Source organism: Microcaecilia unicolor, chromosome 8, assembly GCF_901765095.1.
Source record: "Microcaecilia unicolor chromosome 8, aMicUni1.1, whole genome shotgun sequence".
Lineage (NCBI taxonomy): Eukaryota > Metazoa > Chordata > Amphibia > Gymnophiona > Siphonopidae > Microcaecilia > Microcaecilia unicolor.
The window spans coordinates 196274453-196418631 of record NC_044038.1 but is presented as its reverse complement, the minus strand read 5'-3'; the positions used below and the strand labels follow the sequence as shown (position 1 = coordinate 196418631).

Below are 144179 nucleotides of genomic sequence, written 5' to 3'. Positions count from 1 at the left end.
TAAAAAAAAAGCATCCAAGTGAAAAACGTACAAAATCAAGCCATTGAGACTAAGGAGGAGCCAGCTTTCCTAGTAGACTGACCACACAGGCATCCCAGCAGAGCAGTGGGGCACCCTAGGGGGCACTGCAGTGGACTTCACATAAAAGGTCCTAGATACACATCTCACTATTACCTCCTTACATTGTATGGTGAGCCCTTCAAATCCCCACAAAAACCTATTGTACCCAACTATACCCCACTACAATAGCCCTTATGGCTGCAGGTGTCACCTACAGTGGGGGAAATAAGTATTTGATCCCTTGCTGATTTTGTAAGTTTGCCCACTGACAAAGACATGAGCAGCCCATAATTGAAGGGTAGGTTATTGGTAACAGTGAGAGATAGCACATCACAAATTAAATCCGGAAAATCACATTGTGGAAAGTATATGAATTTATTTGCATTCTGCAGAGGGAAATAAGTATTTAATCCCTCTGGCAAACAAGACCTAATACTTGGTGGCAAAACCCTTGTTGGCAAGCACAGCGGTCAGACGTCTTCTGTAGTTGATGATGAGGTTTGCACACATGTCAGGAGGAATTTTGGTCCACTCCTCTTTGCAGATCATCTCTAAATCATTAAGAGTTCTGGGCTGTCGCTTGGCAACTCGCATCTTCAGCTCCCTCCATAAGATTTCAATGGGATTAAGGTCTGGTGACTGGCTAGGCCACTCCATGACCCTAATGTGCTTCTTCCTGAGCCACTCCTTTGTTGCCTTGGCCGTATGTTTTGGGTCATTGTCGTGCTGGAAGACCCAGCCACGACCCATTTTTAAGGCCCTGGCGGAGGGAAGGAGGTTGTCACTCAGAATTGTACGGTACATGGCCCCATCCATTCTCCCATTGATGCGGTGAAGTAGTCCTGTGCCCTTAGCAGAGAAACACCCCCAAAACATAACATTTCCACCTCCATGCTTGACAGTGGGGACGGTGTTCTTTGGGTCATAGGCAGCATTTCTCTTCCTCCAAACACGGCGAGTTGAGTTCATGCCAAAGAGCTCAATTTTTGTCTCATCTGACCACAGCACCTTCTCCCAATCACTCTCGGCATCATCCAGGTGTTCACTGGCAAACTTCAGACGGGCCGTCACATGTGCCTTCCGGAGCAGGGGGACCTTGCGGGCACTGCAGGATTGCAATCCGTTATGTCGTAATGTGTTACCAATGGTTTTCGTGGTGACAGTGGTCCCAGCTGCCTTGAGATCATTGACAAGTTCCCCCCTTGTAGTTGTAGGCTGATTTCTAACCTTCCTCATGATCAAGGATACCCCACGAGGTGAGATTTTGCGTGGAGCCCCAGATCTTTGTCGATTGACAGTCATTTTGTACTTCTTCCATTTTCTTACTATGGCACCAACAGTTGTCTCCTTCTCGCCCAGCGTCTTACTGATGGTTTTGTAGCCCATTCCAGCCTTGTGCAGGTGTATGATCTTGTCCCTGACATCCTTAGACAGCTCCTTGCTCTTGGCCATTTTGTAGAGGTTAGAGTCTGACTGATTCACTGAGTCTGTGGACAGGTGTCTTTCATACAGGTGACCATTGCCGACAGCTGTCTGTCATGCAGGTAACGAGTTGATTTGGAGCATCTACCTGGTCTGTAGGGGCCAGATCTCTTACTGGTTGGTGGGGGATCAAATACTTATTTCCCTCTGCAGAATGCAAATAAATTCATATACTTTCCACAATGTGATTTTCCGGATTTAATTTGTGATGTGCTATCTCTCACTGTTACCAATAACCTACCCTTCAATTATGGGCTGCTCATGTCTTTGTCAGTGGGCAAACTTACAAAATCAGCAAGGGATCAAATACTTATTTCCCCCACTGTATATATATGTGGGTACAGTAGGTTGGGAGGGTTGGGGGCTGACACTTTCCATACAAATGTAATAAAGTAGATTATGGGCCTGGGTCACCTTCTCTATAGTGCACTGCACCCACCAGCATGTACTGTTTCATGTACGTCTTTGCGGGGTGGGAGGGGGTCAGTGACCACTGAAGGAGTAAGGGGTATCTTTCCCTTATTCCTGCTGTGGTCATCTGGTCATTTAGGGCACGTTTTTGTAGCTTATTCATTAATAAAACAGGTCTAGACCAAAACGTCCAACTTATAGCCCTGGATGTTTTTGTTTTGTTCCATTATTTATTTATTTATTGCATTTGTACCCCACATTTTCCCACCTATTTGCAGGCTCAATGTGGCTTACATAGTACCGTCAAAGGCATTTGCCCAGTCGGTGGATAGCAAATACAAAGTTGTATAGTGATCATATGAGGTATAAGTGGAGGGTCGGAATGGATGAAGATTGCGTGATGCCCTGTTCGATCATAGTCGTGCTGTGTTGGTAGGTGAAGAGGGTTACGTGGGGTCATTGGGGTAGACCTTTTTGTAGGTTTTTAGTGATTTCCTGAAGTTCAAGTAGTTGTGGATTGTTTTCACAACTTTTGGGAGCCCATTCCATAATTGTGCGCTTATGTAGGAGAAGCCGGCTGCGTAAGTTGTTTTGTGTCTCAGTCCTTTGCAGAAAACGTCCTTATGGCAGAAAACGTCTGTTAGGAACGCTCAGATCCCACCTTTAACACGCCCCTGACATGCCCCTTTGTGAGAAAAACATCCAAATGCAGATTTATGCCAGTTTTTGAACAGTTTTCTCTTTTGAAGATGAGCCCCATAGTAACCTATGGAACTTTGTAAGTCTAAGTGCTTTGAATATGAGCCCCTTTGAAATCTAAGTGTTTCCTAACAAGCAGCACACACCACATCCAAGTGATGCTTCTGTGGTTCACAAAAGATGAAGATATCTTCAAAGTTTGTGCTTAGGTGCACCATGAAGTATTTGAGCAAACTTACATCCTCTTTCTATGATGTCACTGTGCATGTTACTTTAGTAAAGGACAGCATGCGATGTCACTCAGTATCATTCAACACTTTGCTCAAATACCTCATAGTGCACCTAAGTACAATCTTTGATGTCTTCATCTTTGGTGAACCACCAAAGCAGCACTTGGACAATGGTAGTAAAGTGCATGCTGCTTGTTAGGAAACACTTAAGTTTCAAAGACAGCAGAATTTCAGAAAACTTTTAACATCACTCAGAGCATTGGTGCTGAGCTAGCAGCACTGTTTAAAAAAAAAATCACACACTCATAGTGAGGGTTTATTAGTCTCATCATCAGTAGTAAAATTTGTTTTCAAGTTTCAATATCTGGCCAGTAGCCTTCAGAAAAGAAAAGAGATGGGAAAGAAGGGAGTTTTTTGTTGTCCTACTGGAATTTTATTTTCTATTTATTGTGCAATTATGTAGAGTCCTAGACCATGGCAATTTACAATTCATTCTGAAAGCTGTCTCCCCACTGGCACACCACACCATTTACCACACCCCCACATCAATGGTCTCTATTTCCCATGAACTCTTCCCCCTCCCCAAATAACTCAAATATTTATATAAAGGATTAATATTTAGTAGAGTAAATGGGCCACAGCCAACAATTAGCATATGTAATTAAAGAGATAAATAACCACAGGTTTAGTGGGGCTGGAGACCCACCGTATCTCCAACCCCCCCCCCCCCCCCCCCGTGTCGCTGTTCGTGGGGGTGGGGGGCTTGGCCACCAGGGCCTCGCTTTTGAAGGGGGGTCCGGGAGTCCAATGGACCCCCAGGACACAGTAGCAGCCCAGGCTGACTGACAGGGGAGGGGTGTGTGGGAACAGAGTCTTAACCTTAACACCAGCTCTGAGCTGGCGTACAGTTAAGGTGCTATTCTGCCCCTACGATCAGAGTGCTGTTCTCTAATCATAGGGGCGGAATACAAGCAGAGCTCATTTAAATCTAATTAAAATGAGCTCTGTGCTATTGCTTCACTCGGGCGCTGTTAGCCTGATGATCATTGGGGGCACAGGTAAACGCAGGCGCTAGTGGCCTGTAGCGCCCACATTTACCTTTGATTATTGGGCTGCAAGTTCCCCAGGTTCTCGGGCTGTACTAACCACTCGGCTACTCCTCCCCAGGAGGATGCAAGACAGCACAGCAGAGAGCAAAGGAGGGACAGCACAATGCAGATGTAGCAGAGAGGAGAAACTGCAGGGCACTGGCAGGAAGGGTAGAGTAATGCAGGAATAGCAGAGAGGGAGAACTGCAGAGCACTGATAAGAAGGACAGTGGACACTGGCAGGAAGGTCAGTGCAGTGCAGAGATAGCAGAGAGGGGGAACTGCAGGGCACTGGGGTGGCAGGAAGGACAGTGTATACTGCCAGGATACAGAGAGAGAGAACTGCAGGGCACTGGGGTAGTAAGAAGGTGCAGAACTGGTTTGGAAGTGCACTTTCCTCTTCTGGTTCCGTGACCTGGCTCAGTTCCAGGTAAGTGGCTTATCTGCATCCCCTAGCAACTGCCTTCAGGGCGAGATGTAAAAAGTGTATGAAATCCAACATGAAAAAAAGATAAGGAGTGGTGAGGAGAGGGAGAGATATGAAGTGTAGAGTAGAAGGGATAGGAAAACAGAAGGAGAAAGAAGGCAAGTGAACGGAAAAACTGAGGGCGAGGCTGGGTGGTTTAGCCTTCCACGTCTGCGCTGATTAGTTTTCAAAGTGTGATTGTGCTGTGAGAGAAAGGAGGAAGGGCTCCTTCTGGGTCTAACCCCCCCCCCCCCCCCCCCCCAAAGGCTGCAACTGCAGCTCTGCTCAGAAGGGAGGGGGCCTTGCTGGCTTTGCACTGCAACTCTAGTATAGTATGCAAGGGCATTTCTGTATCCTTCGCTTCGCATCTGTTCCAGCAGCATCTCACATGTCTGATGCTTAGCGACCTTAGATCTAAAATCAGTCCCCTGAGGGATAGGAATGCTGTTCTGAATCTGAAAATGAGTTACGGAGACCCGAAGGGTCTGGAAGGTAAGCAAGCTCTATGACTTAATTAACACAGGGCATCGGAGGCAGAGAGCCGGTCACACTGTGCTCTTTTTTTGTTCTGATGTACCCTGGCCATCTCCCAGCCCCTGAGCACCTCTCCAAGGTTACCAGCAGGGAAGGGCTGGAGTCCTATGGAGGCCTGTTTCCCAAGCCTGTGAAGAAAAGAGAAGCTCCAGCATCCTCGCATACAGCAAGGAAGGGCAGCTGCAGGTACAGCCAATGCATGGGATTAAGGGAAAAATTTACATCATGTTTATTTTATTTATTTTGGCTTGTAGGGGGAAAGGAGCTGTTTGTTTAAGGCTTTGATAATTAAGTTAAAAACCATTGTGACTTCCCTGTGGAAGCTAAGCCGGGAGATACTTGTAATAGAGGAAGATGCGTGAACGTCACTAGAAAGCAAGTTTACAGTGCGGAACGAGCTCCTGCATTCAAGAGACCCATCAAGCTGTGCCCTACTGTGTCTCTTTCAAGGACAGAGTGTATGTCTGAGTAGGTGTGTTTTAAGTGCTTGTCCGTGGCTCTGTAAATCTGTCTGTGCATGTGTGGAGACTAGGGGGAGGGGGGGGGGTCTGTAAATTTTAACTAGAAGTCCTGCGCAAATCTTGTCCACAGACAGCCCTGGAGGCGAAAGCAGTTAAACTCTGGATTTCTTTTTTTTTTTTTTATGAAGATTTCTCTGGTTTTAGCTGTCTCATTCCTGTGTCCAGACATTTCTCCTCACATCCGGTAGTGCCCTTCATCTGCTTTCAATTTACTGATCAAAAATGTTTTTATTAGATTTAGCTACTGCATTTGGCATATGCTGGCTTTAGTCCTCCATAAAATGATGCACAGGAGCTGTGAGCAGAGAGCAGTTAATCAATTTCTTTCACTAGAAAGTTGGACAAACACCTGAACTTTTACAGTTCCCAGCTCTTGTTTCAGTGGTCAGGTGACAGGGATTTCCTGTTAGCTCTCTGCAAGGTTTAAATACCTCTGAGCTTAGAAAAACACTGATTTCATTTTTAGATACATTTTTGTTTTTACCAGGACTGAAAAAAAAAAAAGAGGAAATACAGTCCACAGCAATACACAGTATTGACACCTGGGGCAAGCATGAAACCTAAACATAATCAGATCCTTTACCAATAAAGTTTGTTGATGAAACTGGCACCTCTGCTGTTGATTTGTGTATCTACCCCGACTCCACCAAATGCAGTAACTTTCTTATATCTTACACCCATTTTCTGCAGACTTTGGGGAAGAGGGTAATTTGACCTCAAAGTTTCAAAAAGGTATCTGTTTTATGCCTGTTTTGTAAGGGCAAGTTCAAAAATAAGGTGATCATATTTAAAACAAAATCAAACTGAAGTACATCACCCCAAAACATAAAAAAAAAGCCACAATATTTTTTAGAATGAACAAGGGCATCAACATCCAACTAAAGCCAACATACCTTACTGGTTTTCAAGCTTGGGTGAATGTCATAATCTCTGCCACCTGTATGTTTTATCTTGTTCATGTTGTGAAACTGTGCTCCTAGCATAATCATTCAAAATTCACTTGTCTTGAAAAAGTTAATAAATGCTGCCACTTTTCCTTGCTCTCATAAGTAAGTCATTGTATTGATGTTCCCAGGACAGTAAACCTGGGAAACAGATGGGAAGATGGGAGAGACTCACGGTACAGGGCAGAGAATGTTAGGTTCTCTGAGGACAAACAAGCATAATATTCTCACGTGTGGGTGATGTCATCCACGGAGCCCGGTTCGGACATTGCCAAGTGCACTGTCACTTTAAATCTTTGAGGCGGTACCCCTACCGCTTAAGCGCGGGACCAGCAGTCTTATCATTTTCCGTGGAGCAGAGAGGTTGACTTTTTAATCTCTCCTCAGGTGGGCCATCATAGTTGTATTTTGGAGGTTATAGAAATGGGGATGGGTAGTAGCAAAGTGTTTACAAAATCGGGATCATAAGCATCTTTTGCTTTCTCTGTTTTATGGTTCCTTGTTCGCTTCTATGTTATTGTTTAATTGTTCTCATATATCATACTATAGTCTCTGCACTGTGATATTTTTCAGCACTGGTTATATTGTTACTTTGATCCTAAATAAAAACCATTAAAATCTCCTCAGTGGGTCAAATGTTTGTCTTTTTAGTGCCTTCTCTTTTTTTGGGACATTTTTTCTTCATATTCTTTTTTTCAGTATTAAGTTGTTCAAATTATACGTTTTTATCAGTTATTCTCATTTTTAAATTTTTGACCTTCTGGGGTCTCTGAGCCCTTTTTGCTTGGGAAGCATTGACTATTTTCAGGTACTCGAGCCCCTCCCCCCCCCCCTGGGCCATAGAGCCTTTTGACCTAGTGTTGGCCATTTTTCCCTCCATGTCAACGAGGTTGCCGAGTGGCTTTAAGAAGTGTAACAGTGCAATAGGACTGTTTCAAGCACAGACCACCATAAGGATGCCAGAACCCCTCAGATTTGTGGTCAGTTACCCCATATCACATCTTCAACCAGTTCAGACCTTAGAGTTCTTAGGGGCTTTCCTCGATACTACTCAGGGACGAGCCTTCCTTCCTCAGCCGAGGGCATACTACATCTCGCCACTCAGATGTTCAAGTCCACCCAAGTATCTGCTCGTCAGATGCTCTGCCTACTTGGTCACATGGCTTCAACAGTCCATATAATACCAATGGTTCATCTTCACTTCCGAATTCCTCAGTGGACACTCTCTTCTCAGTGGTCCCAAGCTACAAGATTACTATCAGCTTGTATTTATTTTATTTTTTTTATTTATTGGGATTTATTAACCGCATTTATGAAGAGATTCACCCAAAGCGGTGTACAGCAGTTAATTTTGTTCGACTCACTCCACAGCTGTGCCACACTTTACAATGTTGGACAGTGTCCCAGAATCTCACCCGGGGTCTTCTGTTACAGCCTCTTCCACATCACAAGGTCTTCACCACAGATGCCTCCGTGACAGGTTGGGGAGCACATCTCGACAGTCTCCATACACAGGGTTCTTGGTCCCCACGAGAGAAGCAACATCATATCAGCCTTCTGGAATTGTGAGCTGTTCGGAACGTTCTCAAAACTTTCCAGGACCATATCCTTGGTCAGGTAATACTTGTTCACATGGACAACCAGATAGCAATGTATTACCTGAACAAACAGGGAGGAACAGGTTCTTACCACCTCTGTCAACAAGCAATCTAAGATATGGACTTGGGCAGCTTCTCAAAACATCTTTATAAGAGCTGTTTACCTAGCCGGCAAACAGAATACTGTAGCAGACAAGCTGAGCAGAGTCCATTCAACCTCACGAATGCTCCCTCAGCACCTCTGTAGTTCATAAAATATTTCAGCAGTGGGGGACCCCAGTGATAGACCCCTTCCCTTCACTTCTCAGAGCAACAGGCTTCCCTACTTTTGTTTCTATATGCTTTTCCCCCATACCTCTCATACAGAAAACTCTTCTCAAACTGCATCGAGACCAGGGGACCATGATTCTAATAGCTCTCTACTGCCCAAATCAAATCTGGTTCCCCTTCTCATGGAGTTATCGTCCAGGAAACCATTGAAGTTAGAACTGTTCCTGAGGGTTCTGCCCCTGTTTGCCACATCAACTATCAGCGGGCTATTAGTACTTTAAGTTTAATTCTGCCTGCAGCATTTGCACTTCAGGTGCGCGCACAAGGAGCTGGTCATGATCCTTGGGCAAGCTCCTTGGGGCGACTCCATTATCCCATATAAGTCTACCTCATCCTATTTTGCATGGCCCCGTTTATCCAGTTTCCCTTATCTTTTTGTCCCTTCTTTTTACTGGCCTCATGCCCCCACTCACTCTGTGATTCCAGTTCTCTAGGGCCACTTCCCCTCCTCCCTCCAGCTCTTCCCTCCTTACCATTTTTTCTCACTCCTTAACTGCAGGTCCATTAGAAGCAAAACAACTGCAATTCTTTATATCCTCACAGCCAATCCTTTCCAGATAATGTGCCTCACAGAGACCTATCTTCGTCGGTGAGGAACCTTTTCTTAATTGTTGTATTCCTCCTTCCCTCGGCTCTGCCAAGATGGTGGTGGGGTTGCAGTCCTGTTCTCCTCCTCCCTCAGAGTCCTAGAAGTTTCTTTAGATATTTTTACTTGTCAAGAACTTCTCAAATTTGACTTCCCCTCCCCGTGTAACTTCTAATTTATTTTCTCCCATCTTTTGACACTGTCACTTGGGAATCTCTCTCTCAAACGTTATCACTTGCTACCTGTACCTACCCTAATCTCTTACACTTTGGAGATTTTAATTTCCATGTTGACAACCCAAGGGCCTCTTTTGATAGGCACTTTCTTTCCTTGTTATCTGATCTTAATCTTCTACAATACATCTCTTTCCCAACCTAAATTGCTGGTCACACTTTGGACTTCGTCCTTTCTTCTTTTTCTTGTGATATTTTCATGCTAACTGATTTTTCCTCTGCCTCACTACCTTGGTCTGACTATTTCCTGATCTCTTTCAAACTCCTAACTCAGAATGCTGATTCCTCTAATTGAGCCCTTCTCCCAAGAACTCGTCTTTTCAGATATATTGATCCTCTCACAATCCTTTCCTTGGGAGCTGCTTTCCCAGGCAGCTTCCTTTTTTCCCCTCTTGATACCCAGGCCTCCCTCTGGAATTCTGTTCTCAGTGCTCAATTACCTGAACCCCCCTCCCCCCACCGCTACCTTTACATCCTATTACTTAGCCTATCGCCATTATCACTACAAATTTCAGGAAGCAAAACATAATTATTTCTCATCGCAAATCTTAAAATCTCTTAACAAACCGAAAAATCTTTTCTCTGTCCTTAAAGAGCTCACTTCTCCAAGGGTGTCTGCTTTACTGCTGTCTCAGTTAACTCCAGATTCCCTTGTGCAATCATTTGTGGATAAAATCACCACACCTAGGGCCCCATTCCTTTTATTGTCCCCTAATAGCTTTCCTTCAGTTAATCCAATATCCTCTGCCCCCTTCTAGCCATACCCACACATGGCATACCTTTTCCATTCCATCATTTACCTTCTTTAAAACTACCTGTTTCATCAAACTCACTACTTCCTCTCTTGATCCTATTCTGTCTTCCTGGCTCACCATTCCTCAACATTGTATCCTCCCCTCTCTCTATCATATGACTATTACCAGTCTTTGGGTACTTTTCCTGATTCTTGGAAGCAGGCTATAGTCAGGCCCATTTTAAAGAAGTTATTTCAATTCTCGAGAGTGGCTGTAAATAGCGTAGCTACTACTCTCTTGTCTTTATGGATGAAAAAGCCTCTGTATTCCCGATACAGAAAACATTACATTCTGATTTTAAGGGGATGGAATCTTCATCGGCTAAAAAAAACCTCCTTTTGTACAAACTATAATACAAGTTTTAGTCTACCCGCGAAACAAGGAGAAACCATGCTAAGATAAAAGTAAGTTAGCAAGGTGGATGTTACAACACTAGGGTTTTAACGAGCAGCAGTCAATAGTATCATTGTTTTTACAAACTAACATGGGAGGATGGGATATACAATTTTGTAGTGGCTGATTAACATTTTGAATTACAGATATCAGCACATGCAATACGAGGTCATTTTTCCTTGAAAAAGCCGAAGACGGCGAAACGGGACCCCATCGGGAGCAATACTGCAACTCTGCCAGACTAAGATAAGTGTGTACAAACACAGAGTAAACTAAAACTTGTATTATAGTTTGTACAAAAGGAGGTTTTTTAGCTGATGAAGATTCCATCCCGTTAAAATCAGAATGTAACATTTTCTGTATCGGGAATACAGAGGCTTTTTCTCCATAAAGACGAGAGTAGTAGCAACGCTATTTACAGCCACTCTCGAGAATTGAAATAACATTATTTCGAATATAGTGGTTGAGTCCAATTGAACATTGAGAGGTTGCCATTTTAAAGAAGGCCAACCGTAACCCAGTGGACCTCCAGCCTCCCTAAGCCCCCCCCCCCGACCCCCCAAAGTACCTCTCTGATGGCCCAGTAGGGAACCCTACCCCACCCCTTCTGGTAGTCTAGCATCCCCCAACCCCCGCCCCCCTCCAGCCTCCTCCGCCCTCCTCTTTCCAGCGCTGCCTCCAAAATGGTGGTGCCCTACCCAGTGCATCCTGAGGAGCGCTGGACAGGGGCTTCCCTACCATATAAGAGGATGGGGGAAGGCCACTGGGTCACCAGGGAAACTTTACTTGTTGGGGGGGAGGGGTTAGGGGTGCTAGAGGTCCATCGGACCTCCAGCCTCTTGTGTGCAGGGAGAGGGAGGGGAAACCTGTTTGACATCCGGGCTTTTTTTTCACAGCTTGTACCTGTCAAACAACTTCTGTGGAAGGATTGTGCCTTGGGCGCATGCCCAGGCACAATCCTCCTGCAGAAGTACCACAAGATCAGAACTAATAGTGCACATGAATTTGCATGCTATTAGTTTTGATCACAGGGGCGTTATTGCCCCGAGCTGTTCCGGTAATAATGTTAGAGCACTGTTTGGAACAGCACAGGCTTGTTGATCATCTAGTCCTCAGTGATCTACACAAAGCCCTAGACTCCAGAAAATTTGTACTTGTTTCCCTCGACTTAACTGCAGCCTTTGATCTTGTAGATCATTCTTCTCTTTAGACTTCACACCTTTGGAATTTCTGGTACTGTTTTCTCATGGTTTTCCACTTATCTCAGTAACCATTCTTTTCAGGGGGACTGCCTCTTCATGTTCAAGTGTACAGCGCTGCGTACGTCCAGTAGCGCTATAGAAATGATAAGTAGTAGTAGTAGGTGTTCCAGTTTTATCTGTCTTCTAAACCTTATCCTCTAGATTGTGGTATCCTGCAGGGTTCTATCCTCTCTCCTCTTAATTTTTTTAGTCCCCTTGCACTTTTGAGTCAAAGTCTTTGCTTCCATGCCTTCTATTATGCAGATGATATCCTTCTTTTTTTTTTTTTTTTTTGAAACATCTACCTCTAACCCAGATCCGACACTTCTTAATTTGGTCCTTGCTTCAATTGAATCCTAGCTTTTCGATAATCATCTTGTGCTGAATCAGATGAAAACTATCACCTGTTGGATAACTGGCTCTGTCCCGTCACCATCTCTCGCCCCTTTACTTTCTAACGCTCCAATCTCACATCTCTCATTTCAGGTATTTAGGCATCATTTTAGATCATGAACAGTCCTTCACTTACCAAATCTCTTCTTTTGCCTGAGCATTTTTCTTCACTTTATGTCAGTTCAAAGCTGTCAAAGCTTACTTAGATCTCTCATCACAAAAGACACTTCTTTTGCACTTTTGATTTCTTGCCTGGACTATTGCAACACCGTTTATGTTGCCTTCCTCAACATGCTATTCGTCGACTCCAAACTATTCAGAATACTGCTGTTAGGATCTTTTTACACCAGGCTTGTCCAACCTTTTTCTATTGCAGCCAATATTTTCTAATATTTGGAGGACCAAAACATGCACCATCATATTTTGCCACATGTTTTGTGAAATAGTGGTAAAATGCAAAGGTGCGTTGTCCTGCCCTCCCCCCCCCCACCCCCAGCCTTCATCCAGTCTCTCTCTCTCATGTATCCTCCATAAGTCTTCACCCAGTCTGTTTCCCCTCACCTGGCTTTGGCTGCAGAAGCTTCCCCACCGTGACACAGCTCTCTGCAAGCTTGTGCCACGTGGTGCCAAATGTTCAGGGTGGTCTTGTGGTTGAAGTCTCGCGAGGCTTGAAACTGCAAGACCGATCCAAACTTCCAGTACCACGTGGCTCAAACTTACAGAGAGCCGAGTAATGATGAGGAAGTAGGAATCCAGCTGTAAGCACCACAAGAATTGGCCATGGGCCATAGGTTGGACAAGCCTGTTCTACATGCTTCACGATTCAACCTTGTCAAACCCACACCCCTTCTTTCTCAATTGCACTGGTTACCAATCTCTTCCCGCATTCATAACAAAATTCTGGTTCTGTTCCATAAGGTTTTCTATTCAGGACACCCATTCTACCTCTCCTCTTCTTTAATTTCATACACTCCTCCCAGACTTCTTTGTTCACTTAATGACATTCGCCTCCGAATTCCAGCAGTAAAAGAAGCCCACCTTGATTCTACCCATTCCCGTGCCTTTCTGGCTTGCCCCCTCCCTCTGGAACTCTTCCTATGCCTATTTACCTTGAACCCTCCCACCCTAAATTCAAGACTCTTTTGAAGACCTACCTATTTGAAATGGCTTTTTCCACTCATGCAGACCCAGATGGTTCCCACTGAATCCACTAGCCTTCTGTCCAAAATCCCCTCCCTTTCGCTTCCTGTATCTTTCCTTCTATTTATTGGTGTTCCTTTCTAAATTTTATTTATTTTAATTATTGTGTACAATGTCTTATTATCCATATGACAAAAGGCAATTAATTAAATATAAATAAATAAATCAAATCAAGTCCTTTTTCAGCCCTAATAACTGGACTTCCTGATGCAGTTTCTAGGATACTCCTAGCCTCTAGGAAATCTTCTACACAAAAATGTTACCACTTAAAGTGGAAAAGAGTTTCACCCTGGTGTGTAGCCAGAGCACTCAAGCCTGCTACCTCCTTCACCTTTTGGATTCTGGCCTCATAACTAACTCAGTTAGTGTACATTTCAGTGCCATCAATGTTTTGCATTCAAAGTTGATAATAAGCCAGTTTAATTCATTCCTAAATAGTTATTCATAAAATTTTGCTGCATGTGAAACCTCCTATCAAACCACCTCCGCTGGCATGGGATCTCAGTCATCCTAACAGCTCTCATTTGAACTGCTTCATTCCTGTTCTCTAAAGTTCCTCATATATAAGGTAGTGACCTTAACAGCTCTTATTTCTGCAAGATGAGTTGGCGAGCTTAAAGCCCTTGTAGCAGATCCACCTTACACCAGGTTCTACCATAACAGGGTTGTCCTCTGAACCCACCCAAATTCCTTCCTAAAGTGATATCTGAGTTCCATCTCAATCAGTCCATTGTACTTCCTGTCTTCTTCCCTAATCTACACCGTAATCCTGGAGAAGCAGCACTTCATACTTTAGACAACAAGCGTGCTCTACCATACTATCTAGAATGGACAAAACCTCATGGAACTCCTCCCAGCTTTTTGTGTCCTTTGACCCTAACAGATTGGGGATTCCTATCACCAAATGTACAATCTCACCTTGGCTGGCTGACTGTATCTCCTACACGTATACTCAGGCTGGGCTGACCCTTCATGGCTGGGTCATTGCTCACAATGTAAGAACCATGGCAGTTCCATTAGCCCTTTTCCACTCTGCCTCCATTAGCCCTTTTCCACTCTGCCTCCATTAAAGACATTTCCAAGGCAGCAACATGGTCTTCTACCCACACCTTCACTGCGCACTACTGTCTGAAGCAGCACTCTAGGCCAGTTTGGACAAGCGGTCCTGCAGAATCCTTTTACTATTTAAAAGTCAACGCCACCCTCTGGCCCTTTTTCCCACCAAGCTTACTATCTGCTTAGTTACAAAATTGATTTTTATTGTGAGCTTGGTAGCTAGTGAGTCGTACATGTGAGAATATTATGCCTGCTTATTCTCGGAGAAAGCTAAGTTACTTACCTTTAGCAGGTATTCTCTGAAGACAGCAGGCAGATATTCACACATTCCTCCCATCTCCCCTTGGAGTTGTCTTCTTAACTTTAGTATTGTACTGCTGGTCCTGCACTTGAGTGTCAGGTAGGAAGGCACCCGTGCATGTACGGTGGGAGCACTTTCTCAAATATTTAAAGTGACAGTGCACTTGGCAGTGTCCACACCGGGCTCCATGGATGACATCACCCACATGTGAGAATATATGCCTCCTGTCCTCGGAGAACTCCTGCTACAGGTAAGTAGCTTAGCTTTATGGCACATCTATGGGGTAAGGCCCATGTAGTCTTATTATAGGAATTTCAGTGGTTATTTGTGACCACAGGAGCAGAGCCTATGTAAACATATTCCACAGAGGATGTTAGTGCGCTGACTGAATGCCTGGGAGCAGTGTGCTTGGAGGAGAGGAACAGTGAGTCGGCAAACAAAACTCAACCGCTTTGGGGGTTTATTTAATAGAAATTTGTCAGTTTTCCAAATTCACTGTTTTCCAGCACCTGCTGTTCATTACAACTTCTGCCAAAATCTTCTGGAACATACTGTGTCAGCCAAAAACCTGAACTACAGCCTGCAGAGGGACCCGGGCAGCATTCTGACCTGGCATGAGGGCAGGGATCAGAGGTTATCCAGAGGAAGGACTGTGAAGCTGCTGCAGCAGCCAGGGACAGAAGTCTCTCAGGTACAGGACAAACACTGACTATTGTGTTTGGGGTTCATTAAAACATGGATGGTCTTGCAGCAATCTTTCTGGAGAATTCCAAGTTACACCGGTTTGTAGGCATGTATTAAGTGGATCACATGACCGATGAGTGACCTTGATCAAGATCATATGTATCATGTGTGAACCTAATTGAGATCATATGTCCCAAGATGTTGTGTGCCCATGGTCACATTGCCCATCAGTATCCTTGACAAAGGTCTAGAATTGCTAATGCTTGTACACTCTGATGCTGGACACTGGTTGAACTCTTTGCTAAATATCCTGGATTAGCAGAAGTTTTTTGAGGTTCAAAGATTAGGATTCTTTTTCTTTTTTGAGGGATCCTTTTACTAAGCCACATACGCGCCTACATGCACCAATTTGGAGTTACTGCCTGGCTACAACGTGGCCTGTTCGGTAATTTCATTTTTTACGCATGCCTGCTAAACGCACCAAAAAATATAATTTATTTTCTGGTGCGTGGCAAAAATTGGGCAGTAACTCTGACTTGATGCGCGTAGGCGATTACCACAAGGTTAACGTGAGAGACCTCACTGATAAGTCAATGGCTGGCGGTAAGGTCTCAGACCCAAAATGGACGCGCGGCAATTTTTATATTGCTGCACGTCCATTTTCTGCAAAAATTTTAAAAAGGCATTTTTTGCAGGTGCGCCTACACTACCACAGGCTATTTTTCAGCGCACTTATTAAAAGGACCCCTTAATGAGAAGTGAAGGGCTGGCCCATCGATGAGGAACAGCTGGCAGCTTTAGACATTCTTATTGAGACTCCAAACCAAAGTCACATGCAGACCCATGATCTTACTACACTGTGACATTCATAGCTGCTTATGGATTAATCATGCTTTGTAAGAAGGTGGTTCCATTCAGCTTTCTGGAGGTGAAGAGTTTGGCTGCAGAGTTGCTAACTCTGTGGTTTTCATGCGGAATTGGGTGGCTCTTTTAAACTTGCCACAGGCAGTTTTCATGGTCACAGGTTGCTTTTTTGAGGTGTTTTTTTGCCCTCGTCACCTCAAGGGAGACACCCCACCCCCACTCCTGAGGGAGCAACTCAGGGGACCCCCCCCCCCACACACACACACACACACACACACTCTCCAATTAGCTGTTTTGGGTGACAGGCTACTTTTGGCTAGAAATTGGGCTGAGGAATTTTCAGACATCTGGCAATAAAAGGGAGAAGATGTCTTCCTCATAAAGGACAGTTTTCAAAGTCATTTAACATGGCAAATAGTGATTTACCTGAGTAAACTCAGTGTCTCAAAATTGGTTAAAAATACACATAGAGGGGCATAATTGAAAGGGACGTCCAAGTTTTGATGAGGACGTCCTCGCAAAACATTCCCATCCAGGGGTGGGGAAACCCATATTTTTGAAACAAGATGGACGTCCATCTTTCGTTTCGATAATACGGTCAAGGACGCCCAAATCCTGAAATTTGGTTGTCCTTAGAGGTAGTCGTCCCTAGACTTGGTCATTTCTGATTTTCGGCGATAATGGAAACCGAGGACGTCCATCTCAGAAACGACCAAATGCAAGCCATTTGGTCGTGGCAGGAGCCCGCATTTGTAGTGCACTGGTCCCTCTGACATGCCAGGACACCAACCGTGCACCCTAGGGGGCACTGCAGAGGACTTCATAAATTGCTCCCAGGTACATAGCTCCCTTACCTTGTGTGCTGAGCCCCCCAAAACCCACTACACACAACTGTACACCACTACCATAGCCCTTACGGGTGAAGGGGGACACCCACATGTGGGTACAGTGGGTTTCTGGTGGGTTTTGGAGAGCTCGCTGTTTCCTCCACAAATGTAACAGGTGGTGGGGAGGGGCTGGGTCTGCCTGCCTGAAGTGCACTGCATCCACTAAAACTGCTCCAGGTACCTGCATACTGCTGTGATGGACCTGAGTATGACATCTGAGGCTGGCAATCAATATTTTGAAAGATGTTTTTTTTGGGTGGGAGGGGGTTAGTGACCACTGGGGGAGTAAGGGGAGGTGATCCCCGATTCCCTCCGGTGGTCATCTGGTCATTTCGGGCACCTTTTTGTACCTTGGTCGTAAGAAAAACAGGACCAGGTAAAGTCATCCAAGTGTTCGTCAGGGACGTCCTTGTTTCTTTTGATTATAGGTTGAGGACATCCTAGTGTTAGGCATGCCCAAGTCCTGCCTCTGATACGACCCCTTGAACTTTGGCCGTCCCTGCAATGGAAAGCAGTTGAGGACGTCCAAAATTGGCTTTCGATTATACCGATTTGGACGACCCTGTGAGAAGGACGTCCATCTTCCGATTTATGTCGAAAGATGGGCGTCCTTCTCTTTCGAAAATGAGCCCAATGGTCTTTTAGGTTTAAACATTTTTTATTGAACATATAAAAAGATACAATCCAACATTTAAACATTTGAGTTGTCCAATATTTTACCTACCAAAATTCCCACCACCCCTTATCTTCATCTATTATAGTAAACAATTTTTATTGATAAGAAACACAATACAATACACTCAATTCCAGTTGGCATGAAACAACAAATAGTCAAGTACTACAGTAAGGCTGAATGAAAGAGGAAAGAGACATCACCAGTGAGAGTTATTACCTTATTCACAATGCAGAAAAGCCATAACATCCCAACTTGCTCCCAACTTGCTCCCAACACTCCCACTCCAGTTGAACTCATGTTGAACTACAGAGCTCATAGAGGCTTGGACTGTTATGACCTCCAATGACCTGTGGAATCCACTGATAGCGCAAATGTTAAGAACACATACACAACACAAAAAACCCCTCAATCAATCCAGCCATGGAGTAACGTGTAGCGCAGCTGACACCCCCCCCCCCCCCTTATATAAAGCCAAACTCAATCACAGTGTATTAAGAACCAGACTTCTAGCTTTAGGAGACAAACACTGAGTATATGTGGTCTTTATTCGAGTTGAGAGAAGGCATTCCTGGATGTGTGTTTAGGTTAGGGGAGGAAATAATCCATAGATTGTTTTGGGTTTTTTTTTTTAGATCTATGTATACTATTTTTATTGATATTTTTAATTGTAATTTCATTTGCAGAAAAAGTGGGTGCAAAGTCTGTGGGTCCTTTGGAGCTATGAACATTTTTCAAAAGGAAGTACCTTCTGAACTTTCCACCTAAACCCCATGATATGGAATAGGAATTTATGCAGTCATGTAATTTTGATTTGATTCCACATATTAATTTGATATACCGCTTAATACAACCAAAATTTTAAAGCGGTTTACAATAATGGTAAAAACATTCAATAAACTTAAAAAAAAAACACTAGAACATAAAAAAATATAAAGCAGGATGGTGTGTTGGGGGTGGGGTCTCAGTCTCCAAACCTCTATCATCCCCCCCTCCCCCCAATTCATTGCTTTTCTTTGTCTATCTCTCTCTCTCTCTCTAAATATCTGAATGGTAACTGATTAACGGGGGATGGAAGAGACAATAGCATAATGTTATTACTTGTCGGAGATACCAAATAGTATCTTGAGATGCAGGTAGGTAGCCGTTCATTGCTATCTGTAGAATATGTCACTACCATTCATCAACCATTAATTATCTTTAATTCATTTTGACAGGTGGCCATTACCACTTAGCCAATCTGAATCGAGGATCTGCCTAGGCCATGCCTACTCTCTGCCCAAGCCCTGCACACCCCTTTTGATGATATCACAGCCCCACCCATGCCCTGACCCATTTGTATAACCCTGCCCAAACCCCGCCCCTTTTCCAAGATTGTGGCGACTATTGGACACATCACATCACTTTCTGTTTCTCACTACTCACCGCCATCTTGGAAGGAATCACATGAAAGGAAATGGCATCAAACGCACCCAACAGTGCCCTCTAGGAGGACCATGCGCAGCTCAAACTTTTTTTTTCCTCTCTCTTTGTCAGGAAAGAAAATAGGCGTTTTTTAGCTTTCACAGCACTTTAAACTCATTTTTCTGAACAGTGCAGCAAAACAAAATAGGCATTTTTTAGCCTTCAGACTACCCTAAACTCCTTTTTCTGAACAGTGCTTTAAAAAGGCTTGACCCCAGACCCCCCTCCTCCCAAAGCAAACCCTCAGCTGACAGAGCGACGTGCTGTATTATGTGAGAGAATTCATATCTCCTCCTCGACCCCTCCCATTTGGGAATGGGACTTGATATACTGCCTTTCTGTGGTTTTTGCAACTACATTCAAAGTGGTTTACATAGTATATACAAGAACTTATGGGGTCACCACATATGGCTCCACCCTATTATAGCCACACCCACATTAGCCACACCCCTTATACCAGCCATGGCGCATATAAACAGACATCATTGAAAATATTATACTAGTATAGGAGAAAAAAATAACTTGATTTTTTTTCATTATAAATAATTTCTGTAAACTGTTACAGCTCCAGTATACCCAGTGCAAAATAAGACAGCAGATGTAAATTCTCAAATTGGACATATTCCAAACACTAAAATGAAAATAAAATGATCCATATTGGTCCCATTCTCTGATTCTGCTGCTCTCTATTCTCTTAACACCGTTTCCAGGGCTTCCTTTCCATTTATTTCTTTACTTTCCTCCTTTCTTCATTTCTTGCCCTACATCCATAAGTAAAAGCTGGGTCCTCCTCCGTGGAATTGACTGGAGGAGGTATAATGTGGATCCAGCTTTTGCCTATTTTCTCCATCCTTGTGCAGTTTTTCTCCTCTCTTCCCTTTCCCTCATCTCCATCCATGTGCATCTTCTTCTTTTTTCTTTCCTTCCCTCCATCCATGTCCAGCACTTCTCCTCTCTCCTCCCCTCCATCCATGTCCAGCACTTCTCCTCTCTCCTCTCCTCCATCCAAGTCCAGCATTTCTCCTCTCTCCCCGCCAATTCCTCCATCCATCTATGTCCAGCAGTTCTCCTCTATCTCCTGCTCTCCTTTCCATCCATTTACAGCATTTCTCCCCTGCCCTCCCCTCCCATCCATGTGCATCTCCTTCCTGTCTTCTCTCCATCCCATGTCCAGCATGTCTTCTCTCACCCTTGCCCTCCCCTCCCATGTCCAGTGATTCTCCTCTATCCCCTGTCTTCTCCTGCCATCCATGTCCAGCGATTCTCCTCTCTCCCCTTCCTCTCCTCTCTCATCCATGTCCAACGATTCTCCTTTCTCCCCTGCCTTCCACTTCCACCCATGTCCAGCGAATCTCTCTTCACTGACCTCCCCTCCCATCCATGTCCAGTATGTCTCCTCTCTCCCCTGCCCTCCCTTCTCATCTATGTGCAGTGATTCTTCTCTGTCCTCCCCTGCCATCCATGTCCGGCGATTCTCCTCTCTGCTGCCCTCCCCTCTATGTCCAGTGATTCTCCTCTCTCCCCTGCCCTCCCCTCCCATCTATGTCCAGCAATTCTTTCTTCCCTGCCCTCCCCTCCCATCCATGTCCAGCAATTCTCTCTTCCCTGCCCTCCCCTCCCATCCATGTCCAGCATGTCTCCTCTCTCCCCTCCCCTCTCATCCATATCCAGTGATTCTCCTCTCCCCTCTGCCCTCCCCTCCCATCCATGTCCAGCGATTCTCTCTCCCCTGCCCTCCCCTCCCTGTCCAGCATGTCTCCTCTCTCCTCTGCCCTCCCCTCCTATCCATGTCCAGTGATTCTCCTATCTCCCCTGCCCTCCCCTCCCATCCATATCCAGCGATTTTCCTCTCTCCCCTGCCCTCCGCTCCTATCCATGTCCAGCAATTCTCTCTTCCCTGCCCTCCCCTCCCATCCATGTCCAGAAATTCTCTCTTCCCTGCCTTCCCATCCCATCCCATCCATGTCCAGCATTCTCCTCTCTCCTCTGCCCTCCCCTCCCATCCATGTCCAGTGATTCTTCTCTCTCTCCTGCCCTCTCCTCCCATCCATGTCCAGCGATTTTCCTCTCCCCTGCCCTCCCCTCCTATCCATGTCTAGCAATTCTCCCTTCCCTGCCTTCACCTCAAATCCATGTCCAGCGATTCGTTCAAACCTCAGTCCCCCTGACTTTCCGTTCGTGCACCCGTGCTCCCTGCTTTGAAATCGTTTGTTTACCCAAAGTCGCAGCGAACCGGCAGTAAAAGCTGGCAGGTAGGCACTGGGAGGCAGGCTTGCCTCTTCGTCGCTTCCCTTCCCTCTCAGCGCATCCCGCCCTCGCGGAAAGGAAATTACATCAGAGGAAGGCAGGACGCTCTGAAAGGGAAGGGAAGCGACGAGGAGGCCAGCTTGCCTGCCACTGCCTGCCTGCCTGCTGCTTTATTGCCGGTTCGCTGCAACTTCGGGTAAACAAACGATTTTAAAGCAGGGAGTACAGGTGCACAAACGGAAGGGAGCGAGCAGGTGAGCCGGACCTCAAAAAAAGGTGCTGGTACGCTGTACCAGCACAAAAAAAGCACTGGTCATGTGTCTAAAAAGAAAAACCAATCATGAAGTGGCCAATGCCTTTAAGAAGGTATTTAGTTTAGCTTGCACGCCTAAAAAAAATACAAACGGACAAGGGTAAAGAGTTTTTAAATAAATGTGTATAGAAACATTTTGCTACGTAGATGTACTACAGGTCATGCTACATAGCTATAATCGGAGTTTTCACAGAGCCATACGGGGTAGACCTATCGATGTGACGCCTCTGTATTCTGCAGGTCTGGAAAATGATCTATAGAAGGAATAAGAAACTAGAAACATTTTGCAAAAGGTGACCATGTACGACTGTTGAAAACAAAAGGCACTTTTCATAAGGGGTACAAACAGACATGGACTGATGAGATATTTATAATAATGGATGTGTTAGCCTGTTTACAACATGTAGGATTATGACGGGGAAACTGTAGAAGGTTCTTTCTACCCCACTATTAAAAATCAATCCTGACACTGACAGGGTCTACCGTATTGAAAAAGTTTTAGAAGTGAAAAGGAAGAGATAGGAGCAAAACATTTCTAGTGAAATGGAGAGGCTGGCCTGAGAAATTTAATAGTTGGGTGCTGGCCTGCGAGATACAAGACATCTAAGGCTGCATATGAGAACCAACATGGACGATGAGGGGTTCGACATCACAGTGCCTAGCAATGCCTCTGTGGAAATATTTCCGCAAAACACCAGTTCTAATTTTACTGTTTAGCAAAACCTCTGGATGTACAAGGCCACTGAGAAATGGGTTAGGTGGAAATACAATAACCACACACGTAGGGCAATGTTGCAAAAGACCAATTTTATGTCTTGATGGTGTATGGCTTACCGGATGAAACATTTGTAGTACGGAGAGGTTATTACTTGAGCATGGAAACTTTAACAGAGAGTATGAAAGAAGACATCACTGATCGCTATGATAAGCAGCCCCTGTTAATGTCTTATGACCCCCATCAGATGTAAACCATGATGAGAAATATGGGCTCAATGATACTTATCCGAGGAGATGATGAATTAGTGATCATTTTGGAGTTAGAACCTAGCAGCATTACTAGTAGTCCGAGCTTGCCCGTTGACATCACAGGTAGTTTGAACACCTTGTATCTTTACACAACATTGTGGAGCATCAGTTAGTAGCGCATCATTTTGTACCACTGCTGCGCTGCATAGCTGTTAAAGGGAAAAGTAATGAGTTTGTCACCATCACATATAATAAATCTGATTACATCCCTGTGAACAAGAACCACATCAATACTATTTCCTTTGAAATAAATATAGACCAGAACAGACACATCTCATTTCGCTACGGGAAGGTGATCCTTAAGCTTCACTTGTGACCCCGGAAAGTGATTGTATTTTAACATGGTAGCAATTAAAATTTATGGTGACACGGCAGTATACAGAGATTATTATATGGCCCAGGCCGATCACTGACTCCCAGGTTTTTACGAATCACCCGTTATTTATGAAGTAGGGATTGGCAGTGTGTTTTGTAGTCTCTTTAGAAAAGCACTACCATTGCTGAGAAGGGGCATTGAGATTGTTAAACCTCACATGAAAAGCACGGCCAAAAACAACGCCAACGATGTGATGGATCACGTCACCACTGCCGTTCTGAATAACATAAATAACAACACGGAGCAGACTGGATCAGGACTAGCAAAAAGCCCTTAAAAGAAAGAAGGGTGCTTTTAGAAGGACCACCTGACCCCTTAACAGAAAGAAACCCATCTGTGTAGCGTCTCGGAAGCCTAAGCGCAAGGCTAAGAAGAGAGTTAGTGCTACAGAGACAGAAGATATATTTTGAGAAAAAAATCATGGCTTTTGTGCATGATGGCTCAGAAGAATGCGTTAAAACAGAATTGGACCTCTTTCAATTGTCACACAAACCAGTATCAAAAAAAGAATTTATGTGGAAATACCGCCTTTATCAGCCTTATCAGAAACTGCACCGCTTGCCTTTTACATAGCTGTCACAGGGAAGGTTATTTGGATTTGAACAATACGCTGTTATACCTGCCCTCTAAGATCGTGAAAAAAGATGGAACAGACATCACAGGGACGGCCAAAGTGGTGCTAATAAATTATCCAATAACCACCCAGTTGGGCGTCATGATTGGAGACAGACTCATCATTCAGATCAACAACTGCTACCCTTATAGAGTCCTCATAGAAATGCTTCTCAGTTATAGTGAAGGACCTCTCAAAATGCAGTTTACGAGTGGTCTGTTTTATAAAGATTCAGCCAGGAGCCATGAGTTGACAGACCCTGGCGGTTGCATTGTCAGTTTCATAAGAACATAAGAGTAGCCATACTGGGTCAGACCAATGATCCATTTAACCCAGTATCCTGTTTCCAACAGTGGCCAATCCAGGTCACAGGGTACCTGGCAGAAACCCAAATAGTAGCAACATTCCATGCTACCAATCCCAGGGCAAGCAGTTGCTTTCCCATGTATTTTGCAATAGCAGACTATGGACTTTTCCTCCAGGAATTTGTCCAAACCTTTTTTAAACCCACATACGATAACCATCCTCTGGCAAAGAGTTCCAGAGCTTAACTATTTGTTGAGTGAAAAAATATTTACTCCTATTTGTTTTAAAAATATTTCCATGTTACTTCCTTGAGTGTCCCCTAGTCTTTGTACTTTTGTAACGAGTAAAAAATTGATTTACTTCTACTCGTTCTACACCACTCAGGATTTTGTAGACCTCAGTCATATCTCCCCTCACCTGTCTCTTTTCCAAGCTGAAGAGCCCTAACCTCTTTAGCCTTTCCTCATACGAGAGGAGTTCCTTCCCCTTTATCATTTTAGTTACTCTTTTTTTTAACTTTTTCTAATTCCGCTATATCTTTTTTGAGATATGGTTACCAGAACTGAACACAGTACTCAAGGTGCGGACGCACCATGGAGTGATACAAAGGCATTATAGTATTTTTTATTTATTTATTGTGAATATTTATATCCCACATAATCCCACTAGGGAAGGCTCTATGTGGCTTACAACATTTGGTGAAAAGAGCAACATAATAATTGTAGTACAAATCAGAGAATAAGGTAGAGGAGGGGAAGGGAGGGAACCAGCAGGAGGAGGAATGCGGGATTGCAGGTAATCAAGGAGCAGAGGAGTAAGGTCAATCACATAGGTAGGTCTTAAGGGACTTCTTGAACAGACTATGATCGACTGTCTCTCTTAACGGTGATGGTAGAGCATTCCAGTAGCAGGGACACATAAAGCAAAAAGAGGAGGCAAAGAGTAGTTTGTATCTTACGTTTCTGCAGTTAAGAAAGTGGAGATTGAGATAGGTGCGGGACGACTTCTCGGAATTTCTGGGAGGGAGGTTGATCAGGTTGTACATGTAAGCCGGAGCGTCCCCGTATACAATCTTGTGGGTAAGAGCACACAGATCATGAATTCGATATGTTCTTTAATCGGGAGCCAGTGGAGCTTCTCACGTAGGGGTTTTGCCGCCTCAAACCGAGATTTGCCAAATAATAGCCTCGCCGCGGTGTTCTGCGCTGTCTGGAGTCTTATTCACCATCCCTTTCCTAATAATTCCTAGCATCCTGTTTGCTTTTTTAGCCGCCATCACACACTGAGCAGAAGATTTCAGCGTATTATCTACAACGACACCCAGACCTTTTTCTTGAGCACTGACCCCGAAGGTGAACCCTAGCATCAGGTATCTATGGTTCAGATTATTCTTTCCAATGTGCCTCACCTTGCATTTGTCCACATTAAATTTCATCTGCCATTTGGATGCCCAGTCTTCCAGTTTCCTAAGGTCTTCCTGCAATATTTCACAGACTGCACATGTTTTATCAACCTTGAATAGTTTTGTATCACCTGCAAATTTGATCACCTCACTTTACAGCTGCTAGCCAGAAGGTAGAATTATTGGGTTATTTACATAGTGATCTGTTTTTCCAAGGAAAACTTCTGATGTGACCGGAAGTGGGCATAGCCACCTGTCAAAATCAATTAAAGATAATTAACAGTTGATGAATGCTAGTGAGACTTACTATTTACATCCTTTCATTCAGGTGGTCCCTACATTTTAATTAGAAAGCTCAGTGAAGACACAGTGGACACAGAAGGGCCGATGCAGAAAGCTACCACAGGCAGAAGTGTGTGAAGGGTCATGGATTTCATATACTGCTTTTTTGTGGGTACAAACAAAGCGGTTTACATATATTATATGCAGGTATTTTCTCTGTCCCTAGTGGGCTTACAATCTAAGCTTTTTTGTACTCGGGGCAATGGAAGGTTAAGAGACTTGCCCAGCATCAGATGGAGCTGCAGTGGGAATCAAACTCAGTTCCCCAGATTCTTAGCCACTAGGTTACTCCTTCACTCCTAATGAGTGATCTACACACATGGAATCAGCCACACGATGCAGAAAGGGGTTCAGCCCCAAAGTGGTTTTCAAGGGTGACAATGCAGAGAAACTGAAAGAAATCTCAATGAACCTGGAAGACACATGGAGCCAAATTAACAAACAAAAGAGTAGTAAATCATCTAGCCCAGATGGTAAATACCTCAGGGTACTGAAAGAACTCAAACATGAAATTGCTTGTCTGCTGTTAGTGATCTGTAACCTGTCATTAAAATTATCCATATTGCCAGAAGTCGAGAAGAAGTGTTGTGAGAGGACTTCCAGAGAGGGAGAAATCTTTGCTAAGAATTTTCTGGAAATTTGTTTTTAAACTTGGGGAAAGGTAGACTTAAAATTTAATAGGTAACCTCAGGGATTTTAATCTTCTCGCTTAAAAAAGGAAATTAAGGTGTAGTTTTTCTTAGCATATAAAGGGGCTTATTTTTGAAACAGAAAAACATCCAAAAAGCGGCAGATATTTTTGAAACCCATTTTAAAGACGTTTTTCTATGTGGTATGTCCAAATCACAAGAGGTCGTGTCAAGGGCAGGATTTGGGCATTCCCAAAACTTGAATGTTTTTCTGTCATATTGGAACAAAGCAAAAACGTCCCAGGGCTAAATGTTAGATGTTTTGGTCTAGACTTGTTTCAATTATGACTAAGGGGCCGATGCACAAAGCTTATCGAGCTTTCAGCATTTGCTTTAGACAGGTTGTACTATAGTACAAGCAGACTGCTCCCCATGGTAGGCCTTTAGGACACCTGACCTGAACCCCCCCCCCCAAGACCTTTAAAAAATTCCCCGCCCCCCCTCTCCCAACCATCCCCCAAACCAATAATCCTTGGTAATCCAGTGGACCGCCTCCCAACACCCTCCTTCAGCACCCCTATGAACCAACAAAATTCCTAGATGAAATTAAGGACTGCTTTATGGAGCAGCTGGTTAAGGAACCAACAAGAGGGTAAACAATTCTACACCTAGACCGTGGAGCATCTATGATAAAATTAGGAGAATGGTAAAAAAAAAAAAAAAAAGAGGAGCAGCTGCAAGGTCAAAAGTTTACATCAGTCATGGACGCTAGTCAAAAATACCATCATGGAATCTCAGACCAGATATATTCTGTGTATTAAAAAAGGGGGAAGGAAACTCTTGTATTTGCAAGCATAAATTGATCAGTGTAAACAGAAATGGCTGCGTACAAGGTGCCCCAAAGATAGGGATAATTTACAGGTTGCCAGAGTGGGTCTTAATGTAAAAATTAATGAGAAAACAAATCATAACAATATTATAAATTTCATTTTCATCGCTTTGATAATCATACTGGTAGAATGTTGACTAGATTAGTTCAGCCCAGGTCTGGTTTTCATTTTTGTAAGGGGATTCGATCTGGTAATACCATGGTCACTGACCAAGATCGTATTACAACTTTATTTTACCAGTACTTTAAATATTTCTGTCAGAAACAGAATGTCTCCATGGGGGATCTAGCTTCTTATATTTCTAAATTACATCTGCCAGAGATTAGTGGTGTGAATAAACAATTTATTTATTTATTGCATTTGTATCCCACATTTTCCCACCTCTTTGCGGGTTCAGTGTGGCTTACAATAAGATATGAATAGTGGAAATACAGTTGTACAGCTTGGTTATGGGTTACATTGTACAGGTTATGCGAGAATCGAACTATCGTTAGGAATATTACAATGGGACATCAACATTGAAACATTGGAAGGAGACAATGGGAAGCTTAAGGGCAGTAGTAAAGCACAAAGACATATGTTGAGTGTACATATTTCTGTGAGTATATGTATGGGTGATGTGGAATTAAGGGGGGTGATACATTGATGAATAGTGAGTGTGGACTCTATGTGTTTTGGCTCTTTCCGTAGATTGTTTCAAACAGGTGGGTCTTCAATGATTTGCGGAAGGAAGCTTGTTCGTGAATCGTTCTTAGGTTGCGCGGCAGTGTATTCCAAAGCTGTGTGCTTATATAAGAAAAGGTTGACGCGTGTAGCGTCTTGTATTTCACGCCCTTGCAATTAGGGAAGTGGAGGTTGAGGTATGTTCGGGTTGATCTTTTAGCATTTCTGGGTGGTAGGTCTATCAGCTCGGACATGTAGGCTGGGGCTTCGCCGTTAATGATCTTGTGGACTAATGTGCATACCTTAAAAGTGACGCGTTCCCTAAGTGGAAGCCAGTGTAGTTTCTCTCGTAGTGGTGTTGCCCTTTCATATTTTGGTTTTCCGAAGATCAGTCTGGCTGCTGTGTTCTGGGCTGTTTGAAGTTTCCTCAGTATTTGCTCTTTGCAGCCTGCGTATAGTGAGTTGCAATAATCCAGATGGCTGAGCACGAGGGATTGCACTAGGTTGCGAAAGACGAATCTTGGGAAGAATGGTCTTATCCTTTTCAATTTCCACATGCAGTAGAACATCTTCTTCGTTGTGTTATTTGCGTGGGTTTTGAGTGTCAAGTGGCAGTCGATAGTGACTCCAAGGATTTTGAGCGTTTCTGAGATCGGAAGGTTTAGGTTTGGTGTGTTTATCGCGTTGAATTCATTTGTGTTGTATTGGGAGGTGAGTATCAGGCATTGAGTTTTTTCTGCATTTAATTTCAGACGAAATGCATCTGCCCATGTGTTCATGATGTATAGACTTTGATTGATTTGTTTGGAGATCTCTTTGATGTCTTGTTTGAAAGGGATGTATATTGTCACATCGTCGGCGTATATATATGGGTTGAGGTTATGGTTTGCTAGGAGTTTTGCTAAAGGGATCATCATTAGGTTGAAAATAGTAGGTGAGAGAGGTGATCCTTGTAGAACTCCACATTCAGGTGTCCATGCCTTGGACGTGGTTGAATTTGATGTGACTTGATATGAACGCAGGGTTAGGAACCCCTTGAACCAGTTCAGGACATTTCCTCCAATTCCAAAGTACTCAAGTATGTGTAGTAGGATTCCGTGGTCGACCATGTCGAAGGCGCTTGACATGTCAAATTGTAGGAGGAGTATATTATTGCCAGTTGCTATTATTTGTTTAAATTTAGTCATAAGGGTGACTAATACTGTTTCTATGCTATGGTTCGATCGGAATCCTGATTGGGCATCATGCAGTATTGAGTGTTTGTTTAGATAGTATGTGAGTTGTTTAGTTACCATTCCTTCGGTTATCTTGGTTATTAGTGGGATGGATGCTACAGGCCTGTAGTTGGTTAATTCGCTTGTGTTTTTCTTAGTATCTTTAGGAATTGGGGTGAGTAAGATTTTTCCTTTTGCTTTTGGGAAGAGTCCGTTTTGTAGCATGTAGTTTATATGGTTCGTTAGGTCTATTATGAATTGCTGAGGAGAAGATTTCATGAGGTTATTTGGGCATGTGTCAAGTTTGCAATTGGATTTGGCGTATCTTTTGAGAGTTTTAGAGATGAGGTCTTCTGATATTATTTCGAATTCAGTCCAGGTTCTGTCTGCTGGGTGTGTTCCTTCTTCTGGATCTAGACAGTCTAGAAGAGTGGCGTATTCTATAGGACTAGCGGGTATTTTGTTTCGTAGTAGTATGATTTTCTCCTTGAAGTATTTCGCAAGGTTGTCGACGTCTGGTATATCTTTGCCGTTGTTTGTAACTGGTGTGGTGTCTAGCAGTTTGTTCACGAGGTTGAAGAGTTTATGTGTGTCTTTGTAGTTTGGTCCTATTATTGTTTTGTAATGTAGTCTTTTTGTCTGTTTTATGGTGTATTTGTATTTTCTCCGAAGTGACTTCCAGTCATTTAGTATTTGTTCGTCTTTCTTTTTGTTCCAAGCTCGTTCTAGTCGCCTGACTTGTGTTTTAAGTTTTTTCAGCTCTTCGGTGAACCATGGGTTTGCTTTTTTCCTGTGTGATGTTCTGGTTTGGATTGGGGCGATTTTGTCTAACGTTATTGTGCATATATCGTCCCATTCTTGGAGGAATTGAATGGTGTCAGCGTTTGTTGTCCATTCGTTCTGGTAGACCTGTTGCCAGAATGTTGTGGGGTCTATTTTTCCTCTTGTTGTGTATGTTGTTCGCTCGTGTTTGTTGGTCGTGTTTAGATGTGTTTTTCGCCAGCAAAGAGTGACATTTGCTTTATGGTGGTCTGACCATAATGTAGGTGTCCATCTTGTGTCAGTGAGTATGATTGTCGAGTCCGATTCGAATTTGTTCGTTATGATATCTAGTGTGTGTCCTTTTTCGTGAGTTGGTTGCATGTTGGGTGATTGCAGATCCCAGAGTTTTAGGAATTCTTTGAACTCTCGTGTGCTTAGTAAGGTGTCATCTTCTAGGTGTAGGTTGATGTCTCCTAGTATCAGGATGTTTGAGGCAGATACGCAGGAGTTCGAGATGAAATCCATGAGTTGTGTTTGGGAGTCTTGCCATTTTCCTGGCACTTCAGCAGCCAATAACAGTTCTAGAGATTTGGGATGCTCTTAAGCAGGCATAACTTTCTAAGGCACCTGGTCCTGATTTGCTGATGGTGGAATTCTATAAAATTTTGCAAGATCACATTTTTTTGCCTTAGAGGTGGTATTTTGAGACATTGAAGATAGGCCTTTCCACTTCATTGTAACCGATCATTAACTGTAGTCTTTCCTAAGCCTGCTAGGAATCCTTCTATGCTAGATTTAAATAGACCAATATCTTTAATCAACTTTGAGCAAAAATGAATGGCCAAGATCTTGGTGTCCAGACCAGCTTCCTTACGACCTGGCCTAATCTATACTGATAAGGTTGGTTTTGTACAGAGCATTCAGCCGGTATTGAATATCCAGAGGATAGTCGCTGCGATGGGACATAGTGCAACCCATAATCTTCCAGCTTTACTTGTGAGCTTAGATGCCCATAAGGCTTTCAATTGCGTAGACTGGAACTTCTTATTTCAAATATTGGGAAAATATGGTTTGGGAGGTTATTGCTTGGATTTCTCTACTTTAAATGCAATAATATTCTGTATCTCTCCTTCTGGTAATGGCGCCTGCCATTACGGCATAATGTAAGCCACATTGAGCCTGCAAAGAGGTAGGAAAAAGTGGGATACAAATGCAATAAATAAATACATAAATAAATAAATAAATATGATAAAAATATTATATACTAATCCTATGTTAGCAGTATTAGTAAATGGCCAAATGTCAGATTTATTTTTACTTGGCCGGAGAATGAGGCAAGGTTGCCTTATAGCCCCAATATTATTTATACTCTCTCTGGCACCCCTACTTTCCACCTTACGCATGGTTGAGTCAGTTCATGGTTTCTGCATAGGGAGGGAGGAAGGTACGGTGTATGGCATTTGCTGATGATTTATTGTTACTGTTAACACAACCCAAAGAGTCCTTGATGAACACTCTGGCTCTGATACAACAACATGATCTTGTGACTGTTTTTTGTTTAAATTTAGATAAATCAGAGGCTGTGCCTCTGAGAGGATATAAATAAAAAGATTGGACTGTGGAGTTCCCACTTAAGAAAGTGGGCAGTAATTGAAATACCTGGGTATTTACATGAAAATTTTACTGTATTGTTGAAAAAGTCACAAGATTTTTTGAGTGTGTGGGCACCATTACCTTTAAGTTTGAGGGGTTGTTGACTCGTATAGCACTTTATAAAATGGTATTATTCCCTAAATGGTTAAATGTACTCCAGATTTTTCCTATGTATTTGACTAATAATGATCTTAATATTTTTCATCAAGCTTTGAGGAAGTTTCTTTGACAGAGCAAGAAACCTTGGGCTACTTTGCAGTAGCTATCCTTGCCTTTGGAACGTGGTGGCCTGACTCTTCCCCATCTTAGGAAATACAGTGTGGCATGTTTTATGAGGCATCTAGTGGATTGGAGAAAAGGACTCAGTATTATAAGCCAATGCATCTTGAACAACAGTTGCTGACATCTGTGCACTAAATTTCCTATCTACATATTCGGCATCCTCATGAAATTTTTTCTACTTGACAGCATCCACTGTTGAGGTCCATGAGGCAGGTACGGCACTAGCTATGCACAAAGATGAAGATATCCCCACAATCCACTGTGTTGCTTCCATTATGGAGGAATAAAAGCCTTGATTTTTAATGCTTCAAAGGTCTCTTTGAAACGTTGGCATGCCAAGGGATTATAGTATGTTAAAGATGTGGTTACTGAATCTGGTACTATTAAATCTTTTGCTATGTTGCAAGCAGAAGGTCTGTTGACTCTCCAGAACTGGTATGCATATGGCCAAGTTCATCATTACATCAGTTCTTTGGATAAACAAACTCTGAAAGAAGATATGGCTGATGTGGTGACTGAGACTTTTACCAGACAGATTAAGGCCAGTTTATCTTTTTATCAAATCAGCTTGGTGGCGCTGAGTTTGAAAGGGGAATATGGGGTTTTAGCCAATGCTTGGAATGGGGAACAGCCTTCTCAGGAGCAAGTGACGGGCGATGGTTTATGTGTGTTGATGAAGCAGGTTACTATCCAGCTTATAATCGAACGAGAAAAACGCCCAAGTTCCGACCTAAATCGGGAGATGGGCGTTTATCTCACAAAAACGAATAAAGCGGTATAATCGAAAGCCGATTTTGGACGTTTTCAACTGCACTCCGTCGCGGATGCGGACAAAGTTGATGGGGGCGTGTCAGAGGTGTGGCGAAGGCGGAACTGGGGCGTGGTTATCTGCCGAACAGAGATGGGCGCATTTCATAGATAATGGGACAAAAGTATGCGTTTTTAGCTAGAATTTAGGGCACTTTTCCTGGACCCTGTTTTTTCACGAATAAGGCCCCAAAAAGTGCCCTAAATGACCAGATGACCACTGGAGGGAATCGGGGATGACCTCCCCTGACTCCCCCAGTGGTCATAAACCCCCTCCCACCTCAAAAAATGATGTTTCACAACTTTTTATTTTGACCCTCAAATGTCATACCCACCTCCCTGGCAGCAGTATGCAGGTCCCTGGAGCAGTTGTTAGGGGGTGCAGTGGACTTCAGGCAGGTGGACCCAGGCCCATCCCCCCCTACCTGTTACAATTGTGCTGCTTAATGCTTAGTCGTCCAACCCCCCCCGAACCCACTGTACCCACATGTAGGTGCCCCCCTTCACTCCTTAGGGCTATAGTAATGGTGTAGACTTGTGGGCAGTGGGTTTTGAGGGGGATTTGGGGGGCTCTACACACAAGGGAAGGGTGCTATGCACCTGGGAGCTCTTTTACCTTTTGTTCTGTTTTTGTAAAAGTGCCCCCTAGGGTGCCTGGTTGGTGTCCTGGCATGTTAGGGGGACCAGTGCACTACGACTCCTGGCCCCTCCCACGAACAAATGCCTTGGATTTATTCGTTTTTGAGCTGGGCGATTTCATTGTCCATTATCGCTGAAAAGCAAAAACGCCCAGCTCACAACTTGGCGAATAAAACATGGACGTCTAATTTTTTCGATAATACGCTTGGGTCCGCCCCTTCACGGACCCGTTCTCGGAGATAAACGCCCATGTAGATAGGCGTTTCTGTTCGATTATGCCCCTCCATGTTAACTTTCTCAGTGTCTTTACAGGAACAGCAATATAAGTTTTTGATGCAGATGTATGTTGCTCCAAATAGGGCATTCAGAGCTGGACTTGTATAGTGTCTCAGGTGATTTGCCTGCCCAGTCACCCTTACTCATATGTTTAGGATTCTGAGGTTATATGTCTTTTTTGGCGCCATATTATGGACTATTTGTTTTCTGCGCTGCATCTGCATATCACACTGAGGGCTGACATACAACTAACTTGGTAAATTTGGGATTGCGAAAAGGAGAAACTCTTTATTGAATAAAGCTTGTTCTTTAGCTTGTAAGTGTATTTTAAGGAATTGGAGGCAGCCACAACCCCCTTCTTTGACTGAATGGAGAAATGAATTGTATCATCTCTTGAAAATGGAGCAGTTGGATGCAAAGCGAGGTTCGCCTAAGGCTTGGAGAACTTTCCAGCAAATTTGGCTCCCCATTTGGGAGGTTCTTTCTCCTAAAGCCCACAGCTATTTGTTGAATCTGTAATGTGATTTTACTGGAGCTTTCAGATGGGGGGGGGGGGGGGGGGAGGGGAAGTTGGGTTGGGTTGGATTGAATTTGGAATTGGGTGGATGGGGGATAGGAATGGGAGGTATTGCTATACTTTTTGTGTTAGTCTCTTGGGGGTCACCTTGAAGAGTCCACATGAGTAACCCCGATTGTATTCTTTTGATAGTACCATAGAATGAGTGAGAATGATCTGCATGAATGAAAAATGAATCGATTTTTCACTCTTTCAAAAAGTACCAAGACTAGAGGACACTCAATGAAGTTACATAGTAATACTTTTAAAATGAATAGGAGGAAATATTTTTTCACTCAATGAATAGTTAGTGCTGGAACTTGTTACCAGAAGATATGGTTACAGTGGGTAGCTTACCTGGGTTTAAAACTGGTTTGGACAAGTTCCTGGAAGTAGAATCTGTAGTTTGATATTGAGATGGACATTGGGGAAGCCATTGCTTGCCCTGGGATTGGTAGCATGGAATGTTGCTACTATTTGGGTTTCTGCCAGGTACCTGTGACCGGGATTGGCCACTATTGGAAACAGGATACTGGGCTAGATGGACCATTGATTTGACCCAGTATGGCAATTCTTATGTTCTTATGTTAACTCACATGGTAAACATCGGTATATAGCATATTAAAATGTATAGTAAGAAGGCCATTGGTTAATCCACCACAACGCACAAAAGAAAACAGAGGGTAGGGTCAAATGGTCATTTCTCTCAATGGAGGAGGGTGGAGTGCCGCAGGGATTGGTACTGGGACCGGTGCTATTTAACATATTCATAAATGATACAGAAATTGGAACGAGTGAGGTGATTAAATTTGCAGATGACACAAAATTATTTAAGGTTGTTAAAACATGTGCGGACTGTGAAATATTGTAGGAAGACCTTAGGAAAAGAAGACTGAGAATCCAAATGGGAGATGAAATTTAATGTGGACAAATGTAAGGTGATGCACATTGAAAAGAATAATCTGAATCATAGTTACCTGATGCTAGGGTCCACCTTGGGGGTTAGCATCAAGCAAAACATCTAGGTGTCATTGTAGATAATACGCTGAAATCTTCTGCTCAGTGTGCTGCAATGTCCAAAAAGCAAACAGAATGCTAGTAAGTATTAGGAAAGGGATGATGAATAGGAGGTTAGGGCTTTTTAGCTTGGAAAACAGACAGATGAGGGAAGATATGATTGAGGTCTACAAAATCCTGAGTGGTGTAGTAGAAGTAAATCAATTTTTTACTCGTTCCAAAAGTACAAAGACTAGGGGACACTCAAGGAAGTAACATGGAAATACTTTTAAAACAAATAGGAGGAAATATTTTTTCACTCAACGAATAGTTAAGCTCTGGAACTCTTTGCCAGAGGATGTGGTAACAGCGGTTAGCGTATCTGGGTTTAAAAAAGGTTTGGACAAGCTCCTGGGGGAAAAGTCCATAGTCTGCTATTGCGAAAGACATGGGAAAGCAACTGCTTGCCCTGGGATTGGTAGCATGGAATGTTGCTACTGTTTGGGTTTCTGCCAGGTACCTGTGACCTGGATTGGCCACTGTTGGAAACAGGATACTGGTCTAAATGGATCAATGGTCTGACCCAGTATGGCTACTTTTATGTTACTAGTAAAAAAGGCCCGTTTCTGAAGCCAAGGAAACGGGCCCTAAGCAGGCAGTTCCTCTCCCCCCCCCCCCCCCCCCCGTGCTATGGCCCCCTTGCCTCCCCCATCGGCGAACCTGTTGCCCCCCCCCCCCGTACCGCCGAAAACTGCCCCCGCCGCCGTTGTGTACTACCTTTGCTGACAGAGGACCCAAACCCCCGTCAGCCGAAGTGTTGTTGGTGCCTTCGCGTTCCTTCCTCATCTTCTCTGGAAGTTCCTCTGCGTGCGTCTGACGTCAGATGCACGCAGAGGAACTTCCAGAGAAGATGAGGAAGGAACGCGAAGGGCACAACAACACTTCGGCTGTCGGGGGTTTGGGTCCCCTGTCAGCACAGGTAGTACACAACGGCGGCAGGGGGCGGTCTGGGGGGGGGGGCGACAGGTTCACGGGGGGGGGGGGTTGAGGGGGCCCTAGCGCGGGGGTTGACAGATGATTCTGAGGCAGGGGGAGGAGTAGGGAAACACGCTGCATGTGTTTCCCTACTCCTCCCCTTGCCTTGGAATCAGCTGTCATGACGTCAGTGCGTGTCTGCCTAGCAGACCACCTCCAGCCTAGGGAGCTACAGTCCCAGGCACAGAACGTTGGAGGTGAGAATTATTATATAGGATGTTCTTAAGAAAGATATCCTTTAACATGCCAGTTACCTTCTCCATCGGTTGCTCTTGCACATGCACATTATAGACAAGCATACACTCCCCATAGGCAAAAAGGGCAATCGATAACTGCATGTGTAAGTGCACTATGTGCTATTCTGTAAGGGAGTGTGTGCTCTAGCACGTAACAGCACAGGGGGCGTACATGTGGGCGGAGTACGGATAGGGCATAAGCATGTCTACCACTTATGCATGTAACCTGTAGAACACTGTGAGTTACACACACTGCATGTTGTACTTAGGCATGCTCATTTACACCTACCATTGACCTGGCATAAGTGGGAGAGCCTAACTTGTGGGTGCACGCCAGTATTCTAGTGGAATCTGGGTGTCAGATGCCATTATAGACTAGGTGCTCCCTGTGCAGCACTAGGGCACCTTTAAATGGGGCACCCAGTTATAGAATTGCTCCCTCCCCACCCAAAATGTTTGATGCTGACACCATACTCCTGTAGCCTAGAAATGGTATTGTGGGCTTTTCCACATTTTGTAATCTCTAGAAACCTTTCATCAGTCAGACCCAAGTTTCTTCAGTTGATTGACTGAGGAATCTTAACACTCACCTTTGTTTTATTTCTGAAGGGCCGATCCTATGAAAGTTATGGCATCTACCACACCAGCCCAAGCTTCAGCAGCCCAATCAAACCAGTTGTGCTTTGGAGCCAGCAAGATGTGTGTAAATGGCTAAAGAAGCACTGTCCGCACAACTACCTCTTCTATGTGGAGGCCTTCTCCCATCATGCTATCACAGGTATGATCATGGACTCTGCCAGGATGAGCCTTTCTAGGCTCTCACTACATCCAGCACTTCTCCATCACACTGTCACGGATATGACCAAGCTGCTTGTCACAACCAGTTCTTCCCCTATTATGTTATTAAATAGATGATCGTGGATCTGTCAAACTGAGTCTTTCTATCTCTCACTATATCCAACACTTCTCCATCACAGATACAGCCACTCTGAAGCTGACCCATCTGCCACCAAACCCCAGCCCTTCTCCAGTACACTGTAACATTTTTGGCCATAGCCCATCCCAAGGATCTCATTGATTCGGTGTTGGACTCTTTCTCCCACTTTCTATGGCTGTCACTTTGCACATGTCTTTCACATGACCAGATCAGGACAATCACTGGACAAAATGGCACACGAGCCAAGGGTTGCTTTCAGCACCCCATTTCAATATTGGGTTCATACATTCACAGACTTGCTCAGAAGGTTAACTCTTCACAACTTGGTGCTTGGGACCAAGACCAGGTTTACACATAAGCTAAAGCTACAGTTTAGGGTCTCACATTACAAGGGCCCCACACATTACTAAAAACATAAATAAATATTAAATGCATTTATAAATAAAAAGAAACTACAATATAAATTATTATTGACTAATATTGATTTTATATTTTTTTAATCATCTATTAAACCTAAAATGTACTTCCTACTTAATCAAGGGATCCTCTTAAACGTTACAGCTTAGGGGCAACAATACGCATAAATCTGGCCCTGCCTGAGGCAGTTACCCCACTTCTCCTTCCCTTGCAGCAACCCTGCCAGGATGCAAATATGCATAAAAGCTCTGAATAATGATGAGTAGATAGATGGAGAAATTGGTATCACATTTTGTGCCAAAGAATTAGTGCCACATTCCTCAGGAGATACAGGAGAGAATTGGATTCAGCATGCATTGCCAAAGTAATACATAAAGGGGTCATTTACTAATAGTTAGTGTGGCCTATTTCTCATGAGGCCCATTTTATTCTTGTGGGCTCTGCAGCACATAGCACATGCTATTAGTGAACGACCCCCAAAGTGATTAAAAATATCATTAACAGATGATCCAGGATCAGTAGATTTGGGTAGGTTATGGAGAGGGCAGCAGTTCTGCAATTTCACAAGAGATATGGAGGGTCATTTTCGATATGACGTCTAAGTCCGACTTTGGACGTTTTGCAAAAAAAGGTCCAAAATCTGAATAGGCAAGAAGGTCATTTTCAAAAAAGAAAAATGTCTATCTTTTTTTCAAAAATTCTGTTTTGAACAAGGTCTTGTGATTTGGATGTTTTGGTTTTTTTGGTCCATTTTCAAAAAAAAACCCAAAACGTCGAAGTGCAAACTGCACAAAATCAAGCCTTTGGGATGTAGGAGGAGCCAGCATTTTTAGTAGACTGGTCCCCCTGGCATCCCAGGAAAACAATAGGGCACCCTAGGGGGCACCGCAGTGTACTTAAAGGAATGTGCATGCGCACCGCATTCACTGATCTGTGCTTTCTTCCTCCTGATGTCCTGCATTCCTTTAATGTGCAGGACATCAGGAGGAAGAAAACACAGATCAGCAAACGTGGCGCACCTGCACATTCCTAATATGTAGCCAGTACTGAAACAGAGCCCTGATAGGAGTTTATCCATTGCGTGATAGTGTGTTATACCATTAATCTTGCTTTTGGCAGGTCGAGTGCTGCTGCGGCTGAACTCGGAGAAGCTGCAGCGAATGGGCATTATGCAGGAGTCTCAACGGCAAGAGCTGCTCCAGCAAGTCCTGCAGCTGCAGGTGCATGAGGAAGTTCGCAGTCTACAGCTGCTTAGTCAAGGTCCTGCAGGAAGAAACAAGAGCACCTGGGAGGGATGGGAAATAAAAGACTCTGTGTCCCGGTGTCCAAACTGAGCCCTCCAGTCCTAGAGGTGACTGGCTCTGTATCCCTGTACTCGTCCCCTGAGCTCTCCAGTCCTAGAGGTGATCAGCTCTGTAATCTTGTTTCAAGGATTTCCCACTGTAATCTTTGTTGACATTCTGACGTTTCAGAATATTAGAGGTAGTGTATGTAACTGAAATATTCTAAAAATAGACTACAGTCTAGAGTTAGCATCCCTCACTTATCTCTCATGTTTTTCTGGCCTTGTCTATAATGTTGTTCTTAAACTTTATCTCAAAAAAGATATAGTGGAACTAATTAAAGGTACAGAAAGGGATAGAAAGTTTAGCCTGTAGAAGACTGAACAGGTTCAGGTTCTTCAGTCAGAGAGGAAGTATGATAGAGGTCTATAAATTCATGAGAGGGGGGAACATGTATTAGGGAAGAGAGTTAAGGCTGATCAGGGTTTTGACTCTTAGGCCTTACCATGAACAACAACACTACCATACTGCATCCCTTCAAGAAGCAAAATGACAGTTTCTCAAATGCAATGGGATAAACCTAGGGCAGGGAAAATCTGGAACCAGTTGGAAACCCTCTGGACTAGTGGACCTGTGGTCCACAACAATGCAGTGAGATAACAGTGAGAGAGAAGTTACTTGCTAGGATTTATTTTCCTAGCCTGGTAAGCAGGGTGAACCCAGCATATGCTTTGGGCCCTGGAAAGGAGAAAGTTCCGGGTAAAGCAAAGGAGGGCAGTAGGGCGCAGAGAGGAGTAGTGAGAGCAGTGAGCTTCTTCCTGAGGCAGATCCCTGGAGCTGGAATATCCACAATGTTTGCTACATATTCATACTTTGTAGTGAAATGAGAATTCTGCACTGTGTAGATTTTTTTTTATTTGCCCTCATCAGTCCCGCTCTCTCTGCTCCTCTCTTGTTGTGTTTCAACTTTCCTCTTTTACTGTCCTCTCCCCCCAGTCACACACACAATACTATGCTGCTTCTTTTTCCTTTTGTTCCCTTTGGAAGTGTCTTGCAACCAAGGCTCAGGTTGTTAGAATTGGAACACTGTGAGGACTTCAGCTTTGAAGTGTTAACTGCATGCTTGGAATCATCATGGGGGTCTCTGCCACCTTCTGTTCTCATTTCTGTAATATTTACCACTCATTCTTCCTTCATGCAGAAACAGTGACCCAGGGAGTGGATGGTTAAAAGGAAACTTGGCTCAAATGAAGATTCAGCTGTGGAGTAACGACTAAAGATTGTCAATATGCTGAAATCCAGTCCTTCACCACACCTGGTGCCTGGGGCAATTATCCCGCTTGTCGACCAGATTGCCCTTAAGGGGATGGTGAGGTGCCAGGACATCCAGAACTCATCATCCTCAGCACTGCTTTATAGTAATGTTGGATTCTTGCCAGAGGAGATTCTGACTTGGGTTCCAAGCAATAACATTACAGCAACCAGAAAAGGAACCTCAAAAAGACCAAAATCTGAGCTGAATAGAAGAATACACAGAGTGTGAGGAGGTGTACATTTTCCCCTATCATTCTTAACCCATCTCTGCAGCTTTTCAGGATAGACTTTGCTGTCCAAGGAGCTTCATCTGCTGGGCCTGGTCTCTGGAGTTGATATGGTGGTTTCCTTCCTGCCCCACATATCTGGAATTCAGTCTCACCTCTAACCTAATCTTTCCTGCAGTATTCCTGCTCTCAAATTTTAAACATGTTAAAACTGTAGTTAATAGACAGAATAAGCATTACCTGATCAGATAGGAAAGGGTTAGCAGGAGTATATGTTGGTCGGGATAGAGGGGTATTATGTCTTTCCTGCTCATTTGCTTTATCTTGTGCTTCCGTGCCCTACGATTACTTGGAGGGCAGTTCTTGGAATTTCATGAATGGCTTCCCTTGTTACCAGGAAGGAGTGGGTGTTATGACACAGCCTGAGAAATGAAGTGATTTTTACAATGTATGGTTATTTATTATCTTATTTTTAGATTGTAAATCACTATGGACAGTGTCCAAGGAAAACAATTTAAAAGGGTAAAATAACATTGATGTAAGAACAGGTGCTACCAAGACCTCGCAGATGGGCAGCAGAAGTACCCACCCCTTCCTCACTGATAGTGTTCCCCCCAAATTTCTGGATGTTGCGGTAAGAGTCATTCCCTGTCTCTAGATACAGGAATGCCTCCAGTTTCACCGGCTACCTCTTCCCCCACCCCCTAACATCTTTAAGCCTTGGAGCATCCTCAGTGACTGGGCAGTTCTAATGATACCTGCCACTGCGCCTAAGGGGCCCATCTTTGATCTGAATAAATGCTGGTAGATAGAGTACAAAAGAATTGTTATTGAAGTATCTGATTTTCATGCTGTGATCTGGGGAGTAGTGAACAGATGTTTTCATGGAGTTATCTTTAGGAAGGTTTACTGTCTTCTTACTGTTCATTATCCTCCCCAAAAGTGCTATTCATTTGTACAGCACACAACTTCCTACAGCTGTCCTGAGGACCCCACAGCCAGTGAGTCTTTCAGGTTATCCACAATAAATATGCATGGGATACATTTGCATATAATGAATGGGTAGCCAGCGCATGCAAATTTATCTCATTCATATTTAGTGTGAATATCTTGACAACCCAGTATGGCTCTGGGGTCCATAGGGCAGGCTTGGGAAGCCCTGTGCTATTGGCTAATTGGCAGATTCTTATTATGCCTCAGATGAAGTGCAGTTACACTCTGTGAACACCTGTATACTGATTGTATTTTAGTACCTAGCCATGAGTATTCAGCAGGGGATAACTAGTTATCTCCTCTGAATATTTGCGGTTAGCAGCTTGCCGGTTAGGCATGCATTTCAGTGCCAAACTGGCTATGTACAGCAGTTAAAATAGGCCTGCTATTTAGGCGTCCTCTCTCTAACCGCTAAGCACTTAACCGGGTAGCGCTGAATATTGGCTTAACCAGTTAAGTTGCTGTGGTCAAAAATGAAACCAGATATTCAATGCCAGTCACTGGAAACAGCCTGGCATTGAATATCCGATCTAACCACCAGCGTCAGACAGTCACTGTGCAGCCCGACACCGGCTGAAAATGCAAACCTTAAGATGAAAATGCTTAGTTTAGAGTTACTTTTCTGTAAAGGGGCATTTACACAGGCTCTTCAACCTGAGTCCTGTAGAGTGTACTGCATAGTCGCAGCTTCCTAAAAATGCAGGCAAAAAAAGAGCACATCTGTGCAGTTCTTAGCTGCTCTGGCAGATGCAGAATGAATTCAGCAGTGCCAAGCTTGAGACGGTCCTGATCCACGTTCATATTATCCGATAATGCTTGAAGCCTCAGATGCCCAGTGAATGTCTATTGAGCCCCTTCTTCTGTGTTCATTGTAACATGAGCACCCTGGCTTTCACAGAAAAAAGTATAGAGTGGTAAGAAGATCAGGGCTGGATCTCAGTCTGCAGATCAGGAAATGTGTTGGCAGCTGCAAGCACATATTCATTGCAGCTATCTTGGAAATCAGGCCTGATTTGTGGCACTGGAGGAGCAGATCTGCACACCCCAACATGAAAGACAGCTGAGAGCTAACCCTGTTAGGGAATGTGAAGTGCATGTACTAATGTTCCCTTTTTCTCTTCAGACACATGCTCTCTGTTTCTGCCAAAGATAAGTAAATCTAGGTCTTGAAGGTGGTGCCTGCTCTGTTCCCAGCAGGACAAAATTAATACATATAGTAGACAAACTAGGTACATGTTTAGGGTCTAATGTGACCTGCAGACCTACAAAATCTCCTGCATGAGAAGAATAAACTGGCAGATTTGGGAAGCTTGGAGTCGACTTTTAATTCAGGGAGGCTAATGGCTGGTAGATCCATAAAATTGGCAATATAATTTCCTGCAATTTGTAGTTCTAGCAGTAAACGTGCATTATTCCTGTCTGTATGGTTCTAGTCCTTTCACATTGTTTACTGCTTGCCTCCACACCCAACACTTCTCTCAAAAGCAGACCAGGGAAATTGCAGAAGCTGGAGTTGACTATGGTACCAGGTTGTGAGTGGGTGCAAAAAGTCACCCAGGCTGTATCTTGGTCCATCCCACTCCTGGGTTATGTGTGGGAAATGGAGCTTGGGAGCATTTGGATTTGAACTGAATTACTTGCCTTTTCAAACCTGAGATCAAGTCAGGTTACAAATCTAGGTACTACGGTGTGTCCCCTGCCCCTGAGTGCTTACAGTCTAAGACAGGGATTCCTAACCAGTGGTGGCCCAGAGGGTAAACGTAGTGCGGAGAAAGGTCTTCAGATCTGAAGGAACTCACTGAAACTTTCTAGACAGCGTGAAGTCAGTTATTAAGACAGGTCTCAAAAGAATTTGCCCAGAACAGAAACAAACCAAATGCATGTGACAAAATGCATGTTGCACTGTCAAAAACTGAATCATAGTTTCAAGCATTGGTCAAGGGTAAACAGCAACAACGCGCTCACTATTGGCAACAAAACGTTTTTGTTTTACTTCATTTACACATTTCTTCTCCAGATTGCACTATCATGTCTTCATGACAAAGGTTGTGACCTATTGATTGAAATTACTGAATTGTTGTTGGAATGCTTATGAACAAAATGTTTCTTAGTATATATTCTTTATAAATGGTAATTTTATTCAACAACATTATGTATAATTTATGTAGGATTATAGCTTCAAGTATGACTTCTTTGGTATTATAACTGTGTACCACTGTAATTTTAGCGATGTTACCAGTTAGCACAGTTACCTAATAGCAACATATGTAGCTGTCAGTAGTCACTAGTGGTAGTGGTTTAAGAAGGGGATGCAAGGGTTTCATTGATCTGTTAAAGGGGTACAGGAGCCAAAATATGTCTAAGGACAAGATTAACTAAAGTATGCTATGCATTAGCATGTGCTAACATACAAACAACGGTTCTGGACAGTTCCCACCTGTACAATTCCCACCTAGGACAATTCCCACTGAACTAATTCTCACCACACCAGGGAGGACAATTCCCACCCATTACCAAAAAAAAATGCAAAACACACTAAAATTACAACCTAACCAATTCCCACCCTTAACAATCATGAAGCATCAAAGTCTGAAATTTATGTCCTTCCCTTTCCCCTTCCAGATCATTTGCCCCCCCCCACACCCCCCAAACATTACCTTTAACACCACACCAAAAGAAATTAAAAACAAACCAACTACCACCTACTCCCACCAGATTACGCACCCACTAAATAACTTATTCCACTCTCCAACACTGTTCCGGTGCCAACCCTGTGTGTTGATAGACCGCCTGAGATTTGCAGAATTGCAACATGATCTTCAGTCCTGATATTCACATTGCACTTCTGGGATCTAGAATACAACCTCCCCCCCCCCCCCCCCCCCATGCATATTATTTTATGTTCTAGACTTCCACCCCCCATTCCAGAAAATTACCCTCACCAACCCAATTCACCGGCAAAACAAGCTTTCCTTTTTTGCTCATTCCTGCTCAATTCCACAACTTTTTCAACTCCCCGACACACCCGAATTTACACAAACCTTCCAGCTTCACTGCCCAATCCTGCTTGTCAGCGTCTGAAAGAACTTTACTTCTGCCATGATGCCACGTCACACACAACACAACACCAGTAATTATGGGAGTTAAGACAAAAAAAAAAGACCTGATACAACCCTTGAAAAGAAAAAGAAGAAAATATGGTTAAAAGAAGATACAGTACGGAGGGTGGGAAATGACCAGGGGAAGTCCTAAGAGGGAATTGTCCCCCTTTAGCGGGAAATGGACAGTAGGGAATTGTCCCGGGGGAATTGGTGGGTGAGAACTGTCCCGATGGCAACTCACCGGATGATACAAACAACACACTTTAGTAAATCTAAGTCTTTGTTTGTACCTGAAGCAGCAGAGGGTGAAATGAGTTGTTCAAGTCACAAAGAGCTGGGGGAAGGGGGATACACTAACCAGTAGGCTACTTCTCTACTTCAGGAGCGATGAACTGGGGAGAAAGGTCATTAATGGAGGGTTCTTGGGGGGACATGGAGTGTTAGGGGGGACATGGAGTGTGAGGGGATGGGGAGAGAAAAGAAATGAGTGAGGTTGAGGCCCCCAAACATACCTATATCCCAACATAGAATTAATCCTCCTCAGACAGAGGGGTGCTGGAAGGGTCAGTCACTCACATAAATAAGGGGTAAAAAGAAAGGAGTAGGGATTGCAATTTTATATAAATCCTTCATAAACATAGAACTCATCCGAACTAAATGCCCCTAATTTAGAAATATTTGCATATAAAATTCAGGACACCTCACTACAACACCAACTATGCTGCATTTTATTTTATCAATCCCCTGGTAAATGTTTAGATACACAACTAGATTTCACGGACTTCATTTCCAACCTGTGCGTCACCTACCCGAATGTAATATGAATGTAATATTACTAGAAGATACTAACCAACATCTAGAAAACCTAGATGAGGCGAACACAAAAGCCTACAACAAGTTCCTAAAACAGTGGAAATTTCAACACCTATACACCCCAATCACACAGATAAAAGTTCACGCTGTAGCCACAATAGCTTATAGATTATCAGAAGATCAAACAATCAGACTTGAAAACATCAACTGGGAAGAAGTACCATGGTCAGATCACTACAAAGCAAACATGACCCTCAAATAGAAAGAAAACACAACTATAACAAAGGCACCAAAACAAACGGGAGTTACAGTGAATAAAAAGAATACTGACTAAACCAATACAAAGATCAGTGGTCACCAAACATGGATACTGCGGACTTCATCTCAAAATGGGACCAAAGAAGCCAGATGGTTCTACCCCCAAAGACAAAGGTTACATAATGTTGACACCTTCGCCAATGGTAACAGAGATGGGGGAGCCTTGTGGGACTCTGCATATTGGTTTCCAGATGGATGATATGGCTCGTTCCAACTTAATTTGATATATTCTTGATACCAGGAATCCTCTGAACCAGTTGAGTACTGGTCCTCCGATGCTGATTTCATCTAACAGACTTAGTAAGATGTGGTGGTCTACCATGTCGAATGCTGAAGACATGTCACATTAAAGAAGTAATATTTTCTTTCTTGTGTTAGCCCGGTCCTAAATTTTGCTATCACTGTTGTTAGTACCGATTCTATGCTATGTTGCGGTCTAAATCCGGACTGTGACTTATGGAGTATAGAGAACATGATCAGGTTTTCTGGGTTTTTTTGCTACTAATCTTTCCATGGTTTTGGCTGTCAGGGTTAATGAGGCTTCTGGTCTGTAGTTTTTGACATTTTGCTGATCTTTGTGTTTTTTTGGAATGGGTGTCAATAGGGTTACTATATGGCTCCAGAAAAAAGGAGGCGCCATTGATCCAGTCTGGGTTTTGCTTCCATTGAAAGAAATTGAAGTAAAACCCAGACTGGCTCAATCTGTCCTCCTTTTTCTGGAGCCATATGGTAACCCTATTGACACCCATTCCAAAAAAACACAAAGATCAGCAAAATGTCAAAAACTACAGACCAGAAGCCTCATTAACCCTGACAGCCAAAACCATGGAAAGATTAGTAGCAAAAAAACCCAGAAAACCTGATCATGTTCTCTATACTCCATAAGTCACAGTCCGGATTTAGACCGCAACATAGCATAGAATCGGTACTAACAACAGTGATAGCAAAATTTAGGACCGGGCTAACACAAGAAAGAAAATATTACTTCTTTAATGTGACATGTCTTCAGCATTCGACATGGTAGACCACCACATCTTACTAAGTCTGTTAGATGAAATCAGCATCGGAGGACCAGTACTCAACTGGTTCAGAGGATTCCTGGTATCAAGAATATATCAAATTAAGTTGGAACGAGCCATATCATCCATCTGGAAACCAATATGCAGAGTCCCACAAGGCTCCCCCATCTCTGTTACCATTGGCGAAAACACTAGCTAATAATGGGGTTAGTCATTTATTTATGCAGATGACGTATCTATTTACATTCCATTTAACAATGTCCTTAAAGAAATCATTAACAAAATCAAATCAGAAATCAACATCCTAGAATCATGGGCAACATCCTTTAAATTAAAACAGAGAAAAAAACGCAATTCCTCATGATCACCCACCCATATTGTAAAGAGAATATATCAAGTGTCACAGTAGATGGAATTGACTATCCAGTCTTAAACCAACTGAATATCCTGGGAATCATCCTAGATAGACAACTAACATTTGAACATGGTGTCATCTAGAATGTTTCAGACGATGTAGAAACTAAAAAGGATAAGGAGTTACTTTTCTAGAGAAGATTTCAGAATGCTGCTACAATCAATGGTACTAACCCATGCAGACTACTGTAATGGAATTTACTTGGGTTGTAAAGAGGTAATACTGAAAAAATTACAAACAGTACAAAAAACACAGCAGCAAGACTCATTTTCCGGAAATAAAGGTTCAACAAAGCAGGCCCATTACTACACGTTGCACTTGCTCCCGATAAAGACACGTATCGCTTTTAAAATATACACAACAGTCTACCAGATCATTTTTGGAAATACATCAGAATACATGACAAAGTTAATCAATTTCCCACAGAAATTGCACACCCAGCAGTGCACAACTACCTGACTCTCCACTACCCAGCTTCCTGAACACACTTTATAAGTTGGTGCTATCAGATGGGTTTTCTTACCAAGGTGTGGAACTATGGAATTCCTTACCAAAAAGTCTAAGAAGCATGACCCCATACCTGAGTTTTAGAAAAAAAAAACCTAAAAGCTTTCTTGTTTGGTAAATCCCATCATAAGAAACCCCCTAACCTAAACTCATCCCAGATATATCAGGAACACATATAGAATCAATCCTGAAAGATACTACGTAACAATATCTGGTTATAATTCGTATCATTCTTGTGATCATATAAACTGAACACTTTGTAAGACACTATCTAGCTTATTTTCGAAAGGGAAGAATGCCCATCTTCCGACACAAATCGGGAGATGGGCATCCTTCTCCCGAGGTCGCCCAAATCGGCATAATCAAAACCCGATTGTTTGCATCCTCAACTGCTTTCCATCGCAGGGACGACCAAAGTTCACGGGGGCGTGTCGGCAGTGTACCAAAGGCGGGACGGGGCGTGGTTAAGAGATGGGTGTCCTCGGCCGATAATGGAAAAATGAAGGGCGTCCCTCACGAGCATTTGGTTGACTTTACTTGGTCCCTTTTTTTCACGACCAAGCCTCTTAAAGGTGCCTGAACTAACCAGATGACCACCGGAGGGAATGGGGGATGACCTCCCCTTACTCCCCCAGTGATCACCAACCCCCTCCCACCCCAAAAAAAGAAATTAAAAACATTTTTCCAGCCTCTATGCCAGCCTCAAATGTCATACCCAGCTCCATCACAGCAGTATGCAGGTCCCTGGAGCAGTTTTTAGTGGGTGCAGTGCACTTCAGGCAGGCGGACCCAGGCCCATCCCCGCCCACCTATTACACTTGTGGTGGTAAATGTGAGCCCTCCAAAATCCACCCAAAACCCACTGTACCCATATGTAGGTACCCCCCTTCATCCCTAAGAGCTATGGTAGTGGTGTACAATTGTGGGGAGTGGGTTTTAGGGGGGTTTGGGGGCCCTCAGCAATGAAGGTAAGGGAGCTATGCACCCGGGAGCAATTTGTGAAGTCCACTGCAGTGCCCCCTAGGGTGACCGGTTGGTGTCCTGGCATGTGAGGAGGACCAGTGCACTACGAATGCTGGCTCCTTCCACAACCAAAGGGCTTGGATTTGGTCATTTTTGAGATGGTTGTCCTCAGTTTCCATTATGGCCAAAAACCAGGGACGACCATCACTAAGGTCAACCTAAATGTTGAGATTTGGGCGTCCCCGACCGTATTATCGAAACGAAAGATGGACGCCCATCTTGTTTCGATAATACGGGTTTCCCTGCCCCTTCGCCAGAACATCCTTAGAGATGGACCCCCTTAGAGATGGTCGTCCCCGTTTGATTATGCCCCTCTATATGTCCATTACGAGCTTTGGTTTCATTGTGTTGCAGGGTACAGGCATTTAAGTTGGGTTGGTAGGGTATGCCTTTTTGAACAGGTTAGTTTTTAATGATTTCTGGAAGGTTAGGTGATCATAAGTTGCTTTCATGGCTTTTGGTAATGTGTTCCATAGTTGTGTGCTTATGTAGGAAAAGCTGGATGCATAGGTTGATTTGTATTTAAGTCCTTTGCAGCTTGGGTAGTGGAGATTTAGGTATGTTCGTGTTGATCCTGTTGTGTTTCTGGTTGGTAGGCCTATGAGGTCTGTCATAGATAATTTTATGAATCAGGGTGCAGATTTTGAAAGCAATACGTTCTTTGATTGGGAGCCAGTGCAGTTTTTCTCGGAGGGGTTTGGCGTTTTCAAATCACGTTTTTCCAAATATAAGCCTGGCTGCCATGTTTTGAGCGGTCTGAAGTTTCTTTATAATTTGTTCTTTGCATCCCGCATAAATTCCATTGCAGTAGTCTACATGGCTTAGTACCATTGATTGTATCAAGTTGCGAAATGTTTCCCTCGGGAAGAATGGTTTCACGCGTTTGAGTTTCCACATTGAGTGGAACATTTTCTTTGTTGTAGATTTCACTTGGTTCTCTAGTGTGAGGTTATGGTCAATTGTAACACCGAGAATTTTCAGGCTGTCTGAGATAGGGAGGGTATAATCTGGGGTGTTTATGTTTGTGGATCCTGGCATAACAACCCAGACATAATCTGGTGTGTGCAGTGGCGCCTTATGGCCCAATGTAAGTATCACAAAAAGATGGTCCCAGAAAACAAGAAGGCAGACGATTCTCAAAATCCAACATGGAGACAAACAAAGCAGATCAATCAATCAGAGATCAATGTATTGAGTAAAGGTCTTTCCTTTGTCCCAACTCCAAGGTATAATGCTTTTAAAACAAGGGTCAAACTGTTTAAGTTCGTTAGGAAACTAAAGATTATAGATTTCTTTTCAAAGAGCACCCTAAATAAGACAGATTCCTCTATAGTTAAAATTAATAGTAAATGGCTTCCTCCAAATAGTACACATCATCTCATTCAATCTTATGAAACTATTGTACTTAAGGAGATAACAGTGTTAGAGTAAGCGAAAAAAAGAGTAGAGTTTTTTCAACTTGAGAAAGGAAGAGTGTGAAGCCATTAAGAGTTTACGAAGTGATCCAACAATTATTATAAATCCTGCAGATAAAGGTGGTGCAGTTGTTGTAATGAATAAAGATCTGTAAATTGCAGAAATAAATAGGCAATTAAGTGATGGTAACTCCTTCTATGCACTCAAAAAGGATCCTACAATAACACTGAAAGAGGAGATTAAGACATTAGTGCAACTAGGGCTCGAAGCACAGTATATATATATATATTTTTTTTAATTTGTACCCCGTGCTTTCCCACTCATGGCAGGCTCAATGTGGCTTAGGTACTTATTTGTACCTGGGGCAATGGAGGGTTAAGTGACTTGCCCAGAGTCACAAGGAGCTGCCTGTGCCTGCAGTGGGAATTGAACCCAGTTCCCCAGGACCAAAGTCCACCACTAGGCCACTCTTCCACTCAGAAGAAAGCTGATTTTTTGAGGATAGATGAACCTGTGATTCTGACACTCTACATTCTTCCGAAAATACACAAATCTCTCTCTTCCCCACCCAGGAAGACCCATAGTATCTGCATGTGGTTTGTGGATTAATTTCTACACCCATATTAACAAAATACCATCTTATATACGTGAATCAGCAGACATCATCAACATTTTGAATACCATGACATGCAGTAAGGATACATTTTGGTCACTTTAGACGTAGAAAGTCTTTATACGAATATACCGCAAAAAGAAGCAATTGAAATAATTAGAAAGACAATTACTAATAGAGACTTTTTTGTGAGAATTCCCACAGAATTTGTGGTAGAGTTAGCTGAAATGGCACTTATGAAGAATTATTTTTCCTTCAATGGTAAATTTTATGAACAGATAAAGGGGACTGCTATGGGGGCCAAATTCACGCCCTCCTCGGCCAACCTTTATGTAGGTGAATTTGAAAGCAAATACCTCCACACATCACCTTTTTATGACAGAACTGATCTTTGGAAAAGATACACTGATGACATCCTGTTAGTGTGGAAAGGGACAGAGTGTGATTTAATTGAATTTCATAAATGGTTAAATTCTCTAGACACTAACCTTACATTTCAAATTAACTATAGTGAAAAAGTGGTACCTTTTTTGGATATCAATATTACCATAAAGGGAAGTAGGTTTGTCACAGATATTTATCGTTGTCACCTCTCACTCTCTCCTGACCAGAACATGCAGCCTTGTAGCATCCTCTCCAGGGGCTGATTCTGACAATCCTCCAGTTTACAGCTCCCTTCCAAAGTACAAACAGCTTCTCAGGTTAACCCCAGCAGTGCTTCACAATTCACCTCAGGAGAGCAATCGCTCCCCCAGATGCACTCCAATACCGCTTTACAGTTCAACACTAGAGTGCAGTCAGCTTCTCAGCTGCACTTCAGTATAGCTTTACAGCTCACCTCTTGAATAGGTCCAATCCCTAATTCTTCTCCCCCAAATCACCCCCAGGATCACAGCAGTGCTCCTCCCTCACTGCCAGTCAACATCTCCTTGACATCCACCCCATACATCAAAGATTGGCCAGTTCAAGATTGCCTCACCAATTTGCTTCATTTCTTTGAAGGCGTGAAGAAACATGTGGATAAAGGTGAGCTGGTTGATGTAATGTATCTAGATTTTCAGAAAGCTTTTGACAAAGTTCCTCATGAGAGACTCCTGAAAAAATTAAAGAGTCATGGCATAGGAGGCAATCTTCTGTTGTGGATTAGGAATTGTTTATTGGACTGAAAACAGAGGGTAAGAATAAATGGCCATTTTTCTCAATGGAGGGGGGTAAACAGTGGAGTGCCGCAGGGATCTGTACTGGGACCAGTGCTATTTAACATATTTATAAATTATCTAGAAATTTGAATGATGAGTGAAGTGATTAAATTTGCGGATGACACAAAACTATTCAAAATTGTCAAAACACATGCAGATTGTGAAGAATTGCAGGAAGACCTTAGGAAACTGGAAGGCTGGGCATCCAAATAGTAGATGAAATTTAATATAGACAAATGCAAAGTGATGAACATTGGGAAGAATAATCCAAATCATAGCTATCTAATGCTAGGGTCCACTTTATCTTCTGCCCAGTGTGCCAAAAAAGCAAACAGGATGCTATGAATTATTAGGAGAGGGATGCAAAATAAGACCAAAAATATTATAATGCCTCTGTATCGCTCCATGGTGCAACCTCACCTTGAGTAATATTGTGATCAATTCTGGTCACCATATCTCAAATGATATAGCGAAATTAGAAAAGGTTCAAGGAAGAGCAACCAAAATGATAGAGGGGATGGAACTGCTCCCGTATGAGGAAAGGCTAATGAGGTTAAGGCTCTTCAGCTTGGAAAAGAGATGACTGAGGAGGGATATGATTGAGGTCTATAAAATCCTGAGTGGAGTGGAATGGGTGGAGGTGAATCATTTTTTTCTGTCATTCAAAAAGTACAATGACCAGGGAACTCTCAATGAAATTAAATGAAAATACTTTGAAAACAAAAAGGAGGCAATATTTTTTTCACTCAAAGAATAGTTAAGCTCTGGAATTCGTTGCTGGAGGATGTGGTAATGGTGGTTAGTATATCTGTGTTTAAAAAAGGTTTGGACAATTTCCTGGAGAAAAAGTCCATAGCCCCGTATTAGATTGGTAGCGTGGAATGGTGCTTCTAATTGTGTTTCTGCCAAGTACTTATGATCTGGATTGGTCACTGCTGGAAGCAGGATATTGGGTTGGATGGACCATTGGTCTAACCCAGTATGGCTGTTCTTATGAGATGAGCAGCATCTTCCCCCCCCCCCCCCCACTATCACCACCAGTGGACAATACAGCAGCCCTACTGCACCTCTGGCAGCCCTCATTTTGTTCCTGGACCACCCTGGGGGGGGTTTAAATCTTTTATTTTACCTCAGTTGCAGCAGCCACGTCAGTGAAAGAACTGCTCATCTCTAGCCTTCCCTTCGTTCCCTCTCAGTTTCCCACCTTCTTCTGATGTAATTTCCTCTTTCTGCGAGGGTGGAACACTGAGAGGGAACGAAGGGAAGGCTAGAGGTCAGCAGTGCTTTCACTGACGCGGCCACTGCGACTGAGGTAAAATAAAAGATTTAAATCACGCAGGGCAGCAGGAACGAAAAGGGGGATGTTGGGGGGGGGAAGATGGCGGGCAGGTGGGGGCTGGGGCGAGTCACTGAACATGGATGGTAGGGGCACTAAGGAAACCCTGGCAAAGGAGAGATCCAGGTACAAGCAAGGTCTTACAAGCAGGCCGCAGACGAGAGAGTAAACCAGGTTCAAGCAAGGTCTTACAGGCAGGCAGCAGATGAGAAAGTAATCCAGGTACAAGCAAGGTCTTACAGGCAGGCAGCAGACGAGAGAGTAATCCAGGTACAAGCAACTAGAAGCAGAAGCAATAAGGCAGAGGGAAAGCTCTCCAGAAATAGTGCAGGCGTCGGACATCAGCAGGAACCAGCTGGAGAGGAGAGCTTGTCAAAGGTCAGGAAGGCAGCAAGGGGAGGAGAGCAGGAGTCCGCCCACGGGGAGGGGTAATAACCGCGGAGCAGGGAGGCGGGCTGACGGCCCCGAGCAGCCCCGGTAGCTCTCCGGAATCGTGCAGAGCTGGCAGGGATGTAGGGCGACATGGGTGACCTTGGGCACGCACACCTCACCGGAGAAAACCGCGGGGGAGCGCAGCACCGTCCCGGAGTGCCGGACCCGTAGAGATTGTGGGGGAGTGCCCCCGTGCCACCAGAGAGCCCTGCCGACGAGGAGGTAAGGGGCATGACAGTACCCCCCCCCCCCCCAGAAGGTTCCCTATCTGTCCTGGTCCGGGTTTGTATGGGTAGCAGGTATGGAACTCCTGGATCAGTTCTGGTGCATGAACATGGCTAGCGGGCTCCCAGGAATTGTCTTCGGGACCAAAATGTTTCCATGATAGTAAGTAGAACAGCCGTCCCCTTTGGCGTTTGGAGTCCAGGATTTCATCCACCTCGAATTCTGGATCCGGCTCGGTATCAGGAAGGGTGATCCTTTTTGGCTCAGGTTGCCATTTCGAGGTCAAGAATGGCTTTAGCAGGGACACATGGAAAGCGTTGTGAACTTTGAAGTTACTTGGTAACTGGAGACGATAAGTGACGGCTCCCACCCGAGATTGTACCGAAAAGGGTCCAATATATCAGGGAGCAAACTTGAAGGCGGGTAATCGGAGTCTTAAGTACTTGGTGCTAAGCCAAACGTTTCGTTCAGGTTGAAAGGTCAGAGCAGACCGCCTCTTGTATTTAGCTGCGGCTCTCTGAAGATGTTGTTGGACCTTGTTCCAAACGTCCCGTATATCAGTGAAGGTCTGTTGGAGATGAGGCGAGGCTGAGGTCTGAGGGATCGGTAGAGGTAGTCGTGGGTGGCGCCCGTATACCGTAAAAAATGGTGATGTTCGAGAGGAAGTGTGAAACCCGTTGTTGTAGGTGAATTCAGCCCAGGGAAGTAAAGTGGACCAATCATCTTGACGGTTATTAGTATACATTCACAGGAATGTCTTGAGGGTTTGATTGACCCGTTCCACCAAGCCATTAGTCTGTAGGTGGTATGCAGATGAGAAGTGGGTGGTGATGCCAAAAGTGGAACACAGGGCTCTCCAGAACCGAGAAGTGAATTGAGATCCTCGATCACTTATGATCTGGAGAGGCAGGCCATGCAAACGAAAGATATGCTAGATGAAATTCTTGGCAAGGGTAGCGACTGTAGGGAGAGATTTCATAGGAATGAAATGGGCCATATGGAAGAATCGATCCACCACTACCCAAATGACCGTGTGACCTTGGGACAGTGGTAAATCAGTGACAAAGTCCATGGATATTTCTTGCCAAGGAAGCTGTGGAACTGGCAGTGGCTGTAAAAATCCCCACGGCTTGCCAGGAGAGGATTTGTTTCGGGCACAGATGGGACAGGTGGAAACAAAATGTAAGATATCTTGGGCCATGCATGGCCACGAATAGTACTGAGAAATTAACTGAAAAGTCTTACGGAATCCGGAATGACCAGCAAATGTGGAAGAATGCCTCCACTTGAGAACCTTCCTCCTGGACTGGGGTGGAACAGGGGTTTTCATGTTGATGGAAGGAACTACCACCGTGGAGGCAACACAGGCGGGATTAAGCACGGGGTAGGCTTCCTCGGGTTCTTCAGGAGGGTTGAAGGCATCAGCCTGAATATTATTTTCAGTAGGTCGAAATACCAGGCAGAAGTCAAAGCGGGTGAAGAAAAGAGACCAGTGTGCCTGTCGCGGGTTTAGTCTCTTAGCATCTGGGAGGTATAGGAGATTTTTGTGGTCGGTGATTACAGTGACGGGGTGCAAAGCCCCCTCCAGGAGATATCACCATTCCTGAAGAGCCAATTTAAGGGCCAGCAATTCCCGGTCCCCAATGGTGTAGTTACGCACTGCCGAAGAAAAATTTTTGGAGAAAAAGAAACAGGGGTGCCGCTTGCCAGAGTCAGAGGTTTGAGACAGAACGGCCCCTGCCCCCAGCGAAGAGGCATCCACTTCTAAAATAAATGGTCTGTTGATATCCGGGCTTTGAAGCACAGGGGTGGAGAGAAAGGCTTGTTTTAAGGTGGCAAAGGCCTCTTGGGCCTCCGGTGTCCAATTCCTCACGTCAGCACTCTTCCTGGTCAATGCGGTAAGAGGGGCAGTGATAAGGGAATACTGATGGATGAACTGCCGGTAGTAGTTTGCAAACCCCAGAAAATGTTGCAAGGCCCGGAGACCCTGGGGCATGGGCCAATCCCGGATAGCTCGGAGCTTGGTGGGATCCATTTGGAGGCCCTCCAAAGAGACGATATATCCCAAGAATGGAATAGCTCGTTGGTGAAATGAACACTTCTCTAGTTTGGCGAAGAGGCGATGGTCCCGGAGGCATTGAAGAACCGTGCAAACATGATGAGGGTGATATTGAACAGGAGCAGAAAAAAACAAAATGTCATCCAAGTAAACTATGACTGAAGAGTACAGGAGATCTTGAAAAATGAAATTAATGAATTCCTGAAAGACTGCAGGTGCATTACAAAGGCCAAATGGCATGATCAGGTATTCGAAATGTCCTTCATGGGTATTAAAGGCGGTCTTCCATTCGTCCCCATGTCGGATTCGGACCAGATTGTAGGCGCCTCGGAGATAAAGATAAAGATAGAGGCTCCCTGCAGACAATCAAACAGTTCTGGAATGAGAGGGTCGCAGGGAGCCGTCCTTCCTGGTAACAAAGAAAAACCCTGGCCCCGATGGGGAGGAGGAGGGTCTGATGAACCCTTTTTGGAGGTTCTCTTGAATATACTCCTGCATAACTTTGGATTCTTCCAGGGAGAGGGTATACAGCCGACCACGAGGTGGTGTCTTGCCCGGAAGTAATTCAATAGGGCAATCAAATGGACGATGCGGAGGAAGGGAATCAGCCTCCTGGGCATTGAAGACATCTTGAAAGTCTCGATATTCCACAGGAAGGGAGGCATCACAGGGAAGCAGGACCCCAGGGGAGGCAGAGATAGTCCTAGGAGGAGGAACCACCAGCGTGAGGTAGGAAGCAAAGCATTGGGAACCCCAACTGTCGATATCGCTAGTGGTCCAATTAATACTTGGTGTTTGTTGTCGTAACCAAGGCAGGCCTAAAATAATGGGATGGATAGCCCAGGGGAGAATCAGAAGCTGGATCTCTTCCTTGTGCAAGATTCCTACTTGCAATGGCCAAGTAACATGGGTAATGGAGAAGGGTAATGTCAATCCCTGAATGGAGGTCACTTGTAGCATAGGTTTACAGGCCATTAAGGGGGTTCCAAGCTGGACTAGGAGACTGGCGTCAATATAGTCCCCTCCGGCTCCTGAATCGATTAAGGCCACGGTGCTAATACAAAATTCCTTCCAGCGCAGAAAAATAGAAACAGAGACAAGAATAGCCGGAAGAGGTGAGAATTGACCCAGGGCCACCCCCTTCAGAGGCCCTGGGCCAATGCGTTTCCCAGTTTATTTGGGCAATATCTCAGGAAATGACCGGCCTGCCCACAATAGAAGCAGAGTTGATTGCCCCGACGGTGAGCCCTCTCCTTCTCAGAGAGGCGATGCCGTCCGATAACCATCGGCTCTTCGGAGATTCCTGGATTGGAGGCAGCAGCTCCCTTAGGCGAGGAAGGACGTGACATCCGTGGCGATGGTCTCTGTGGTTTGACGCTGAGCAGCACAATCCTGTGTCCTCTCTTGGAACCGGACGTCGACACGAACGCAGAGGGTAATCAGGGCATCCAATGTGGGCGGAAGTTCCCGGCCTGCCAACTCGTCTTTGATTATGCCAGTTAACTCCCGCCAAAAATGGCCATGAGGGCCTCCTGGTTCCATCTCACCTCGGAGGCTAGGGTTCGAAAGCATATGGCATATGCCCCTACTGAGCAATTGCCTTGTTAAATCCGTAGAAGTTCTCCGGCGGGACGTCCAGGCACGTCGAACACTAACCTGAAGTGGTGGAGGAATTGCCCTAGATCGGTCAGTAGGGAGTCCTGCCGCTCCCAGAGAGGGGAGGCCCAAGCCAGGGCTGGCCTGGAAAGTAGAGAGATTATATATATGAACTTGAGTTTATCGGAGGAAAAGACTTTGGGTTGCATTTCAAAAAGCATAAGACATTGGTTGAGGAACCCTCGACACAAGGTCTTACAGGCAGGCAGCAAACAAGAGCGTTAACCAGGTTCAAGCAAGGTCTTACAGGCAGGCAGCAGACGAGAGAGTAATCCAGGTACAAGCAAGGTCTTACAGGCAGGCAGCAGACGAGAGAGTAAACCAGGTTCAAGCAAGGTCTTACAGGCAGGCAGTAGATGAGAGAGTAATCCAGGTACAAGCAAGGTCAAGAACCAGAAACACAGGCAGAACACAGTGAAGATAAACGCTTACCAACTAGAAGCAGAAGCAATAAGGCAGAGGGAAAGCTCTCCATAAATAGTGCAGGCATTGGACGTCAGTAGGAACCAGCTGGAGAGGAGAGCTTGTCATAGGTCAGGAAGGCAGTGAGGGGAGAAGAGCAGAAGTCCGCCCTTGGGGAGGGCCAATCCCCGCGGAGCAGGGAGGCAGGCTCATGGACCCGAGCAGCCCCGGGAGCTCCCCGGAAGCACACAAAGCTGGCAGGGACACAGGGCGACACGGGTGACCTCGGGCACGCGCACTGCGCCGGAGAAGACCGCAAGGGAGCACAGTACCATCCCAGCGTGCCGGACCTGTAGAGATTGCAGGGGAGCGCCCCTGCGATGCCGGAGAGTCCCACTGACGAGGAGGTAAGGGGCGTGACAATCTCTACAATTTTCTCCAGCTTCATAGGGTTTTTTGACCAAAGAAAGCCATACTCTTTCTTTCTCCCATTTTCACCATAACATCCTGACACAGATCCATGATATTATGTGGACACACTGGGGAATCTTGTCATGTTTATCTTGATTCTGTCTGTGCTATGAATGGCTTGTCATGCTCAGCCTCGATATCTCAGTGTGGGGTATTTTTGATATACAGTCTAAATCCAACTTTGGACAGTTTGCTGAAAACGTCCAAAAATCAGGTGGCGAATATGGGCATTTTCAAACCTGAAAAACATCTATCTTTTTGTTTTGAAAATGGCCGTTTCCTAGATGTTTTTAGACATTTTGTGCTGTGCGTTTTTCGTTTGTGACCATTTTTGAAAAAAAAAAAAAAAAACCAAGGCCAAGGGAAAAAGCAATTGGAAAGTACGGGGCCAGCATTCTTAGTAGACTGGCTACAAAGATATCACAGCAGAGCAGTGGAGCGCCCTAGGGGGTACTGCAGTGAACTTCATAGAAAAGGTCCCAGGTACACATCTCACCCTTATCCCCTTATATTGTATGGGGAACCCTCCAAAATCCACCAAAAACCTACTGTACCTAACTGTACACCACAACAATAGCCCTTAAGCCTGCAAGGTGTCACCTATATATGGGTACAGTAGATTTTTGGTGGGTTTTTTTAGGGCTCACACTTTTCACCACAAGTGTAACAGTTAGTGTGAGATATGGGCCTGGGTCCCCTTCTCTACAGTAAACTGGCAGACCTCTTAGCTATTCCAGGGACCTGCTTGGTGCTCTAATAGGACTAGCCATAATATCTGAAGCTGTCATAGGGGCTGGTATGTACTGTTTTTTTCACATCTTTGGGGGCTGGGAGGAGGCATGTGACTACTGAGGGAGTAAGGGGGGTCATGCCTTAATCCCTCCAGTGGTCAACTGGTCATTTAGGGCACCTTTTTATAACTTAATTGTAATTGAAACAGGTCTAGACCAAAACATCCAACTTTTAGCCCTGGACGTTTTTATTTTGTTCCATTATGCCAGAAAAATGTCCAAGTTGTGGGAATGCCCAAATCCCACCCCCAACAGGCCCCTTTGTGATATGGACGCACTGCAGACAAACTCGCTAGAAAACGTCTTAACTATGTGTTTCAAAAATAGCAATTTGGACATTTTTGAAAAAATCTATCTTTGCTTTGTGCCGCTTTTTGAACTTTTTTCTGTTACGAAAATGAGCCCCTAAACAAGTTGAAGTCTATGTGAAAGAGTCATCAGAAAGCAAATGGCTAAGTTCTACCCCCACTCCTTTGCTCCTTCTCACAGGGTTGGTGCTCAGTTATATAAGCTAAAGGGCAAAGTTGATTGAGCAAGACCAAATCAGACAATAGACAAAAGACTTAATTTTAATAATGGCAGCATAAGCACTAATGTGACTTTAAAAAACAGGTTCCTAGAACCAGCTCCAATGGTGCATAAATGCTGATGTGTTTATGTTTATTAAAAGAACAACGTCACAGCGAAGGGGACAAGATGGATGATCCCAAAAAACTTATATTGGACTCGAAAAAATTCACAGCAAAAGTTTATTGAAACAATCTGGACTCGACACGAGTCGTGTTTCGGCCACTCTGGCCTGCCTCAGGAGTCCTGTATGTCGTTGCTATAGTAATTGCTGGAAGACGAAAAGGTCTTCTGGGAATGTGCAGCTAGCAGAAAAAAAAACAAGCTGTGATACAGTGAAGCTTCTTTCCTCAAGTGTGCGCCGTCATCACGTGACCAGCGTCAACCCAAAGATATGTTTATTAAACTCAATATACTGCCTTTCATGAATATTAGCAAAGCGGTTTACAACAAAATGCATACTTAGGAAAACAGAAAGGTAAGCCAATTAATGCTAATTGCACACATTTACACTTGTTGTGAAGTTGGTGCAAATCTATTCAGGAACTCTATATGAATTCTATAAAATATGAAGCACCATCATGACTCTGCTCCTACTCCACCCCTGGAAACAGCTACACAGATTGTGTAAGAGTAGATGCACACCTTTTATTTAAAAAAAATAAATTCTGAGTGTAAAACAGGCTTTACAAGTGAAAAGACATTTACAAAATTACTCACAAAAGGTCAGTCTGACGATTAAGCATCAGGTCCACAAATATATATTTTATGGTGAAGAGAATGGGAATTCGTCAAAGAAAAAGTTTACCTTATGAAGACTATTAGAATTATCAACAAGCAATGCTCTAGGTACTCACTGAATCGGTGTTAAGAGTGAAGGAGCTCATACAAATGAGATTATGTATTGGGTAGCATACCCCAACACCCAAGACAGACTGAGTGGCATCACAGATATTATTCAAGAAGCATATGACATCAGGCTTACTAATAACAACAACTCTAACAGCCTTTTGATAAAGAGGTAACACTGTTCAAATAGAACAAAATGGCCAATTTGCAAACAAACAAACAAAAAAACCCTGCACTAAGACCCTCATGAATCTGCTAGGTTAGGGACTGGAGTTATACCTCTGGGGTGAGGGTGCACTCTCAGGTACAGGTCATGGTTAATCCTCAGGGAGAGGTTCAGGGTAAGGCTTGGGGTTATATTTTGGGGTAAAGGTTTAGATTGATACCTTGGCTTAGGAACTGGAATTATTTTTGGAATAACAGATAAAGGTGTTATCTCAAGACAGGGATCAGAGTTATTTTTGGGGGAGGGAATCAGGGTGATTGATATCTCAGTGCAGGGACTGGAATTATTTGGGGGACTGAGGTTCAGGATGATATTTCAGGGTAGAGATTGGAGTTATTTAGTGGGTAGATGTTCAGTTTGATGTGTCAGAGTAGAGACTGGGATTATTTGGGGAGAGGAATAGATGTTCAGGGTGATATCTCAGTGCAAAGATCTGGGTTATTTAGTGGGTAGAATTTCAATGTGATATCTCAGTGCAGGGATGGGGATTATTTGAGAGGCAGAGGTTCAGGGTGATATCTCAGTGCAAGGATCGGGGTTATTTTAGGGGTAGAGGTTCAGTATGATATCTCGGGGTAGACATCGGGGTTATTTAGTCTACAGGTTCAGGGCGATAGTGCAGAGATCGGAGTTATTTGGTGGTTCAGCGTCATATCCCAGGGATAGAGGGGTTATTTAGTGGTTAGAAAGGGATGCAGGTTATTTAGGGGTTCAGTCAGTATGATATTGAAGGGATGGGGGTTATTTCGTGGATTGAGATTCAGGGTGATATCCCAGTGCAGGGATCGAGGTTATTTAGTGGGTAGAGGTTCAGAGTGGTATCTCAGAGTAGAGATCGGGATTATTTTGAGATGGGGGTGGGTGGGGACAGATCTTCTTGGTGCTACCTCTGGAAGGCGATTAATCTGCCTTCTCGGTACCGGCCCGCCCCGCTCCGCTCCTCCCCTCCCGGATCTGGACCGCTGCTGCTGATAGCGCGAGAGCTGCTGAGGGTACGGCAGAGTCGGGAACGCGCAGGAGGTGCCACGCGCGGCTCGGGATGGAAGAGCGGTGGAGGCCGAGGTAAGATCGTGAGGGGAGGGGAGGGGGTTCTTCGGCCGGATCTCCCCTTCCCGGGGACAGCCACCATATTCCTGCGCAGCACTGACAGGTCCCTGGCCAAGAGCGGCACGAGTGCGGGGCGGCAGAGGGGCGACTCTACATTTTCAGGGTCCTGTCACTCCACCCCTCCCCCCCCGCAGGAACAGGATCCACGTGACGTCATTACCTCAGTCCCCCCCCCCCCCCTCCTGCGGGCAGCGCCGCCTTTACTGGGCGTAAAGGGGATGGGGATGTGGCAGCTGTCAAAGAGGGACGCGGATAGCGCGGGGGAGAGTGGCAGGGGTGTTTAGCTGGCCGGGGCAATGGAAGAACAGGGACAAGGGGAGGGTAGGAGTAGGAGGGAGAGGTGAGGGGCGGGTTGGTCAGGGAAATGGGGGGAGCAGGGAGAGGTGAGGCTCTGGGCAGGGCAATGAGTGGAGGGGGGAGATGTGAGAGGGGAGGTTGGGGTGGAAGGAGTGGTGAGTTGTTGGACAGTGCAATGGCAGAGTAGGTAGTTGAGTGGGGAATGGGTTTGGGGGGATATGGGAAGGGGAAGAGGTAGGACAAGAGGAAGTAGGAGAGGTGAGGTTTTGGGCAGTAGGGGGGAACAGGGAGAGGAGCGGGGTTAAGGGGGGGGGGGGTGCATGTTGATTTTCCTCAACAAAGTTCCTGCAGGCAGTGGGGTAAATCCAGGACCAGATTCAGCTGGCAGGCAAACTGGAGGTATAGAGCAGAGGGTCTGAGGAAAGACAGGCCCTCAGTTCTTCTCCTGTGAGTCTGGAGAATGAATAATTCCTGCCTTTCTTATTCAGAGCTGCCACATATACCCCAGAGGAGAGCATCCTGGTGAAAAGTTTCTCTGAGTTACTCTGTAGCTCTTGCATCTCTTCAGAAACCAAGGTATGTGTCTTACCTCACCCAAATTACACACACAGATCCTGCCAAATACCCCCGTACAAATTACACATTCAATCCGATACCCCAGTACAAATTACACAAAGGGACCCTCCATCAGATACCCCAGCCCAAATTACAAAGACTTCGTTAAATATCCTAGCACAGATTACACAGGCCCCCTCAAACATCCCTCCCTAATATATACAAGTAGACCCTCTTCAAATATCCAAGCCCAAATTACACAGGTTGACACCCTTCCAATACTTCAGGCCAAATTATGTGAGTAAGATGCCCCTGAAATACCCCTACTTGAATTGTATGAGCAAACCCTGAAGTAGCCCAGTCTATGTTGCAGGAGTGGCTCTGATCATATCACTGAGTAGATACACCAGTCTTAAGCAAGGATTTGTTCTCAACTGGGGTTTTGGGTATGTGTCCACTCCCACACAAACTTCTCTTCTCTTCTCCCTCTCCCTTGCAGTCTGTTTCCCAAACAGTTGTTTATGTTTGTTTCCTTTTAAAATTCTAACTTTCTCTCTCTTTCCCTTTTGCCTTGTCAAATTCATATTCAGGAAAGTTTCTTATTGTGAGAATTTGTACATACCGTGCTATACTATCTGTAGTCTTATATTCCATTTATTTCCTTTGAAAATTATAAGGGATTACAACAAGAAGACCTCAGCAATAGAGGGAAGTACAAATAACATTTTTAAAAAATCCTTCAATCAGTTATATCATTATTATGAAAATGTTGATTTCAAAAGCAAATACGTTTTTTAGGCTTTTTGAAAGAGAGATTAGACAGGTAGTTCTGTAGTCTGTTTTGGAAGATTATTTCAGACTCTGGCTGCCTCTTATTTTGAACTTTATTCATTGATGGAACGTTGTTTCATTTTTTTAACTTCACTCAATGTAGACTGATTTGGAATATTCAAAATCTTAATAACTCCTTCCAAATGTAGGCCACAAAAAGATTTAGGGTCTCACCAAACTGCACTAGCAATTCCTGCGCGGCATTGCCACACCGGGAATCGCTAGCGCAATTTGGCAAAAGAGGCCCTTAAAGATCAAACAGGCAATTTTAAACACTATTCAAGAATTAACTGGAAGCCAATCTAAGGATTCCAACGAAGGAGCAGCCCTCTTGAATTTGTCCAAACGAAAAATAAACCTAGCTGTTAAAAAGTAATACATACATGAAGTAGTTAAAGAATAAATAAGAAATGTTTTAGAAGTGCTAAATAAAACAAAATTCTTCCTGTTATCTCCTGGCTTGCATGGAAATGGAGTTATTCCTCAGTGTTGGGGCTGAGTTATAGCTTGGGATCTGTGTACACATGTGTACCTGAATGTAACTTACCTTCAACTACTGTTGAGAAAGGTGTGAGTTAAATCCAAAATATTAGTTTGGGGTGTTCTCATGCACAGATTTGGTTTATATCTTAGGGTAGAGGTCCAGGAATATCCTCCTCCATTCCTAAAACTCCAAGCATTCATCTATTCATGTAACATATCAACAGGGCCATTCACTATCAATCTTTTTGTATCAGTTACGATGCAGGTCCATTGTTTTATTCATTAACAATACAATCCCTAATCTTCCCCCTCTGTTACTCTAAACTGTGAGGATTCTTGCCTTTCCATTTTTAGATGCAATTTTACATCAGGCTGGTAAGAGGGAGGCTGTTATTGGTTTACAGTGTTTGATATGTCTCCTCCTGCTATAGCCCCAGTAAGTAGGTCTTGGAGTATAAAATCAGTGTGAAAAATACCCTGAACCTCCTGTTGAATCTGGGTTCAGAACACCTGGATCTTTGGCAACAACCATCAAATATGGGGTGGAGGAGTAGCCTAGTGGTTAGGCAGCGGACTTTGATCCTGGGGAACTGGGTTTGATTCCCACTGCAGCGCCTTGTGACCTTGGGCAGGTCACAACCCTCCATTGCATCAGGTACTAAACACTTAGATTGTGAGCCCCCTAGGGACAGAGAAAGTACCTGCATATAATGTGTACAGTGCTGCATACATCTAGTTGCACTATAGAAATGATTAGTAGTAGTACATATGCTAGAATGTCCCATTCTCCCCACAAGCCCACCAGTAGCCTCCTGGAGTGGATGGGTATATTTTCCTCAACTTCACAGGGGAAGAGATACCATCTTAGCAACACCTTCACACTATTTTCTTTGAGCCTAACAGAAACAGATACTCTAGTAGCACCATCTATTTCCTTTCTCCACTGCTTTTCTGAGAAGGTCTTCCCTAAGTTCTCTTTCCTGTCCTTCATATGCTTTAATTTAGCAAAGCTATTCTCGCCTATCTTCCTATTGAGGGCTGAGATCGGCCCCCTTGCTCCTATTTTCCATCCGTAACTGTTCAGTCAGGGCCAGACCCTCCTTAAGATAACCTCCCCTTCCCTCAGCGTGAACTCCTCCTTAAGATTCTCAAAGGTTTTAAGGTTGCCATCATCCAAAAACTGATAAAAGGAATGTAATTCCCAACCTTCTAACACTTAAACATATCCACTTCCTGTCCAAGGATAAAATCCCTGTTATACAGAAGGGGTAATGATATCAAGAACCCGTCTTTCCCAATAATTGCCTCTTGATCTTGTCAATTAATACAAGAATGTGTTGTGTAAAAGGATTGCCCACATCCATCCCTCTCCTACCTTGTCCTCGTACCCAAGGGAGTAATGCCAGTCATGCTTTGAATATAATGCTGTTCAGTTTGCAAAAACCTTAATATTTGGGACCCCAAGCCCCCCCCCCCCCCCCACACTTTCTTTTCAGGATGTAACACTGTCTTGTCCACCTGTGGATGGCAGCTATTCTGTATTAACTGCATGATTTGTAGCAAGTTTAGGGCTTGGTTGGGAATATGAATCGGCAGAGCCTGAAACAAGTACAACAAATACAGGAACACATTCATTTTTATCATAGCCATTCTTCCTAACCAGGAAATATCGTTCTCCTTCCACCTAAGCAGATCCCTGTCAATCTGTTTAAACAGGGAACATAATTCACCTCAGAAGGTTTTGTAAGATTAGGTGTTATAAAAATTCCCAAATAGTAAAGATCTCAATATGTATACTTTGAAGGAAAGGCAGGAGAGGGCAAATATGATAGAGATGTTTAATTCTGTGTCATTAATGCACAGGAGGCAAGTGTCAATTGAAAGGAAGCTCTGGAATGAGGGGGTATAGGATGAAGGTTAAAGAGGACAGACTCAGGAGGAACCTGAGGAAATACTTTTTCGCAGAAAAGGTGGTGAATATATGGAATGGCCTCCCAGTGGAGGTGGTGGAAACAGTATATTAATTCAAGAAAGCATGGGACAAGTACATAGGATCTCTAAGGGAGAAGAAGATCTGTCTTCTTTTCCTATGTTTCTGATGGCTAGAGTGGGGTAGTTTGAGGGTTAAATCCATTGTTGTTCCCTACCAGCTACATGCTTTTGGTAGCTGAAGTGTCATCATGTTCCTACCTTGTTGTAATGGTGTCCAATGGTGTTTGTTGATACTTTGGAAGGGAATTAGTCATCTTGGTTTATCTTTTGATCTTCAGTGTGGAGCCCTTTGTAGACTTGCTGGAAGTATTCTGTCTTCTTTGTCCATCACTCCTTTGGTCTTTTTCCACTGTTTCTCCTGACCTCTCTCTGCTTCACTTGGTTAATCTTTCATTGAGTCACTCTGTCTCTGTTTCCTAGTAGCTGGCTGTGCAGAATGGCTGATTCCTGCTCCAGAAGAGGTAAATGTAGGATTAAAAAGATCAGCCAAAGCAGAGCTAACAAAGGATATGCAGTGAAGGACATGCAAATCCAGGGTGAGAAATTCTTTCCTGAAATAATAAATTGGGGTGTGTGTGTGTGTGTGTGTGTGGGGGGGGGGGGGGGGGGGGGGAGGGGGAATTCACTTTCCAAGGCTTGCTCTTGTGTTTGTGGGACAAATATGACCATTTTCTGAACGGTTGGGAGGGAGGTAGGGAGCAGATGAAGAGAGCATATGTTCCCTTTTCTAAGGGATGAAAGAAGATGTTTTATTCTGGTGTCCTCATGGTGTGTAGGCAGTGAACACAGAGCTGTGGCATCCAAAGAGACACTCAGAACAGAAAAAGGGAAATGATACAACAAAACATTTGATTGAAAATAAGCTAGCAATAACAATAACTAAAGTCAAACTAGGTGTCAATAACTGCAGATAGTATTTTAAACAATATTATAAATCAAGCAATGCAAAATACAGTTGCACGTTTGATATTTACATTTTAAAAAGTATGACCATGTGACTCCTTTGTTGGTGTAACTTCATTGGTTGCTGATAGAAGCCCGCATTACACTTAAAATATGTTTTTGGTTTATAAAGTTTTAGAAGGCTATGGAGCTCATTTTCAAAAGAGAAAAATATCCAAAAAGTGGCATAAATCGGCAATTGGACATCGTTCTCGCAAAAACATCCAAATTGGTATTTTCAAAACCAATTTTTAGACATTTTTCTTTAAAGTCCATCAGAAGTGCGTTCAAATTACAAGGGGGCGTGTTAAGGGCAGGATCCGGGTGTTCCTAACACTTGGACATTTTTCAGCCATAATGGAACAAAACAAAAGTGTCCAGGACTAAAACTAAGACGCTTTGAGCTAGACCTGTTTTTATAATGAATAAGGCACAAAAGGGTGCCCTAAATGACCAGATGACCTCTGGAGGGAATCAGGGGTGACCCCCTCCCACCCCCCACAAATGTGGAGGGGTGGCCTAGTGGTTAGGGTGGTGGACTTTGGTCCTGGGGAACTGAGGAACTGAGTTCGATTCCTGGCACAGGCAGCTCCTTGTGACTCTGGGCAAGTCACTTAACCCTCCATTGCCTGCCGCATTGAGCCTGCCATTAGTGGGAAAGCGCGGGGTACAAATGTAACAAAAAAAAAATACATACATGATTTAGCAGCCTCTATGACAGCCTCAGATATTAGAGCCAGGTCTATTAGAGCAGCATGCAGGTCCCTGGAGTAGTGTAGTGGTCAGTGCAGTGCACCATGGCATGGAGGACTCTGGTCCCTATCTCCCTCTACCTGTCACATTTGTGGGGGAAACTGTGAGCCCTCCAAAACTCACCAGAAACCCACTGTACCCACGTATAGGTGCCGTCTTCACCCATAAGGGATATAGTAGTGGTGTACATTTGTGGGCAGTGGGATTTGCGGGGGATCAGCAGACAAGATAAGGGAGCAACGGTGAGATGTGTACCTTCGAGCATGTTTTTAAAGTCCACTGCAGCGCCCCCTAGTGTGGTCCATTTATCTCCTGGGATGTCTGGGAGACCAGTCTACTAAAAATGCTGGCCCCTCCTATATCCCAATGGCTTGATTTTCTAAAATTTTCACTTGGATGTTTTGGGGTTTTTTTGAAAATAGACCAAAAAACAAAATGTCCAAAGCACAAAAACTTGTTAGAAACAGTATTTTCGAAAACAAAAGATAGACGTTTTTCTTTTTTGAAAATGAACTTCTTTCCTATTCAGATTTTGGACGTTTTTTTGTAAATGTCCAACTTGGATGTCATATCAAAAATTTCCCTCCACTTCTATGAAAACCTGACCTTTTTCTTTAGTGGTGCCATCCTCAGGTCGTATTTGACATATTGTGGATCATCATCTTTTGTGCTTTTTCCACAGTGAAAGGTTTAAAACGTAAGAGGTTTTTAGAGAGTTCATTATAGCACCCGGAAAAAACTTACAGAGTTATTATTGTGACCTTTCAGAACTTAAAATTGGACCTTTCCCTTTTCAATTTCAAAGTTAATTTTTTTTTTTTTAATGTATAGGGGCTCATTTTCAAAGCACTTAGACTTACAAAGTTCCATAAGTTACTATGTAACTTTTTAAGTCTTAATTGCTTTGAAAATACACCTCCACGTCACTTAACTTTGCAGTTATTTAGAACTACTTGCTGTTCATGGAAAAGTTTAACCAATGCTTGGAGCATACATGGTCATTAACACGACTCTCTAACAAAAATAGCAAAGTATTTCCAAAGTCTCCCCAGCACATCATTGTATTTCACCCCTTATAGGCTTCAGGGAGTGTGATAAAGTAGTGGACTCACTCCTTTCTTCCTACAAAATCTAAAGACATTCAAGTTACCAAAACATTATGATTGTACAAGTGTACAGCGCTGCTTACGTCTAGTAGCGCTTTAGAAATGATAAGTAGTAGTAGTATGTTCCGTAGGTCACAAAGATGAGAAACTCAAACAATCAACAAAAAATTAAAAAATTGAAATCATATATATTGAACCTATTTTCACTAAACTGACAAAAACCGTTGTTTATAAATAACTTGTAATTCACCAGTCACTGTCAGTAATTCCTAATCACATGATCATTACAGGCCCACTCATTGTCACAGTTGCTGGTTACAGTCAATAGCCACAGGGAATGCCAGTCCACTTCACTATTCAGAGACACACCCCAAATAGAAGGGGCAAGCAGCGCTACCATTTGTCACACACAGCACTACTTCAGTGGTGCAAGTGGCAGATTTGAAGGGATGTATTACTCCAGTGTTCTTTCACCCTTCCAGCTATGTAGAGTAAGGTGCAGCTGTGGCTTTAAATAGCATTGCCTCCAGTTCTGGGGATGCCTCCCATTCCCTCCCACTATCCCTGACCATAGGGGATACCATTCCAGGTGTTCACACCACTAGCGCTAAAGCCAGCTCTGATTTTTCTGATTGATCAAGGAAGATCATAGAGCAGGTCAAAGGGCAAATGCAAGAAAACAACTTGCTACATGTAATGTTTTCAGTAAGATAGAATTCTACAACCTCTTTCTTAAAATGAAGTCTTGTGTTTATAGTGGGCATGGTAACTAGTGATACAGGTAGTCTATGCTCACAAATATAATGAGCTGGGAGAGAGCTAGTGACATTTTGCAGTGTCCTGCAATCTCCGAGGTACTACAGTAAATGGACTCACAGTGCATAGGCAGTGCTCCCTGCATATATAAATGCATTTGATCTCTCTGGAAAACCAAGGAGCTGTGATATGATGCCTTCTGACCAATCCCATGTCTCCTTTGACAAAATAAGGCCTATGAAGTGGGTAGTGGGAGCAGTGGACCTATGAGTAATAGTGTCTCACAGTATCTTGAGGATGGAGGAAGAGAAATGCAATGCCATCCATCCAATTCAGCAAAATCTGGACTAGATCAGCTAGCCCTAGGTGACCTGGACTGATCAGCTGAACCTGAGGATAAGAGTTTGCTGGTAAATATAGTGCTCTCATGAATTCTGCAAGCTTTGGGCTCTTCTTTCCTTCTGCTGCAGCCCTAACTGAGACCTGAATTGATTTTGTTTTCTTCAGCTACCTGAATTTTATTTGAATACAGAGCTCTACAGGTTGAGAAAAAAAACTAACCACTTTCCACATGGTAATGCAAAGGATGGAGAAGAACCCCTAGGCAATAACATAGTTCTGAGCAGCCTCATCTACTAGATAACAGACGAGAAAATGAATGTGGTGAAAAAGAAGGTATTAATTCTGTGATCAGTATTCTAAGAGGAACCACTAGCTAGTTACCACATTGGGGCGTAACCAGAAGGAAGGGGGCTCATGGATATACTGATATGTTAAGAAAGCAGGTGTCAGGACCAGAGGACACTTCATGAAACTGACAGTTTGTTTCGTATAAACTAGAATTTAGATCTGTTACCTGTTTATGGTTTATTTAACAATTAGTTGGCGAAAGAGTTTTTCAATTAATGCACAGTCAAGCTGTGGAATTTTTTGCCAGAGGATGTAATCAGAGAGTCTCACATAGTTGGGATTAAAAGTGTTCCTGTAGAAATCCACAAACCTTTCTTGGCCAGGTAGAGCTCAGAAAGCTTCTACTCATCCCCGGAAAGAAACTGCAAGAAATGAATCTCTTCTTTAGGATTTGCTGAGTGTGGAGACTGCATACTAGGCTAGATGGAATGTCTTATGTTCTTAAGACAGGTTCTTGGTGTTTAACTTTTGTGTTTTGATTTGCAGAAAATGAAATGAGTAATAAAACAAAAGGAAAGAAAAAGGGTCGACCCAAGACCAAGAGCCATGATATCCAAGAGACCCCAGTAATGGTAAAGCTGCACTGTTTGTTTCAGCCTTGCATACTTGTGTACATTTGATTCTTAGACTCTGTCGTTTCTCTCTCTCTGTCTTCCCCTTCCTCATCCTCCTTTCACACTTTCTGTTACTCGGGGACCAATGATTAGAAACAAACACGTGCGCTAGAGGCTATTAGCGCCGTACTAGCACCCGCATTTGCTTCCACCCTATGATCAGAGCCCATGAGCATGTGAAACAATGCGCATGCGGGCTCTGACTGCAAGTAGCATGCAAGTGCATGCTAATCAGGGCATTTACTATTCCTCCCAATGCTCAGTGGCAGTGCACCAAACATTGGCGCTGCTCCCCAACAACCCCTAACACCACCTCGGAGCTGGTGTTAGGGTTTGCGGAGCATTGGGGAGGAATGGGGAGCCCTGTCCAGCATGCATTTGCATGTTTGCAGCCCCCCCCTCGCACGCAAGGGGCTGGAGGTCCAGTGGCCTAACCCCCCTCCCCCGAACAAGTTTTCCTGGTGGCCCAATGGCTTCCCCTCCCCTGGTCATGAGGAGGGGGGCCGGAGGTCTTGTGGACCTCCAGCCCCTAACCTCCCACACCAAAAAAATCCTCCCTGGTGGCTCAGTGAGCAACCCTACCCCCACCTGCCCTGGTGGTCTAGGGGCCCCGTACCTTGTAATGATTGAGGAGGGTGTAGCACGGGGGATTTGATCATCGGAGTCTTAGATCTTGTAGGCTGGTGAACTCTGCTGTTTCTCACTGTCTTAGTCAGTTGCATTAGGTACATGTTAAAGCTGGAGACTTGGTGAAAAGAGCAATCCAGGACCTTCCACATTTTCCAATGAAGGGAAATGAGCAGAGGGGTGAGCATACAGGAGGTGTCTTGTTGAAAGTGCTCATTAATACTGTGGAGGGGAGAGCAGTCAGAAGGTGTCTTGGCCTGAACTTTGCTTGATTTTCAGGATGGGTATATGTATCTGATTCTTTCTGTCAGTGGTGGCGGACATTCAGGCAGGACTCGGGCTATTACTGCTACCTTTCACACACTCTTCAGGAATAAAGAAAGTTCTCTCTGCAGCTCTAGCTTGAGGAGCAGGTTTTCTTACTGAGAATTAAATCAAGATCTGTAAGGACAAGAAATGGAGCTGGGATTGGAACTCACTTGATCTAGTTGGCAAGAGAGCAGATAATAAATGAGCCCCCAAGCTGGCCCTCTCCCCTTTGAGCAGTTTGGGGTTATAAATCATCCTTGCTTGTTAGGAAATCCTTCCTTAGCATCCTTACCAGACCAGTCCAGAACCTGTGAGTTATGTCATCGACCAGCAGATGGAGACAGACTAAAGACTTGTGAGCTCTGCCCTATAAGGGTACCATGCAGCCATTGGTCTTCAATATTTCTCTGTCTCCAGCAAATGGAGATGGGCAGACCATGCAGTTTCTGGACAAGTTAGAATTCAACTCCTGAACCAGGTGGAGGACAGAGTCTCAGTCGAGCAGGGGATGCTCTTATAGGACAGAGCAAGGGATGCCCTTCTAGGACAGAGCTCACAACTCTTTAGTCTCTGTCTCCATCTGCTGGTTGATGGGCATAGTCCACAGTTTCTGGACTGGTCTGGTAGGACTAAATTATCAGGTAAAACATAATTTATTCATTACCGTATCCGACATGGAGTGCATCACCTTGTGATTAACTCAGAAAAACTAGGTTCATAAGACCATGTTGCTTGACTTCATGAGACTCCTGACTCTATACAAATGGGAAATTTCCTAGCATGACTCTACCGCATGTAGCATTGTGTGTAATCCTGTGTATGTGGAGTACTGTATCTAGTTTTTACTAAGAGAGAGAACCTGTGGTGAAATGACCTACTAACAACAAATTGTGACACAAAAACTGACCTCTTTCACCCCTCTCCACAAAGGGAGCTATACCTATCCCCTCAACCACTACCACAGAGGGAGCATCCAGCCTCCTGTTCACCATCATCACAACCCACAGAGGGGCTAGTCTCTTATGGAGCCTTCCCCACCACCACTTCTCTCCCCACCACCACTTCTTCCAGAGAGAAAGAACACAGCTTCCTGAAAACAGCTTTCTCTAACCACCCTAACCACACACACAGGGAGCTCAGCCCTTTGTCTTTTCTCTGTGTTTATACTGTAAATGAGACCCAATGTGACACCACCATAAATGACTGTTTTCTAGGTGTGACACTGTCTGAACCTCTGCTGTCCTGCAGGTGGCGTTTTCACAGAAGTTGATCTATCCCTGCTGTTACTGTGATGTTGCTTTTGCCTCTAATTGCTTGCTGGAGAAGCACAAGAACTGGAAGCATACGCAGCCGGTACCAGTTCCACCATCGCCACTGGCAGCCCAAGGACAGAGGAGAACCAGCAAGAAAAGGTGATTCCCTGCACACTGACTCCAATTCAGCTGCTTTGCCTTTGATTATATTCCCGAGGGTTCTCTTAGTGAAACTTCTCAATTTAAATGTAGGGTTTGTAGGCCTCATTATCTTAGCCCCCTTTATTTTTTCATTAGTTTCTGTGGTACGCCTCTTGCTTCAGTGGGTCTATGAATAGGTTAATTGTGGTCTATAAATGCACTACCTACTGCCGAGGCTAAAGGCAGGTATCTTTTCTTATCCTGGGCAAGGTGTGGCTAATTTGAAGTTGTGTGTGTGTGTGTGTTTTTCCATCCTTTTCATATTTCAGTAGTAAGAATTACCCTGCTGAGATCTGGTCTAGATCTTCTAAAACCAGATCACCAGGCAAGGCCTCTTAGAAACATGCAGCAATTTGCCAACACTGCTGCAGAATTTTAAAGTATGGTGGCTGGAATCAGAGCCAGTATTCAGAGATCAGGCATGGAAAGTTGCAATATGTTGACATAACAGGTTGTCATTCCAAGGCTGGAGTCTGATGCCACACAGCGATCCATTTGAAATTTAGATTTAATTATGCATCTTGTTCAAATCTGAGCTTGAGGCACATTATAATTGGTTACACAAGTTTATTTCACAAGCTTACATTACAGTCTGAGCTGTACCTGAGGCAATGAAGAGTGAGATGACTTGCCTAAGGTACAGGAAGCATCAGTGGGAGAAGCAGGATTTGAACCTAACTTTTTTCTGGTTTTTAGCTTGCTGCTTTAACCACTAGGCTGCTTCTCAACTCCATGCAATGAACAGATGCCCACAGACACAAAATTGCAAAAATACCTTTATTGTATACCATTTGCAACTCTGTTAATGCACCTGTAGCAGCCCCTGCTAGATGAGTCCTGAGACCCTTACACACAGCTTTGCCAATGTCCCTCACTCCTACCCTGTAGTACCCCCTGATGTTTCAGCTCTGAGACCCTTACACATAGCTCTACCAATGCACCTGAGTCCTTCTCTGCAGCACCTTCTGCTGTTCCTCTAGTGAGATCCTCTCCTCACTCTACCAGTATATCTGCAGCTTTCTTGCTGTTCTAGGCAGGGGACTGAATAAAGTTCTTCCAGTCAGCTTACCTACACAGATTACTTCCTTCCACTTGCACAGTTTTCACTCTAAGTGTTTTCTGTAGGGCTACAGTGGATGCCAATTCTTGTGCCAGAAATCCCAAGCAGGTGAAGATGGACAATGTATCTGCCCAGTGCCCTGAGAATGGGGAGTGTGCAGCAGAGAGCCAGAGGAGAGGAGACAAACCCAGTGTACCATCTGCAGCGACTTCTAGCTGCAGGGACTCAAAGCAGGAGAGCAGCCATGCAGCAGTGCCAGAGGAGGATCCAGAGAGAATGAGACATCGTAAGCTAGGGACCAGGAAGGCTACTGTCCTCAGGGTGGGGGAAGGGCAGCAGGGGCAAAAGCACCAACACTGGGTGGAGGAGAAATCTCCAGGGGAGTTGGGGAGCGAGATTAGAGGAGTGGAGAAAGAATAGAGGGGAGCAGCTGCCTTCTGTCTGTGGCTGAAAGGGATCTTGGGGAGATTTGTGTGGTGACCCTCTCCTGCCTTTCAGTGTCTCTGGAAGGGGGATCCTCATTGCTCTCTTCCTTTATGGGGTCAGATGTACTGTATAGGAGTTGTTGTCAGTCATTCTTGTGAGCCCAGGGTACAGCTCTTCCTTCTCTCTGCCAACTTAGGAAGGAAGCAGAAAACTCCAAAGAAGTTTACAGGAGAGCAGCCATCAATCTCGGGGACCTTTGGACTGAAAGGTAAAAGGATGACATGGCAGCATTATCATGCATGGTGTACATGGGATCCCACAGTGTTTTATGAGCAGTTGTGATGGTGTTGTGCTGTCAAATGCACACAATTATGTAATCATGTGACAGGAAGAGAACAGCAGGTTCTAGTTCTTCATTATGGATTCCTGACTGTTTAAGAAGTACTTGTTGTTCACAAAGGAAGTGTAGAATGCTTCAGGGTTGGAGGTATCTGACCCAAATGAGCCTAACAATAATTTTTTTTTTAAGAAGTCCAGGTAGGGTCCTGGAGGTGGGGGGGAGGGAGGGGTAGAGGACTTCACCTTCCTTTCTAGCTGCAGTGGGAAAATGCAGCCAAGTTCTCATCGGTGACAGAAGGTTCCAGATTAATGATCTGGTAGAAAAGCCAAAATCCCCATTAAATAAATTGATGTTTAGCAGGTAATCTCAAAGTAACGTCAGCAGCATTTATACATCCTAGGTTCAAACAGAACCAGTATTAGACATGCTGGAGCCCAGAGTAGATATTAGGGAGAGGGGCTCCCAAATCCCACTTAGCTGGCTGTGCTACCTTCTGCTTCACCAGACTTTGGGCTGAGGGCAGTTGCCCTGGTTGCACCCCCGCAATGCTGACCATGGGTTCAAAAGATACTAAGAAAATTTTTTATCATCCAGCTTAAGCAAGGTTGTAGGGATTAGACAAACTTCCTTTTCCAGCCTTTTATCCCTTGGAGCAGCAGCAGCACTCTCTGCCCCTCTCCATTGCTGTCAACCTGGAGGTTAATGTATTTATATTCACCTGATAGACAGCACCTGCTGAATGTGCTGGCGATAACTTCTAGCTACCTCCTTCCCAAAATTCTCTCTCCAGGGCAATTAGAAGATGCACAGCCCTAGGGAGCAGCTGGCTTAGAAATCCTGGAAGCATACAGATATGTACAAATATTTCTCAGCTTTTCTGCTGCTGCTACATTATCCTTACAAGTTCAGCCCTTGGTGCAGAGTATATTTACCGTGTCACATACCACTTCTTAGTGTGCCGTTTTGAGGGATCAAGTCTCTGAATCCTGCTTGTCCTTGTGGCCTCCTAAATTTGTACACAACTCATGAAGAAATTGAATTAAGGGTAGCTGATAAAACTTCCTCTTTAATAAGAGAGAAACTATCTATTCCACAGTCCCCACTCTGTGCCCTTCCTTCTCAGTCCCATTTTGCAATAGAGTCTGTGAGCATTGGACAGGTGCTGTGCATTACACAGTCTTTCCCTGTGTTTGCATTTAACTTTTACAAAAGGTCTTGCTAAAGTAGAAGATCGTGCTAAAGCCAACCGCGCAAATAAGGCAGAAAGGAAGAGCTGCATGCAGGAGGTGAGAAGGAAAGCCCCTGAGTCTGTCATGAAGAAGGATTCTGCATCCTATTCCTCAGGTAAGACGGAGCTGGAATCCATGGGATTTGTATTTTAGATTTTAATACTCACCTTTCAAAATCCATGTGCAATAAGTTGATCCCTGCCCCAGAGGGCTTGCTGTCTAAATGCTAGAATTATGAAAATGCATGCTCATGAGGTAGTACCTTATTTACCATAGATCTCATTTTATACAACGATACGTATTTACTAATAATATGTTGATAACAACAGTTGAGGGTGAAGTGACTCATCCAAAGGGCAAAAAGAATGTCATTAGGAGAAGTGGGATTTGAATAGAGACCGACCAAACCCCCCGTGACTGAAATTGGCAGAATCCGTGACTGAAACCAGCTAGGCCCCCATCACCACCGCCACACACAGCCTCTCTTCACCCCTCTGGGACCCACCCATCAGCCAGCTTCCCCCCCCCCCCCCCCCCCCAATGCCTACCTCAGGTGCCCTAGTGGCGTAACCAGGGCAAGAGCAATTCACAGATGCTCTGGCCCCAACCATTTTCGCCACAAAAATGGCTGCCTTGACCTTCAGCGGCAGTCTTGAGATTGGAGCCAGTATAGGCAGGAGCAACTGTAAATTGCTCTTGCCTATACTGGCTCCAATCCCAAGATGGCCACTGAGACTTTCAGTGTCAGTCTTGTGAGACTGCTGCTGAAGGTCACGGCGGCTGTTTTGGCGGTGGAAATGGCTGGGACGAGAGGTATGCCTGGGGGAGGGGTGTGTGGGCCAGTTTAGGTACTGAAATTGAAATTTGGTCGGCCTCTAGATTTGAAGCTTGGCTTTCCTGGTTCTTGTCTGTTCTAACCTTTAAACTGATCCCGACATCCACATTTTCCAGTGCTCCTGCAGTTGGCCACTATGAGAGTGCTTGTATTTACATTTGTAAATCGCTTTGGTGTCACCGCAAAAGGGGATACATTAAGCCAGTGGTTCCCAAACCTGGTCCTGGAGGCACCCCTGCCAGTCAGGTTTTCAGGATATCCACAATGAATATTCATGAGAGAGGTTAGCATGCACTGCCTCCACTGCATGCAAATCTCTGTCATGAATATTCATTGTGGATATCCTGAAAACCTGACTGGCTGGGGTGCCTCTAGGACCAGATTTGGGAACCACTGCATTAAGCACTGAAATAAACTTAATCATAAACATCAATGAGAAATTCACTGGCATTTTATTCTAAGTAATAGCCTCTGCTGCAGCCTGTGAAAGATTTTGTAGCTGTGCGACACTGTCATCACACATGTCGTGTGAACAGAAGCAAAAACCAGGGAATACAAAAGTAAATACAAGTCTTTGATAAAACAGTAGCATCAACATCCAGCACAACCTATCTTTTTGTTATTGGTGTCTTTACTTGGATGGGAATCATCACCTGCTCCTGTTGGCTTTGTAGATGAGCAGTCTTGAATATGAAGCAAAATACCACAACACTTACCTTAAACATAGAAAGTCTATTTTGTTAGCTCCAGCAGGCTTATTCTGAAAAGAAACAAAAGATGAAAAGGAGATATGTGGTTTTGCAGATTTGGCTGCTTAATCATCCCTGAAATGGTGTCTGGTCGACAGCAGTGGACTTTGTATTAAGATAAGTGTTTTATGTCTTCCTTCAACTATATTGCATAAGCTACATGCCCACAGGGGCATGGGCCTTTTGAACCTACAATACCTGACCATTTGCTTGTGGCATGCAACATCTGAATGACTGGTTTCCCAACTGGTCTCACTTTTCTGTGACAGCAGTTGAGACTGGGCTGGCAGGGAGGGTGCACTTCAGTTTGCTTCATTCAGAGGGTTGGGGGGAGGGTGTGGGGTTACCCCTCTAGCATCTTGAAGACTTATTCTTATTTGAGTACTTTTCGAGCTGTGTGGTGTTGGCTCTGTTTCAGATATCATTTTTCTACAGCAGTAACTCCTTACCTGTCCGTTTGTAGCAATACTGCATTTGTTCCTGGCTTACAATCAGAACCCTTTTGCTGTTGGTGAGCATGTGGTCACGGAGGAGGGCAAACTCAAACCGTCTGTTGAGTTTTGACATACTTTTCCCTTTAGAACTATGGATACTTTTTCTTACCATGAACTTTAAACATTATGTGGCGAGCCTACTATAGCAAGACCTTTGTGAGGATGTTCAGGAAATTTTATCTGAGGCTCTCACTTTGGAATCTCAAATGTCAGTCCCTTCTTTAGCGTTTCATCATAGCCATCTTTTGGATACGACAGAGGATATCAACAATGCATGCCTTGCTGCAGCTTGGCTTTGTGACTTACAGGTCTCTATCACTGGGATCACTTGCGGCAGTTTGTCTTGTCTATCCATACTGTATCAGATACTGTCCAGCATTGGGAACTTCGTTATAAATTTGTATTACATCTTTACATCTCACCTTGCCAGATCGGCAGGCTAGGCTCACAGATGCAGCGGAGTGTCCAAAGTGTCATTTGTTTGAAGCTGTCTTGGTTCGCATGTTTTGGCTCTGCCCCATGGTACTTGCCTTTTGGGAGTCGTCTGTTGTCTATTTTTCTCAATTATGGCTTTCGCAGCTTGCTTGCCAACCCCTACTGCTTTTTTTGGACAGTTTGAACTGGAACAACTCGCCTCTGGTGGAATGAAGACAATTTTGAAGGCTTGGTTCAACCTGATTGCACCCTCCCTGCAGGTCTGGAGACCACATCTGATTTGGTTAATGCTCATGGAGCGTTTGGCTATTCAAGATCTTCAATTGCCAACTGTGCAGTTGTTTCAAAGGGCTTGGGACCAATTTAGGCCATACTTCTGCCACGTCCTCGCAATCGTCTACTTCTGTACAGGGCAAATCTGGTCATCTTCTATTGGTTGAAGGGATGAAGGGGTGTGCTCTGTGGAATGCCCACTCTGTCTGCAACAAACTTTCCTACATCCATGACCTCTTTATCTCTCGTACCCTCCATCTGCTTGCCCTAACTGAAACTTGGCTTTGCCCTGAAGACTCTGCTTCAGTCAAGGCCCTATGCCATGAAGGTTATCTTTTCTCCCAAACTCCTCACCCAGTTGGCCGCGGAGGTGGTGTCGGCTTCTACTTTCACCCTCCTGTAGATTTCAACCTCTTCTTCCACCTCAGTTTCACTGCTTTTCTTCCTTCAAAGTCCACTCCATCCGTCTATTCACTCCTCTGCCTCTCCGAGTAGCAGTCATTTATCGACACCCTGATAAGCCCCTTTCTTCCTTTCTCACTGACTCCGATGCCTGGCTTTCCTTCTTTCTTGAACCTTCATCTCCTTTCCTCATTCTTGGGGATTTTAACATTCATGCTAATGGTCCCTCTGACTCTTATGCTTCTCAGTTTCTCTCTTTAACATCCTCTTTCAATCTTCAACTGTGCTCCACTACCCCCACTCACCAGAATGGCTACTGTCTTGATCCAGGGTCTGTCCCCTCTCTCTCTGCCCCCTCTTTTCTGCCCCCAGTTCCAGCCCCCTTATTCCACCTGCCCCTAGTTCCAGCCCCAGCCCACATCTCCCACCTGCCCCCCTTTTCAGCCCTACTATCCCACCAGTCCCCAGCCCTTTTCTCCCATCAGTCCTGAGCTTCAGCCCCCAGCCACTTCTCCCTGCCCCTTTTCAGCCCCCAGTTCCAGTATTAGCCCCTTTCATCCACCACATGCCTTTCATCCCCCCTTTTCAGACCCAGACCCATTCTCCCACCTGCCCCAGGCATGGACCTATTTTCCCTCCTGCCCCCTTGTCAGACCCTAGTTCCAGCTTCAGACCCCTCATCTGAGCACTCCCTTCCCCAGTCCCCTTCTCCCCTCTGAGCACCCATCTGGGCTCCCCCACCCTCCCCAATCCCCTTGTCCCCTTTGAGCACCCCTCTGAGCTCCCCCACCCCTCCCCAATCCCCTTCTCCCCTTTGAGCACCCCTCTGAGCTCCCCCACCCCTCCCCAATCCCCTTCTCCCATCTGAGTCCCCCCTCCCACCCGACCCAACCTGGCACACCTACCAGCTCCGTTCTCCTGCTCCCACCCTGTCCTGCCTTCAAAAAATGTTTTCGAAGCGCCGGAGTGGCAGGCAGCGCCTCGCGTCTGCCCTGCTAGTAATAGGAAATTACCTCAGAGGAGGGCGGGACTCAATGTGGGAAGACCCGACGACCGCGTCGAGGAGATTTTTACTAGCAGGGCAGATGCGAGGCGCTGCCTGCTACTCCAGCACTTCGAAAAAATTTTTTTAAGGCAGGACAGGGTGGGAGCAGCGGGAGCGGAGCACCCCCCCACCCGCTGACACCCAGGGCGGACCGCCCCCACCGCCCCGCCCTTGCTATGCCACTGCCTGGCCGTCTTCAAATCTAGGCTAAAAGCCCACCTTTTTGATGCTGCTTTTAATGCCTAACCCTTACTCACTTGTTCAGTACCCTTATTTTATCATCCCCACCTTAGTAATTCCCTTATCTCTTATTTGTCCTGTTTGTCTGTCCTAATTAGATTGTAAGCTCTGTCAAGCAGGCACTGTCTCTTCATGTTCAAGTGTACAGCACTGCTTACGTCTAGTAGCGCTCTAGAAATGATAAGTAGTAGTAGTAGGTTTTGGGGAGTTAGCTTGTGGGCGTAAAACTCATTTTGCCCAGTTTTGAATTGTTTGTTGTTCTTCCTTCCTTTCATGCTTTGTCTTATATTCTACTGTTGTGCTTTGAATAAACAGATTATCACATAAGATTAGTGTTTGGAGTTTTGTTTCACATACAAAAGTGCTTATTTATAAAACAGGAGGCAGATGAGGATTTCTATCATAGAAACCATTAACAAAAGATAGGTTGTGCTGGATGGTGATGCCACTGTTCTGTCAAAGAATTGTTTATGTTTATTAAGATTTGATGTTTTTTTGTGTGGGTGATCTTTTCTTTTTGCATCTGTTCAGCGTTTGATTTGAACATGATCATTTTGTTTTGTCAAATCTCAGCTACTTTGATTTTGCCATAAATTGGAACTGGAACCAACAGTTTATAATTTGTGAGTCTAACTGGATCACCATTTTTAAAACTGAGTGACAGCAGTCATGAAATTGACTTTTTATTATTATTTATATAAAGTGAGACAACTGACATCCCTATATCGTCAGATTTGAAATAAGTAATTCCTTCATTGATTATGAGTAGGTTTGGTTATTGTAAGTAGTTGTATTAGGACCTTTCAATGTGGAAAAGCTTATTGTTTTAAAACAGATTTTCCAGCATGAGACTATAGCCTGTAGCATCTTTTGTTTTTACTTTACTATCCCTGCTGTTTGTATGAATGGATACCTTTGCTATCAAATAATGGCATTCCTTTCTTTTTCTTATGACTGTAGTTTTGTAAACCGCTCAGCTCTGCCTCGTCAGCTAGAGTGGTCTAGTAAGTCTGAACAAACAATAAAACTATGATAGTTCTTGGAGGAACTGAGGGCTATACCTCCTATTTTAAACAACCTTCATTCCTTCTTGTCCCAGTCAGTAGATGGGAGACTGCAACTGTAGAACCGTGAGGCACAGCTCCTCAGTATTCTCTGTCTTCAGGAGATGGTGACAAACATCCCGTGCAGCACTGTTCAGGGCTGGTGTGGTTGCTCCCAGGCGTGGCTAGAAAGCTGGTAACTTGGTTGTGCCTAAGTGGATTGAGAGGAAGCTTGGTCCCCTTGGTTGACCCCACACCTGAGGATATACTAGGAGGAGTTCAGATCCCTTTCCTTGTGACCTCAGCTTGAGTAGCCCAGGTTTCAGTGAGTGCTAGTATCTGTTAAAAAAAAAAAAAAAAAAAAAAGCTGCTCAGGCTCATATTAAAAAGAAAATTTAGGGACGGGGGAGGAGTGGTTGGGAGACGGGTAGCCTTCTGTAAGAAGGGTTCCTGGACAAAATATACTGAGACTGTATTTTTTATAAGTTTACCAAGTTCTTCACTGTTTGACCAATGTTTATTATCATATTACTTTGTTGGAAATTTAATAAGAGGCTTGAAAAAAAGGAAAAAAAAGGCTACTGAAGGTAAGGATTGGGTACTCAGCCACTAGGAGGGAGCTTTCAGATTGGCATCTGCCCCAACCCCCAAACTGTGCTGAGAGCGATGCATTGGAGTCAAGGTCTGCAACTGGAGAGGGAATCCTGCAGTCGGTAGGTGCGGGTGGAATGAGTTCCTCTGCAGTGGATGATTCTGGGGGTCCATCCTCTTTCAGGCCAGCAGTGGGATGCTAAAGTCGGCTCCAGCATGGCCTGGAAAGGTTGCTTGGGATGGGTGCAGAGGTAGAACATTGGTTGCCGGTTTCTCAGCCACCGGACTCAGCACTATGGGCTGAGGCACCACTGTGGGGTTGGTTTAGTGTGCATGATGGAGTACACCGAGACAGGCCATGTCTCTTTCCTGCCCAGCTTTTCCTGCAGTGGGACAGCAGAGGCTCTCAATTTTGTGTAGGCCTCTACTTGATGGTGGCAGGACTGCGCCATTCAAAGTAACCTGAGGGAACCAAGGCATTGACAGCATGATATCGCTGATGGAAGCGGCGTGCTAAGTGCGACACTGGGTTGGAGCAGGCATGGTTACTCCTTTGGAGTTTGCTTTGGCTGTCAGGTGCTGACCTAGTCTGCTTCTGGAATGAAGAACACAAATGATAAATAAACCAGGGGAATGCTGGAACTATGCTGTACTCTTAACAGCTGTTAGTATCCAGGATATAGATGGAGAGTTCAAGTGAACCTGCCCTAGAAATGCCAAACATAAATAGTAATTATAAGAAAAAAATTTTGTGTGAAAAGGAGAAATTCTCAGAGGCTGAACTCACCCAGGTGGACAGCCCACATATAGCAGGCTTGTCCTAATGGGTGGATGGGTTTCTCTATCATAGAGTATCTCCAAGCAATTTATAAGAGCACCCTTGAGCATCCTATTGCTCTGCAAACCTGCACAAAAGTGCCTGCTCAAATAAACTAGGCAGACACGATCTCTCAATCCATATCCTAGAAAAAAGTCCCACCCAAAGTAAATTCCCTACTAACTAATGTAACACACACATCTGCATGATTTAAATTAATCTTTTTTTTAGGTTTTATCTTGCTAAATCATACACACACACTTTTTTTTTTTGTTGGTTTGTTTGTTTCTGAGATACATACAGGGACTAAATACTCTGTGCCTGGTAATAGACATGCATCGAAAGCCCCTTAGCTGTTAAATTAGACTAGGCTTTTTGATATCCATATATTGTTGCCTAACCTTGAATTTTATAAGAAAACATGTACAACATGTAAAACACGTGATATAATCTTGAGTAGGACTGAAAATCCTTAGCAAATATTCCTAAATACAAAATTAGTATATTCTCAAAAGAGAAGAAAAAAACAGGCGCGCTTAACTTCTGCGCTGCTGGGTGTGTGCACCCCACCCAGCAGCTGTTGTTGATTCCAGCGTTGGCAAATTCTTTTCCCCACGTCAGGCTGTCTTCATCAGGGACTCAGTCTTTTTTGCGTGTTCCTGAAAATAAATATATGCTGTGCCAAACTTTCTGAAAATTCTTTCTAAACCTAAGTTCAAAAAAGTTCCGGCTATTATACTCCCGTTGCCCGGAAGTCAACAGGGTCACGTAAAAACGTGAAACGTCACTGATGACGCTACTCTTCAAGCAGTACACTGAAAATACTGAATTAACATTAGAATTAACAAGGTCAAAGGCTTGTTGTGGTAAGAGTACAGAGAAGCTAATATACTGAAAAAGCTGATATACAGAAAAACCCCTCCCACCTGCCCGCACAATAGCTAAGAATAACTTCTTATAACGAAGTACTAAATAACTGTATTCCATTCTATAAAGTCATTGAGTCCATTTGGAGTTATTGTGTCTAATTCAAAAACCCAGTATTGTTCTTTCCTAGTTAATACACTCTCCCTGTTCCCTCCTCTCTGAGAGGATATCACGTGATCAATAACCATCCACTGGAGTTGGGAAAACTGATGATGAAACTCTAAACAATGGGCTACTATAGGGCTGTGATATTCTGGTTATTCAATCTGCTTTTATGTTCTGTCAAGCGTATCTTGACTTTGAGAGTGGTCCGTCCCACATACCACTTTTGGCAAGGGCAAATGATGGCATAAATAATGAAAGAGGTGTCACAAGTTGTATTACATCTCAAATGATAGATCTTCCCATTTCCAGACGGATGTTGCCACTGATTGCATTCCTTGGTTAAAGAACAAAACTGGCAATGGCCACATGCTTTATGTCACCCTATACCCAGGGATTACTGTCATCATTATCATTATAAATGGAATGCACCTATTCATCCCGTAACTTCCGCCCCCTGCGATATGCAATGCAGGGATGTTGTTTGAAAACATGGTGGAATGAAAAAACTTCCCAATGACGATTAATGGCCTGAGCAATTTTGGGTGCTAAATCCGTATAAGTGAGGACGCAGACAAATTTGTCCAAGGTCTCCCTGGGCTTATCCAATAGAAGTAGTGGTTATTGGGCATACTTGGCCCTCTTATATGCATGATGAATGCATTTGTCCGGATATCCCCTTTCTTTCAGGCGTAGCCAAAGATATTGAGCTTGCTGTTTAAATGTGTGTTCTGAAGAACAAATGCGACATAGATGTAAAAACTGCCCCACAGGTAAGGAGTTCTTCAAAAGCCACAGATGGTGGCTAGTATACTGTAATAATGAATTGTGATCTGTTTGCTTCCGAAATACTGTGACAGCTATTTCAGTATCTTGTCTATACACCCATGTATCAAGGAAAGATAAGCCATCCTGATGAAATTTCATAGTAAACTTTAAGTGAGGATCCAGAGAGTTCAACCACGCCAAAAAAGCTTGCAAACTTTGGCTGGAGGCATCCCAAATAAAGAAAATGTCATCTATGAAACGATGCCATGTTTTTATATGCTGAAACCAATGAGAGGAGTACAAATATTTCTCCTCAAAACGGCTAACATATAAATTAGCAATGCTAGGGGCAGCAGCTGTGCCCATAGCCACCCCTTGTTTTTGCAAGTAAAAGGTGGAATCAAACAGGAAGTAATTCTTGTACAATACCATCTGTGCCAGCTTGATCAAAAATGCTGAAGGTATACGTTCTGTGCTAGATCTGTTAGATAACGTATGTTGTACTATTTCTAAAACTGCCTGCTGCGGGATGTTAGAATACAAAGATTCCACATCTAGAGACACAAATAACATTTCTGGAGTCAGACTACCGACACCAACAAGAACTCTTAGAAAGTGGGACGGGTCTCTGATGTAAGATCTGGGATGAAGAAGGCAGCAGGGAGGCAGGCGGTGGTCAAAGGGCTCTTGACCCAGCAAGGGGAAGGGGAGCCAGCCATTTTACATAAGAACATAAGAGTAGCCATACTGGTTCAGACCAGTGGCCTATCTAGCCCAGTATCCTGTTTTCCAAACAGTGGCCAAGCCAGGTCACAAGTACCTGGCAGAAACCCAAATTGTGGCAACACTCCATACTACAAATCCCAGCTTCCCATGTCTGTCTCAATAGCAGACTATGGACTTTTCCTCCAGGAATATGTCCAAACCTTTTTTTAAACCCAGATACGCTAACCACTGTTAACACATCCTCTGGCAAAGAGTTCCAGAGCTTAACTATTCATTGAGTGAAAAAATATTTCCTCCTATTTGTTTTAAAAGTATTTCCATGTAACTTCCTCGAGTGTCCTCTAGTGTTTGTACTTTTGGAATGAGTAAAAAAATTGATTTATTTCTACTCATTCTACATCACTCAGGATTTTGTAGACCTCATCTGTCTCTTTTCCAAGCAGAAGAGCCCTAACCTCTTTAGCCTTTCCTCATATGAGAGGAGTTCCATCCCCTTTATCATTTTGGTTGCTCTTCTTTGATTTTTTTCTTATTCCTCTATATCTTTTTTTGAGATTAGGCAACCAGAAGTGAATGCAGTAATCAAGGTGTGGATGCACCATGGAGCTATACAAAGGCATTATAGTATTTTTGGTCTTATTCACCATCCCTTTCCTAATAATTCCTAGCATCCTGTTTGTTTTTTTTGGTCACCGCTGCACACTGAGCAGAAGATTTCAGCGTATTATCTACAATGACGCTCAGATCTTTTTCTTGAGCACTGACCCCAAGGTGGACCCTAACATCAGGTAACTATGATTCGGATTATTCTTTCCAATGTGCATTACCTTGCATTTGTCCACATTAAATTTTATCTCTCATTTGGATGCCCAGTCTTCCAATTTCCTAAGGTCTTCCTACAATATTTCACAGTCCGCACGTGTTTTTACAACCTTGAATAGTTTTGTATTATCTGCAAATTTGATCACCTCACTCATCGTTCTGATTTCCATATCATGTATAAATATGTTAAATAGTAGCGGTCCCAGTACATATCCCTGCAGTACTCCACCCTCCTCCATTGAGAGAAATGAGCATTTAACCCTACCTTCTGTTTTCTGTCCAATAACCAATTCCTAATCTAAATCAGAACCTTGCCTCCTATCCCATGACTCTTTAATTTTCTCAGGATTCTCTCATGAGGAACTTTGTCAACAGCTTTCTGAAAATCTAGACTAGATACACTGCATCAACCGGCTCACCTTTATCCACATGTTTATCCACGCCTTCAAAGAAATGAAGCAAATGAAGACTTCCCTCAACTGAGCCCATGCTGACTTTGTCCCATTAAATTATGTTTGTCTACGTGTTCTGTAATTTTACTCTTTATAATAGTTTCCACTATTTTGCCCAGCACCATCAGGCTTACTGGTCTATAATTTCCCGGATTACCCCAAAACCCTTTTTAAAAATCGGTGTCACATTGGTCACCTTCCAATCTTCATGTACTATGGATGATTTTAACAACAGGTTACATATTACTAACAGCAAGTCAGCAGTTTCATACTTGAGTTCTTTGAGTACCCTTGAATGTATGCCATCCGGTCCAGGTGATTTACTACTCTGTAATTTGTCAGTTTGGCTCAGAACATCTTCCAGGTTCACCGAGATTTCTTTCAGTTCCTCCTTATCATCACCCTTGAAAACCATTTCTGATACAGGCAGATCTCTTACACCTTCTTCTATAAAGACAGAAGCAAAGAATTCATTCAGTTTTTCCACTACTACTACTACTTATCATTTCTAAAGCGCTACTAGACGTACGCAGCGCTGTACACTTGAACATGAAAAGACAGTCCCTGCTCGACAGAGCTTACAATCTAATTAGGACAGACAAACAGGACAAACAAGAGGTAAGGGAATATTAAAGTGAGGATGATAAAATAAGGGTATGGCCTTGTCCTGAGTGCCCCTTTTGCTCCTTCATGATCTAATGGTCCCACAGAATCTCTCGCAGGCTTTCTGCTTCTGATATACCTGAAAAAGTTGTTAATGTGAGTTTTAGCCTCTGAGGCAAATTTCTGTTTATATTCTCTTTTAGCCTTCTTTATTAATGCTTTGCATCTGACTGTCAGTACTTAACGCTGCTTCTTATTTTCTTCATTTGGGTCCTTTTTTTCATTCTTTCAAGGACAATCTTTTGGCTGTAATGGCCTCTTTTACGTCACCTTGCTGGCTGACGTTTTCTCTTCTTTCCACCTTCGCAGATACGTGGAATGCATCTGGACTGGGCTTCCAAGATGATATTTTTGAATAAGGTCCACACCTGATTTAGTGTCCTAACCTTTGCAGCTGATCCTTTTAGTTTCTTTTTAACCATTTTCCTCATTTTATTATAGTCGCCCTTTCAAAAATTAAATGCAGCTACAGTAGATTTCCTTTGCAGGTTCATCCCAGATAGTAGCTCAAACTTGATCATGTTATGATCACTGTTTCCCAGGGGACCCAATGCCACCACCTCTCATACTACGCCCTGCACGCCACCAAGGACCAGATCCAAAATGGCTCCCCCTCTTGTCGGTTCCTGGACCAGCTGCTCCAAGAAGCTGTCGTTTATTACATCTAGAAATTTTTATCTCCCTGGCACTCCCTGATGCATCCAGTCAATATCGGGGTAATTGAAATTGCCCATTATTATAGCGTTGCCCAATTTGCCAGCTTTCCTAATCTCTGTAAACATTTTGTCATCCATCTGTTCACTGTGTCCCGACGGGCAGTTGTACAGCCCTACAAGAATACGCCTTCCCTTCACACCTGGAATTTCTATCCATATGGATTCCACGCTACCATCTGTGTCATGTGGAATGTTTTTTTTTTTATTTGATTCAATTCCCTCTTTAACATATAGCGCAAGCCCCCCTCCAATTTGATCCTCTCTCTCATTGCGATACAATTTGTACCCTGTTAACATGGTGTCCCATTGATTGTCCTCTTTCCACCAAGTCTCTGAGATGCCTATTATATCTACCTCATCATTTAGTGCTATATATTCTAACTCTCCCATCTTATTTTTTAGGCTTCTAGCATTTGTATACAGGCACTTCAAATTGTGTTTTTTTTTTCCCTTGATCTACAAGCTGCTTAGAAGTTGAAAGGGATAATGTGCATCCTTTATCCTGCTCTCTCATTAAGCACACCTGGCTTACTTTCAGCATTGTTGAAACCTTTCTACTGGGATTCCCTAAATGTCCTGTTTTGATAGTATCCTTCAAGGATACTCCACACTGAACCATGCGCTTCTGGGCGACTGTCTGCTTTCTCCCCCAATCTAGTTTAAAAGCTGCTCTATCTCCTTTTTAAAATTTAGTGCCAGCAGCCTGGTTCCATCCTGGTTAAGGTAGAGCCCATCCTTTCAGAATAGTCTCCCCCTTTCCCAGAATGTCGCCCAGTTCATAACAAATCTAAATCCCTCATCCCTGCACTATCGTCTCAACCACACATTGAGACTTTGGAGCTCTGCCTGCCTTTTGGGTCCTGTGCTTGGAATGGGGAGCATCTCTGAAAATGTAACCCTGGAGGATCTGGACTTCAGCTTTCTACCTAAGAGCCTAAATTTGGCTTCCAGAACCTCCCTCCACATTTTCCTATGTCATTGGTACCCACATATACCAAGATAGCTGGCTCATCCCAGCACTATCTAAGATCCTGTCTAGGTGATGCGTGGGGTCTGCCACCTTCGCACCAGGCAGGCAAGTCACCAGGTGATCCTCATGTCCACCAGCCACAAAGACTAAACTAGGTCCTGCAGTGCCTGCTAGAGGCTATCTGTTAATGTTGTGATACAAAGTTCAAATTTTAAAACTAGGGGGAAAAGAGTATGGAGATTAGTTGATAAAGTTTGCTTTTTTATATTTTTATTCTGCCTATCACTAACCTACAATTCCTCCTTTAAACCCCAACCTTAAGTTGTGAAAGCACAAGTCAAAATAATATTCACTTACCAGAAAAATGTCCTCTTCTCTCAGAACTTCTCAGAAAGAAAGTTATGTGGGACCTTTCCTCTTTATATAGTTTTGCAGACAAACCCTTTTCTTGCTAACTCAGTTATCAGATTGCCCTTCTTAACCTCTGCAAATATTCTACTTCCTCACACCTTAATTAACACCTAATTTATTTATTTGTTACATTTGTATCCCACATTTTCCCACCTATTTGCAGGCTCAATGTGGCTTACATAGTACCGTAGAGGCGATCACCAATACTGGTATGAACAAATACAGACTGAGGTTGTGGTAAAGTAAAGGTCATGTGTGACAGACACATTGGGGAATCATTAGGAGGAAGAGTTAAGTTATGTCCAAAAGATGTCCCATCTTGGTCCTGGTTAAGGGCTGAATATTTAATGCCAGTACCTGGTACCCAGGCATAATTTCTGCAGTAGCAGTCATTGTTTAATAAAATCTTGTCCGCTGCCAGCTGATTACAACCCTCAATGATGGCTGTGGGATTTAAATAATGACCCATTAGCTTTATTTTGCTTTTTTTTTGTCATATTAGTGTATGCTGAATGTTTCTAATGCATGCTAAAATGACAAAATGAAAGAAAATTTTGTTGGCTTTCATTTGTGTCTTTTCAGGTTGTTCAGGTTACCTCTCCAGCAACCAAAGAACAGAAAATAACTGTCTTTTAGAACAAGATTTGAGCCTTCCTACTACCTTTTAAAGTTCTTTGGCTGTTAAGTTTCTACCTCTAGAAAAAGTTTCAGTTTAAAACTATGGGAAAAATATCTACTTCTAGAGAAAATTCCAGATTTAATCTATGGGAAAAGGGTTGTACACTATGAAACTAGTTAATAATGCTTGCTTTTCTCTCTCTCTCCTTCCCCCCCCCCCCCCCCCCAAGACTAAACTAGGTCCTGTAATGCCTGCTAGAGGCTATCTGTTAATGCTGTGGTACAAAGTTCAAGTTTTAAAACTAGGGGGGAAAGAGTATGGAGATTAGTTGATTAAGATTGCTTTTTATATATATATATATATATATATATATATATATATATATATATATATATATATATATTTTATGTTTCAATTTGTTTATTAAGTTTTAAACATTTTAACAAGAATACACTTGTTATTGAAATACAGCCATAGTACAATTTATACAGAAATAATGACATTCCTTGAAGAAAACATCTTAAAGAAGTAAAACCTACTTCAAAAATAATCTAAATTCTTAACTAACATGATAATTATTGCTTCCTTAGACCTCATTATTGGAGGAGACGAAAAGAGTTAGGGGAACGTATAACAATAGTTCACAAAAATAATAAGGTGGCATAATATTTCCTTATAATATTACAACTGTTTAGAATCAAGAAAAGATTTAAGGGCATCAGGTGAAAAAAATGTATATTTAACCTGACCCAGTCTCACAAGGCACTTGCACGGATAGGCCAGGAAAAACATCCCTCCTATCTCAACAGTTCTTGATTTCAATGCCAAGAAGGCTTTCCTTCTCTGCTGAGTCGATTTTGTAACATCAGGAAAAATCTGTACTTTAATACCCCCAAAACAGGTTTTTAAATTCTTAAAGTACTGTTTCATTATGTTGTTTAAATCCTGTTCATATATTAAAGACACTATCAACGTGGACCTTTCTGTTGTCTCGTCCAGTGTTTGTTCAAGTATAGCTGAAATATTTCCAGGATCTATATTCATAAGTTGAGCTTCTTGACTTTTCCCAATCTCTCCTTTAGGAATAGGAATGTAGTATATTTTATTAACAGGCGGCATAGCTTCCAGAGGCATTTTCAACACCTCATTCAGATAACTTTTGAATAAATCTAGGGGAGTAATCCCTAGGAGTTTGGGAAAGTTCAATAAACGTAAATTTAACCTTCTATTAAAGTTTTCAACTTGTTCCATTCGTCTCCGAAGTTCAACATTATCTTTCACCACTTTTATTTTAAATTCTTGAAGAGAATCTACATTCTTTTGAAGTGCTTTTTTATATTTTTATTCTGCCTATCACTAACCTACAATTCCTCCTTTAAACCACAACATTTAAGTTCCCAAAGCACAAGGTCAGATGGGAACAGAAGCAGCAGCAACAGTGTGGAATGCCTTCCCTTGCTGGCCAAACTTGGGGCCAGTATGACAGAGTTTCACCCTTTCCCCCCAAAAGGATTCCGGATGCAATGCATGAGATTTAGTAAGACTTGAGACATTTTTACCCCAAGTTCACCCTGCTGTTTTGTAAGACAGTGCTCCATTCCTTGGGCAAAGAGGGCCATGCTGGTGGTGGCAGAGGCCAAGGAAGATCCCTTGGTGGCCTCTGGGAACACAGATTCAGACCATTGATTCTCTGTTATTGTCTTGGGAAGTCATTGTCTCTCGCAGACCCCTTGGGATGTGGCAAGGGGGAAAATGATGACTTTTCAGTGTTGCCTCTGTTCCATAAGGTAGAATAGCTGGGCATGATCTCCCAGCTTTGGAAGCCAAGTATTGTGGATCCTGTGTCCCAGAATGCAGGAACTTCAGGGAACCTTACTTTGGAAGGCATCCAGATGCCCTATTCATCAGACTATTCAAGCACTCATTTTTATCATACAGGATAGCCTGGAACTAGCCTGCAAATCTGATAAGCTATGGGGAAGCTCTGTTCTTGCCTTTTGAAGAAGGTGAAGCTCCCAAAGGTGGATGCCTTGGTCACTGCAGTGACTAAAAGAACAACGATACTGGTGAAGGATGATATCGCCCTGTCTGCAGGACCACAATCTGAAGGCTCTGCTTAAGCAAGCTTTTGAGATCTTGGTCTTAGGGCTTCAGGCAGCCATTTGTAGTGCCTTCATGTCTAGAGCCTGCATGAGGTGGATCCAGAGCACTGGAGGGTGTGAGGGAGAGGAGAATCCCAAGGGTGCTGCTGAACTAGAATCAGGGTGAGTGTACATGGCAGAGGTGGCCTAGTGGTTAGGGTGGTGGACTTTGGTCCTGGGGAACTGAGGAACTGTTTGATTCCCACCTCAGGCACAGGTAGCTCCTTGTGACTCTGGGCAAGTCACTTAACCCTCCATTGCCCCATGTAAGCCGCATTGAGCCTGCCATGAGTGGGAAAGCGCGGCCGGGGTACAAATGTAACAAAAAAACAAAACCTCTGTCAGGTCCATGGCATTCACAGTTGTAGCAAGACATCTCCTTTGGTTTGGGGTTGCGGAATTGGTCAGTGAGCACTGTCAAGGCTCACATAGACTTAAAGTCTATGATATCTTGGAGTATAACCTTGGCACACCAGACACACCTGAAGTCTCTATATTTTTCTGAAGTTTCTTTTATTGCGTAAACGCAGGTAATTTACTCACAGTCAGATGTTCAGAAGTGTTGCCTCAAGGCACAGAGACTCCGTAATCCTGAGAGCTGTTTCAGTGGTTGGAGGTGAAGATCTGAAGAGAGGTAGCTTTATTGCAGAAATGAGAAATGGTTGAGCAGATAGAAATGGCTCAAAGCTGGGTGACTGGAGTGTGCGATATCTCATTAGGGAGGAGATATTTTCAAGGTAAAAAACCGAGTTCATTCCAGGGAGTTGGAAGCAGGACAAGTGCTGGTCTGAAGCAAGATGGTGAATGCCTCATGGCCAGAGGGATAGGCAGGTCAAGAAGGCTCGCAAGCCCAGGGAGGAGGAGGCAAAGACCAATCGGGACAGAGCCTGCCATAAAGTGGCAAGGGAGGTCCAAGAGGACGGTCCTCGATTGGAGGGAAAGGTAATACCTGGCTGACCTCTCAGGACAGAGATAGTAAGAATGACCAGGAAATGATAGCAGGTAGACAAAGGAGCCAAGCTTGGTTGAGAAAGAGAGGAGGTCTAGGCAGCAGCGCAACCAATGGTAACAGTTTTTATACAGACAATCAAGTGTGGCTGCATGTACCTGCGAACTACATTACACACAGTGCATTGCTCACGTATCTTTGCAGTGAGAACTGCAGCCATGAAGGTCCTTAGAAAGGAGAATAACAGTAAAGGCATTAAACACATTTTAGGATCACATTATAAACCAGTCCAAGGCTGTCAGAGGACAGAACAAGCACAGCATCAAAAATGTGGCTTAGCAGGCTCCACTTCTGGAGTAAGCTGTTCTTTAGAGAGAACCTGGAAGTGTCCCTTAGCTGTACAGACTTGGAACCACTGATTCTATTCTTTTGTTTCACTCTTCCATAAGGAACAGGGCGGTTAACATGTGACCAGTCCACTTTTTGGACATAGTGGAGGAGTGGCCTAGTGGTTAGAGCACTGGTCTTGCAATCCAGAGGTGACCGGTTCAAATCCCACTGCTGCTCCTTGTGATCTTGGGCAAGTCACTTAACCCTCCATTGTCTCAGGTACAAACTTAGATTGTGAGCCTTCCTGGGACAGAGAAATATCCAGAGTACCTGAATGTAACTCACCTTGAGCTACTACTGAAAAAGGTGTGAGCAAAATCTAAATAAATAAATAGTCCAGTATAGGCCATAACCTCTTCAAAAGTTCATTTCCAATCAAAAATTCCTCATCTAGGCTCTTAGTGATTATCACAGGATGACAAGTTCCCAAGCTGTAAGGTAAGCAATACCTGCCCCACAGTTTCAATGTTTTGATTGCCATAAGTCACTAGTGACAAGTAACAGGGTATAACTCTGTGAGTGACTTGATCCCCCAAGCTCAATCTTGTGAAACAATCCCTCGGTAATCAGTGTCACTTCAAAAACAGTATCAATCAGACCTTGTCAGGGAAACACGTTTTGGAGGGCAATATATAATTTGCCCCTTATGGCTTAATTTCCCCAGAAAATACTAGTGTTTCCAGATGTAGTCCATCAAAGGGAATCATGCTGAGTCGGTGGATGAGTCACGTGCATTCTTGTTCAACAATATTTATTCTGCTTTTGATAAAGACAGTGGGATTCTTTTGGTCTCCTTGAACCTTAAGGCTGCTTTTGATTTAGTCAGTCATACTCTCCTTCAGCTTCACTTTGCTGAGATAGGCATATCTGGTACTGTGTTAAAATGGTTCTCTTCTTTTCTATCTGGGTGCATGTGTCAGGTTATTCTTCCCGACCCATGATCGGAGCCTTATCCCCTTTCATGTGGTATCCCTCAGGGTTCTATACTCTCCCCTCTTCTCTTCAATATCTTCTTAAGCCCACTGGCCATGCTAATCCATTCTATGCTGATGATATCCTCTTGGTTTCCATTTGGGACCTCCTCTGCTCTGACTTCTCTTCCCTTCAACAAACTCTTGATACAATCAATTCATGGCTCCTCGAACACCATCTTCTACTTAATCCCGCTAAATCAGTTGCCTTATGGAGTCCCTACAGTTGTGCCTTGCCTTCGGTCTTCTCCCCTATCTCAGGTTAGTACATTAAAATACCTTGGGCTAACCTTTGATTGTCCACTCTCTCTACGCCTTCACATCTCTTTTGTTGTTAGCTCTCATGCTGTGCCCCTTCACGCTTAAGTGTTATCTAGATTACTGTAATATTTATGTTGGTCTCCCTTTGCCCTGAAGAGGCTGCAACTTGTCCAACACCCTGCTATTTGTTGTCTTGCTCATATTTCCTGCTTTGAGCATGTTACCCCTTTCCTGGCTCAATATCACTGGCTTCTTATTTCTTTTTGTTTGCAGTACAAAACCTTGGTCTTTTACCCATAGAGTACTTCACACTAGTATCCCAGCCTTTCTGTGTTCTCTGCTTTCTTCTTACTGGTCCCCTGTGCCCTCCACTATGCTTATGAGAATCATCTGACACCCCCTCCTTCACTGTTCTTGTCTCCAGGCCATGCGTCACTCTGCTTTCTTTTGCACTGCCCCTTCCCTGTGGAATTCCCTCCCAATTTATCTTTACTCAGAATGCTCCCTTCTGAAATGTAAAGCTGCCCTAGAGACTTATGTTTACCCTATCCTTTCCTCCTTTTCTATTTTATACATTGGAGTTCCTTTCCTTTGCTATTTGTAGACTACACTGCTTTGCTTTTTTTTTTTGAAAAGCAGTTATGTAAAAGCTCAAAAAACTAAACGAAACTAAACATGCAGTACATGAGACGGTCTCCACCGGTGGCGTAACCAGACTTGACATTTTGGGTGGGCCCAGAGCTAATAGGGGTGGGTAGTACATATATAGGTGTGAGTTGTGTTTCTTGGAATACTACCAGTGCATTTTTTCTAGCAAAAAAGGTGCTGGTACTCAAATGCTAGGCTGCCCTTCAGGGGTGGGTTAATCACTGAGGGACCCACCCCACAATAGCCAGGTCCCCCTGCAACTAGTCACAGAATCTATGACAAGGCAGAATTGGTGTGTAGAGGCTGAGCTCTTTCATTTAAACTTGGGGACCATGGGTCAATTTTAGCAGACAATGGGAAAGGTGCCGGTACTCAGTACCCCCAAGTACCCCCTCAAAAAAAGCCCTGAATACTACTAAATAATACCTTAGAGTGCACTTGGGGGGGTCCTTTTACTAAGCGGCAGTAGCTGCAATGTGCGCTGAAACAGCTATCCTGCATCAACATAAACCACATACTTTCACAAATGTGGATAGCAGAAGCACAATAAAGTAACCCTCTTACTAAAGCTTTGCACTCCTCATCCCCACAGTGTAGATCAGTGGTTTTCAACCTTTCTTCTGTTGGGATTCACCCAACAGACTCTCTTTATGTAGGCAACACACTGGACACTCCAGTCTGTGGCAGAACAAAAAAAAAAAAAAGAACCTAAATATCATTTATTTAAAAAAAATGCAAGGAAAATATAAAACTTTCATTTCAATAACAATTCATTTATACAAGTTAATAAATTTACATTTTTCACAAATATTAACATCAAAAACCACAAGTAAAATGTGAATGGTTTCTTTTTTTGTTTGTTACATCCTAGATTTGTATGTAATCTAGTTTTGTTAGTTGCAACCCGCTTTGAACTTATTTGATGGTATTAGCGGGCTGTAAGCCAACTAACTGTAACTGTAAACCCTAGAATTCTCACTTCTAAAAATAAGCAAAATCATACTGTCAACATCAAAATCCACCTACTGTGGAATCTGTAGCATACATAATATAACCATAATGTTTCCTCTTATAGCTTTCCATAGAAAAAATGTATTTTAATTCTGATGGCACCTCAATAATAGCAACACAAAATCTCTTCACTGCCAGATAATTTTTGAAGTAATACTAAATCCTGCAAAGAAGCTTCTCCGAGTCTATGTTGCAAACCTTAACACCAATTCTGAACAAGAATACCAATTACAGTACCTTTTAAAAAGGCAGCAGTGAATGTACACAACAGATATATGTGTCCCATTAGAAAAGCAAGACAAGTCAGACAAATATAGATTCCCCACACAAACTATATGTCATGCCAGCAGAATCACTCACCTCTGTCACATGCAGAACACAGACCAACCCTCATCTATTACAGAATAAAGGACCAAAAATTCTGAAATTTTCCTGTAGCCTGCTGTTATAAATAGCCCCCAGATAACCTGAGAACCTATACAAAAATTAGGACTCACAAAATCAGATTGATGAACCAAGGCTTAATTAAGCAAGTTATTGTTCAAAAATCATCCTTGCAAGAATGGATGTGGGGATGGGACGACTTTCCTATGAAGAGAGGCTGAGAAGGCTAGGGCTTTTCAGCTTGGAGAAGAGACGGCTGAGGGGAGATATGATAGAAGTGTATAAAATAATGAGTGGAATGGATCGGGTGGATGTGAAGCGACTGTTCACGCTATCCAAAAATACTAGGACTAGAGGGCATGAGTTGAAGCTACAGTGTGGTAAATTTAAAACGAATCGGAGAAAATTTTTCTTCACCCAACGTGTAATTAGACTCTGGAATTCGTTGCCGGAGAACGTGGTACGGGCGGTTAGCTTGACGGAGTTTAAAAAGGGGTTAGATAGATTCCTAAAGGACAAGTCCATAGACCGCTATTAAATGGACTTGGAAAAATTCTGCATTTTTAGGTATAACTTGTCTGGAATGTTTTTACGTTTGGGGAGCGTGCCAGGTGCCCTTGACCTGGATTGGCCACTGTCGGTGACAGGATGCTGGGCTAGATGGACCTTTGGTCTTTCCCAGTATGGCACTACTTATGTACTTATGTACTTATGATGTGTGTCTCTAAACTGTGACCTACACACATTCTATAAGATTCTACAGATTTTATAGTTACATTTAAGTGTCTGCCCCTAAATTTTTCTCATTGGCTGATGGTCACCTGCCTGTCTGCTAGTGTTCTGCTTAACAGCTGGGACTTCTCACTCTTCCTCCCAACTCCCTCCTCCCTCTCTGTAGTTTCTTTGTTCATAGTTCCCTTCTATCTCACAGATGTCCAGTGTTATGTGTGGTTTGGCTTGGGCTGGTATAACCCCCACTTTCCTGTCTCTCCTTCCTGGTCTCATGCTACAGTTTGTCAGCTCTGGGGCCTGACTGATGTTTTTCCCCTTTCTCTGTAGTTTTACAAGCCCCCCTCCTCCCCCTTCTCCTGTTCTTGCTTCTTACAGAAAGACACAAGTCTTCAGTCTAATAATTCAAACAGCTATAATGTATTTCTTTCTGTTACAAAAGAACTAGTTGGAGCCTGAACTATACATTTACACCTATGTTATATGGAAACACAATATATTTATTTCCAACATCGCCATTATCCTACCTTTCCCTACCTGTAGCTTCCCCCATCCATCCCTATAGCCCAGAATCAACCCTAACATTCCCTACCCCCTACACCCATCCCTGTAGCTTTGCATAGGCCCTACCCTTCCCATCCTACACCCTCCATCCCTCCCTGTAGCCCAGCATCAGCCCTACCTTTCCCTACCCCCTATTCCTCCCTGTACCCTAGCGTTAGGCCTGTCCCCCATAGTCTGATGCACACCCACATTAACCTTTTTTGTTTTTTTAACATCCTGGGCACTACAGTGCCCACCCTCACCTAGATACCCATCAACATTAAACATAAAACATTTTTTTACCTGGGCACTGCAGAACCATCCCCATCCAAAAACCCACTAACATTTTATGTGGGTATAGTGCAGAGCCCACTCCCACCCAGAAGCCCACCAGCATTACATAAATGTAAACATTTTAATTTTTGTATTTATTTTACCTGGGCTTGAGCTTCCTACAGTCTGCTGCCCCAGAGGACCTGATGGGTGTGCACTTTCTGTGCACGTGGTGCAGACTGTGCTGCTGGAGAGGAGGCCCAAGTTTGCAGTGCCTGTTGAAGGCTAATGATCGGTGCTGGTCCTGCTGGGAATATTATTCTGCGACCTTCACTCCTGATTTGACTTTGGCACAGGGAGTCTGGGTCCCAGGGGCTCTCAGTGTTGCTTGGTCAGCTCTGCTCTGCTCAGTGCTGGCAGGGCATAGGCATATGCTGTGTCTGTCTGGTGCACTGTGGGGAAATCTGAACAGACCGGTGTGCGAGGGTCGCAGAGGCACTGGGACCGGGCTAGAGCTACCAGCATGCAGCAGCACATCAGCCACACTCGTGATGATAGAAGCATACAAATGTTATTAGTAGTAGTAGTAGTAGTAGTACCGCCATACCGAAGCAGGTCTCCTGGCCCCAACACCTGACTTGTTCCCAAGCACCGCGCAGCAACAATAAAGCAAATTAGGACAGCTGCTGCTGGAGGCTTGCATGTGGCTGAAAGCTGCTGTGCAATGTGTGCAGCCTAAGGCGGGCCTGAAGACAGGCACCAATTGGAGGGTCAGAGACTGGGTGGGCCTGGGCCCCTGGTCACCACAATTGCTGCAGGTGGTGAGCTGTCATGAACACTGGATACAACCTGCGAAGGGAAAGCAAAGACAGCTTAGTCATTGTTTATCCTCATCAGAAGAGGACAAGGCTGCCACCTGAAAGAGTTGACCCAGCAGAATCATCCTTGCATTTCTGGTACTTATCCCTCTCCCCCACTTACCCTTTTCAGGGTAGAGGAGGGCTGTTACAGAGTGCTAGTAGGAGAACCTTTTAGGGTCGCTTCAAATTTAGCCAGTTGTGCTTCCAGGGCTTCTGTGGCCCACTTCCTTCTGTTGAAGTGCTTTTTAGGCTGGCACTGGCTATCCCCCCACATTTGAGAGCTGTTCTACCAGTCGGTGGAGCCTGAATGTGCATGTGTCTGCAAAAGAGAAGGATTATTTTTGAGATAAGGAGGTCTGAACAGAAATTTTCTGTCAGATGCATGGTGCACCATATTTAAGTGGGCTTCAATGGATTTTAAGACAGTTTGTTTAAAAGGTACAAGCATTGTATGAAGTGATTTCATAATGTCAGCATGTCATTCAGGAGTTAGAGGAGCTCCCTCTGATGGCTGTATGTGAGGAATTTTGCACACTAGCAGTGCATGACTTAGAGGGGTTGGGCTGAGATTCAGGTTTACATCTGACACCATGCTAAAGAGTAGAGCCAGGATGCTGGAACAAACTGGGTTGAGGATCAGACTTACACCAATCAGCAGTGGGGTGGGTGTAAGCTTTTGTGCTGTTCTTCTCCCCTTCCACAGAAAGTGTGTGTGGGGGTGGGGAGGGGGGGAACCCAGCTCTTGCCTGGAAACAAAGAAAACTGTTCTGTTTTAAGGGGACCCCTGCTGGGCTGGGGCAGGAGCCAGGACAGAATCATGCTCTGGAAATTCAGAGTGTGCAGGAAAAACATGGGTTAACATATCAGGGCTAGGGGATCTGGATCCAGGTTCAGAAGCAGCAAGACTACTCTCACACTCTAGTTCTTAAAACAGCCAGCTCCTTTTGCACGGAAGCAAGCTGTCCTTTTGCAAGAGACAACTGGAGTTGATAACTCTGAGCAGTTTGGGCCAGTGAATCCTTTTCCCTCACTACCTGATTCAGATGCATGCTTAAAGCATCAAATTTTTCATTTTGTGTGAAAGTTACTAGTCTGAGCGTGAAGTACCTTTTTAAGCTCATTCATTAGTTCCCTGTCTATATTTCAAAGCTCCTGTGACTGATTTTGAATTTGTATCTCTGGTGACCTCTTTTAAGTTACTGTTTACTTTGTGAGCTGAACATCTTTGACAATCTTATAGGCAGTGGGTTGATCCAATTTATTTTTTAATTTGCCCGAAACAGGTAGTAGCCGAAACATGTTGGGCTAATGAATTAATCAAAAGTATTTTGGATCCAGTATTTCCACTTGTCGCAAGGTTGTTTTGGGAACATTAAAGACTGGCTCTCTGTTTCTGCTCTATATTTATGACTTATTTGGATTGCAGCATATTTGGACCTTTTTTTTGTTTGTAATTTTCAGTGTATCTGGTCATTAAGTCTTAAACCATTCTCTGCTTTGGTCTGAAGAGCTTTGAGAGAAGCTCATAATTTATCACAGTTTAAAGTTTCATAACAAACGTGTGCTTTAATGCTAACTAACTCAGCAGCGGCAGAATGCTCAGGTTTTTTTTTTAAATTCTTTTTATTCTTTTCAAAGGTTAACAGTCACAAGCTTCTTTAAATCTCCATTAAACGTCACATTTAAATATATTAGCTTATACAGATATAGTAACCACTTTTACTATTGCCCCCCTATTCCCCTCTTCCCCGCCCTCCCCAAGAATGCTCAGGTTTCACTTCAAACAAAGTCAGTTGAAGCTGGTTCACCTTTTTCTGTAAGGAATATTTTACTGTCATACTGTTGCTGCAGTTTCTGAAACCAAAAGCATAGGTCAGAGAGTGTTTGAGCAGCTACACCCTGGCATTGCCAAATATCACTGGGAACAGCAGGACACTTTCTGTCAACTCAAACTTCTGTTTTTCTAATGCACCACAATGAGAGGTGACCTTACACAGCTGGTCTTGAGCAAAAGCTAATTCTGCCTGCAAAGCAGTCTCAGCAGTCAAGGAATGCAAGAGATCATCCTGTAATCTCAACTTTATAACATTAAGTGCAGAATGAAACTCAACGAGAGTCTCAATAGAGATCTTAAAGGTACATCATGCTAAGTTATTCAGAACTGTAATATAAGCAGAATCATCTGGGAGATTTCAATCTGCCAGATGTAGATTGGAAGGTTCCATCTGCGGAATCAGAAAGAAGTAGAGAGATCGTGGATGCTTTTCAAAGTGCTCTGCTCAGACAAATGGTGACGGAACCCACGAGGGAGGCAGGGCCATGCCAATACGGTAAGCGGGGTAAGCACCGCAGGGGGGCGCCGACCTCTGGAGGGCGCCGCCGCGGTGCTTATCTTCACCACTTACCTGAGTTCCGCGCCGCCGAGGCCTTTAAACCTGTTACCTCCGAGGCTACAACGGTCGCAGCAGCATCAGTGAAAGCGCTGCCAACGTCTCCCTTCCCTTCGCGCTCGTTGGTTCCCTCAGTGTCCCGCCTTCTCCTGACGTCAGAAGAAGGCGGGACACTGAGGGAACCAACGAGCGCGAAGGGAAGGGAGACGTCGTCAGCGCTTTCACTGATGCTGCTGCGACCGGAGGTAAAAGATTTAAAGGCCCCAGGGCTGAGATAAGGGAAGGGCAGAGAGGCATGGATGGGAGGGCAGGGCCCAGGGAGAGGACAAATTGCTGGAAATGGAGGGGAGGGGAGAGAGGAGAATTGCTGGCTATGGATGGAGGAGGGAAGGGCAGAGAGGGAGAAGGATGGACATGGATGGACATGGATGGGAGGGCAGGACCCAGGGAGAGAGGAGAAATTGCTGGAAATGGCTATAGAGCAAGAAATGAAGAAGAAAGGAGGAAAGTAAAGAAATAAATGGAAACGGAGTTAAGAGGACAGATAGCAGCAGAATCAGATACTGGGCCAGCATGATCAGAAAAAGAAAGTCACCAGACAACAAAGGTAGAAAAAAATCATTTTATTTTCATTTTAGCGTTTGGAATATGTCCACTTTGAGAATTTACATCTGCTATCTTATTTTGCAATGTATAGCAATTTGTTTCTAAGAATATTGCTGACAATTCCTGTCAGTGTGGCAAGTGGTGAGCGATCATTTTCACGGTTAAAAATCATAAAAAATTATTTGTGATCTATTTGTTGAGCAATCCCACAAAGATGCACTCCATCTTTCAGCTCCTATTTCCTTTGCATCTTGTGCCACACGGGGGAGGGGGGGGCGCCAGAGACCCTAGGCACGGCCCTGGAGGGAGGGAGCGATTCTGGATCTGGTGCTTACAAATGGGGTTAATATGTCAAATGTCTGAGTGGGTGCCCACCTGGGCAGCAGTGACCATCAAACAGTTCGGTTTGATATGACAGCTGAAGTGGAGGGCGGCCACTCAAAACTCAAAGTCCTGGATTTCAAGCATGCTGACTTTAGTAAAATGGGGGATTACCTGAGGAAGGAGCTGATGGGCTGGGAAGACGTACAAGAAGTGGAAGGACAGTAGTCCAGGCTGAAAGAAGCTATAAATATGGCCACAAACCTTTATGTAAGGAGAGTAAATAAAAGCAAGAGAAAAAGGAAACCGATATGGTTCTCCAAGCAAGTGGCTGAGAAAATAAAGGCTAAAGAGTTGGCGTTCCTGAAATACAGAAAAACTCAAGAAGAGGAACATGGAGAGGAATACCGGATGAAACTGAAAGAAGCCAAGAGAGAGATACGTCTGGCGAAGGCGAAAGCGCAAGCAAAAGAACAAATGGCTAGAAATGTAAGGAGGGGTGACAAAAATTTTTTCAGGTATATTAGTGAAAGGAAGAAGACTAAAAAGGGAATTGTGAGACTGAAAGATGCTGCGAACCGCTATGTAGATAATGATAAGAAAAAGCAAATTTGCTAAATAGATACTTTTGTTCTGTTTTCACTGAAGAAAATCCTGGAGAAGGACCACGATTGACTGGCAAAAGTACATATGAGAATGGAATGGATATAGCACCGTTCACGGAAGAGAGTGTGTATGAACAACTTGAAAATCTAAAGGTGGACAAAGCCATGGGACTGGACGGGATCCACCCCAGGATATTGAGGGAGCTCAGAGAGGTTCTGGCAGGTCATCTTAAAGATTTGTTTAATAAATCCTTGGAGACGGGAGAGGTTCCGTGGGATTGGAGAACAGCAGATGTGGTCCCTCTTCACAAAAGTGGTGATAGGGAAGAAGCTGGAAACTACAGGCCGATAAGCCTCACTTCGGTTTTTGGAAAAGTAATGGAAGCGATGCTGAAGGAAAGGATAGTGAATTCCCTGGAATCCAATACGTTGCAAGATCCGAGACAATATGGTTTTACCAAAGGGAAATCGTGTCAAACGAATCTCATTGAATTCTTTGACTGGGTGACCGGAGAATTGAGTTATGGACATGCTATAGACGTAATCTACTTAGATTTCAGCAAAGCTTTTGACACGGTTCCCCACAGGAGGCTCTTGAATAAACTTGACAGGCTGAAGATAGGACCCAACGTGGTGAACTGGATTAGGAACTGGTTGACGGACAGATGCCAGAGGGTGGTGGTTAATGGAATTTGCTCGGATGAGGGAAAGGTGAGTAGTGGAGTGCCTCAGGGATCGGTGCTGGGACCGATTCTGTTCAGTATATTTGTGAGTGACATTGCCGAAGGGTTAGAAGGTAAAGTTTGCCTTTTTGTGGATGATACTAAGATTTGTAACAGAGTGGACACCCAGGAGGGAGTGAAAAACATGAAAAAGGATCTGCAGAAGCTAGAAGAATGTTCTAAGGTTTGGCAATAAAATTCAATGCGAAGAAATGCAAAGTGATTCACTTAGGGAGTAGAAATCCATGGGAGATGTATGTGTTAGGCGGTGAGAGTCTGATATGTACAGACGGGGAGAGGGATCTTCGGGTGATAGTATCTGAGGATTTGAAGGCGACGAAACAGTGTGACAAGGCGGTAGCCGTAGCTAGAAGGTTGCTAGGCTATATAGAGAGAGGTGTGACCAGCAGAAGAAAGGAGGTGTTGATGCCCCTGTATAAGTCATTGGTGAGGCCCCTCCTAAAGTATTGTGTTCAGTTTTGGAGGCTGTATCTTGCTAAGGATATAAAAAGAATTGAAGCGGTGCAAAGAAAAGCTACAAAAATGGTATGGGATTTGCGTTACAAGACGTATGAGGAGAGACTTGCTGACCTGAACATGTATACCCTGGAAGAAAGGAGAAACAGGGGTGATATGATACAGACGTTCAAACAGGGGCGTATCTGGACTCCAGCGGTAGGGGGGCCAGAGCCAGAGGGAGGGGGCACATTTTAGACCCCCCCCCCCTGCCATTGCCAGACCCCCCTGCCACCAACGACTCTCTCCACCCCCCTCCCGCCACCAACCCTCCCCCGCTGCCGTTGCTTACCTTTGCTGGCGGGGGACCCCAACCCCCGCCAGCCGAGGTCCGCTTCCACCTGCCGCTGCCTTTAAAAATATTTCTTCAGCTGGCGGGGGGACCCCAACCCCCGCCAGCCAACCCGAGGTCTTTAAAGTTCTTCTCTTCTTCGTCCTCCGTGGCCGTGCTGCTGTTGAAAGCTGTTGAATCCAGTTCGGAGTCTGACGTCGCAGCATGTTGGTGGGAGGCATGGCTAGTGGTTGGGAGGCGGGGCTAGTGCTGAGCAGACTTCTATGGTCTGTGCCCTGAAAATGGCAGATACAAATCAAGGTCAGGTATACACATAAAGTAGCACATATGAGTTTATCTTGTTGGGCAGACTGGATGGACCGTACAGGTCTTTCTCTGCCGTCATCTACTATGTAACTATCTCTCAATTCACCAGCTTGCAATTGAGATACTTTCAGCAATGAATTAAGATAACTCTCAGGATTTTCCTGTGACAACACCAGGGAAACAATTTTAGAGATCGCAGAATTCTCAAGCTCACACAAGCGTGATGAATTCAGTTCAGCCATAATTACCCAAGCAAAACCTTCAAAGAGACAGCAAACAAACTAAGACGAATAGCCCCCAATATCTGTAGTACATACAGTGAGTGCATAAGAGGTACAGAAAATCACTAATGGGCCGATTCTCAGAGCTCCTGCATTGTAGTGAAAAGTGCTGCAGAACAGCACAGAAAAACAGCTCCCCAATGCACAGCTCTAATGCTATTGAAATCATATATGTGCTGTGTAAGGGGGAGGAACATGCCTGGCGCATGCATACAAAAGCATGGGATAGGAGGTAATGTCCTATTGTGGATTAAAAACTGGTTAAAAAGATAGAAAACAGAGAGTAGGGTTAAATGGTCAGTATTCTCAATGGAGAACAGTAGATAGTGGAGTTCCCCAGGGGTGTATGCTGGAACCGCTGCTTTTTAACATATTTATTAATGATCTAGAGATGGGAATAACTAGTGAGGTAATTAAATTTGCTGATGACGACTCGAAGTTAAATCTTACACGGATTGTGAAAAATTGCACGAGGACCTTATGAGACTAGGAGACTGGGCATCCAGAATGGCAGATGACATTTAATATGAGCAACTGCAAAGTGATGCATGTAGGAAAGAGAATCCCAAACTATAAGGTTCCACATTAGGACTCACCGCCCAGGAAACGGATCTAGGTGTCATTATTGATGATACATTGAAACCCTCTGTTCAGTGTGCATCAGTGGCTAAGAAAGAAAATATAATATTAGGAATTATTAGGAAAGGAATGAAAAACAAAAATGAGAATGCTATAATGCCATTGTATTGCTCCATCATGTGACTGCACCTTGAATACGGTGTGCAATTTTAGTCACTGCAGCTCAAAAAAGATATAGCGGAATTAGAAAAGGTACAGAGGCGACGAAAATGATAAAAGGGGATGAGGTGACTTCCCTATGAGGAAAGGTTAAATTGGATAGGGCTCTTCAGCTTGGAGAAGAGATGACTGAGGGGAGATATGATAGAGGTCTGTAAAATACTAAATGGAGTGGAATGGGTAAACAATCCTTTTTTTTTAACTCTTTCCAAAAATACCAGGCCTAATAGGCACACAATGAAACTACAAAGCAGTAAATTTAAAACAAATCGGGGAAAATATTTCTTCACTCAACATGTAATTAAACTCTGGAATTCGTTGCTAGAGAATGTAGTAAAAGCAGTTAGCTTAGCAGAGTTTAAAAAAGGTTTCCTAAAAGAAAAGTTCATAAGCCATTATTACGATGGACTTGGGAAAATCCTCTAGGATAAGCAGCGTAAAGTCTGTTTTACTGTTCTGGGACTTTGCTAGGTACTTGTGACCTGGATTGGCCACTGTTGGAAACAGGATACTGAGCTCGATGGCAACGCTTATGTTCTTAGTTCTTCAAAAGCATATGTTCTTGGAATGTCCGTGTCTTGTGCTGGCAGTCAGAGATGCAGGAAGCACTGGAGCAGCCATGACAGTTTGGTTCACAAAAGATGTATCTTGGCCTCGGTAGGCCTCAGTTGTACAAAAGATGATACACAGGGGACACCCATATAGAACTCTATCTTCTTGATACATCAGTGGCTCACAGTGCCAGAGTTGAGAACGTTCAACAGGACTTCTTAAGCAGGCACTCCCTGGATCTAAGAAATGGGAGTCATCAGAACCGGCCTTCACTCTCATATGGAGTCAATGGAGATGAATCTGATGGCGTTGATGGCCAACATGAAAGTGCCTTGTTGCTTCAGTCATTAGAAGGAACATGATTCTGAAGTCCTGGTCACATTGGTGCAGCCCTAGCCAGAGAAGGGTCTCCTTTTATGTCTCCCTCCATGGCCAGCATTGGGCCGTGCACTTCATAAGATTGCATCTTATCTGAACAAGTGGTTCTAATTGCAGCAGGCCGACCCAGAAGACCATGATAATGCAGATCTAGTTTGAGTCAGGATAGGTCCATCCCTCTGGCTTTTCCAGGAGAAGGGACTTCTAATTCAAGGGTTGATGTTGAGGGAAAATCCAACTCCCTTTTGTCTTATGGTTTGGCTATTGAGCAATCATGCCTAAGATGTAGGGGTTACTCTAATGAAGCTATTTCTGTCTTAGTCCCAGCCTGAAAGTGTTCCACTTCATGAGCCTATGTGAGAGTCTGGTGGGTTTTTGAAGCTTAATGTTCTGGCAGAGGATTGCATCCTTTTTGAGCTGTCTGGCAGAGGATTGCATCCTTTTTGAGCTTTCATTGCTCACATTTTAGCATTTGTTCAGGCAGATGTTCTTAACAAATACTTAAGTTCAGTCTTCACCAAAGAAGATCCTGGAGTAGGACTTTGGTCAGCTGGTAAAGGTACATATGAAAATGAAGTTGATATTACATTGTTTATGGAAGAAAGTGTTTATAAACAACTTTAAAAACTGAAAGTAGACAAAGCCATGGGGCCAGATGGGATCCCAGAATCTTGAGGGATGTCAGTTTATTGCAGGTCCTCTTAAAGATTTGTTTAATATATCCTTGGAGACGGGAGTGGTTCTGCGGGATTGGAGAAGATCAGATGTGGTCCCTCTTCACAAAAGCGGAGACAGAGAAGAAGTGGGAAGCTATAGGCCGGTAAGTCTTACTTCCGTGATTGGAAAGGTAATAGAAACTCTGCTCAAGGAAAATATAGTGAGTTTCTTGGAACCCAACAAGTTACAAGGTCCAAGGCAGAATGGTTTCACCAAAGAAACATTGTGCCAAATGAATCTGATTTTGTTTTTCGTTGACTGAGTGACCAGAATTGGACAATGGACATGTGCTGGATGTAGTCTACTGGATTTCAGTAAGGCCTTTGGCATAGTCCCTCATAGGAGGCTCATAAGTAAACTCAGTGGGCTAAAGTTGGGATATAAAGTGGTGAAGTAGATTGGGAACTGGTTGACTGACAGATGGCAGAGGGTGGTGGTAAATGGAGTCTGTTCAGATGATAGAAATGTGAAGTAGTGGCGTGCCTCAGGGATTGGCACTGGGGCCAATTTTATTCAGTATTTGTGAGTGACATTGCTGAAGGGTTAGAAGGAAAAGTTTGCCTTTTTGCAGATGACACTATGATTGCAACAGAGTGAACTTCCCAGGGGGAGTGGACAACATGAGAAAAGATCTACAAAAATTAGAAGAATGGTTGAATATTTGGCAATAATGTGTAGAAATCAATGTGATGCACTTGGGGATGTAGAAATCCAAACACAGAAACACAGAAATATGACAGCAGATAAGGACCAAAAGGCCCATCCAGTCTGCTCTTCTTTAGCAACCACTAACTCCTCCTTTTCCTAAGGGATCCCATGTGCCTGTCCCACGCTTTCTTAAATTCTGACACAGTCCTCATCTCCACGACCTCCACCAGGAGGCTATTCCACGCTTCTACCACCCTTTCCGTGAAAGAGTATTTCCTTAGATTCCTCCTAAGCCTATTTCCTCTTAACTTCAGCTTATGCCCTCTCATTCCAGAGTTTTCCTTCCTTTGAAAAAGGCTCACCTCCTGTACATTAACGCCATTGAGGTATTTAAAAGTCTCTATCATATCCCCTCTAGTCTCTCTTCCAGCATGTGTATGTTGAGATTCATAAGCCTGTCCCTATACGTTTTATGGCAAAGACTGCTTACCAGTTTTGTAGCCGCCCTCTGGATCGACTCCATCCTGTTTATCTTTCTGTAGGTGCAGTCTTCAGAATTGCACACAGTACTCCAAATGGGGTCTCATCAGAAATTTATACAAGGGAACTATTGCTTCTTTTTTCCTGCTGGTCATCCCTCTCCTTATGCACCCAAGCATCCTTCTGGCTTTGACCGTCGCCATTTCTACCTGTTTGGCCACCTTGAGGTCATCAGACACAATCACCCCCAAGCCCCGCTCTTCTTTCGTGCACAGAAGCAGTTCACCCCCTATACTGTGCCGTTCCCTTTGATTCTTGTAACCCAAGTGCATGACCCTTCATTTCTTAGCATTAAACCTTAGTTGCCAATTATTGGATCATTCTAAAAGCTTCGCTAGATCTTTCCTCATGCCATCCACACCCTCCGGGGTGCCCACCCTATTACAAAGTTTGGTATCATCCGCAAAGAGACAAACCTTACCAAACAGCCCTTCTGCAATATCACTCAGAAAGATGTTAAAAAGAGCCAGCCTGAGGACCGACCCCTGCGGTACACCACTGGTAACATCCCCTTTCCTCAGAGCAAGCTCCATTTACCACTGTCCTCTGTCTCCTTTCATTTAATCAATTTTTAACCTAGTCAGTCACTTTAGATCCCATACCAAGAGCACATAGAGGGGCATTTTTGATATGACGTCTAAGTCCGACTTTGGACATTTTGCAAAAAACATCCAAAATCTAAATGGGCTAGTTCAGGAGCCGACAAGAGAAGGAAAAATACTAGACTTAGTCCTTAGTGGTGCTCATGATCTAGTGCAGGGGGTAACGGTACGAGGGCCGCTTGATAACAGTGATCATAATATGATCGGTTTTGATATTGGCATTGAAGGAAGTGAAACTAGGAAATCAAGTACGCTAGCGTTTAACTATAGAAAAGGTGATTACGACAAAATGAGAAAAATGGTGAAAAAAAGACTGAAAGGAGCAGCTCGCAGAGTAAAAAACTTGCGTCAGGCGTGGATGCTGTTTAAAAACACCATCCTGGAGGTTCAGGACAAATATATTCCACGTATTAGAAAAAAGGGAAAAAAGACTAAACGTCAGCCGGCGTGGCTAAACAGTAAGATAAAGAAAGTCATTAGAGCCAAAAAACAATCCTTCAGAAAGTGGAGAAGAGAACCAACTGAAAGTAACAGGATAGATCATAAGGAATGCCAAGCCAAATGCAAAGCGGAGATAAGGAGGGCAAAAAAGGACTTTGAGAAGAAATTAGCGTCGGAAGCAAAAATACATAGTAAAAAATTTTTTTAGATACATTAAAAACAGGAAACCGGCCAAAGAGTCGGTTGGGCCGCTGGACGAAAATGGTGTTAAAGGGGCGATCAGGGAGGACAAAGCCGTAGCGGAGAAATTAAATGAATTCTTTGCTTCGGTCTTCACCGAGGAGGATTGGGGGGGACACCGGTGCCGGAAAGAATATTTGAAGCGGGGGAGTCGGAGAAACTAAACGAATTCTCTGTAACCTTGGAGGATGTATGGGTCAGTTCAGCAAGCTGAAGAGTAGTAAATCACCGGGACCTGATGGTATTCATCCCAGAGTATTAATAGAACTAAAAAATGAACTTGCGGAGCTACTGTTAGAAATATGCAATCTGTCCCTAAAATCGAGTGTAGTACCGGAAGACTGGAGGGTAGCCAATGTTATTCCGATTTTTAAGAAGGGTTCCAGAGGAGATCCGGGAAATTATAGACCGGTGAGTCTGACGTCGGTGCCGGGCAAGATGGTGGAGGCTATTATTAAGAATAAAATTGCAGAGCATATACAAAAACATGGACTGATGAGACAAAGTCAGCACGGATTTAGTGAAGGGAAGTCTTGCCTCACCAATCTAATGCATTTTTGTGAGGGGGTAAGCAAACATGTGGACAATGGGGAGCCGGTTGATATTGTATATCTGGATTTTCAGAAAGCGTTTGACAAAGTGCCGCACGAAAGACTCCTGAAGAAATTGCAGAGTCATGGAATCGGAGGTAGGGTATTATTATGGATTAAGAACTGGTTGAAAGATAGGAAGCAGAGAGTAGGATTGCGTGGCCAGTATTCTCAGTGGAGGAGGGTAGTTAGTGGGGTCCCGCAGGGGTCTGTGCTGGGTCCGTTGCTTTTTAATGTATTTATAAATGACCTAGAGATGGGAATAACTAGTGAGGTAATTAAATTCGCCGATGACACAAAATTATTCAGGGTCGTCAAGTCGCAGGAGGAATGTGAACGATTACAGGAGGACCTTGCGAGACTGGGAGATTGGGCGTGCAAGTGGCAGATGAAGTTCAATGTTGACAAGTGCAAAGTGATGCATGTGGGTAAGAGGAACCCGAATTATAGCTACGTCTTGCAAGGTTCCGCGTTAGGAATTACGGATCAAGAAAGGGATCTGGGTGTCGTCGTCGATGATACGCTGAAACCTTCTGCTCAGTGTGCTGCTGCGGCTAGGAAAGCGAATAGAATGTTGGGTGTCATTAGGAAGGGTATGGAGTCCAGGTGTGCGGATGTTATAATGCCGTTGTATCGCTCCATGGTGCGACCGCACCTGGAGTATTGTGTTCAGTACTGGTCTCCGTATCTCAAAAAAGATATAGTAGAATTGGAAAAGGTACAGCGAAGGGCGACGAAAATGATAGTGGGGATGGGACGACTTTCCTATGAAGAGAGGCTGAGAAGGCTAGGGCTTTTTAGCTTGGAGAAGAGACGGCTGAGGGGAGATATGATAGAAGTGTATAAAATAATGAGTGGAATGGATCGGGTGGATGTGAAGCGACTGTTCACGCTATCCAAAAATACTAGGACTAGAGGGCATGAGTTGAAGCTACAGTGTGGTAAATTTAAAACGAATCGGAGAAAATTTTTCTTCACCCAACGTGTAATTAGACTCTGGAATTCGTTGCCGGAGAACGTGGTGCGGGCGGTTAGCTTGACGGAGTTTAAAAAGGGGTTAGATAGATTCCTAAAGGACAAGTCCATAGACCGCTATTAAATGGACTTGGAAAAATTCCGCATTTTTAGGTATAACTTGTCTGGAATGTTTTTACGTTTGGGGAGCGTGCCAGGTGCCCTTGACCTGGATTGGCCACTGTCGGTGACAGGATGCTGGGCTAGATGGACCTTTGGTCTTTCCCAGTATGGCACTACTTATGTACTTATGTACTTATGTACTAAGGCCATTTTTGAAAAAGAAAAATGTGTATCTTTTGTTTTCGAAAATAATGTGGACGTTTTGTTTTTGGCTTTTTTTTGTCCATTTTCAAAAACAAAACCACGTCCAAGTGCAAAAAGCGCAAAATCAAGCCATTGGGATGTAAGAGGAGCCAGCATTTTTAGTAGACTAGTCCCCCTGACATCCCAGGACAGCAATAGGGCACCCTAGGAGGCACTGCAGTGGACTTCTTAAACTGCTCCCAGGTACACATCTCACCATTGCTCCCTTACCTTGTGTGCTGAGCCCCCCAAAACCCACTACCCCCAACTGTACACCACTACCATAACACTTACGGGTGAAGGGGGCACCTATATGTTGGCACAGTGGGGGAGTGTCTTGGGCGTGTTCAGGGCGGAACTGGTTCTCAAGGCCTTGGCCTGGCCAGACCCCTAATAAGTCTCCTAGCTGTTTCTTCAACTTGTATCCTTTCATAGTTTCAGGCTTTGTCCGGCAGGGATCTCTTTCTTCACTCAACATGCAATTAAACTCTGGAATTCGTTGCCAGAGAATGTGGTAAAGGCGGTTAGCTTAGCGGAGTTTAAAAAAGGTTTGGACGGCTTCCTAAAGGAAAAGTATATAGACCATTATTAAATGGACTTGGGAAAATCCACTATTACTGGGATAAGCAGTATAAAATGTTTTGTACTTTTTTGGGATCTTGCCAGGTATTCGTGACCTGGATTGACCACTGTTGGAAACAGGATGCTGGGCTTGATGGACCTTTGGAGGCATATTTTCAAAGCACTTAGCCTTCCAAAGTTCCATAGAAACCTATGGAACTTTGGAAGGCTAAGTGCTTTGAAAATATGCCTCTTGGTCTTTCCCAGTATGGCAATACTTATGTACATTTTACAGAAGTCAGGATTTCTATTCCTATGGTTCTATTCTTCATTCCTTCTGAAAGTAGTCTCCTTTTTACTTGAATCAGTTCCTCCCTTTAAGAGGGAAGATTATGGTTAGATAGGAGAGCAATCCTTTGAAGGAGCATATTAAGAGGACCCACCAGTAAATACTGTTGGGATAATACACTGTTAATAGTTATGCAACTGCACAGTAATTATACATGTACACATTATAAATATAGGAGAAGACAAGAAGGAAGGGATAGGGGAGACAAGTTTGGAAAACATTGATGATGGACGTTTCAGGTTTAGTAATGTGTACTAGACTTCGCTGTTATACGATTTATATTGACTGAGATGGAATTGTATACCATGTGACCTCATCAATAAAAAAAATTGTTGAAACATAAGAGGGAAGATTATGGAGTTGACTTAACTTTTAGATGTTCACTGGGTGCTCATGTATTTCTTAGTGACCAATACATTTTGAAGACTGGGTAGATTCTTTGTTGCTGAGAGTGAGCAAGGATCTGGCAACTTCAAACGCTTCCATTGCCTGGCGGCTCAAGGAAATGATTTTTTCAGTTATATTCTAGCAGATAAGCAAGTCATGTAAGATTTAAGAGTGCATTCTATATGGAGCTTGAAGATTTCTTGGACGGAATTGCATGCAGTGTCTCAAGAAGACATTTTTAGAGCAGCAACTTAGTCATCACTTCATGATTTTTTGAAGCATTAGAGGACTGATGTGGCTGCTAAGGCTGATTTGGTCTTTGGGACCAAAGTGCTGAGGGCAGCAGTTGCTGAATCCCACCCATCATCTCATAGGTTCTGGACTGGTCTGGTGAGAATGATAAGGAAGGAGAAATAAGGTCTTACCTGCTCATTTTCTTTCCTTGAATCTCACCAGACCAGGCCTGTTTCCCTCCTTCACTTTTTATATGTTACAAGCTGTTTACAGTTTGCTGTTTGTTTTCCAAAAAAGAAAAGGAAAGAGAAAAGGTTGAATACAGTGGATTTTGAGGCTATAAGGAAGGAGGAACAGTTTATTTAATTTTATGTATTTAAAACATTTCTAGCCCGCTTATTCCTATCTCATTTGGCTTTACAGATGACACCATTGCTTTATTATCAAAATACTGTAAAGCTCAGGCTGCTGGATGGCCTTATAGGGCAGAGTTCACTATCTTTTGTTGTATGTTTCTTCTGCTGGTCAATGGGCATAACCCACAGGTTTTGCTCTGGTATAGCAACATAGCAACATAGAAAATGATGTCAGGTAAAGACCATATGGCCTATCCAGTCTATAATATCTACTATCTTTTCCTCTCCCTGTATGTTTGTGCCTTGCTTTCTTGAATTCAGATACAATCTTTATTTATATATTTATATATATATTTATTTCAGACTTTTGATTTACCAATGCAAGGCCAACACTTAGATATCTGAGCAGTTTGCACAATAAAAGTAATGAAAATTGAGCGGTTTACAAAAAATACAATTAAAAAGAAATCTGAGAGAGTGGAGTAGTAAGTGAGAGAAATTTAGAGTCTGCAATCAGGTAATGTTAGAGAGAAAAAGAGAGAAGAAGTGAGCTTTGAGAGTTTGCTTAAAAGCAGTGAGGGAGGGTTGATTCTTGATGTATAATGGTAGGTCATTCCAGAGTTTGGGCCCACCTTCACCAGGAGGCTTTTCCATGCATCTACCACCCATTCTGTAAATTATTTCCTTAGATTACTCCCAAGTCTAAATGGGTACAATGATAACATATTAAACTTAGGGGTGTGTTAGCGTTTCTAACATGCCTGTAAAGTTAAGCCATGTTAAACGCTAATGCACCTATACATTTCTATGGGCGTGTTAGCATTTATTTCTTATTACGAAAATGAACTCTCTGTACCTGATTACCTAATCCACTCTGTCACCTCCATTATAACTATGTATTTCTCTTTCCGGAATTGGTGATCACCATTACAGAACAATGTAAGCCGCATTGAGCCTGCAAATAGGTGGGAAAATGTGGGATACAAATGCTACAAATAAATAAATAAAACACGCGTAAACCATTTACGTGCCTTAGTAAACATAGGCATTAGGTTTTAAACAGGATAAGCCTACCTAAACAGATAAGCTTTTAAACTTCTGCAAAAAGGCAAAATTGACAGAATCAATTTTAATTCCTGTGGAGGTGAATAACATAGACTAGGCCCTCCAACCGAAAAAAAAAAATACTCACTAGAGAATCTTCAAAACAAATTTGGTAAAACAATGGAAAATCTAACAAAAATGTATCAGTCTCAATTGCTTTGCTGGTTGATATAGTCACAAAGAGGAAGCATTACTTACATAAGTACATAAGCACCACCATACTGGGAAAGACCAAGGGTCCATCAAGCCCAGCATCCTGTCACCGACAGCGGCCAATCCAGGCTTCAAAAACCCGGCAACCCCCCCCCCCCCCCAAAAAAAAAAAATAATAATAATGTTCAATCGACTTTTCCCTCAGGAATCTGTCCAAACCCCCTTTAAATTCCGTAAGGCCAGCTGCTGTCACTACATTCTCTGGCAACGAGTTCCAGAGTCTAACTACACGCTGAGTAAAGAAAAACTTTTTCCTGTTTGTTTTAAATCTACCATATTCTAGCTTCATCTTGTGTCCCCTGGTTTTGTTGTTGTTTGAAAGTGTAAACAATCGCTTCACATCTGTCCGCTCTACTCCACTCATTATCTTGTAGACTTCTATCATATCACCCCTCAGCCGCCTTTTCTCTAAGCTGGTGTTGCATCATTCATAGCTCTATGAATAAGTATCCAAATCTTAAACTGAATATGCCATAAAATGAGAATCAATGCAAACCTTTTAAGGTTGGTGTAATATGTTTCAACTGTGATAATTTCTAATATTTATGCCAGCGTATTTTGCGCAATCTGTAACAGGCACTATTGATAATTGAGGCAATCCTATGTATAGCACATTACAATAATCAAAATGAGGCGTTATCAAACTTTGCACCACAATTTTAAAATTTTCATTCAGTAACCCTTTTAAACTGGTCACCATCCTGAATTTCAAGAAAGCTTTCTTAATCACTGTCTTCAAATGAGGTTTAAGTGATAGTGAGGAATCTAGTATTACACCTAAGTCTCTAATCTCATGAAGTTTTGGGACTGAAATCGCATTGATTAATGTTGAAGGTGGAATATCATCTTATTTCGATTAGCAATATTCAGTACTAACCAATTAATATTTATCCAAACTCAAATGGCTCGAATACATAAATCAATAAACTTTATAGTTTCAGCAAATGAGTTTTGCACTGGACCAAAAACTGTAAGTCATCTGTACAAAGCTGATATTGAACCTTCAGAGTGGATAATACCTTACAAATAAGCTGCATGTAAAGGTTAAAGAGCAGAGTATGCCGAACCTTGTAGAACACCAGTACCCAGCTTGATAATGATGCTATTACAACATACTTGAAATTGCTGATTAACAAGAAAAGATTTTATACCATGCAGAATTTTACTGGCCACCCCATAACCCCTTAAACGCTCAAATAAAATCATATTTGTTATGATTGTGGTCATAACCCCTCTCAAACTTACCTTTTTCCTGGTGGTCAGCTTAGCTGGCTTCTGTTTCTGTTGTCTGTCCTTTCTGAGCTGGCTCTCTCTCTCTCTGTGCTGGCAGCTTCCAGCAGCATGACTCTAATTGTTTCACTTTACTACAGCTGTGTGTGTGGACTGAGTTAGCTCTACCTCTCTTTGGGTGTACTGGCTTCAAGTGCTTCATGGTGCTGCATTGGTGTGGGTTGGGCCTCTATGGGTTTCAGTGTGCTCTCTGTGTTTCAGTGTACTGCCTGAGTCTAGGGAGTGTGACATCATCAGGGAGGGCCTTGATAAGGAAGTGGTGTTCTTTCCTTCAGAGCCTTTGCAACGGTTGTGTTTGCTTTAGGTAGGGTGGTGCAGTGTGCATTTCTGACTTTGTGTCTAGTTTCCCTGCTTGCTTTTGCTAAGGTCCAGGTTAGTGTTAGTGCAGTGTGCACTGGTGTCTGTATGTTTAGCTTTCCTGCTTTTCCCTTGTGGTTCCCCTGCTTTTCCCTCTTGGTTTTGGAAGCATTGCTGTATGTAGGGCTTTGGAAGCTCTGTTGCTGTTAGAAGTACTTCTGGGTTTGGTGTTGTTAGGAACACTGCAGAGTTTGCTGTTAGAAGTACTTCTGGGTTTGGTGTTGTTAGGAACACTGCAGAGTTTGCTGTTAGAAGTACTTCTGGTGTTTGTGCTGTTGGGAGCATTGCAGTTTTTGCTGTTTGTGTTTGGTGCTTTAGAAGCACGGTTGGGTCTGGTGCTTTGGAAGCACTTTTGGCTTACGTGTTAGCTTCCCTGCTTTTTTCTTGTGGCTCCCCTGTCTTCCCTTTTAGTGCTAGGAGCTCTTCTGGTTGTGTGGTGCATAGGAGCACCTTAGTTAGTTTAGAGTTGTAGAGCTTCTGTACCTTGGTGCTCAGAGCACCTGTGTTAGGTCAGTGCCTAGGGGCACTCCTGTTTAGTATAGGGCTTAGGAAGTCCTTTTGTCAGTTTACTGTTAGGAACACTTCTGCTGGTTTAGGGCTTGGGAGCACTTAGTTCAGTTTAGGTTTAGGAGTACTTCTGTTTCCAGTCCTGGTCCCTGTGTCATCCAGTATCCGGTAAGTCCTGCCGGCCACTCGAACCCAAGGGCTTAACCCTGGGGGGGGGGGGGGGTAGTGGCCAAGCGCAGGTGAAGCTGTATGGACCAGTCCAGTGTGCTCCGGTCCGGGGTGTGTTCCAGTCTGATGCGCTCCAGTCCAGTGTGTTCCGGTCCGGTGTGTGTTCAAGTCCTGTGTCCTCCAGTCCGGGGGATTGCAGTCCAGTGTTCCAGTCCTGTGTCCTCCAGTCCGGGGGATTCCAGTCCGTGTGTTCCGGCTCGCTGGGCGGTGCCTGCAGTCCCTGCCGGTGTGCTTGCCCAGCGTTGGTTGGTGGGTTTTGCCTGCTGCTGTCGCTCCTCTTCAGCAGCCCAAGGGCTCACGTTTGCTCCAGAGCCCGGCCCTGCGGGCTCTGAACCTGAGAACCTGACAAGATTATTAATTGTATCAAACACTGTGGCTGCATCTAAAGATTTTAGTCCCATAATTTGGATGATGTTAAGGATGTAAAAAGAATTGAAGCGGTGCAAAGAAAAGCTACGAGAATGTTATGGGATTTGCGTTACAAGACGTATGAGGAGAGACTTGCGGACCTGAACATGTATACTCTGGAGGAAAGGTGAAACAGGGGTGATATGATACAGACGTTCAAATATTTGAAAGATATTAATCTGCAAACTAACCTTTTCCGGAGATGCGAAGGCAGTAGAACGAGAGGACATGAAATGAGATTGAAGGGGGGCAGACTCAAGAAAAATGTCAGGAAGTATTTTTTCACGGAGAGAATAGTGGATGCTTGGAATGCCCTCCCGCGGGAGGTGGTGGAAACGAAAACGGTAACGGAATTCAAACATGCGTGGGATAAACATAAAGGAATCCTGCTCAGAAGGAATGGATCCTAAGGAGCTTAGACGAGATTGGGTGGAAAAGCCGGTGGCGGGAGACGGAGATGGTGCTGGGCAGACTTATACGGTCTGTGCCAGAGCCGGTGGTGGGAGGCGGAACTGGTGGTTTTGAGGCGGGGATAGTGCTGGGCAGACTTATACGGTCTATGCCAGAACCGGTGGTGGGAGGCGGGGCGGGTGGTTGGGAGGCGGGGATAGTGCTGGGCAGACTTATACGGTCTGTGCCCGGAAAAGGACAGGTACAAATCCAAGGTAAGGTATACACAAAAAGTAGCACATGTGAGTTTATCTTGTTGGGCAGACTGGATGGACCGTGCAGGTCTTTTTCTGCCGTCATCTACTATGTTACTATGTAAAATCAAACTGAAATGGGACTAGTAATGCATAAGTTTCAATAAAAGTCATCAACATTTGAAGAATAAGATTTACAAAAAAAAAAGAGTAGGGGAGGACCAATAGGCATCAAACCTATAAATGGCAAGTGACCGACTCACCTGCAAATGCGCAGTAGAGACTTCCCTCTCTGTCCCGCCCCCGCGTCAAGACGTGATGACGGGGGGAGGGGGGCGGGACAGAGAGGGAAACTGCGCGGAAGGGGAGGGAGGGAACCGCTGATGTCGCTACCGCTCCCCCCCCAAGGTAGCCGCCACCACCCCCCCTTCACCCAGCCCGGGCCCTCTCTTCGTTATTCAACTTACAGCAGCGCCGAAACAGCAGCAAGCAGCTCAGCTTCAGCTCCCGTCGGCCTTCCTTCCCTGCCTGTGCCCCGCCCTCGCCGACGTGACGTCACACGAGGACGAGGCTCAGGCAGTGAAGGAAGGCCAACGGGAGCTGCTGCTTGCTGCTGTTTTGGCGCTGCTGTAAGTTGAATAACGAAGAGAGGGCCCAGGCCAGGTGAAGGGGGGGCGGGGGCGACTCCGGGGTGGGGGGCGGTAGCGGCTACCTTGGGGGGGGGAGGGGACATGGGAGGTCTCAGAAGGAGGGGGGGCCTTGGAGCTGGGAGGGCTGGACTGAAGGGGGCCTTCCAGCTGGCTGGGAAGAAGGCACGGGGGGGCAGGGGGCCTTGGAACTGGGAGGGAGGGCAGGGGGGCCCTTACAGTTGTGAGGGAATGGGGCCTTGGAACTGGGAGGGAGGGAAGGGGGCCTTGGGAGCTGGGGGGGGAGGGCCTGGGGCCTTGGAACTGGGAGGGAGGGCGGGCAGGGGGCCTTGCAGCTGGGAAGGGGGGAGGACTGGAGCCTTGGAGCTGGGAGGGAGGGACAGAGGGGGCCTTGGAGCTGGCAGGGAAGGAGGATGGCAGGGGGCCTTGCAGCTGCAACGGGAGGGGGGCCTTGGGAAAAAAAACATTCCAATACGCGCCCGTTTTAACGGGCTTAACGGCTAGTATATTTATAAACAATCCACCAAGGATGTATAAAAAAAACAGCTAAGTTTTGTTAACATCAGCTAGGAAAAGGTAAACAACAACCAACAATAGATCCCAAACAACTTAAAAATGCAAAGATAAGCTTGTGACCAAATGTTCAAGAAAAGGACTCAACAAAGTGCTATGTTTCAGCATAGAGGGGCATAATCGAAAGCCCAAGTATTCCTGAGGACGTCCTCGCAGGACATCCCGGCGAAGGGGCGGGGAAACCCGTATTATTGAAACAAGATGGACATCCATCTTTCATTTCAATAATACGGTCGGGGACACCCAAATCTCAATATTTAGGTCAACCTTAGAGATGGTCATCCCCAGTTTTCGGCGATAATGGAAACCGAGGACGCCCATCTCAGAAATGACCAAATCCAAGCCATTTGGTCGTGGGAGAAGCCAGCATTCGTAGTGCACTGATCCCCCTCACATGCCAGGACACCAACCGGGCACCCTAGGGGGCACTGCAGTGGACTTCAGAAAAAGCTTCCAGGTGCATAGCTCCCTTATCTTGTGTGGTGTGCTCCCCCAAACCCACTCCCCACGACTGTACACCACTACCATAACCTTTAGGGATGAAGGTGGGCACCTAGATGTGGGTACAGTGGGTTTGTGGTGGGTTTTGGAGGGCTCACATTTACCACCACAAGTGTAACAGGTGGGGGAGGGGGATGGGCCTTGGTCCGCCTGCCTGAAATGCACTGCGGTACCCCCTAAAACTTCTCCTGGGACCTGCATACTGCTGTCATGGAGCTGGGTATGATATTTGAGGCTGGCATAGAGGCTGGAAAAATATTTAAAATTTTGTTTTAGGGTGGGAGGGGGTTAGTGACCACTGGGGGTGTTAGGGGAGGTCATCCCCGATTCCCTCCGGTGGTCATCTGGTCAGTTTGGGCACCTTTTTGAGGCTTGGTCATAAGAAAAAATGGATGAAGTAAAGTCGCCCAAGTGCTCGTCAGGGATGCCCTTCTTTTTTCCATTATCGGTTGAGAACGCCCATGTGTTAGGCACGCCCCAGTTCTGGCTTCACTACGCTTCCAACACGCCCCCGTGAACTTTGGTCGTCCCCACGACGGAAAACGGTTGAGGACGCCCAAAATCGGCTTTTGATTATGCCGATTTGGACAACCCTGGGAGAAGGATGCGCATCTCCCAATTTGTGTTGAAAGATGGGCGCCCTTCGCTTTCGAAAATAAGCCTGATAATTGCCTGCATCAGGAGTCAAATAACTAGGACCACAAATTAAAAAAAAAAAAGACCCCATACATATATGTGTAGAAAAGTATGTAAATACAAGTGGGCATATATGTGCACATTATAGAATCTTCAATGTATCAAAAACATAAATTAGTATATTAATACCAAAAATGCTTAAAATAAAAATGTAACAAATGTCAGTAAAATAGCCACCAAAAGAGGTCTTCTTATGAATTGTTTAAAATCTAAGGTATGTTTTGTAAATCATGAAATATACAAAAAATACACCTGCAAATGTTTTCTTTTAAGAAACATAATTTAAATTATACTTGTATCTAAATGAATCTAAACACAGCGATAATGTCAGTGTGTCAATCCAAAGTAGGACCAATTTTCTAGAATGTAATAATATAAAAAATGTATAAATGTTTATATTGGTCATAAACTTAAAAAGTATGGAGAGTATTTAATGAATTGGTATAAGGTTGCAGCAGAGATCCATATTGTGATTAGGAGACTTGGAGCTCCAAGTCTTTGATTAACTTTAGTTTCCATGGTTACTGATATTCTTTTGAGGCACAGCATATGAAGCAAAAGGGATCCTCTCTTCCTGCCTTCGTCTGTGAATTGCAATGTAATTTTAATATTCTTTCTATTCAGTTCATAAGTAGATCACTTTTGGTGGCTATTTTACTCTTATTGGCATTTATTACATTTTTATTTTAAAAGCATTTTGGATATATATTAATTTATATGTATGTTTGATACATAAATTATATCATGTGTGTGTATATCTATCTATTTCTATATATATATAATTTGTATTTCTTTCAGATTATATATATTCTTGTCTTTACACATACTTTTCTACACATTTATATAAATTTATGAGTTTTTTAAAAACCTGTTGTCCTTGACTCCTGAAGCAGGCAATTATGCTCAAACACGGCTCTGTGTCGAGTCCTTATCATGAACATTTGGTTACAAGTTCTTTGTATTTTTAAGTTATTTGGGACCTGTGATTGGCCTTTTGTGTACCTTTTCCTGTCTGATGTTGTTAAAACTTGGCTGTTTTTTATACATCCTTGGTGGGTTTTTTTTTTAATAAATATGCCTATTGGTCCACCCCTACTCTATTTTTGTATAGCTTTTCTTGTCATAGGAGAACGTTCCTCCTTTCTTTTTTGGTGTTTTTGAAGAATAAAATTTTCTATAATTTTTGCTACAAAAACTAAAGATGAAACCAGTCAATAATTCTCAGGGGCTTTTGGATCCATTTCTATAATCTTTGCTACAAAAACTAAAGATGATCCGGTGTTCTGTTCAACAGTGGACATACTGAAGTTGTCTTCAATGTTTTAGGTACAATTCCTTGTTCAACTGATTTATTAATTAAGATTCATATTGGCTTAGCAATATCATCTCTAAAGACTTAAAAAAAAAACAATGTGGAGCACAAATTCAACATAAAAGATGAATTATTTAGTAATTGAATAGCTTCTACTACCTATAAATGTTCAACTGGATTAAACTCAGTCCAAAGCAGGTCTTGGCAGTCAGTTTAGTAAAATTTGGGTAATTGAAGAGAATCAAAGGTTTGAACAGTTTTTTGCAACCTTATCCCAAAAGGTATACACACAGCGCTTGTTATCAATCTCATTATTCTGAGAACTAGTAAAAAAAGGCCCGTTTCTGAAAGAAATGAAGTGGGCACGAGCAAGGCTGTCCTCTAATGATAATTATGTTTTTAAGGGAACTGTTAGGAGAGAGAATGTGTGAGAGAGAGAGTGAGTATGTGTGAGAGAGTGAATGAGTATGTGTCAGAGAGTGAGTATGTGTGAGAGAGAGTGTGTGTCAGAGAGAGAGAGAGAATGTGTCATTGAGAGTGTGATTGAGAGACAGAATGTGTGTGTCTGTCTGTGTGAGTGAGAGTGTAGTGTGTGTCCCATGTGCACCAATTATGCTCTCTCCCCTGCATTCATCCATATGCAGCAAACGTCCTGTGTGCCCTGCTCCCTCCATCCATCCATGTGCAGCATCTCTCCCCGCCTCTCCATCCATCGTGGTGCAGCAATTCTCCTCTGCCCCTTTCCCTCCCCCCCCCCCACATGTGCATCACATTTCCCCCCTCCCTCCCTTCCGTTTCCAGTCCCTCCGAGTTCCAGGGTTGTCCCCTCCCTCCCAGTTCCAGGATCCCCCCTCCCTCCGTTCCTCCCTCCCTCCCTGTTCCAGGTTGTGGATGAAGGCCTGAAGTAGCTTCCGTGTTCTGTGTGCAGGAAGGGCTTAGTGGCGAGCTAGAGGTAAAGCGGCTTCTGCGTAGCATGTGGAGGAAGGGCTGAAGTAGCTCCCGCGTTCTGTGTTGCAGGAAGGGCTCAGTGGCGAGCGAGAGGTAAAGCTGCTCCCGCGTAGTGTGTGGAGGAAGGGCTGAGAGCTAAACCGGCTCCCTCTTTTCTTCACGCGCTTCCCACCTCCCTGCTTCGAATACTAACATCTCCTGATGTCAGGCAAGCAGGCTTCTACTACAGGAGAGTGACGTCAGGAGATGGTTAGGGGCGCAGACACATTGGAACGTTGCAGGATCAAATTATTATATTAGATGTTTAATCAATGTGAGAAAACTAACTGTTGCAAATAAAGCTGTTGCATCAGAAGATAACTGAATTTTCGTATCAAGAACATTTTTTTTAACTAGTAACACTTGAGACTGATATTGAGCCCAGTGGCGTAGCCAAGGGTGGGCCCCGGTGGGCCCAGGCCCCCCACTTTGGGCTCAGGCCCATCCAGTAGCAGCACACTGTGTGGCTGGCAGGGATTCCCATGCCCCACCAGCTGAAAACTCCCAACGACTGTCTATCCTGCATACCTTGTAAATAGCAGATCTTCGCCTGCAGCAAGCAGCGACTGATACATACTGCTCGCACCAGCCCCACAGCCTTCCCTCTGACGTATTCATGCCTATGTGGAAATAGGGAGTTGCATCAGTGGGAAGGCTGTGGGGCCAGCATGAACAGTGTGTATTAGTTGCTGCTCGCTGCCAGTGAAAATCTGCTATTTAAAAGATATGTGGGAGAGGGGGGATGTTTGAGAGACCATATGGCATGCAGGTGAGAGAAGGAGAGACCAAATCACCTGTAGAATGGGGCAGGATTCTTCTGCCCACCCATCTTGGGCCCAGGCCCACCCAAAATTGGGTGTCTGGCTATGCCCCTGATTGAGCCAGTGCTGCTTTATAATCATTCAATATAAATGTGTCAGGATATTTTCTCAAAATTCTCAGTTTGACTGTATTGATCATTAAATCAAGGAACAAGATATTATCTACAGGTTTGAAACTCTAAAAGGAGCAATTTTCTCTAAAGCCTGTTCCAGAGAAAAATTTGTTATTGCCAAGGAAGGGCAATTACCTTTAAAAAAAAAAAAAAAAAAAAAAAGACGTTTCATGATGCTCATGAGGTTGAATATTCCAGAATGTCATTGTTCAGAGAAACGTAATTCTTTCTTAAAGTTAACTGCAGTGTGTCTTTTTCTAGCCTTGGAGTTTGTCGGTGTCTTTTTCTTTATCTCTGTTTTGCACAGTAGCTTTCTGCACCCAACAAGCCCGGAGAAGAGATGGAGAAGAACGGCGTTCAGGTCTCAGCCGCTCTATTGCAGTAGGTAGTGTGGAGGAGAGATGGCAGCGGGAGATCAGTGAGAGAGGGATGGTCACCTGTCCAAACTGTGATGCTGTAACAAGAAAAACCATTGCTGGACTCTGCAGGCACATGGATGTTTGTCAGAAGGTAGGTGCTAACTGAAGCATCCTCATGGCAACCTTTATAAGAGAGAGAAGCAGTTTGCTGGGGCCTTCCAGTTCTCTAATATCCCAAACTGAGGTCAAAGCATCAACCTTTTGTTTTTTTAATGTTTCAAAACTGAAAGATTGCAAATGAGAATCAAGAAAAGGTGAACAATGGTAGGCATTTATACATAATCACCTGCTTCATAATATCTTTAATAAGTTTAGAGAAGTCTACCCCCTCCAGCTGATATCCAAGATCTTTACTCCAAGCCACATTAAGAGAGCCATAATCCCTGGGTGGGGTGATGGCTACCAGTGCTTTGTGCAACCAAGAGACTGTCACCCGTCCAGTGGTGTAGGAAGGGGGGGCGGTCCTGTTCCGGGGCAGAGAAAGCAGGGAAGCAGCAGAGCCGACGCAGCTCCCAGTGTCGTGCACTGGGGGCGGATCAGCCCTCCTGCCTGGCCCCCACTGAAAGGTAGGGTGCGTTTCGGGGGGCGCGCCGTGCCCTGCACCCGGGGGGGGCGCAGCGGCGACCCACCCCGGGTGTCAGGCACCCTCGCTACGGCACTGCACCCATCCCAAGGCATCCCCATCTTTTAGAAAATCTCTTAATCTTCCCCCCCAGGTCAGTCCATAATGCTTGCCTATCTAGTCCTACATAATAGTGGTCCTACATAATAATGTATTCAAAATAGTCTTTCTGGCCCAATAACATCTGATGTTGCATCTCCTCAAAGGAGTGAAGCTGCCCCTCCTCATAAGTAAATGTTCAGTCAAGTAATGCCCAATTCCTGCCATCTACCAAATACTCCACACTCTAATCCTAGTGCAAAATCAGCACTCCCATTATAACTCTAATATTTGATGGCAGAGATTTCCACAATTCAGAGTCTTTTCCCAATAAAGTTGAATTAGAAGTCCTCTTCATTTGACATATAGACTTCAAAGGGACTGTTAATCTAATTTTATTTATTAGAGTTTTGCTCACAACATTTTCAGTAGTAGCTCAAGGTGAGTTACATTCAGGTACACTGGGTATATAGTAGGTAATGACCTAAGGGGTTTTTTTTTGGTTGATACAAGTTAATAAAAGTCAGAAGATAACCAGGACCCACACCATATAAAACCTTGAAAATCAAGGTCAGCAGCTTAAACTCTATCCTGACCTTATAAGGGATCCATTGTATTTCTTCAAATATGGTGTAGCATTCTCAAACCAAATACCACCAGATATCGTCTTCACAGCAGCATTTTTAACAATCTGCAATCTCTTCAGTTGTTTATCTGACAGTCCTAGGTACACAATATTACAATAGTGTATGACAGATACGGAACAACCAAGAGTCCAAAAAATGTTTGGTTGCAACATTTTCAATTTAAAGAACAATTTATGGGCCACACTATTCTCTTCTGTGGAAATTATTAATCAGGGATCAAAGGGGCCAAGATGGTGTCTGAATGAGATTCACCAGCAAATTGCTCTGTTCCTTCAGTGATTTTCTCTGGAGTTTGCAGCTTTTGTTTCTCCCCAATATGGGGAAGAAAAGGGAAAGAGAGAGAGCTGGCATTGCCCTCTGCTCTGGGGACAACCTACAGCTTTGACAAATGATGCTGTGAGATTTTCAAACTCTTGCGGTTCCTTCACCAGCTCCAACTTTTACCCTGCCGGCACAGCTTAGTGCCGACAGCAGCGGTGAAGGGATCTCATTGAGTCCCATCAAGCAGACAGCACCTGTGCATCCAGTGGGCTTAGCTAGAGGAGGGAGTCGAGGAATGAAGATACAGACTTCACTTCTAGGACTTGAGGGTCCTTCTCTGGCTATTTCAACACCACAGGCTATATACTCTGAGGACAGAAGGAACATCTTCAGACAGTATGTGATCCAGCTTCTGGGTTGGGGCTGTGGCAGCCCATTTTGGAGCTGAGGAATTTGGTCAGACATCAGTTGTCATTTTGGACTCCATTTGAAAGGTAGTACAGACTCTTAACTCATCTTTTGTTAATGTTTATGAGTTAGTGGAGGAGTGGCCTAGTGGTTAGGGTGGTGGACTTTGGTCCTGGGGAACTGAGGAACTGAGTTCAATTCCCACTTCAGGCACAGGCAGCTCCTTGTGACTCAGGGCAAGTCACTTAACCCTCTATTGCCCCATGTAAGCCACATTGAGCCTGCCATGAGTGGGAAAGTGCGGGGTACAAATGTAACAAAAAAAAATTGCTATGTTAATTGAGACTTGTGGTTGTCAGGCACATCACCATATCAGCATGTCAATTGGTTGTCTGTCTCTGTTAAAAGCTAAAGTCTGTACACTGGCTAATGAATCAGTTATTAAAGATAAATTGTTCTCCCAAAATAAAATGGAATACTTGGAAAACCAACTGAGAAATGGAAATTCAAAAACCTCAAGTTTTTCTAAGTCCCCCTCTGATTACAGCTACAGAGATGGTGAAAAAGTATTTTAGAGAAGTGCTTAATATACCAGCAGAAGCAATATCACCTTTGGTGAGAGCACAGTACTTGACTACAAGTGCTCAGGGAGACGCTGAGGGTGAAGAAGTTGACCAACTTAATTTGACAGAGTTTTTGGAGTCATCTCTTGAAGTTATTACATCTAGAACTACTCTATCAGTGACTTTTGTGCATTTTCTGATTTAGCAAGAGAGACACAGAGGAGACACCAGGATTTCCTGGCATTATGGCCTAGAGCAATAGTTCTTGGCATGACCTTTGTGTTGCAATTTCCTTGTTAATGTTTAGTTAATTTTGAGTTGAATTTTTTCTTTGATCCAAAATAGCTCTTGGACATTATTTCATCTAAGGAAGAATTAAGGGTTACTGTATGAATAAGCTGTAAGGGTTGGCCCCTTTTTCTTTTTCCATGTTTCCCCTTGCCCTTTTCTTCTTTGTGTTATATGTGGACAAATTGGACTTCTTATTTTATTGTGAATTTTTTTTCTTATTTCTTCTGATTCATTACAAAGTGGGTTTTTTTCACAATATTGCTATTGTGGCTATTAATTTTGAAAGTTCAATAAAAGATTTTTTTTAATTTATCAGGACCCCCAATAATTTTATCTTATCCCTAATGGGAATCTCTTCTCCAGCCAACTTGAATAACAGTTGTGGTTTACAATGTGGAAGTCATCCAACCCAATGAACATTTGTTTTATCAGGATTAATTTTTAAATTAAGCAAGCACATCAGGTATATAAAACATCAAAAAATCTATTCATAAAAAATATGCTAAACCCACATCAGAGACAAATATCTGCATCAGAAAAGTACTTGATGCCAAAAGAATTCTGAAGTTTCTCTGTATCCGTCAATAAAAATTAAAAATAATGGGGGCAAGAGGAGATCCCTGAGGAACATTGTGCTTCGTATACCAAGGGGATGAGAGATCTTTCTGCCAGAGTTCTTGCAGGGATCTATTCCACAGGAAGCCAGTGTACCATTTCAACACATTATCTGCCAATCCCTCTTCAGATAGCTTAGTCATTTTTACTTTTAAAAGGAATGTATGTTTTGTTTTTTTTGGATATTGTTTGTATATTGTATTTTTGTTGTTGTTGTTGTAATCTGTCTAGAACTGTTACTGGTTAAGCAGAAAATAAATGCTCAAATTAAATTAGATGTTTCCTCTCTCTCATCTTTCTTCCAAAGCATACATATTGAACTCCATTTTAGTAGCTTCCGTCTGGATCTACTCCATCCTGTTAGTTTCTAGTGCAGTTTTTAGATTTGTATACAATACCCTAAATAAGGCCTCACCAGAAACTTATACAGTGGCACTATCAACTCCTTTTTGCTGCTGACCATTCTTCTTATGCACCCAAGCATCCTTCTGGTTTTGGCCATTGCCTTTTCTACCTCTTTGGCCATCTTAAGATCATCAGAGATGCTCACTCCTAAGTCCAGCCCTTCTTTCATGTACAGAAATACTTCACTTCCTATATGTACCACTACCTAGGGTTGTTGCAGCCCAAATGCATGACCCTGCATTTTTTAAGCATTAAATCTTAGTTGCCAATTTTCTGGACCATGCTCCAAGCTTTGCTAGAACCTTCCTCATGCTATCCACACCATCATCTGCAAAGAAGCAAACCTTATCAGACCTCCCTCTGCAATAACTGGATGAAGGATCGATCTCTGTGGCATACTACTGATAACATCCTTTTCCTCAGAGCGAACTCTTTTTACCATTGTCATCTGTCTCCTTCCACATAACCAATTTCTAACCTAGTCAGTCAGTTTATCAGTCATCTATGTGGAACTATGGCAAAAGGTTTGCTAAAATCTAAGTACACTTCCTCTAAATCCAATTGTCTGGTAACCCAGTCAAAGAAATTATTCAGATTTGTCTGAATTACCTCTAGTAAAGCCATGCTGCTTCAGGTCTTGCAATCCATTTGATTCCAGAAACCTCGCAATTCTCTGTTTTACATAGAAACATGATGGCAGAAAAAGGCCATATGACCTATCCAGTCTGCCCATCCTCTGTAACCCCTAATTCTTCCTGTTCCTAAGCAGAAGCATTTCTGTTAATGTACTCACCACAGAGGTCAGACTAACTGGCCTGCAGTTTCCAACCTCCTCCTTATTTCTGCTTTTTGTGGAGATGAACCACATCTACCCTTCTCCAGCCCTCTGGGCACTGAAAAGGTCAGACAGCAAAGCTGTCAGAAGTTCTTTGATTTCCTTCAGTACCCTCAGATATATCCATTTGGTCCCATTGTTTTGTCTGCCTTTAGTTTAGCTAGCTCCTCATAGTCTTCTGAAAATTGGTCAAGGCCTTCCATACATACATCCCTATTAGCATTTGTCTTCTGTGATCCTACACCAACCCCCCTCCCCATCAGTGAGCACAGAACAGAAATATTCGTTAAGCAATTCATCTTTACCCTTATCAGCTCCTACATATTGCTCCTTTGAACCTCAAAATGCCACTTTTGCACTTTAATGTTTGAAAATAAGATATTTTCAATCTTCTGAACTCAAAATAACTATCAAGGTGGCTCTTGTGGGAATGTTCCCATTATTTGATTCCAGAAAGGCTGAGAGGTCCAAACTATTCATGGAGACCAACATATAAATGGCTCCTAATACATGCTCTTCCCATCTCCCTGATGGTTTATAAAAGATCTTGAAAACCTCAATTCCATCTGGAGTACTGATTTTCAGCTTATTCCTCAGATACATTTATTAGGTGCCAAATACCTAGTTTGAGAGGAGTTCAACAGTCTCAAGTTCTTAGCATGGACCATGTTTTCCAAATTCTCCAGCTAGAGATGAATCATCAAACCGTCTTTAATAAATGCCATACCAGAATCTTGTACTTTCAAAACCCAAAGCATTAAAGTCTTCAATTCCTTCTCAACCCTTTGAAGCTTTCCCTCCTATCTCCTATCTTAGCCGTTAGTTGTTTAGAAAATTCAGAAGTAGAAATAAGAGATTCACAAAAAGCTGCTTCAGTTCTCATAATCCCTTTACAAATATCCTGAAGGGCTATTTGATTTGACCTCAGGAACTTAGAGGGCACATTGCCAGGCCTAGAAAGCACAATCAGGAGGAGAACTGAACCAACCTGTCCCGCAAAAGTACACAGTGCAGACTTGAATGTATCTTACTGAGCCGTGTCATCTTTCAACAATGTCCATGACTCCCTCACCCTGGGCTACAAACCCTTCTTATACAACATCTCCAGCCTCAGCTGACCTGAGAAGAGCCTGACTTGAACCAGAAACCTTCCATATAGCAGTGCCCAGCACTACCATCAGGCTGCATTTCTAATGGGAGATAAGACAGTGTTTATGTTTATTAAAACTTTGTATCCCGCCCTAGCTGATTAGAAGATCTAGGCAGTTTACAAATTTAAAAATATAAACTTAAAAAGAAGAAAGGAACTACAATAATTCAATAGGAAAAACCAATCAGTCAACAAAGAGACTAAAGTCTAAGGGAAACCAACAAAGTGTGGGGGGGGGGGGGGAGGGGAGTGAGTAACTAGGATGGTGGACAGGGGAAAGAAAAAGGGGGAAGGAACAGGTGATGAGGCTTTGCCTCATTATTCTGTTAATGGCCCAGGTAGTGTCTGTGTGCAGGTCAGGTACAGGGATGAGTAAGGGTGAGAGATTGGTAGATTATGTCCTGTTAGGAGCCCTTAGGAAATCCAGTGCACTGTGTAACAGCTCTTGGACAAGTCACTTGAGGAACTATAATTATAGACTCAACTTTCATGTATACAGCTGCGGGATGCCTTGAAGTGTCGGCAGTGCAACAAGCAATTCAAATCCAAAGCTGGGCTGAACTATCATACGATGGCTGAGCATTCAAACAAGGTGAGGGGGAACTGTGGGAGTGTCACCTACTAATACACTGAGGGGAGAATTGCAGGAGAGTTACCCACTAATACACTGAGGGGGGAATTGCGGGAGAGAGTGTCACACCACAAGTAAATGACTAACAAGGTGAGAGGGACTGTGGGAGAGTTGCACCACAAGTAAACAACTAACAAACTTGAGAGGGGATGTGGGAAAGGTATGAAAGAAACAAAGCAGGAGCCCTTAACCATGCTTGTCTCCAAGGACATCCAGCAATACACAATGCTAGTCATTCTTAGTTTCAGGGGAAGCATTTCCATAGATGAAAAAGGGAAGAGCTGGGACCTGCAAAAGTGCTTGAGGGATGTAATTCTTTGCACGTGCAGCATGGAGGGGAACAATGAAGACAGGAGATGTTTGACTTCAAGGCTGTCTTCTTGTTAACAGCCTGCAGCTGCAGATGTATCTGGTCTCAGTGAACACAAGGAACGAGAGAGACTGAGAAAAGTGCTGAAGCAGCTTGGCAAACTGAAGTGCCCCAGAGAGGTATGTTGCAGGTGCCACATGCAGTAAGTAGTGTATTCATTAGGAGAGATCACAGCCATTGTTTATTCCAGGTCTCTTCAGATGAGGCTGTGCTCTGAGCACATTATCCATAGACAGTATCCCACAGAACAGTCAGGCCTCAGACATGTATCTCTACCCCCCCCCCCCCCCCCCCAAGCAGATCCTGTGTTGCAGCTCAGCTCAAATATGCGACTTCCCCAGCATGCAGTCTCTGTGTCACAGCCTGTTTTGGTTGGTAGAAGACTCTGGATCAGATTATGCCCTGTTTTTGCCTTTAGGGATGTTCAGCCACATTCTCCAGCCTGATGGGCTACCAGTACCATCTGCAGCGCTGTGGGAAGGAGATCTCTGAAGTAGAGAAACCTGTCTTCACATGCAGCCACTGCAGCAAGATGTATAAATCCAAGGCAGGCCATGATTACCATGTGCGATCAGAGCACACAGCGGTGAGCAGACCCTGCAATCTTAACCTCTACTCCAGAGGTTTTCAACCTAGTCCTTGGGGTACACCCAGCTAGTCAGGGTTTACAGGATATCCCCACTGAATTCAATGGGGATACCCTGAAAACCCCGACTGGCTAGGTGTGCCCTGAGGACTGGGTTGAAAACACCTGCTCTACCCACACACTTAACCCCACCTCTCTCTCTTTTCTCTATCATCTGCCCTCCCTGGCTTGCTTTAATTTATTGTCCCGTGGTTTTTATTTCCTCTTTTTTAAAATTTCCTTCCCTCCTTCTCTGCAGTAGCACTGGATGCTCCAGGTGCCCTCACATGTCTTTTTTTTTTTTTTTTTTCAAATTGGAGCATTTCTCTTATTTACTAAGCTATGGCTTTCCCTTCTTATCCTTTCTCAGCCAGTGGAGGAGCCAGCACGGAAGCCAGAAGTGCCTGAGCTAGAAGACTTTGAAAGGACCCCCAGTGGCAGAATCCGCCGCAGGTCAGCACAAGTCGCTGTTTTCCATCTGCAGGAGATCGCGGAGGATGAGCTAGCTAAGGACTGGACTAAGCGCAGGATGAAAGATGATCTGGTACCAGACACAAAACAGGTGAGTAATGCCACAAACCAGCTCCACATCTCACTGGCTCCTACAGTATTAATACCAGTAGAACAGTGCAGACAGCAAGTTCATTGGAGGAGACTAGAATTCATGCTTGGTCATGGAGTAGTAAATATAACAGCCTAGATGAAGTTGTCCAGCACCGACCAGCATAAAAGGCAAGCCGGTGACGCAGTGGCTTGGAATACCCAAACTTAGGGTTGCAGAAAATCCATCTCACTGGATTGGCAGGAGTATGTTCTTCCCTTTAGTAGATGAGCTGCTCCTTTTGGGCTGCTCTACAGATTTGAAATGAGGCAGTTCCTATTTCTGGCTAGGTGGGAACACTACATCAGTTCTTCTGTTGGCCACCACTGGACTAGTGCATTTGAACCCTCTGAAAACCTCTCCTTTTGGCAACTAAAGAATCTGGGCACTTTTGCATTCTTGGCAGTAGCTGTGAGGTCCCTAATTGGTGCCCCCCAGCATTAGCACAATGCACTCGAAGGCCTGGTTGACAGTCTTTCCTGGATCTAGCTTGTCTCTGCTGAGAAAATCTGCCTGAACATTTTCCTTTCCTGTCATGCGTGCAACTGACAAATCTAGAAGATGAGTTTCTGGCCCAGCCCATCAGGAAATTCACTTTCAAGCTCTTGGTACCTCCCTGCCAATTTACTTAGGCCACAGCTCTTGCGTTGTCTACCCCATGCTGCCTTGTATTATTTAAGGGGAAGAAACATATGCAGTACTAGTCAGATAGTCCTTGTTTCTGAGCAGTTGCTCAGGCAAGAGGCCTCCTGCTCTGAACAGAGACTTGAGCCAGCTCTCCTTGACAGTGAGCTCTCCAGTGAATTCTAAGGCATATCCTCTTCCATTGGCCTCAAGAACTCACTAGTCCGAAGTTATTTGGGTCCACCTCAGCTAAAACAACCTCAACCTTCTTCCTACCTTAGGAATCGGAGTGTGAGCTTGCAAAACCTCATTGCCTACTCCAGGCAAGTCTTGTGGCCCTGGCTGTTGACTCCTCTGCAGTCGCTCCAGAAGGACTACCCCATGAAGGGAAAGCGCCCGTGCTGAGTGCGGTTCACTCTACCTGGTTTATACTCCTGACCTCCCTGAATCGGCCCCTATTGGCTAAGGCAATACTGGCTGTCTGAGACCTATCCTCTGGGAGCCTTAGGTACCTTAGACTACCTAAACTCTTAATAATTTCTCCAGATCCTCACCAAAGGTAAACTTTCCCTTTAAAGGGAGTTTACTCAGTCTAGCCTTAGAAGTGACATCTGTGGCCCAACTTCTCAGGCAGAAACTTGGCATACTGCTACCAAAAGAGCCATTTACCTAGCGGAAGTTGTTATGAGATTGCACAAAGGGTCAGCCAAAATGGCCTTGCCCATCTTCAAGACTTCTGTCTGGGAACAACCCCTAATGAAGATCTCTAGCAAAACATCAGGTATCTGCTCCACCCAATGAAAACAAACTCTTATGTAATCACCACAGACCACACTGCCTGGAGAGCTAGCACTGCCGCCTCAAATTCCACTTATAATAAAAACTCCATTCAATGTTTTTTTTGAGTCCTTAAGAGCTGAACCATCTTCTACTGGGATAGTTGTTTTTTTTGTCCCCATCATAATCAGTGCATCTAACTTTGGAAATGCAATGTCTCTTTTTCCTCCACTGGAATTTGGTGCACACTGGATAGGGCCCAACCGAAACCAGAGTCTAGTTTGTGCCGAAACCGAATCTGCAACCAAAACTGTGGCCGTTCAGTTGGACAGATTCCTGAAGGAAAAGTCCATTGATCATTATTAAATTCTGGGTTTTTGCCAGGTTCTTGGGGCCTGGATTGGCTACTGTCAGAGACAGCGTGGCAGTGCTTATGTACTTATCAAAAACCGACGCTGAAAATGAAACTGCTAGCCCCTCCTGAGCTACCTCCCCATAGCGGCAGCTCCCCCTCCTGAACCCTCCTTCTGGGCCTACCTTTTTGTTGGTGGGTAGTGGGCACAGGAGTGTGCCTGCTCCTGTTCCTGCACACACCAAGCTCAGAAAATGGCTTTTGGGAGCTCCCGCAGTTTCTTGCTCCTGCGACCACTACCCACCAACAAAAAGGTAAACCCAGGAGGGGGCTGCCTCGGAAAGGGTTCAGGAGGGGGAAGCTGCCGCTGTGGAGGGGTTCGAGAAAGGAGAGCTGCCAACCACAGGCCCATCTTCTGCTGAAAGGGGGGGGGGGGACAGAGTGATTGTGAGGAAGGGGAGAGTTTTTTGGTTTGGGCTGAAACTTGAATCCGAATTTTAGGCCGATTTTGGTGCCGAAACCAAAATTCGGTCAGCCTCAAATTCTAATCATAGCCCTGCATCTGGGGTATCCCATTCTGCTGTTATTTTTTTTGATAGCTCTATGTATTGGAAAGGTTCTGGAGAGCTTGTGATAACCTCCAGAAACAAATTCTCCCATTTGGTAGCATCTGCTGACTGTTCTTACATAGTAACATAGTAAATGACGGCAGATAAAGACCTGAATGGTCCATCCAGTCTGCCCAACAAGATAAACACATTTTACATGGTATGTGATACTTTATGTGTATACCCGAGTTTGATTTGTTCTTGCCATTCTCAGGGCACAGACTGTAAAAGTCTGCCCAGCACTGTTCCTGTAGTAAAAGTTCTGAAGCTAACGTCGCATCCCCTTAAAATTTACACTCCAGCCCATCCATATCTATTCAGCCACGATCAGGGCACAGACTGTAGAAGTCCACCCAGTATTGGTTTTACTCTCCAGTTACCGGCATCGCCACCTAATCTGCACTAGGATTCCAAAGATCCATTCCTTCTAAACAGGATTCCTTTGTGTTTATCCCACGCATGTTTGAATTCCATTACCGTTTTCATCTCCTGAAATCTTCAGACTTTGCAGTTCATCTCAATGGAAGGTATGAACTACTGCGGCATCTTCTCCGTCGTGGACTCTTCTAAGGTCCTTCTCTGGTTCTGGAGAGCCAACATACCCCATTAAATCTCAGCCGTATCTTCTTGTCCTCCTAGGACAACCTGGAGCATTGGATGCAGAACTTCCTTCACCAGAGGAATTAACCAAGCCGACATTTAAATGGTTTCCTACACCCTTACTCTGCTTCATGCACAAAGCTTGGTGCTTCAATAACAAGAATCAGGGGAAATTGTAGTAGAAGTACCAGGCCCTGCACTGATTTCAGCATATAAATCTGTAACCTGCACCAGCAATAATGTCAAGAGAAGCCCTATAGCTCTGGACATTGTAGTCAACAAAATTAATTTCGGGTCCGCCGCCAACTTCATGCTCTCTCTCCCCTGCAGTTTGGGTCAACAGTGCCCCTCAGACTCCATCCATCCTCACTAATCTCTGCTACCACCAGATCTGTCCCAGACATCTCTTCTTGCATACCCAGCATCTGCTGCTGACAGTGGTGACAGTCTGGTGGCTCCCACACAACAGATAGTATTGGATTTTATCTGTGTTCTACCATGCTCTGTAATGGCCTGCAGCCTTGTGGCTTGAGTCAGCTTCTCTTCCCCCTCCCCCCTTGCTGAGAGGGATCCTCACACATGCCTCTCTAGTTTTTTCCTCCAGCTCCTCCCTGAGAGGTCAAGAAGGCTGTCCAGTGCCCTGAAATAGCTTAAAGCACAGCTTTTCCAGCTGCCGCTCCTGTCCAGCACTAATATAAAAAGAGTTCTTTATTTATTTACTTTTGCTTTAACCATGGGCAGTGCCTCCTAAAATCAGGTACTCAAAGGCCCCCTTCCAAGAAGTAGGAAAAGAAGACTGAGGGGCAGGGGTGGAAGGAGGGACCCTGGGATAACTGGGTGTGATATTCTAGGGTTCTTTGGGCCCTGAAGGTGAAGACTCAGACCGCTTGATGCAGAAAGTTTTGTTTTTAGCAAATCACCTATATTGAACCTGCACCTACCAAAAACAGAATAGGCTATACAGAATACCACATTCTACCACCTGCTGGAGACTGAGAAATACAGGCTAGCAGAGGGCTACATGGGATACTTATTGGATGATGTCATAGCTCAGTAGTTCACCTGCTCGTAGGAATGTATATACCCCTCATCTGGACTGGTCTGGAGGTATAATAAGGAAGTAATCAGGAGAAAACCAACAAGAGGAAGTGGTAAAGAGAAACCAGAAGCAGCCCAACTGGAAAAATGATGAGAAGACAAAGGACCTTTCAATGTGGGTTCATTCTCATAATATGACCCTGACATCTGCAAAAGTGACCCCAAGATGAGAGCACAAAAGCGAAGGTTGGCTGAGAGTACCATAACCTTTGAGCTGGCCCTGTGTCCACCCCTTGGTTGAAGCAATGTTGAGCCTTTGCCCTGCTTATAGCAGTTGCTTTAGTGAGTGTAGAGTTACACATAGGTTATACATCTTCATAGCCAATCCTCCTTTATTTGATCATTTAATGATGATATCAATGTAGGGTGTGATACTCAAAACGGTTTAACCAGGCCAGTTAAACCCAATCAGCACTTGTTGGTAATGCCACTGAATATTGCCTGTGACCACCACGCTACAGTCAGGTTAGCGCCAGGGTAGTCTGGGGCAGAGCTTAGGTGGAGCCAGCACTTAACCAGTTAGCAGTGATGTTCAGTCTGGTGAACAGTTATGTAAGTGCATAAAGTTAGGACAGCAAAATGGCTGTCCTAACTTTATCTGCCAAGCTAATCCAGCACTGCTCTAAATGATGTCCGATGATTGCACTTATACTGATATTCAGTGCTGGAGCCCAGACATGGCCCAGCATTAAATATCTATGCCTAATTTAGCCCACTGGCTATCAGCAGCTTAAAAAACACTGACTGCCATGGGCTGAATATCGGGCCCTTTATTGTTATGTACAAATCTGTGTACCAGTGATGCATCTGTCTGTTGGTTTTTAAAGAGATTTTCTTTTTCACTTGTGGATAGCCTATATCTTTCTGGCAATCTTTGACACCACCTCCTTTCTAGGTGTGTTCTGACTCTGATTTTCTGACAATTGGCACTGACTAGCTGCACTTATTGAATAAATGTTTTCTCCAGTTGTGCAGGTTAGGAAAAGGATCTTTGTAAATAAGTCTGTCTACTTGGCACTGACTTTGTATATCTTTTGCAGTTAAACTACACTCGGCCAGGACTTCCTGACATTAATCCCAGAGTGCTGGAAAACTGGAAGAATGATGTTAAGGAGCATGGTCATATCTCCTGCCCTAATCATGTATGAGGTCACTTATATTCATAGTCATATATATATATATATATATATATATATATATATATATATATATATATATATATATAAGAGCTGAATGAAGTATGGGTATGAACAGGATGGGGCAGCAGTGATTCTGCAGAGGCTGAGAAGTCTGGGAATGGAGAGAACTTGTACACAAGTTTCATTCAACAGTTCATTTAATTTCTGCTGGAATATTTTTACTATTGCTAGTTTCTTGTGGCTTTTGATAAATGCATCAGGTGCATGTCCCTCTACCAGTCATTGGCACAACTCTGTCCTCTTCTTGCTTTGCAGCACTGCGAAGCACAGTATTCCAGTGTGTCTGGACTGAAGGCACATCTCGCCAATTGCACTAAGGTAGGATGTCCTATAGACCAGCAGGGTGGGGGGCTTTCATTTCCACTGTGTTGTGAAACTCTGCCACAGTTAAGTCAGGGAGCTTGGAAATTGTCACTGGCAATGTATGCCAGTGCAGAGCTTTCCTCTACATCATGGAAATTATTATTATTCCAAATACCATAACATAGCTTGGAAATGAAGTATTCAGCTTGCCATTTTCCATCAGCAAGGACTGTTAGTAGGGAGAGGAATACCTCCATCCTCTACTGCAGTTAAGAGAAATATCCCATCCATGCCTATGAAAGCCTGCCCTATCAGTCAATGTCCTTGGCTTTTGTCTTATAGGGGAATCCCTCCATTGGAAAGTATCGGTGTCTTTTATGTCTGAAAGAGTTCAGCTCAGAAAGTGGAGTAAAGTACCATATTATTAGGACACATGCACAGGTGAGAACTTCGAGGTTCATCTCAGTATGTTGCTGCAAGAGCTCCAGATAAAAGCTTTTAGGCAAAAAGCAATTAAGATGAGTACTAGCAGTAAATGTGAGTAATTGAGATCTTACACAGCATACGCGATCTCATCATTGTATGCGCAAAACACCCATCTGGAGAGACAAACCCAGGTGCAACTAAGCAGACGAGACAGACAGAACATGTAAGGGGCTCCCTCCTGCAACAGCATAGCCTCAGACCTTGTTATCAGCAGAGGTGAGGCGCTCTCACCTGCATTGACACACCTCAGATTTCCTGTTTGGTACAGATAAGTAGTACATGTGAGATGCTCCCACCTGCAGTGAGACAGTCTCAGACCTTATCAGTAGAGATGAGGTTTCCTATTTGGTACAGATGAAGAGCTTGGGTGAGGTGGTTCCATCTGCAGTGAGACAGCCTCAGATCTTGTTATCAGCAGAGATGAGGTGCTTCCACCTGCAGTGGGACAGTCTCAGGTCTTATCAGTAGAGATGAGGTGCTCCTATCTGCAGGAGGACAGCCTTAGGTTTCCTATTTGGTACAGGTGAGGTGCTTCCACTTGCAGTGAGACAGCCTCAATCCTTGTTAACAGCAGAGGTGAAGCGCTTCCACCTGCAGTGAGGCAGCCTTGGGCCTTATTAGCAGAGGTGAGGTGCTCCGATCTACAGTGACTCAGTTTCAGGCCTTGCTATTACTGCAGGTAAAATTAATTAAGGACCTACAAGTCTGTTTTGTTTCTTCGCATAGAACTGGTTCAGGACCTCCTCTGGGGCAACAACCTCAAAGAAGAAACAGGAGCCTGTCTCCTCTGTGGAGAAGAGAAGTAAATACACACCTGGGAAGAAACGAGGGAGGAAACCCAAGGAGAGGCCACCAGAAACCCCTGTGATGAAAAGGAAAGAGAACACCGTTATAAAGACTAACAAGACTGTTATAATCCCTGTGGCTAATTTCCCTCCAAAATCCACTGCCAGTAATAGTAACAAAACCACAGCAGTGATAAATAATGAGGAAAGAAGCAAAAGCAGTAGCCGTCCCCCCAGGACAACGGGAAAATAATGCTGCTTCAATGTGTGGGGCACACTTTTCTCATTTGCATCTTCTCCTTTTTATACAGGCTGCAGCAACCATATCCTGATCCGTATTCCAATGCCAAGTGTATGTGTGCAATGATTGGGCCAGGCATAACATCCTGTACACATGTGTGTAGATGACATGCATATGTACTGTTGGGAAGAGATACAGACAGGTGTCCACATGCTGGCAGTTCCCTAATATCTGGGCACCTGTAGACAAGGAGTCATGAATCTCACTGGTGTTTGTCAAAACTAATTTGCATATTTTTGACAGATGTCCATGCTCACTTCCAATTCCAGCAGCCAGTCAGAAATGAGGACATGCCCAAGCCCTGCCTACTTCCAATCTAAGTCCTGTCCAAACCCTGCCCCCTTTGATGTCACTGAATCTGATTTTGTAGCTCCACCCCTTTTGCATAACACCACCCATAATCCTGCATTATTAGCATAGCCCTGCCCCAAACCCCACCCCAAATCTCACCCTTTTTAATAATCCACACCCCTTTTGGTGATGCCATATCAAGTGATGACATAACCATGCCCCTTTTCTAAGGTGACTGCCACCAATGGTAGCATGACGTCACTTTCTGTTTCTACTACTGGTCACCATTTTGGATGGAGTTACGTGACGGGAAGTGACATCAAAAAGCCCCAACCGCCCTCTACAGTCATGAAGGAATGTGCTCATGCGCAACTTATTCTTTTTCTTTCTAATGGGAAAGAAAATAGACATTTTGTTTTCTTTTTCTTATAATTTTTCTTTCAAAAGGATACCTTGTGATTATTTTTTAAGCTGGATCGTGTTAGTTCTGTCTGTTTTTAAAAACGACAGGCTGATTACTGAATGACAGCTGTTTTAGGTTTTAAAGGAAAAGGATTGATCACTCTTCCTCCTCTTTGCTTTAAAGAGCACATATAGACAAAAGCTAAGCTGTTTTAAGATTAACTTACCGAAGAAACCGTAGAGAGTCTGACTCCTTAGGCTTTCAGATCCATTCACACAAGCAGAAGTCTTGTGAGACCCGCCTGCAGGAACTGATTTTCTCTGCAACCTGTTGAAAGAATTTTTTTTTAAAAATCTGTGTTGAGTATGTAAAGCAGACCTACAACGTAGTATTTAGCAAAGCTGTCTTTTTTTTTTGTTTGTTTTGAGTAAGAGAACCCACAAACCCATACCCCCACAACCCCCCTCCATTTTTTCCTACATGCAGCTGTTTATAGAGCACAGAGCCTACCAGTGTGCACATCTACACCTTGTCACACCCCTCTTGTTTTCAAGACATTTGTATGAGATTGTGCCCTGCGGTTTTGGAAAAAAAACCCTCCCACACAGAGAGTCGGATTTGTTTTGCATTACAGATATGCAAACTTACAGGGACCTCCCTGCAAAGAAATAGCATCTGTTAAAAAAAAAACACGCACACAAAAAAAACAGTTGCTAGTTACAACATAACTGAGGGAAAAAAGTTATAGATAACCAAACTTTTTATCCTTTTCTAAAGGCATTATTTTGCTGTAGCAGTGTTCACCTAAGAATCATACAAGTTAGGAAAATGTTCTATACAGGGGATTGCTTTGCCTAACAATCCAGCTTTAAAAAAAAAATAAGCACAAGGTGTATCCTTTTGAAAGAAAAATGTATAAGAAAAAGAAAACAAAATGTCTATTTTCTTTCCTGTCAGGGGAATAAAAAGCGTAAGCTGTGAATGTGCACATTCATTCATGGCTGTAAGGGGTGGTGTCCGTTTTCTTGACATCACTTCCCATCACGTGACTCTCATCCAAGATGGCAACCAGCAGTAGAAACAGAAAGTGAAGTGCGACTAGCTGTGGCTGCCATCTTGGAAAAGGGGGCGTGGCTATATCACTTCCTGTGGTCATCAAAAGGGGTGGGGATATGCTTAAAAGGGGTGGGGTTTAGGTTGGGGCTATGCTGATAGGGCAGTGTTATATAAAAGCAGCAGAGCTATGACAAAACGTCTGGTGACATCATCAAAGGAGGTGGACAGCAGCGCTTGGACAGAAGTGGGTAGGGATTGGCTATGTACTCACTTCTGATTGGCTGTTGGGACTGGACGTGGGCATGGCCACCTGTAAAAAATAGGCAAATTAGCTTTGACAAATGTCAATGAAATTTACTACTATGATGGAAAGCACACACAGGTACAAACATATACCCAGACACTCATAGACAAGTATCTGTAATCCAGACAGGCCATATGAGCTCATCCAACTGAATTACAACCTGTTCTTTGCATTTCTTTCTATGTGTAAGACTGGCCTGGCCTGCTCATGCAGGAAGAAGATTGTGCAATTGGCTCTGCCATCTTCCTCTTCTCCAGTGTAGGTGAAGATCTCTCATGGGTGCAGTTTGGGGCTGAAATGGACAATGGAGCAAAAGCCAGGAGCTTGAATTATTTTCAGGAGGTTTCCTCTGCATATAAGCATTGGTCAGGTGGTGGTCCGAGTTATATTTCCAATGCTGGCTCTGTTCAGCTTGCATAATTGCTGCAAAGTCAGCAGCAGAGGGACCCATCATGTTCTTATTGATGAAGTTACAGCTGAGTTCTGGTACCAGTATGGGAGATCTGCACGATGAGTGTAGCTGGATACTGCTCCGGAAACAGCATAGTTCACAACGGAAGAATAATGACGGAGAACTGGGTCCCGCCGAAGATGCAATCCCTCAGAAAAACATTTTGGGCAGCAACAGATGGACTGAAAATCAACATTTTGCAGTGAACAGCCCAAATCCAAGCTGTACTCTGGCTCTTCTGACATTGGGCAGAGTTGGCAGATTGCCAATTGATACCTCTTTTGAGGCAAGGTAATGCTATCCATACTCAGAATTCAGTATCAGTACAACCCTTGTTCTGCTCTCTTTTCAGAGCTGAGTGGGAAGACTAAGGGAAATAATGTGGGGAAGGGGCAGGACAAACAGCTGCTGATGTCTTGGCTCTTTCTTGAATATATGCTATAAGATTATACATCTATCTTCAGGTTAATGGGAACTAGAACAATATGGGCCAATGTTCAAAAGGTTATAGGTTATAGAGCCTAATTTTAGGACTTAGGAATCTTCATTAGCCTGTTTCAAAGCTGATTAGGCTCCTAAAAAGTGGGCACAGTTAGGGCACCAAAATCTTGGTCCTAAAAACATACAAGTGAATTATATAATATATATATATATATATATATATATATATATATATATATATATATATATATATATATAATATATTTTCAGCAGGCTGGCCATTGGTAAAGTTATTTGAATAACTTAAATCCTACTGAACTCCTGATTAATCTGGGTAAGTGTGCCACTGAATATATCTGGTTAAAGTTATCATAGGAAACAACCTGTGCTATATTGATAGCCTGACTTACCTGGTTAACTGTCCAGACTGCACTAAATATGAGCAAGCGTGGCCAGAGGTTTACCACTCTTGGAAATCTAAATCTTATGCTGTCAACAAATTGATCAAACAGAATTTTAACTGCTCAGTGGGAGGGAAATTTTAAATTCTTCAGAGTTTAGCCAGATGACTTTAAAAGGTAGCCAGAGAAACCCTTTGATCCTGGGCTTTGATTCACTTTTTTGCCATTC

General features: G+C 43.9%; 2 protein-coding genes across 6 annotated transcripts; both read left to right on the top strand.

Annotated features, from left to right (window-relative positions):
• Positions 1 to 4897: 4897 nt before the first annotated feature.
• Positions 4898 to 41548, top strand: SAMD10 (sterile alpha motif domain containing 10). Its single transcript, XM_030213447.1, has 5 exons — positions 4898 to 4928; positions 15067 to 15251; positions 37005 to 37173; positions 38869 to 39152; positions 40234 to 41548. The coding sequence occupies exons 1-4, from the start codon at positions 4898 to 4900 to the stop codon at positions 39081 to 39083; spliced, it is 600 nt and encodes a 199-aa protein (XP_030069307.1). The 3' UTR covers positions 39084 to 39152; positions 40234 to 41548.
• Positions 41549 to 61999: 20451 nt separating this feature from the next.
• ZNF512B (zinc finger protein 512B) lies at positions 62000 to 143742 on the top strand. 5 transcript variants are annotated; one of them, XM_030211056.1, is made up of 17 exons: positions 62000 to 62066; positions 62897 to 62984; positions 66693 to 66805; positions 71003 to 71088; positions 73315 to 73478; positions 74646 to 74866; positions 75203 to 75274; positions 76559 to 76690; positions 125296 to 125498; positions 131743 to 131835; positions 132265 to 132363; positions 132663 to 132830; positions 133240 to 133431; positions 138570 to 138671; positions 138984 to 139046; positions 139374 to 139472; positions 140244 to 143742. In XM_030211056.1, the coding sequence occupies exons 3-17, from the start codon at positions 66706 to 66708 to the stop codon at positions 140553 to 140555; spliced, it is 2106 nt and encodes a 701-aa protein (XP_030066916.1). In that variant the 5' UTR covers positions 62000 to 62066; positions 62897 to 62984; positions 66693 to 66705; the 3' UTR covers positions 140556 to 143742. The 5 variants fall into 5 exon arrangements, with proteins under 5 accessions (XP_030066916.1, XP_030066920.1, XP_030066919.1 ...); XM_030211060.1 differs by having other exon boundaries at positions 66690 to 66805; positions 125317 to 125498; XM_030211059.1 differs by having other exon boundaries at positions 66690 to 66805; positions 125299 to 125498.
• Positions 143743 to 144179: the final 437 nt, after the last annotated feature.

Bases quoted from the DNA above. Each gene is read 5' to 3' on its own strand.
- ZNF512B (XM_030211056.1), top strand. From the start codon at position 66,706: ATGGCTGATTCCTGCTCCAGAAGAGGTAAATGTAGGATTAAAAAGATC. The intron at 73,479-74,645 runs GTGATTCCCTGC...TGTTTTCTGTAG, and splicing joins AGGAGAACCAGCAAGAAAAG to GGCTACAGTGGATGCCAATT. The intron at 75,275-76,558 runs GTAAAAGGATGA...CTTTTACAAAAG, and splicing joins GGGGACCTTTGGACTGAAAG to GTCTTGCTAAAGTAGAAGAT.
- SAMD10 (XM_030213447.1), top strand. From the start codon at position 4,898: ATGAGTTACGGAGACCCGAAGGGTCTGGAAG. The intron at 4,929-15,066 runs GTAAGCAAGCTC...ACTGTTTTCCAG, and splicing joins AGACCCGAAGGGTCTGGAAG to CACCTGCTGTTCATTACAAC. The intron at 15,252-37,004 runs GTACAGGACAAA...TTATTTCTGAAG, and splicing joins CAGGGACAGAAGTCTCTCAG to GGCCGATCCTATGAAAGTTA.